This window comes from Scardinius erythrophthalmus (assembly GCF_964197995.2).
Source record: "Scardinius erythrophthalmus genome assembly, chromosome: 1".
In the NCBI taxonomy this organism is placed as follows: domain Eukaryota; kingdom Metazoa; phylum Chordata; class Actinopteri; order Cypriniformes; family Leuciscidae; genus Scardinius; species Scardinius erythrophthalmus.
Genome location: NC_138221.1, coordinates 34755546 through 34899724, shown reverse-complemented (window position 1 = coordinate 34899724; position 144179 = coordinate 34755546). Strand labels below are relative to the sequence as shown.

At 38.2% G+C, this 144179-nt stretch overlaps 6 protein-coding genes across 12 annotated transcripts in view; 2 read left to right on the top strand and 4 right to left on the bottom strand.

The window, feature by feature from the left end:
- Nucleotides 1-45898, top strand: part of rhbdf1a (rhomboid 5 homolog 1a) — a 53575-nt gene extending 7677 nt beyond the window's left edge. Inside the window, exons 1-19 of one of the 5 annotated variants that reach the window (XM_081379997.1) lie at nucleotides 3162-3211; nucleotides 22227-22371; nucleotides 22460-22599; nucleotides 24916-25023; nucleotides 29412-29625; nucleotides 29708-29914; nucleotides 32122-32244; nucleotides 32334-32494; nucleotides 33105-33356; nucleotides 33447-33558; nucleotides 33669-33743; nucleotides 38080-38241; nucleotides 38322-38422; nucleotides 38504-38567; nucleotides 38690-38784; nucleotides 38913-38988; nucleotides 39539-39639; nucleotides 41668-41821; nucleotides 42993-45898. In XM_081379997.1, coding sequence (XP_081236123.1) covers nucleotides 22255-22371; nucleotides 22460-22599; nucleotides 24916-25023; nucleotides 29412-29625; nucleotides 29708-29914; nucleotides 32122-32244; nucleotides 32334-32494; nucleotides 33105-33356; nucleotides 33447-33558; nucleotides 33669-33743; nucleotides 38080-38241; nucleotides 38322-38422; nucleotides 38504-38567; nucleotides 38690-38784; nucleotides 38913-38988; nucleotides 39539-39639; nucleotides 41668-41821; nucleotides 42993-43412 — 2682 coding nt within the window. In that variant the 5' untranslated portion in view covers nucleotides 3162-3211; nucleotides 22227-22254 and the 3' untranslated portion in view covers nucleotides 43413-45898. Of the gene's footprint in view, nucleotides 1-3011; nucleotides 3212-22226; nucleotides 22372-22459; nucleotides 22600-24915; nucleotides 25024-29411; nucleotides 29626-29707; nucleotides 29915-32121; nucleotides 32245-32333; nucleotides 32495-33104; nucleotides 33357-33446; nucleotides 33559-33668; nucleotides 33744-38079; nucleotides 38242-38321; nucleotides 38423-38503; nucleotides 38568-38689; nucleotides 38785-38912; nucleotides 38989-39538; nucleotides 39640-41667; nucleotides 41822-42992 lie in introns of those variants that run through there. The other 4 variants (XM_081379996.1, XM_081379998.1, XM_081380000.1 and 1 more) reach the window with 4 other exon arrangements.
- A 377-nt stretch (nucleotides 45899-46275) lies between these two features.
- Nucleotides 46276-47821, bottom strand: aanat2 (arylalkylamine N-acetyltransferase 2; the record flags this gene model as incomplete). The annotated part of the gene is made up of 3 exons (XM_081378074.1): nucleotides 46276-46581; nucleotides 46888-47042; nucleotides 47665-47821. 3 exons carry the CDS (start codon nucleotides 47819-47821, stop codon nucleotides 46276-46278), a joined length of 618 nt encoding a protein of 205 aa, XP_081234200.1.
- Nucleotides 47822-52703: 4882 nt separating this feature from the next.
- Nucleotides 52704-76242, bottom strand: mgrn1b (mahogunin, ring finger 1b). 2 transcript variants are annotated; one of them, XM_081363031.1, is made up of 17 exons: nucleotides 75655-76242; nucleotides 74400-74518; nucleotides 74153-74241; nucleotides 72367-72513; nucleotides 71040-71157; nucleotides 70758-70824; nucleotides 69830-69873; nucleotides 69692-69739; nucleotides 69514-69582; nucleotides 69260-69419; nucleotides 68417-68526; nucleotides 68118-68332; nucleotides 58424-58535; nucleotides 58286-58331; nucleotides 56756-56860; nucleotides 56463-56506; nucleotides 52855-55680 (listed from the first exon to the last, which is right to left on the bottom strand). In XM_081363031.1, exons 1-16 carry the CDS (start codon nucleotides 75740-75742, stop codon nucleotides 56466-56468), a joined length of 1578 nt encoding a protein of 525 aa, XP_081219157.1. In that variant the 5' UTR covers nucleotides 75743-76242; the 3' UTR covers nucleotides 52855-55680; nucleotides 56463-56465. The 2 variants fall into 2 exon arrangements, with proteins under 2 accessions (XP_081219156.1, XP_081219157.1); XM_081363030.1 differs by lacking the exon at nucleotides 56463-56506 and having other exon boundaries at nucleotides 52704-55680.
- A 1467-nt stretch (nucleotides 76243-77709) lies between these two features.
- On the top strand, nucleotides 77710-82953 carry ubald1b (UBA-like domain containing 1b). Its single transcript, XM_081363045.1, has 4 exons — nucleotides 77710-77954; nucleotides 78278-78331; nucleotides 81585-82371; nucleotides 82575-82953. The coding sequence occupies exons 1-3, from the start codon at nucleotides 77847-77849 to the stop codon at nucleotides 81879-81881; spliced, it is 459 nt and encodes a 152-aa protein (XP_081219171.1). The 5' UTR covers nucleotides 77710-77846; the 3' UTR covers nucleotides 81882-82371; nucleotides 82575-82953.
- A 3220-nt stretch (nucleotides 82954-86173) lies between these two features.
- LOC308695909 (uncharacterized protein) lies at nucleotides 86174-115671 on the bottom strand. Its single transcript, XM_081374177.1, has 11 exons — nucleotides 115331-115671; nucleotides 113446-113709; nucleotides 113016-113345; nucleotides 112602-112835; nucleotides 105126-105280; nucleotides 100556-101239; nucleotides 100122-100467; nucleotides 91837-92103; nucleotides 91407-91736; nucleotides 90962-91195; nucleotides 86174-88791 (listed from the first exon to the last, which is right to left on the bottom strand). The coding sequence occupies exons 1-11, from the start codon at nucleotides 115392-115394 to the stop codon at nucleotides 88679-88681; spliced, it is 3021 nt and encodes a 1006-aa protein (XP_081230303.1). The 5' UTR covers nucleotides 115395-115671; the 3' UTR covers nucleotides 86174-88678.
- Nucleotides 115672-116197: 526 nt separating this feature from the next.
- Nucleotides 116198-131260, bottom strand: icam3 (intercellular adhesion molecule 3). Of its 2 annotated transcripts, none has more exons than XM_081379838.1 (7): nucleotides 130877-131260; nucleotides 125785-126054; nucleotides 125357-125686; nucleotides 124533-124775; nucleotides 118870-119181; nucleotides 118514-118753; nucleotides 116198-117711 (listed from the first exon to the last, which is right to left on the bottom strand). In XM_081379838.1, the coding sequence occupies exons 1-7, from the start codon at nucleotides 130968-130970 to the stop codon at nucleotides 117491-117493; spliced, it is 1710 nt and encodes a 569-aa protein (XP_081235964.1). In that variant the 5' UTR covers nucleotides 130971-131260; the 3' UTR covers nucleotides 116198-117490. The 2 variants fall into 2 exon arrangements, with proteins under 2 accessions (XP_081235964.1, XP_081235965.1); XM_081379839.1 differs by lacking the exon at nucleotides 130877-131260 and adding an exon at nucleotides 129244-129294.
- Nucleotides 131261-144179: the final 12919 nt, after the last annotated feature.

Genomic DNA, 144179 nt, shown 5'->3' with positions numbered 1-144179 from the left:
GCTAACCCTAATGCACATGCTGTATTTGATTTCTGAATATGTAAACTTCCCACAAGGACACATCTTAAGTTCTGTTGTCGCCTCTCTTTTAATTCGTATTGTGCCCTAAGCAGGTAACTTTTTCTGAGAAGCTCCCTATTCCCTCCCCACCACCAGCCAACCCATCCTGCTTCTATTACTATCTGCGTACGAATTTAGGGGATGTAATTCTTCTTCCTGTGGAATGTAAGAATATCTATTTTAGACATTAAAATACAGTGAATATTTACTATTGACTGCACAATCCAGTAGGCAGTAGTTTATATTGGGTCTTGGGCTGTTGTTTTGTCCCGTCTGTAGTTATGCCTGTGTGCTAATATTATTGCAGTGAGGATGAAGGGCCGCTTTTAAATAGGTCGGCCAGCTCGCCCGTCTCTATCTTTAGCATACAGTGTGGCATGAGTCGGAGGAGGCTGTCGACCCTGTTTGTCTACTTGAAGTCATGTGCAGTCTGGACAGAATCAAACTAGTCTAGACTTCAAACCAAAAACCGAGGGCGTGTTTTGTGCCGCTGTGTGACTTGGCCTTCAATGGCCTTTTGGGAGTAGGTGGATGCAAGATGACTAATAATAACTGACAAGAAGATTCCTGTAAGGTCAGTGTGAACACATTGCACAACCTTCCATGGTATGTTATCAGAGAAGGGCTTTAAAAAAATTCCATTGATTTTGCCTGAGAAACTGTGTTCTGTTGAACATTATGTCACCAGATGTGTTGTTTGGGGCGTTCAGCATACCTTGCTTGAAACTATGTGGATGCCATCCAGCCAAGTCTCCCTTCCATTAGTCATATCTTGGCACTGCTATGCGCCCGCCAAATGATGTAAACTCTTTCAAATATGCAGGAGGTGGATCAAGCACTTTGGAAAGGCAGAAATGAAGCATGCGCCACATGAGGCCTCTTCTTTTGGGAAACAAAAACAGGAAAAAGAGAACAAACGAGCGCTTGCCATGTTGACGGAGAGCATCGCGATAAAAACAAAGCAGTAATAGAAGCTGTTAGATTGCTGCTCTGGGATGCAGCCCAGATTTTCGCTCACACTCTTGCACAAGCGTGGCGCGCACAACTGCAGACTCATCACGGCACGCTCACTCCCATGTGGAGCGCTGACGAGAGCACTTTCCCTCTGTTCTTGTCTTGTCTGTCCACAGCCATGGTAAGCTAGTATGTGTCACACATGCTCCTGCTCTGGTGTGTGCGGGGTCTGAAGGAAGGAAACTAAGCCTGCCTGCTTGGAATTGCTGTTTTTCCCTGTTTGTATGAGCTGCAGGGGCCTGCTGCTGTTTTCTTCTTCGTTCTCTCTCTCCCAACCCAACCGCGTCTTTTCCCCTCCACCTTAATTGCGTGTTGTCAACACCGCTCAAGGTCACTCCCAGCTCTCCACCGTGAGCGCTCCCAAAAGCAGCAGAAATGATTCTGACGTGTGAATGACCGCTTGCTTAGACCTCTTTAATGTGGGTGACTGAAAATGTACAACATTGCCAAGCTTGCAAAACTCTATGACTATAATAGAGATGAGTGGCTTAATGGGAGCTGTGTGGCTCCTGTAGTATTTGTTCTATTGAACTCGCTTAAGTAGAGCTCTCAGTGCAAGCCTTTCAGTCGCATTTGAGAGGAAAATTATTTGCGGTGTTGCGGTGTGAGTGTATACTTTTTTTTTCATTTCATGCCATGAGCATCTCGTTTTTAATATGGTTCTCCAATCCTGTTTGGTTCCTCTAGCTGTTTTTAAACGTAAAAACACTTCCTTTATGTATGCCCTTTTGCAAATTGTTGCTTGGTAACGTAAAGAAACCAGCGCTCCGGACAGTTGATGGGCCAGCGCTGCATCATCACGAAAGTTTAAGCGTTGCTAATTTACATGTTCAAGCTCAAGAAGACATGAAAGGGAAGTCTCGTTACTCAAGCTTGTGTGGGAAGTTTAAAAACATAAAGCACGCGCCCAAAAAGCCTGAGCTCTCTTTCATGTCTTCTTGACCTTGAAAAGACATATCCTTGTGAACAGTAATTTTTGTCTTAACTGAGCGTAAACAGATGAGAAATAAAACACGTGTAACAGTAGGCCTATATTGGATCTGTGGAGCTCTTAAAGTGAACACAGCCTAGGCTAATTTTCCTGCTGCTGACTGTGTTTTTAATGTTAATCAAACAACAAAAGACAAAGAACAGTCACTCATTGCTCTTGACCGAATTTTTTTTGATCTTTAATGAGGATTAATATATGTTTCACGGCTGGTAAAACATATTTATGGCTAGTAAAGTTTCTTTAAGTCAGTCACCGGCCATTGGCAGTTGAAACAAAAAGTTAGTTTTAGGCCCATATATATATGACCACTTTTATGATACTTTTATTTAGCTTTTTTTTTTCATTTTGGAGCTTGGTACACCCAATTCTCTTTCACATTAACAATAAGAGTGCCCTTGACAATATTCAAAAATTCTCCTTTTGTATTCTGAAGAAAGTAAGTCATACAGGTTTGTAACGACATGTAGGTTGAGAAAGATTCCTTTCAACTGACATTGTGGCAGAACAGTGAAACTGTGTCATCAGCCCACACTCTTGTGCCCCGGGTTAGACCGCTCGCCTAAACCACAAGAACCAGATCTGCACCTTCAAGCTCTGCTGTCTGCTTCCCAGCGTTTCATTTTCATGATAATAAGCTTCACCTGCGCAGGAGTCATATACACTTATCAGTGTTTGCATTTGCAACGTGCACATGAAAGGGATGGGCTTTGTGTGATAAGATCATTTCCTTTCCCATGATCTCTGCCATCAGTGGGGGAAGGAATTCCAGAAAGACCAGATGTTCAAGCAACATGTCAATTAATATGATCGAGCATTAAAAAAATTCCAGGAGCTCCAGTTACAAATGATTCCCGACAGTAGTTCATATAGAGACATGCACAACATTTTTGTAGTTTGTGAGGGACTGGGCAGATGTGGTATTTGATGCTCAGTTGAGCGCTGCTGCACAGAAGTCATGTGAAGGCGTGAGGATAAAGTCATACCCAGCCCTTGCACTTCCCTTTCGTGGTTTTTTTACTAAGTTGCTTCGACAACTTGGCTAACACCCTCTTTTGAAGAGTATTCAAGATATAGTGATCTCAGTGCCGTTTAAACCCGGCGGCATCCTGTTCAACCAGACATCCAGAGGACGTCTTTTTTGTAACGGTACTATTTTAGTATCATTTACACACTATTATAGCTTTAATTCATATTTTGAATTAGCTTTTGAATTAGCTTAGCATTTTAATTTTAGCTTAATTGTTAAAAAGTGCTTTTGTCTCTTTTTTATTACTAATTAGGTTTATTTTTTATTTCAGTTTTAGTTTAACTTCAGTTTTTAGCTTTTATTTATTTTCAGTTAGTAACTTGTTGCAGATCTATATGTATATTTTATTTAGTTCGGCTTTATTTTAATTACAATAAATGTTTAACTAAATGATTAACTTTTTCGTTTTAATAGTTCTTTCAATAAGGAGGAACAATGGTTTCATGACAAGAGCTGGGGATTTTTTTTTAATGATGAGCCTAGAAAATGCTGTGATGATGGCAGGAAGTGATGTGAAGGTGTTTTTCCCAATTTGTCAAAAGTGCCAATTTCTGCCAAACATGACACTCTGCATGAATGCATGATAACAAGATTTATTTTGTGTGCTATGTATAGATGGGTGAGGTTCTGCTTAGTTTATTACTCAGTGGCTTATCATTGGCATATCAAAACCAACTTGTGTTTTTTCCGTAAATGTGGCTGACGGAAGCAGAGAAGAGTCCCAGACATGAGTGCGTTTCCTTCTTCCATTTGAGTCTCATCAGCTCTTCTGCTCTGCACTTCCTTCCCTGGCTCCTCAAATAAGCAGAACTCTGACCTCTGACCCTCGCCTCACTCGAGGCGGATGTGATGTGATGGAATCTTTGCTGTCCTTTGAGGACTATTGTTGGGTTTGTTGCTGTTTTGCATGCAGATAAGATAAACTCTGTCAGAGAGTTCTGAAGAGACTGGAAGTTCAGAGGCTAATACAGTCCAGAATCTTCTTTCGTATTTATATGTATATGTATATGTAGGCTATATATATATATATATATATATGGTAGTTTCTATTTTTATTAGGTGTATTCAGTATTTTTTTGCATTATAAATACCTCAAACCGTAAGGAAAAAGTGGATGACCTTTTCTACCAATACCTTTTCCGTTACTTTTACATACATTTCCTTCAGCTCAAACACAATGCAATGCGTAGTGAAAAAACACCTACAGAAATACAGAACAATACAGAAAATTCCTTCATATTAAACGGTACATTGGACCGTATTTTTACAACTTTTCTTAGAGTGCAGAAATTGTGCAGGATGTGTAGATGACGACAAATGCAATTTTTTTTTGTGTGAACTTGGTTCCCTGGATGTTTTTTCCTTGCGAAGAAGGGCCCGTCTGCTGACCTTCTGTTCCGCTTGATGCTCATCAGGCTCATACTGAGAGCACAATAAGAGCTTCTGTGGCCCTGATTCAGGCTGATATCATGCTGGAAACTATTTAGATGGGGATCACATGTTTTTGGGCACGCTGTGACTGAGAGTCCACTCTTAGCTCACTTAACAGGAAAATGTTTGACCTCCAGCAGACAATCAGTCACTTGTTTAGCAGGTTGAGGATGCGGCTTGAAGCCTCTCTGTGAGGGAGCTGCTTGAAATATGGGCTGTTTCGCTGTTTGTAATGCTGCTCTCCTGAGAGGAAACTCAGCACAGTCAGAGAGATTGAATGAAAAGAGGTCAAATGTCTTGTCAAAATCCTGGCACAAACTGAAAAGTTGACAACATTGATCCTTTTGACATCTGTAGTGGGAGTTGCCTTCACATACATAGGGTTGCAGAGACATTCTGCCTTGATTCACTGACTTGTTCAGTGTGTTTGTGTGCATTTAAAGGTGAAGTGTGTAACTTTCATCAGCACTTTCTTCTGTCCCAGCGTAATATGCAGAGACAGCTATAAACCATCCATATGTTGAATGCCCGTATGAACAACCTCCCGTACACACTATGGTGTTTTGTGTATCCTGACCAACTCAACCAATGGTGTGATTTTGGAGCAGCCCACTCATTATTTTCAGTTATTATGAAATATTCCGTTATTATTTATAAAATATTTCAGTTATTATTTCTAAAATAATAATCATCACTCTTTTATAAACAGCAGGGCGGTACAAAATATGACCGCCGCTCAGGCCTGCACTGGCTTTCCACAAAAATATATGACGTGGAGCAATTTGGCTGTATTGCGTGTTTATGTATATACCTAAAAAAAGTAGTAGTATGTGCATGTCTGTGTGTATGTGTGTGTGTTTGTGTATGTGTGTGTCTGTGTGTGTGTGTGTGTGTGTCATTGCGTGTATGTGTGCCTGCGTACATGTGTGTGTTTGTGTGTGTGTGTGTGTGTGTCTGTGAATGTGGATTTGTATGTGTGTGTATGGGTGTGTGTCTGTGCGTGTGGATGTCAGTGTGTGTGCATGCTTGCGTTTGTTTGTATTCCTGCATGTGTGTGTGTGACAGTATCATCCTAAACCAGCAACCCTTCGCTCAACAGCACCATCTACAGGCCGATGAGTGTACAGTCACTAAATGTGCACATAAATGAATTTATTTTATACCCCCCCATGGATGAAATTCTACGAAACTTAGCATACCCCCAGAAGATGTCAAGTTAATCATACACATGAAATATGGTGCAGTTCTGAACATCTCAACTGAAGATAGGGGCGATTAAAGTAGAATAATATTGCATTTTAATTTTTTATGGGAGGGGCGCAAATCACAAATGAGTGATTATGGGCTAGGTTGATGTGGGCCCTTAAGACCAACATACCATAAAAATTTCTTCATCCTCGGTGCCACGGTTCAGGTAGTTATGTAGGAAAACTGCATTTTTGGGGTTTGGGGGGGCCCAGCTCGGGGGGGAGTGGCCCCCGGGGACCAAACAAAATTTTTCCGTAAAAGTCTAGTGGGGCTACATGCCCACCAAATTTCATGTTCCCCGGTGCTTCGGTGTCCCTGGTATCGTTGACGAAAAATTCAGTAGGTGACGGAAAAAAAAAAACTAAAAAACTTTGACAATCCCTATATGACCGCTTTCGCTAGCTACGCTAGCGGCGGTCATAATAATGGCATAAATAGGTTTTTCATCACCTGGGAGGCATCAATGACTATGGAAGTAAAATAATGTCAAAAATGTCTCAAATTGTAGAAATTCATAATGAGTATTTTTTGCAGCTTATGCCAGGTTCAGACTAAACGATATCAGCTCGATTTTGGCATGATGTAGGGTGTCGTGGTGATACGTAAATGACAAAGGGCGTTGGGACGCAAGAATGGATCGTTTAATCTTGTATAGTGTGCCATAGTGGACGACAACCGACGCTTTGCGATGTTACGAAAGAAAGACTAGCATCTAACTGCATTAGGAGCCTTTACACAACAACGTTTTTAAATGGTTGGTTTTGGCCCTTCATGACAGTGGCGTTTTGGGGATCTGAAAGCGCGAACTTTTCAAATGGGTTTCAAAGTGCACGATTTTGAAAACGATACCAGTATTGTCTCCATGTCAACAACTAAAACGTGAACATGTGAAAACGGTGACGTATTACGTGTTCAGTCTATAGGCACGTGACATCGCCAACTACTGGCCTGGCATGAGTAATACAGCGTTTTGAATCGTGTTCGCGGATCCGTGTGAACGGGGATCATTTTGACAACGTTGTCGTCTGTACGTGAAAAACGCAAAGGAAAAACGTTCGCGTTTTTAGTACATTGTTGCCATGTAAATGTAGTACCCTTAGTTTCAATAATTTTTAGTTCTGACAGTTATAGTATGTTTTCATCGCACATCAAGCTCTTTTATCGTAACAGATCAAGGAAATTTGAATCCTGCAGGTTATGACCCTGTGTGAAAGTAAACATGCACTGCTGTGTTTGCTCTCACCAGCTTGTGAATGCAAAACACATGTTTTTCAGTTATGGTTATTTAAATAAAAGCTTTTCCTTCTCTGCATGTCCACTCTAGTTAGTATTGGCTATATGGAAATTATAAAGAGTGACTCGTATTGCCCTGTATGACAAACAGTCACTGTAGTGATCCCTGTAATATATGCTTGTTAAAAAAATACATATTTTGTTTTATTTATAGAGGGGTAAACTCTTAACTCAAAGAACTGACCATATCATGCGTTCGTAATCAGTCAGTTTAAAGGGATAGTTCACCCCCAGGCCTCCTGCTCTATTTTATTCTCTTCTGACACATTGAGCTGACAGCTGTAGGCATCACATGAACTCAGCGTGGAGCTCATATTCATACAAACTTCAGACCTCTGTAGCCAAATACACCACCGTTATAGTAAAACAACAGTAGTTCGAGAAACTGACTCTTTCAAAATATTTTCAGTGGATTTTACAAAATGCTGTGATGGCTTAACACAGCTGTGTAAGTTTGTGCTGAATATTTTGGCATCATAGTTATATTTCTTATGTCAGTAAAATCCATATTTATACAGAGTTTTTCATTTGACAAGAAAGGCAGTTTAGTTTTAATAGAAAGTGGAGTCAATATTGAAAAATCATATTCAAAATTCATCCTGGAAATAAATAAATATTCTGCACTATTTTTAGGCCACTATAAAATTCAATTTTTGATATTGATCATGTCATGTAATGTCATTGACCTTTTCACTCAAATTTTGATACTGACAATATAATTTGTAATGTAACGTCTTAAAGAAAATGCAAAAGGGAAACAATTTCACTTGTGGTTTTCAGGCATATGATCTGCTCAGACAATCAAAACTTTCAGGAAACAGCTGACGACGCACTTCTTCTAACTAATCCACAAGGCTCTTCCTTTCTCTTATTTCTTCATTTTACTTTGGCTTTTGCTTGTGATGTTCTTCAGTTCCTGTTAGATGAAATAATGTAAACCTGCACTTTCCTTTGGTTGATAGTTCTTGCACTTGCAGTGATCCAGACAAGTGCTTGTTTCTCCAATGGAGTAAAAAGTTGTCCTGCGGGTTTCAAGAGGAAACAGACTCTCTGACCACTCTCTGCTCATGTTTAGTCACCAGAGAGATTTGTTTATAGATGCTCCAAAAATAAAAAAAGGTGGTGAATTATTCAAGGATGTTGCATTGCTAAATAATTGATCAATTAGATTATTCGCCATTGCAGTACTTTCAGACCAACGACATAAAAATCAAAGCGTTAAAGTGTTAGATCCAGAAAAAAAATGAAAATTCTGTCATCATTTACTCACCCTTGTGTCATTCCAAACCTGGATGACTTTCTTTCTTATGTGGAAAATTGGAGGCCTTTGACTTACAAAAAAACATAGATATTTAAGGTTCCATACATGAGTGCCGTTCTCTCCTACATGTTTAAATCAGAAAATGACATTGTAAATTAATGCAAATTCCTATTGTTCTCTGGAGTCTTGTAAAATACTGAAGTGTTGTGACATTTATATGTGGTTTTGATGTGAAGCTGAACAGTATTGAGTGTTGAGTGGCACTTATGTAGGGAGTCATGCCTGTTACCGCAGTTAAAGGCCCCCCGAGTGATTGTTAAATATATATGAGGCTATTTCTGGACGCGAGTGTTGAGAACTGTAAGTCTGCACAATAATGTGAGCAACTAAAGGTCGCTGAACAATATGGTGTGTGAGGCCTCACGTCTTACAAAATCAGGGGATGTTGTTTCAGCTCAGCAGTGACTCAGAGCAGGATTCTTCGGCCTCTGGATCATGGTGAGAAACAGCTGAGGATACTTAGTAATTTGCTTGTGATAATTAAATCAGTCCTCCACCCGGCTTAATGCAGCCGTAGAGGCAGCGCTGCAGTGGACCGTGAGATATAGGGAGAATGTGGGAGCTTGAATGCAGAGGATACAGTGTTCAGTGTTTCATTTGGGTTGAATTTATATTATGCTCCCCTTTCATGCTTTAATTCTTAGTGTGCACTCTACTGTCACTTTGAAGAAGGTTAAAGGGATAGTTCACAAGGAAATGAAGATTATGTCATTATTTACTCACCATCATGTTGCTCCAAACCTGTATGGCTTTCTTTTTCCATGGAAAACTTGTTTTACCCATAGAATTACAATGAATGGGGTCTGAAGCTTTCAAGCTGTGGTCCATACGAGTCTGTTAGCAATTTTCTAATCTTCTGAAGTCATTTGGTAATTTAAATCATTATTCACAAAAAAAAAATAATAACTTGATGTCTACACTTGCTCTTCATGGCACTTTCATGAGCGTTAATGGGGAAAGTAGCAATATCTGATTCTTAAATGAATCGTCTTTTGAGTCTGATCGTCTTAAGGAATCAGATGGTGCAGTTCATTAAACATATACATTTTTCATTATTGAACCTGAGGCCCTGTTTACACATGGTTTTTTTTTAAGATGTTTTTTGGTCGATCAGATGACAAGTAGACGAGAAAGACATGTACCCTTTTACACCTGGTATTTTAATGTCTCTTTTGTCCATTTTCAACCAATTCTGTCCTGATTTCTTTGAGGGGAGGGTCTAATGTATGTTTTTTTTTAGATCTTTCAATTGAATGGACAAAATAAGATATATGAATGCACTCAGAGACGACAGAAAAACATACGCTGAGTAGCAGCTTTCGTTTCACGCAAGATCACGCAGAACGCTGTGAGTGTGTGTTAGAAATCAGGAATGGTGAGATAACATTGTGCTTGGTACATTTTTCGTCTTCAAACCAAACTTGGGTGTCCAGCCAAAGTTTAAATCCTATCTGGCTAGCGCACTTCCCATAACGTTTATGCGTTAGGTCAGTAGGAGAGTAGACGGTCTTTTGTGGCTGTTTGAACACATTCGACCACATGAGCGTTTACACTACAAAAGAAATCCGCTAAAATGCGTTTTTGACTACCTCTGTAAGTGGTCAAAAGTGGACAAGCTCAAAACGTTTTAGACCCTGTTTAAACCTGTATTTAGCTTCGTCCACTTGTGATCCAATTGACCAAAATGCATCTTAATACCAGGTGTAAACAGGGCATAACTGATTCGGTTTAATTTGTGATTCATTTAATTCAGTTCAGTTAACTGGAGTTTTCATTTTTGGGTGATCTGTCACTTTAAGCTTTGGCTATAATTATGCATGCTTACGTCATTAATGCAGTCGATAACTTTGAAGTGTTTAGTTTCCCCTGGAAAGTCCAGATATGCTGTTGAAACCTGCTGAGCAAACATGGGCAACGGCATAAGCTCCGCCTACTACTGAGACACAGTCAGTCCTGACCACCGCTGCCCTGATACATGATCAGAGAGTCTGCTGCAAAGGGTATTCCTGTGTGTTTGTCTTTTAATGTCAGATGAAGTGGTTCAGGGTGAAAGACCGTCACATGTCACAATGTCAGGCTTTCCTCAGAAATGTAATGGGCTTGAGCAGTTCAGGGGTTTGCAGCATGATGGGTGACTATGCGGAGTGTTTCCTGTCTGATGAGAAGGAATGCTGCACAGACCATCGTCCCTCCCCCATCTCCCCTAAAGACAACATGACACAGAATGCATTAACTTCTGCAATGTGAGTGAGACACACTGTGCAGCTGGAAATAATGTAGGGTGGGACTTTATTTTATCCAGCGGCTTATTGTTGGATTGCTATTGGATGGTTATGATATTATTAGTGCTTGTTATTACTATAATTAATTACTATTACTATTCCTTATATTTGCGGTTAGGGTTTTGAACGACACTTAGGCCTAAGTATTATCTGCGTGGAACTTGTGTCAAGTGTGAAACTTTACTTACCGTATACTGTAGCAACCACTTACTAATGGACTAAAACCACTCAGAACACCCTAGCTGTACCCCAATTCAGACGCTGCATCCTTCGAAGGCTGCATTCGAAGGCCGAATGAATAACTGTGGCGCGATGAAGGCTGTCCTAATTCAAAGACTCCTAAAAAAGCGTCCTTTGTTTCCGGGGTCGCGAAGGATAGAAAGAGTGGATCCTTCACAGCCTAGCCTTCATTGCATGTTGATAGTTTATACTCTTTATGGGGGGGTAACGTAACATTCTCATTTTCCACTAGATATTTTCCTCAACATCTCATCAGCAATTTCGATTTTGGCATGCTCTGCAGCAGCTGACCACTAAGGAGCGAATGTACAGTACAGTGACGTGACATAACTGCCAGATTCAAACTGTGTATCGCGATGCCGGCTCAACATCGTGATATCTGTTAGCCACCGTCTATCAGCCCAACCCTACTGTCGCTTTTCTAAAACAGCCTACCTCCGTAGGCTAGACTATTCTGTTTAACAACACTGTGCGACCTTCGTGGACAAAGGATACACCCTCTGTATTGGGACACAACTTCTAGTAACTGCATAGCAACGCCTAAGCAACCACCTAGTGTCATACTAAACCCCACTCAGAACACTCTAGTAACTGGGTAGCAACGCCTAAGCAACCACCTAGTGTCATACTAAACCCTACTCAGAACCATCTAATAACTGGGTAGCAACACCTAAGCAACCACCTAGTGTCATACTAAACCCCACTCAGAACAATCTAGTAACTGCAAAGCAACCCCACATAGCAACTACCTAGTGTCATACTAAACCCTACTCAGGAGAACACTCTAGTAACTGGTTAGCACAGCCCTAGCAACCACATAGTGACATACTAGAAACACTAGAAAATGCATAACAATTTAAAGCAATCTCCTAATAACATACTAGAACCACTCAGAACACTGTAATAACTGCATAGCAACACCTAGCAACCACCAACATTATGACATAGGGATTTGGAAGATATGGAAGTTTTTTTCTTCTTCTTCTTCTTCTTCTTTAGAATGACTGTGATGTGCTGTGATGATTAGTTGTCATACTGGTTTGTCCCTCATGTGAATATGGAGCATGAGCAAACGTGAGCGCAGCGTGGCACTGTACCCTTGGTTATGTCATTCTGGCAGCAGTGTGTGCAGTAGCAGCGCAGTCACCTGGCTCTGCTCGGCTTTCTCTCCTCATAGATGCTGTGCTTTATTTTTAGACTCCTAATCTCTTTCAAAAGTTGTCCAGAATCCTCCACCAAGCTTGAGCAGCTCCTCTGCTGTTGTCAGCTTCAAAATTGGTGAGCTATAAAAAGATTTTTAAAAAGCCAGAATCTGTACAAAATAGACAGACTGAAGATGAGCTGCAGTTACACAACAGAACACACACCCAGAGGAATATCATGTTGCTCAGTTGCTCTTGCTGGAGATATAATGGTGTTCTCAGCTGTTTTATTTGATGAATTAATAATAATAGGGGCTTTTGCACCAGGTAGTTATAGGAACTAGCCACCAGGACAGTCCCCTGAAAAGGACAATTTTTAACTCCAGTTGGAACTTTAAAGTGACGTAAGCCATCGTTCTGGTTGTTGTTGATTTTAATTTTGGCGGCACGGCAGACTTTTAATTTGGAGAACGACTGGAGCCTGAGCACACACTGCTCACATCCTCTGTCTTGATTAGTTTACGATCAGTTTAACAGTCCTATCTTACACGTTATTAGGTAGAACTGTTACACAAAGAAAGTAAACGGTATACGAAAAATATTGTTTGCCGTGTGGTTGATGCCCAGTGTCGCTTGCTGAGCAGAAATACAATCATTTTTCGCTTTGTCCCTTCACAGTCGCGTTGGATTTCCTCAGCGTAAAGGTTGATAAGTGCCTGTACTTTGGCATCAGTCCATCTATCACTCTTTTTCCTGTTCAAGTAGTAAATATATAGGTTATAAACGGTGTGTACATGGCTTTTTTTAAAATGGCGGGTGCAGGTGTTTTGCATGAGTTCGGCCAATCAACGTACACTGATGTCACTGGTAGTTCCTGTAGTGCTGGGTTTGACCCTACTCTGTAGTAGGAGCTAATTTAGTTCCCCTAAAAGGCGTTCCCACTTCCTGTGGTGAGAACACGCTAAAAAAACGGGTACTTCCGCCAATAGTTACAGGAACTATGAAAAGGTTCCTTCGGTGCGAAAGCCCCTAATGTTTGTACTTTTTCTGATTTTATTTTAAACACACATTCTCGTATTCCATCCTTAATACACAGACCTCCTCCTAACTGGCCTGACACACAGCGTTGCCTCAACATGTATCCTTCATCACGACCATAGACTTGCACTGTGTCTGGCTAGAATAGTTACACAAGGCTACAGTTTAAAGTCCAAATGTCAGTTTTTCCATGTTTGGGAGTAAAAGGGGAATTCCTTTCAGGCTGATTTGTTGAGACTGGGCAGATCCTTTAGGCACACTGCTGGTAGTGTACGAGAGGAAAGGAGGAGTCAGCTTGGCATGAGCGGAAATAACTCTGTTGGCTGCTTTGTGGGTATTGTGCAACTGGGGGAGTTTAACTCTCTGTGACTGGGAAATAAAGACATCACATTATAAATGCCGCGAGCAAAGCGGCCACTTGTGTGTGCAAGAACTATAGGTCCAAGAAATTGTGGGGAGTGAGACAGAAAGAAAAAGAGAGAGAGAGAGAGAGAAGCCTTCCTCAAGGCCAGGATGTTCAGCCTTTAGGAAGGAAGTGTCCAGTGTTTCAAACACAAAAATAAATGAGGTCATCCATCACTGTGTTCTTTTGCCCCAATCATTAAACCTCTTCCTTCTGCCCCGGGGCTCTTTCATCAAACACTGTTGCTCCAAATAAACACAAACACATGCGAGGCATGAGTATCTGCAGAACATGCTGATTAAACCAACACACTATGGCAATTTGTAACTATTTTATGTTTTGGTGAATTTGTGGATAATGATCTCATTTGACCTGCTGACAGGCGGACCTTCATGCTTCGCATCATACAAATTCATACAAAATCACTGCCTTACCACCTTATTAAATAGATTTTTTTTTTCATGAGACTGGGTTGGCTTGAACTCAGTGATCTCCTCTTCTCATGAAGGGCTAGATTGCTTTCTAGAGGGAATGTACTCATGAAAAATTCACATGACTCGCCCTCATGTTGTTCCAAACCTCTGTGAAACACAAAATAAGACATTTTGCTGGATGTCCAATCTGCTCTTTTTTAATACAATGTATAGAGACAGGGACTGTTGATCTTAAAAAAGAAAAGAAAGAAAAAGCACCATTAAAGTGGTCATTATATCTCTCAATAATATGTCTTAGTAAAATCATCTTAGTTTTATAATCAAAGCTCTGTTGTTTATATTGTCGGGGGCAAAACATATAATGCAGTACAATACAATGATGATTGAGAGATGTACAAATAAATATTCCTCAAAAGCCGGATATATCATATTTGATATTCACATTTTAACAAAAAAAGATGTCTGGACTTAAGCTCATGTCTGGACACGTGCACCACGACCTGAAGGTGGAAATTTTTTAATTATACTAAAATCCCTTTTACTTGTTAAAAAGTAAGTTCCACCCCAAAATGATGCCATTGGTTGAGCTCATACAGTATGTAAGTCTGAGTAGAGCAAGGTTTTGAAAACAGCATTATATGTATCGTAGACTGTGCATATTAACCAATAAGGAACATGGGAAAGACTTTAACATGTAAATCATAGACCTTTAACTCTTCTGACAAACAGATGGCAGTGGCAGGTCGTCCAATCAGATAGATTTCTCCAAAAACAATCGTATCTGGCTCACCCGGGTGTTCTATATTAGGCTCAAATGGTGGAAAATCTCAGACAGGAAGTTTCCATTTGGTCTGCTGGTGGTGAGGGTGTTTGTTGAGTGGCTTGAGATGTGAAAACAGAAGGGCACACCCCAACACACACAAACACATGATGGGTTTCCATTTTTGATGGGGACTCCCCCGCTCTAAAAAGTGGCCCAGTCCATTACTACATAACCTGTCATGCATGACTAGCACTCATTCAGCCAGTTGTTGTATTCAGTTGTGGTGTGAGCAGATCATACAAACCATAAAAGCAGAATAAAGCCTGTATAAAAAAAAAACTATTGTGTCTTAGCGAGAGAAAACTCTACAGCCAATCTGTGTTTGCATGTTAACCTATACCTCGAATCCCCTGCACCTGCACTATAGCAACACTTTAGCCTTCTGTAAATACCAGTTATAGTATGATTATGTCTCGAGACAGGAAGTTTTAGCTCGTGGCAGGCTTTTGCCTGGGGAACACAAGAGCAGGAAGCTAATCGCGAACAATGTAACGTCAAGATGAAAGCCGAGATTTTCTTTCTCTTGATCTAATCGGACAGTCAAAACAAATCACTATATGGCTACATAAAAAGAAAAACATTTAGTGACGCCACATGTGATGCAGTCAGGAAGAGAGAATGCTGAAACCCTGATGGAAAGTTCATCGCGACATGGTGCTATTCACTTGCTTTGTATAACTTTGATACAAGTGATCTTTTTGAAGCTCTTGAGTGGGTCGATTTCCTTTTCTGTGTGGAAGCATACATCTGAATGAAAACCTTCATAGAAGTCTCATATCCTTTGGATGACAGCCATGTGTAGAAATCAATCCGTTGTCTCCCTCCTCAAGGATATCGCTCTCATTCAAGGATATCCTTCCCATGACCTGCTAAACTGTCTCCTCTGACTGTAGAGGATATTAAAAAATCCTTCATAAAATTTCCTAATTAATAACTTTGAGTGATGTGGATGGGTCAAGATATGGGCTACTATTTCCAAACCTTATACATGAACCGTCTATCAGCATTTTGATTTTGAGCGGAACTTAAAGGGAACTTTTAGTTCACCCAAAAATGAAATGTCGGTCAAGATTAAATTTTGATTTGCTCTTCAAACAAGGCTATTGCATCGCTTTAAAAGACTTGGAATTTAGTGCGTGATTTGTATGGTAGTTGTTCATATCTTTTTGCCACTGTTTATGCACTGGTCCCCATCCACATTTATTCTATTGAAAAGAATGATTTGGACATATTGCTAATTAAATTGGTTACACTTTCACTTTTTGTTACAAAATTCAGATTTTATATCATATGTTAACATTAGTGAATGTTTGTTAATAATTACAGCATTTATTCATCTTGATTAATGATCATTTATACTACACACAATACCTTTTAAAAGTTTAGGTTCAGTAAATTTTTTAATGTTTTTGAAAGAAGCTTCTTATGCTCACCAAGGCTGCATTTCTTTGTAAGTATTAAGTAATATTGGGAAATATTATTTCAATTTAAAATAACTGTTTTATATGGTAATATATTTTAACATGTAATTTATTCCTGTGATCAAAGCTGAATTTTCATCATCAGTGTCACATGATCCTTCAGAAATCATTCTAATATGAGCTGATTTGCTGTACAAGAAACAATTATTATTATTATTATTATTATTATTAATGTTGAAAACAGTTGTGCTGCTTAATTTTTTTGTGGAAACAGTGATCAATTTTTTTTTCAGTATTCTTTAATGAAAAGAAAGTTAAAAAGAACAGTATTTAATCAGTCTTAACTGTCATCTAATCCGTCCTTTCTTCTAAATCTTTTTTAAAATATCTTGCTGACCCCAAACTTTCAAATCGTAGTGTATATTTTTTTAACTTTTCAAGTTGTGTGAATTAATTAATGCATTAGAATAATTAATTAAATGTAATAAATGCTGCCAAAAAGTTTGTTGTTAGTTTATGATATTTTAACTAATGTTAACAAATTGATAGCAAACAGTCATTATTCAGTTGAAATCAGTTCAGTGTTGATTCAGTTTGGTTCAGTAAATGTGTAAAGTTCATCTATTATGAAAGGAGTTCAATTCATCTCATCCAATAGTGTCAGTCCGGTCAAATCAATTACATTGCAGAATATTAAGTCCTTGTAAAAAGTGAACTGCGAGTTGCTTTGTCTACAAGCCTCAATAGAATTCATAACTGTATACATCTCATCTCATCACATCTACATAATGCATTGGGCTACAGCTGTCCAGCGTCTTACACACTTGCTGATAGTTTATGGAGTGTTACAAAACACACAGCTGGCCTTGTGCGGTTCTTCCCATGGTTCTCCTGGGGATATCCGACATGTGCAGCCTTGAGATGGATGCCACAGTGCCCATGCATGCACAGGCTCGAGAAACCAGCATGAAGTCTGTCCCAAAAACATGCTTCTGTGATTGACAGGTGCTATAATGTTTAAGATGTTACAGTAAAACTGAAGGGAATTAATTGCTGCCGATGTTATATCAGCTCTCTTTCAATCTAACCATAGGCATCTGCAACATAAACCCAGGCACATGCTACATATTAGCTTCACAGGAAGGGAAGCTGTAGGGGTTGGAGTCAAATGACAGGGGTGTAGAAGATAATTACCGTAATCCCACAATGCAATGTGCAGACCCGGGGCTGATGGCCCTCATGTAGTCGGTAATCAGCCTGTCGTGTGATTTAGTGGCCAGATTAATGAGATGATGGTGGATACTGATACAGACATTAAACCGTCACGGTGGTCTGTTCTGACTCAAGGACTGACAGGAAGCTTTCATGTGTCTCCCTCAGGCCTCTCCAGCGGTCTATCACACAGCACAACTGTGTCTTCTCAATTCGGACTCCTGCGTCAAACATAATCGCTGCCTTTCAGAATCAGCCAATTTGGGTTCTGACATGCTTAAAAGTCAGGATTAGATTTCTGTAATGGGTCTGTTTGGATATTGAACCTGGCAGGTGGTTCCTTTCTGTGGTAGGGGCTGGACAATATCAAATACTTTTGTGAAATATTTGAGATACATCTGTTGGCTTGTTTAAAGCTACACTACGTAAATCTTTGCTTGTTTGAAGTATCTGTTAGTAACTCATTTTTTATCCTATAGCGCCGAGGTATTCAGTGAAAGTTCCAAGAGGCCCGGTCTCTATATTTACTTCCCAGGAGATGTTCAGACAATACTTTTTTGGAACAGTTATACATTTCCATCGGGGCAGCTGTAGTGCTTTGTAAAAGAAAACAATTCTACACACACAATATAGTGTTAAATATTCTCAAAGATGAGAATCTTGGGCCCAGAGAGCCAAAGCAGTGAATCTTAGGACTTTTACCAATATTTACCAAAAAAAAAAAATATTTCTCACAACTGGATATGAATATGAAAAGGTAAGATCGGATGTTTTATCAGGGTTTTCTTTTAACATTAAGGGCCAGATTTCCTAACAGCTTGCTCCAGCACAAACCCTCTTTTGGCATTAAAAAACTAGTCAGGATTTACTAAAGATGCACAGTGGAAAAAACAGCGCACAGTTATTTTTGCGGCTGACCTTATTACATATCAATTTGTTGGAGTTTCCCTTTCAGATGCAGAATTTTTGGGAGGAGAGGTGGGATCACGCAAGGTGATATACTAAGTTTTGCGTTTGTCAATTTACTAGTATTTGCGCCATTATTTAACAGCCAAATAATGTATGTCTTTCTTAAACCAGACACTAATTTGCACTGCTCTTGGTAGATTGTGTTGGTCATTATGAAAATGATCCGGCTGCTCCTGTGTTCTTTAACTTGCGCGTCGTCAGTAGATCTTGCGCAGAACTTTCCACTCCATCTGTGCTATTTTTGGATTTGCGCTCGCACGCTATTTTTCCCTGTTTAGTAAATCTGGCCCTTAGACACCTACGTGTATGACACATAGAAGGCCTCGGGATGTGAGAAAACACTGGGGTTTACCTCTTAAGAAAAGTATGGACCATTTTTATATTTTGCTCAATGTAATAAACTACTAAAAACAAACAATTTGCATAATCTAAAAATCAAAACTCTCATCATGAGCACAAAACAAAGTTAACTAGTAGGCCTAATTTCAACGTTTTTTTGTCTTCCCTTGCCATCTCTAAATAATGTTCCAAATTATAGCAGTGTTTATTATGAAATGCTCTTAAAATGCTGATTTAATAATACTAAATGTATGATGAGAAAAAACAAACAGTCTAAAGGTGCCACGCGTTAAATGTGAACTAAGTAACTTTTTTACCTAAACCGAACAGTTTCGGAGTCATTGGAATAGTTATATGACTTTTTTCGGGTTGAATGGTGGTTGTCTCGCATCCCCCGAGCGCCTGTGAGCCGAAAAACCACACTTGCAACTTTGGGCCGGTGAGCAGGAAGTATCGCATGATATCAGGTCTCGTGATGTAACGAATTGCTTTACGGCACTGCACACATACACTATCTAGCGGGAGAAGATGGGAGGGGGGAGAGTCGCCAACGAGTTTTGACGACAGTGTTGTCAAATATCTATTCCGAAGCTGTAGGGGGAGCTCTATAGAGAAACCCACGAGCAAAAAGCAAGAAAACAGCGAAGAAATCTGCAAATCTGCATAGTTTTTCCACTATCTGCATATAGTTCTGCTTTAACAAACCTGGTTTAGTCAAACGGTCAGAGTCATCTGTATGACATAATAATTGTATTTTCTGCATTCTTGTTCATTCTCATTCATTCATTTTTCTCAGAGAAGCAATGCACACAGAGTGGAAAGGGCTTGAATGAATCTTCTAAAAATATTAGAGGGTGTAGTGCTGAAATATCATTACTGTAAACGACCCAGAGCACTTGTATGTAGTGTGAACCGCTACGTTGTTTTGATGTACTCACTTTAAACTGTATTAACGGTAAAATGGCTCAATTATGTCCCGCGGGCGGATGGAACCAAGCCAGGGTCCAGAACTGAACTGCGGTCCGCCATTTAAGTACCACTTCTCTAGTGACATTACAGTTAATCCATTTGAGAACAAATACATAAGTATCGCAATATACAGTATATGAGCACAAAATACTGAGACTGTTATATTTTGACCTCCATCACCCAGCCCTTGTGGTGGGAAACCATTGGCAGGGGTGTCCTCAAAGCTGGGGCTTTGCTCCTGTCTGCTCTGTAATCTCACAGTCATCACACCGCACACATACTGAACGGCCAGTGATGATATCAGTCCACATTCCTCTTCAGCGGGCAGGAACTTTCTCATGGACAATGAGAGTGTTTCACTTTCCAGCATGAGCTGCAGACGCAGGGCTTCTTTCTTGCCTGGTGCCTGCTGATAGGTAGCTATTTTTATGAGTTGAAAGTTTAAACTGTCACTCAGGTTCTACAAGATTCAAGATTTATGAACTTCTGTGATTTATATTTTTTCACTGTGGCTTCTTCCATCATCACTCCATCATGGGTGGTTTGCTGTAAAATCTGTTTTGTTAAACCAAAAGCAGATTTGGAGGCCTTCCCGAGGGGTGAATATATATCCCAGAAAGACTGCCTTTGCCTACACATCACTCCCTTGTCAAAGCAAAAGGCTTTTTGAAAAAAAAAGTTTTTGAGCACTCGTAACTGTGCCTCTGCTGAATCAGTGCACCAAAGCAGAAGAAATTATATTTTCCTCTGATTTATGAGTTTGCAGTATTGTGAAATAACTCAAAGACAATAAACTTGTCTTTCTATTGTGTTGTCTTCACTGACTGTGTTCAAAAGCAAAAACACCACTGGACCATTGTAGTCATGTACAATAGATTCTTAGTTATTACTCAGACAAAAAAGACCCACAAACTGACAAGTTATTATGATTCACTTGCTCATGAAGTCCATCAAAGTGGTTATTGAATGAATATCTGACTCATTTCTGGCTGGATGTTTACTGTAAAAGACAATATGTAGTTGAAGACAGATGCTCATAAAGAACACATTTAAATGGGTCAAAATCAGCATTTTGTGTGTATGTAGGAACAATTGTGAGGGATTCTGCAAATTCTACAGAATTCTGTTTAATTTTGTTTAATTTTTTTATGATGATGACATCGCTGTTTTCCGCAGAACGGCTTTATAGATGAATTGAACTAATTTAATAGTTGATGATCTTTACAACGGAACTGAAAGAGCACTAAACTGATAACAACGACACTGTATGGCCGAAATGAACTCTGTTTGCATCTCATTGAATTTTCCTATCTATCTGTATTGTATAAAGGGGATTTGACTTGACTTACGTGTTTAGTATGTGTGCTTAATTGTAATTTTATAACAATCGGGAGTCATAAGGAGTCATTCTCTCTAAATAATTTCAATTATATTTTGCTGTCACGGTGTAGTGCAAATGATTCCCTCTAAACAACCGTGACACCTGTAAAGATCTTTAACTCTACGCACATCTGGGATGGCATGTGGGTGATAGAATTGTTGAGAAATGATGAGAAAATTTTCATTTTGGGGTGAACTATACCTTTAAGATAAAGCCAAAACCAGAACCCTTAAAAAAACCTTTTTCTTCCATAACAAACCTGAATCTGAAAAAAACTGATAGCAGTCTCAGTTTGGGTAGCAGACTTCTATTCTGTGGACACACAAGCTGCCCTGATTTGACATGTTGACGAGCTGTATTCACTGAATGGAGAAAGGCAGAAACAGTGTTGGTTTAGTGCTCTTCGTCTGCTGACTCCACACTGCCGTGATCTGGTAAACTCTCTGCTCAAGCTGTGTGGGAATATGCAGCGGGAAGACACACTAATGATGGCCTCTCACCAAATTCCTGCTCCGCCACAAAGTAGCACTTTTAATGAGAGGGTTGTATAAAATAAGTGGTTTAGGCTTAATCTACTGACAATAAACTTTTCCACCTCCACAGTAGAAATGTTTATTAGTCAGTTAAGTGGATATGAGTGTGTTGAGTGAATGTAAACATATGAGAAAACGGCTATTTTTTTTTACATTTTATGGATTCCTCCTCAGCAGCAGGAAGGATTACTGGATATTTGGGCCCTCCTGTATTTTGTGGTGATTTTAGACTGCCATCTTGTGGCACAACAAGTACTTTTAATTACACATTGCGTATGAATGGCATGCTAGTATGAGTAGTATGCTGCTGCAGTATGTGTACTGTACAGAAAATGCCAGCAAAGGTGTGTTTTTGAGCAAAAGTGGGTTTATAAATGTATAGCTGCCATTGGAGTTACTTAGTTTAAAATATTGGCAAGGCAACAAAATGCTTATTGTTGAACCCTGAGGCTGTATACTGCATACTGTCTAGCGCATTTAGTGTCCCGTTTCCTACATAAGTCAGTCATGAACCTTATCAGTACAACAGAGCCTCAACTTTGAGGATTAGCTTCTTGCATTTAGGATTTAATTCCACACTGTGCAATTCTTTTGAGGATTCACCTCTCTCTCTCTCTCTCTCTCTCTCTCTCTCTCTCTCTCTCTCTCTCTGTAGCTGGCAGGTCTAAGGAGAGGCAGGCAGCATGGCTGAACCCAGACGCGACAGCACCAGCAGCCTGCAGCGCAAGAAGCCTCCATGGCTAAAACTGGACATTCCCATCGCTCAGGTGCCCCTGGACGAACCTCCCGCTTTTGTCCAGGTGCAGCATTGTTGTCTCTAACTGTCCTTCTAAGTGCAAGTGAGTTTAGCCCTGGTTTCCAATCTTGTCCATGTCTCTCTTTTTGCAGCCAGTGAAGAGGCACGGTTTCCATCGCAGCGTCAGTATGCCAGTGGAAACGTCTCATCTCCCCTCCCCGCCACGGGACCTCTTTGACCCCCGTCGAGCTGCTTTCCAGCGTCAGTCTTCAATCACCCAAACCATCAAGAGGTAGGGGAGGCATTACATGTGGCCTGAGGTTCATGTCTTTACCAAAGGTCAAACTCTGTTTCAAAACCTAGTAAGCTGTCTACATAGACATTTTAAGGCATAGTCTAAATCAGCAGTGCCCAATCCTGTTCCTGGAGATCTACCAACCTGCAGAGTTCAGATCCAACCCTGATCCCACACACCTGTCTGTCATTATCAAGTGCTCTTGAAGATCTTGGCTGCGTCCGAATCGCATACACCTCTTGAGTAGGTACTTATTTTGAAAGAGTAATTACTTGTACAAAAAAGTACATTCTAAGGCCACATTTACACATAGCCGGGTATTTAGAGAAACGAATATTTCTCCCCCTCCGTTTTCAAAAATAACATCATGCACACAACATCGTTTTCAAAAGAAGTTGTCGTTTACATCAACCCGCATAAATACAATGGGCGGCAGTGTAGGGAGAAGGATAAAGCCATGCAAGCCAATCAGAATCCTCAAAATCGACAACAACGAATAGCACGAGCGACTTCCTGTTCCTTTCAAAACAACAGACATGGCGCGAGGTTCGTTCGCGTGGACAGACAGCGAAGCAAATGCAAACAGGCCAAAAGCGTTTGCACAAAAGTAAAAATGAGTACCACTTTAACAGCATCCATGATCAAATAGTAGCCAAACAAACTCTAAACATAGGGCGCTCACATGACGTAAGCATTTTCTGGCGCATAATGTGACGTTTGAGAACCTAAAACCCCGTTTCTCCCAGTTGACACGGCAACACATAACCGGCGTTTTCAGAAATCTCCACTTTGGCCGGAGTTTTCGTGTAAATGACAGGCCAAAACGCAGGGAAATATCTGCGTTTTCCCATCGTGTAAACGGGGCCTAAATAGTATGTATGTGCGTAGAATGGATGTAATCTGGACGTACTACATGCCATGTTGTCATTATCATGAGACCTACTAGTGTCAGTTGAGTCGCTTCACCTCCATTCATAAATCCTCTCCCGTGGCCTCATGGGATAGTAAAGTGTCCCTCATATGTACACTTCAGAATCTCGCCGGAAGTACGTCATCCGGGGACTCTTTGCCTACTGTTTTATGAATATTGTGAATTCAGACATAGGCCTACTTCTTTTGTCACATACTGTTTTTCACCCACCATATAGTAGGGAAGAATGCGATTTCGGACGCAGCCCATAATTAGCTAGTTCAGTTGTGCTTGATCAGGGTTGGAGCTGAACTTTGTAGGCAGCCCTGATCTAAAAGAAGACTGTTGCAAATGGCAGCACAATTTTTTTGGGCTTTTTTGTGTGACCTATGAGAAGTCAATCACATAATGCAATGAGACAACTTCAGTAAAAACATTAATCCAAGATGGCGGATGTATGTTCCCCCTGAGGAGTACACTCTCCAGTGAGGTTCAGTCTCAATTAGGATGCTGCCTTAAGTTGTGGTCACATTAGCGAAATTTCGATGACATTTTGTGGACAAAAAAACATAATTTTTCTATTATCAATAGTGTAATGATGTATGAAGCACAGCTCACACAGAAGACACTTTCAAACCAAGCAGTTTTCTGTTGGTCAATGCGGCGATTTGTGTGACCAACTAAATTACTGTATTTTGCTGGCGAGATAATTGCAAAACAGCGGTAAATGTGGCCATACCTTTAGAAGAGAGCTCACTACGTTTTGGAACGAAGCTAATACGACTACACCAACATTCATTTTGATAGAGTTCTAATCATAGTTTTAATTGGTTGTGCATCAATGTAGCCCATTATCTTGCATACTTTGTTTCTATCTGTGAATTGTGTGTGATTCCGTAGTCAAGACTGTAGCACTTTTTTGGTTGCCAGCCAATGTTGCCAGCCTGTCTTATGATTTGTTTGCTGCGATTGTTTTGCGCTGAGATGTAATAGGAATGTGCATGTGATTCCATGTGCCAGAGGGTTTGAAATTCCTCATTTCATGACTTCATTTCATGGCTGATAAATCAAACCTGAAAAGAACCAGTGTCTTTGCGCCTGTTTACATGGTTTCTGTGTGGACGATGCCACTTTTCAGCCTTGTTTTGTGTATTTCTGTGCGTCTGCGTGTGTATGTATGACTAGCACATGTCTCTCACTCATATGCTACTCATTAAATCTGCACTGAAATAACCCTTCCTCCCGCTGGAATACTCTGCTTTTTGCTAATCTTGCTCTCTGGCTCTTGTTGATCAGTTTTCCAGTTCTTCTCACACTCCTTCCCTCTTTTTTTTATCTTTCTCTCTTCTGCTTCCTTTCTTCGCCCTGCTCTTCCTCTCCTCCCGCTCTCGGGACGTCCACAGCAGCAGGCGGGTGCACTTTGAGAGGATTAACACTGTGCCCATTAAGGGTCACCGTGCAGGGCGGCACGGTTTCAGAAGGCATCAGTCCCTCTCCAGAACCTTGCTCAGGTACAGCGGGCCGCAGGAGGCCTGGCGAGGGAGCTCTCACACACAACACACACAATGCAAAGGAAACATGGTCACATGGCACAGTCAGCTTTGGTGTTAGCGTTGTAATAATAGTTCCATTTAGGTGCTATTATGCTATATGTACACTTTAGGGAATTAGTGTGTACCCTTTAGGGTAAATAAAGTACAAAGGTGTACCTATTGATTGGGTACCATCCCAATCACAAATTTCTTTTCTTTTTTCGGAGAGTGCATGTACAGCAGAGTGATACAAATGTATTCAATTTAAAATTGTTATTATCAGGCCTGAAAAAGTCATAGAAATTAATTAAAAAAATTGTTGAAATTGTGGATGTAACGAGCAGTTGAGGTAGAATCTAGACACAGTTGCAGGATTATTTAATCAAAACAAAGAAGATCATCCAAGAAGAAGAGGGTAAAATCCAAAAGGTAACGAAATAGAAAGTACACTGTCATATAGACAATAACCGACTACTGTAGACTAACTCAAGAGGGCTTAAATACACAAGGGTGATAAGATAATTAGCAACTAATCAAGACACATGTGGATGGTAATTAGTATCTATGGAAGTAAATTAGTGACTGGAACAAAGGAAAACACAAACACCAATTAAGGGTACGTTTACACAGCAACAATGTGCTAAAAACAGATTTTTTTCACCTACAGGCGACAATGTTGTCAAAACTATCTCTATTCACGAGCCTGGGTTTCCCCATGCTGCCTTGCGCTTAGCACGATTTTATTTACGCTGCTAGGCAGCCTGGACACCATGGACCAGATTTTCCCCTCAGCGAGGGAACCAATCACAGAACAGGGAGGGAGCAGCAAGACGATGACGACGTCTATGCGACACACCGAAGCAGTTTGTTTATATATGGATCCAACATGGCATCAGACGCGAAGTTACCTTTCGATGCAGCCTTAGATAGTGTTCTAAGTAGTTTAGAATGCAAGTTTATTTCGTCTTCTTCCTCGTCGAATTTCTGTCGCTCTACATACGTCATCTGGTATAATTGAAACGATTGGCTGTGAGCTACGTACAGGCGCATTTGATAGACATTCGTATCGCCCAATAAACGGCTCTGGGCATTCGTAAACCACGCCTCAAATACGAGAAAATGAACATGTGGTTCCCAGACCACGTCTCAATGAGAAGAGGTCTGACGTTAGCCAGGCTATCTATTCACATGGATCAGTGAAATTGATTAACAACTGTGTATTATTCATGCCAGGCCGATGTCACTTTGTAAAGAAACACTATGCATCTATTGACTGAACACATGATACGCATGCGCGTGACTTCACTGTTATTTGCAGATTCACGTTTTGTAGTTTACACAGAGATGATAACAGTATCGTCTTCAAAAAAACGTGCACTTTTAAAGTTTGCATTTTCAGGCCAAATGGCGATGTCGTGTAAATGAATGACCAAAACTTGTGTAAATGAATGACCAAAGGAATGGCCAGTTTTTAGTTTTTTGTTGGAAATGGTACCGTGTAAATGGCCCCTAAAAGTCCATGAACACAAAACTGAAACGCAGGCTGTATGTTACAGTGGAAACGTAATGGAAATTTCTATAGTGAATCTACATTTTTCTAGTTATGAATAAGCTGTTTGTGCATTCAATTCAGTAATCAAAAGTTATGGAAAAGTGATGGAAATTAATTTGATACCAAAGAATATTACATTAAATTGATCAAAACTGACAGTAAAGACATTTATAATGTTTAAAATATTTAAATAAAAGCTTTTGAACCATCTATATATCATAGAAACCTGAAAAAAAGCAGGGTTTCCACAAAGCAGCACAACTTTTTTCAACATTGATAAATAATAATAAGAAATGCTCCTTGGTCATCCATTGTGAGGTTTGACCCTAGGATCTTTCTGCCAAATATGTTCACTTTGCGTTCTCCCTCAGTGGATGTTTAAGTAGTGAGGATTTTGTGGTTTTCTGTATCACATGTTTGGATTCTCAGCACATGTCATGCCATGCATAACTTCAGTCTATTGATAGGAGCAAATAAGGATTCTTATCATGACATGCTCACTGTCTCTAACCGTTATGATTTCAAACATGGCGCATTGTTGCCATTCTTCCAAACTGAACTGAAAACATTCCAATGTATGAGCTCGGCACATTCATCTTTAGTTGTTTTGCACAGTTTGACACTGTGCCCAGACTGGCAGGCTTTATTTGTTGTCTTTCAGATGAAACATAATAAGCCAGAATTTGAGTCATGTTTATTGCCTCTGTGAGTCAGAAAGATTAGATTAGATCTCTCTGCGGTGACGATCCAGAGTTTTATAGCCACACATGTTGTGTGCGCTGAACAGCAATGGGAATCTCATTTAGAATGTTTATATTCTATTATAGTATTTATTCATATTTTTAATTAGCTTTTAATTTTTATATTTTAAATTTTCACTTTCATTTTAGTAATTTTTATATGCTTTTCATAAATATAGAATTTATATTTAACTTTAATTTTAGAAATTTTAGTACTTCAACTTATTTATTTCAGTTTCTTGCAAAGACATAATTTCAAATTTTCTAAGTTTGTTTTTCATTTAATATTCATATTTTATTTTATTTGAACAATAAAACAACGCTTATACAAATATTGTCAGACAATCACACTTACAAATGTAGGGAAATGCTTATATGTACAGTATGATTTTCATCACACATCATACATACAGCTTATTGTTGGTCTGAACTCAAATCTCAAACACACCACTTACAAAAATGTTGGGTGATAACCATAGTTTCAAAAACTAACATGGTTACTACTATAAAAACTGATCTCAGCCACCACTGTCATGAAACATGAACCAAAACATAATGAAGATAGATCCTGTCACTGTTTGAAGGAGGTCCCATGTTAATTTATTAGTAGTTCATACTTTTTGTTTTGAAGGCTTAACCTTATTACTACCTTATTTTATTTCTTGGCTTTATTTACAGTACAATACTGTATATGAAGTCGACAGGAAAGTAGCTGTGAGTGGTGTAACTTATCCTGCATTTGTGCTACTTTAAATCATGCAGATTGTAGAGAGAAAGAAAAGTAACACTTTTCTAAGCAATTGGACAATTTCTATAAAACTGGCAACTAATGGGCCGTTTACATGACACCGTTTTCAACAAAAAACTGAAAACTTTTTATGTATTTTGGCCATTAATTTACACGACAGCGACGCTTTGGGGGCCTGAAAATGCAAGCTTTTGAAAACGGGTTTCAAAGTGCAAGTTTTTGGAGACGAAACTGTTATTGTCTCTGTGTAAACTTTATTTGTAAAAATGCATATAACATGTTCAGTCTATAGGCACATAGTGTTTCTTTAGTGGCATCGCCATACGTCAACTGGCCTGGCATGAATAATACAGCGTTTTTAGTCATTTTCATGTATTTGTGTGAACGGGGATCGTTTTTACGACGTTGTCGCCTGTCCATGTAAAACTTTTTTTTTTTTTTTCTTTTTTTTTTTTATTACATAATTTTTTGTAAACATGCCAAATCCTTTAGACTTAAGATGTGGGCACATTAGCGAAATTTTCGACAAAATTACACCAGCAAAAAAGTCCATTGTCTATTATCAATAGAAATGTATGAGGCACAACACAGAAGTCACTTTGAAGTCACAGCTTTCTGTTAGTCAGCGCTGCAAATCTGTGTGACCAAAGTCCGCATAAGGGGAAATCTTTTACAGTCACGTGCAATTCCCGATCACATGGATTCTTATTAAAATAACTGTATTAACTATGACATTTTGGCCATGGAGCCTTTTTGTAATGGACCACCAGAGTTTTTACTGTTTTGGTATGGGGTTGTTTAATAAAATGTGATTATTTTTGTGGGTGAGGCTGGACAGCTGAACATTGTGTATTTATTTTACACTGGTTTATATCAATTTATCTTTTTGACTGAAACATGAGTCATATGTGAACTTGAAAAACATGTCAGCCTCTTGACATTACGAGGCAGATGTTTCCCAGGCCAAGCAGCTGTGCAGAGGGATGGACACCAGCCTAATGATTCTCTGTGTATGTGTGTTTGGTTTCGTTTTTGTGACAGGATTTTTAGCCAATGCCAGTAGCTTTACTGCGAAGCATGCCTGGGCATGTCCCATCACTGTTTCCTTAGAAGTTTGCTACAGTTAACTCACCGAACTTTCCTTGATCTCATTTGTACATAACCGGGAGGAGACAGTGTGTCACACGTTTGTGGAAACCACCATTGCAGTGTCCAGTTATTGTGCAAGAACATGTTAGAGCGCAGGGAAATACAAGAGAGTCAGGGATGGCATGTGATCTCTGGATGAGTGAGCTCAGGCTGAACGGGTTGTGTCGATCGCTCTCAGGGGTACGGCGGACTGGTTCGGGGTCAGTAAGGACGGCGACGCCACGCACAAATGGCAGAGGAAGAGCCTGCGACACTGCAGCCTGCGCTACGGCAAGCTGAAACCGCAGGTGATCCGTGAGATGGAGCTGCCCAGCCAGGACAACATCTCCCTGACCAGCACGGAAACCCCTCCACCTCTATACGTACCCTCATCTCAGCATGGCATGCAGAAGGTACAGTACCAGGAGTCATCACTGGAACAGGACTGAATGTGCACCTGTTCCTCCTTTTTTTAATGATGCACTTTTTGTTCAGATTGTGGACCCACTGGCACGAGGACGTGCGTTTCGCATGGTCGAGGAAGTAGATGGCTACAGTGTGCCTCAAACTCCCATCACCCCCGGCGCTGCGTCCCTGTGCTCCTTCACCAGCTCACGCTCAGGCCTGAACCGCATCCCACGCAGACGCAAGCGCGAGTCCGTGGCCAAGATGAGCTTCAGGGCGGCAGCAGCTCTGGTCAAGGTGAGCACGTGACCCACATGACCTTTATACCCTTTATTTCAGTTGAATTTGTACATTGGGAATGATTTTGGATCTTTTCTGGAAATAATGCACCAGGTTTTGGTCTTATAGTGTCAAGTCAAATTTCTAAATTTTTGGTTTGACTGTATATAGCGCTTTCACATTACACATTGTTTTAAAGCAACTTTACAGAAAATCATGATGTTAATGGTTATAATATCTTCATGCCTTACAGTCACTGATACTATTGAATGAAAACTGAGCTGGATGATGACATCACTGTTTTCTGCAGAGCTGCTTTAGAGATGAAATGAACTAATTTAATAACTGATGGTCTTTTCAACGGAAATGAGTCAACACTGAACTGACTTCAGCTGAACAATGACACTGTTTTCATTTAGAGATGCTGTACAGCTGAAATGAACTGTTTGCATCATTGAATCATTTGTATAGCGCTTTATACAGTCTGTATTGTATAAAGCGCTAACTGGAGCTATAACACTCTTTCACTTTAAATAATGAAATATCTGTTTATAAAATTTAATCTTAACACAATTATAAGGCCATATGTGATTTTTAGGAGGACCAATAGTATAGGTATTCCACCCGGAAGTAAAAAAATCCTCCGCTATACCTTTAAAGGAGAACTCCGGGTCAATTTTAACATTGAGCTCATTTTTTTGTACATTTGGAGTGCTGTCAATACAGAGAACAACGACAAAAATCGGTGTTGCCTACACCGAGTTATTCTATTTTTAAAATTTGCACCCTGTTGACTTCAATGGGGCAAGTACTAAACCTACTTTTAGCCTCTTAACATCCTTGATGTGTCATTACAAGTGCACAGAAAATGTGAGTGATTCCTTCAGAGTGAACACGAGTGAATCTGACTGCAGTAGATGTAAAAGATATGTATAAAAATGATGTTATTTAAGCCAGCGCAAATACCTGTATTTACATGCTGTTTTCGGTTGAAGTCCATAGTAGTCGATTGTCGAGTTCACGCGCGTGATCATAGGTAACTAAACCTATGCGTGTGAACTCGACAATCGATTTCTATGGACTTCGACCGAAAACACGATGTAAATACAGGTATGTGCGCTGGCTTAAATAACATCATTTTTATTCATATCTTTCACATCTACTGCAGTCAGATTCACTCGTGTTCACTCCGAAGGAATCACTCACATGACCTGTGCACTTGTAATGACACATCAAGGATGTTAAGAGGCTAAAAGCAGGTTTAGTACTTGCCCCATTGAAGTCAACAGGGTGCAAATTTTACAAATAGAATAACTCGGTGTAGGCAACACCGATTTTTGTCGTTGTTCTCTGTATTGACAGCACTCCAAATGTACAAAAAAATGAGCTCAATGTTAAAATTGACCGGAGTTCTCCTTTAAGTTATTGATAAATCATGATTTGTTTGCAAAAACGTTGATTTCACACACAAATATGTGCGTACACGTGGTTAGTCAATGAGATCCATTATTTTAAGCTGATATAGCTGATGTTAATGAACAGAAATGGTACTATCAACACTGGTGATCTTAATCAATGTTTAAATTAAATGACTGCAAATTGCTAACATTTATTTACAGTGGTTTTTTCAGTGGTCAATGCTGATACTGATTAATTGGTCTGGCTGATATATCTGTCCAGTTTACATTGGAGCAAATGTAGGTGTTTACACATAGTCAACACAGTTTAATCCACACCATAACTTTCACAAGATTTATATCAAATTAAATATTATTTTTGGGAAAATGCTTGTATCCTGTTTGAGCTTCTTGGTTCACTATTATAAGTGACCCAGGAACAAAGTTTTACTGTATTTTGTGATAATTGATACTTCACAGACCTACATTAAATCAGAGCAGAAGCTTGTTTGATAATGTCAAATGGGAACAGCTGATAAAGTAGGATTGGTCAGTAGCATTTGTAAGGTGCGGCTTAGCGTAGGGTCATCTGAGGTTCTTTAAGTTAACAAAGACACACCAGATAAATCAAACGGGCACATTCGATCTTCAAAAATGACCAATAACATGAAGCAAAACATCAGATATCAGAGACAGAGCTGGTATACAGGTCAATGGTCTCGCAACACAGTCTCTTTGAATTATTTATCATCTATTTACTTAGTAAATACTTTTTATACTGCTTAGTATGCCATGCTGATTGATATATCTGTGTTTTTGTATTTTAAGGGTCGCTCGCTGCGCGAAGGCACGCTAAAACGAGCTCACAGGCGCAGCTTCACACCTGCTAGCTTTATTGAGGAAGATGTTGTGGACTTCCCAGATGAACTGGACACATCGTTCTTTGCTAGGGTAGGATAATCCCACCGAACACATCACACATACATTTGCTTTTGGGAGACCTTTTCCGATATGTATGCTTACTGTCTGTCGGGCTTCAGGATGCCATGATGCAGGAGGAGATGTCCACTTTTCACGATGAGGTGTTTGAGTCTCCATCAGACTCCACCATGAAGGATGTGGACAGCAAACAGCTGGATGAGTCGGAGCTAACAGGCAGCGCACTGGAAAAAAGCGAGTTAGAGAGGAGTCACTTAATGCTGTAAGCTTCACAACACCATATTACCTGTCACAGTAATTGTGCTTCGATACTATAAAATATTTGATAATAGAAAATGTTAGCTGCAGAGAATTTCTGTTAAAAATGCTGGTTCAGTCATGAAACTCTAGATGGCACAGACTGATTTTCATTTTCACTGCAATATGCAAGCAATAACACCATTACTGCATGGCACAAGCTGATTGGCTTCTGCTAATTCAGCAGCCAATGAGATTTCTTGCTCAACATTTGAAGTGTTCTCTGGAGGCTAGTCCAGAGTCCTCTGAAACCCTCCACCTCCCACAGCTCCACGTGCCTAGATCTGCTATGGGATTTATGCATCTATTATTGCAGCAGCGGCAGCATATCTTACATGTATTCAATATTTCAATAATTCAAAATATTTAGAAAATATAATTAAATATAATGTTTAAGAAACATTAAATATGATTTATATATTTTGCGGGAAATCTTTTTATAAAAAAAGGTTGAAAATTAGAGATTATTTATTGACATAAAATGTTAAAAACAGAAAAAAATGTATTTATCTAGCTTAGCCATTGTTCTATGACTATATATATGCTTTATCATTCTATCCTCTTTCTTCAAACAGGCCTTTAGAGCGCGGCTGGCGAAAAGTGAAGGAGGGAACGCCAGTCCCCCCTAAAGTCAGACTGAGGCAGGAGGTAGTAAGTGTGAACGGTCAGCGGAGAGGCCAACGCATAGCCGTGCCAGTCAAAAAGCTCTTTGCAAGAGAAAAAAGGCCGTATGGATTGGGCATGGTGGGAAAGCTGACCAATCGAACATATCGCAAGCGTATCGACAGCTACGTGAAACAACAAATCGAGGACATGGATGACCACAGGTTTGCAAACTTAATTAAATCCCTAAAACTTCTTTAAGATTTTCGGAGATGCTTATAATGTGAGGCTGTGTTTTCTATTCTGTTTCTCAGGCCTTTCTTTACATATTGGATAACGTTCGTTCACATACTCATCACCATTTTGGCAGTGTGTATTTATGGCATTGCACCAGTGGGCTTCTCCCAGCATGAAACCGTAGATTCTGTGAGTGCTGCTACACTTTCAAAATATCCTGCATTTCTGATGCTCTATTCCTGTTTCTGACCATCTGGTGTTTGTAAACACGTTTTGTTTTTTGTTTTTCCCTCATAAAGGTCCTAAGAAATAAAGGCGTTTATGAAAACGTCAAATTCGTGCAGCAAGAGAACTTTTGGATTGGACCAAGTTCGGTGAGTTTTTTTTTTTTTAAAGGGTCATGAAACCCCAAAACACATTTTTTTGAGATGTGAACAGATACTGTATGTAGCGCATCACTAAAAACACTAAAACTCACTTATAAAATTACCTTTATTTACACACTCATAAATTTGATCAATAAGTGGAAATGGGTTATTTTTGAGTTTTTAAGAGCAATTTCGTTCTTCTGGGTTGAAAAGCAAAGTCGAAGTAGTGTCACGAATCTGAGGTGGAATCTACGTCATCCGGTTCTGAGAGCTCCGCTGCATTTATTCATGAGAAAGAGCTTGTTCAATCAAATCACTGCGCCATAGTATGCACGAGATCGCATTACAGGCTCTCGGTTTTGGGAGTTTGTAGTCATATAGGGTTATATGTTTAAAATGCATCAAGGTGCCCTCAACGCTGTTTGTTTTTTTTCTCTGTGGTCATATTTTAATATTCATGTGTCTGTATAATGAGTGTATTGCAAGTCTGTGTTTTATTCGTTGTTGTCTCCCCTTTTCCCACCTTCTACTCTCCCACTTTTCCACAGCTTTACACGCCCATTTCTTGAGACTTTTTCAACTCTGAGGTGTGAACGACCAGGCTAAAACAGGGAAGGGTTTCATGACACTTGGTTAGTTAGTTAGTTAGTTATGATTCAATTCTGATTTGAAGTACTGTCTGGCATTTCATCCCATGGTTTCAGCAATCAACTTTCAAGCTTGTCATTAGATTTCACATGATTGCGATTTCTGTGTAAATACATTTATGACTTGTCACCTTTATTTATATAGCGCTTTATCCAGTACAGATTAATTATGCAAACAGTTAATTTTGGCTGTACAGCAGCTCTACATGAAAATAGTGTCATTGTTCAGCTGAAGTTAGTTCAGTGTTGATTCAGCTCCTCTGTAAAGATAATCAATTATTAAAGGGGTGGTATAATGCCCTTTTCACAAGATTTAAAATAAGTCTTTGATGTCCCCAGAGTGTGTATGTGAAGTTTTAGCTCAAAATACCCCACAGATATTTTTAAATAGCAGGTTATTAAAATTGTCACTTTTTGAGGGTGAGCAAAAACGCACCGTTTTTGTGTCTGTCCCTTTAAATGCAAATGAGCTCCTGCTCCCGGCACAGAGGGCGGAGCTTCAAGAGCTCGTGTTCTTTTACCTCACATAGACATGCACTGAAAATTTCAAAAACCTTTAGGCTTTTATGTTCAATCCGGAGTCAGACAAAGATGGAGAGACTCAAGAAGAAGTGACAACATGTAGACAACATTTCTGAATGGTTAGTTGATTAATTTATGTAGTTATCTTCTATTCATTGATTAGCATATTCTATCATGATAATCTATAAATCGTGTTCTGGGGCGGGGTTTATGTAAATTTTAGGGTTAGTGATGTCACTAACCCAGGATGAATGTCGTGTAGTCCCTACCAGCCGTTTGTTGTAGTCCTTAAAAAATTATTTCTTTAAAAGAAAATATCTCCCTTTGCTTTGAACTTTGAGCATCATAACTTTGCAGATGTTGTTTTGCTCAAAAAGCAACATTACACACTAACTAAAATTAAAAAAGTGAAATCATAATCATCCACCCCTTTAAATTATTTCATTTCATCTATAAAGCAGTTCTGCAGAAAACAGTGATGTCATCATCCAGCTCAGTTCAGTTTTCATCCAAAAGTGTCAGTGCAGTCAGATCAATAATATTGTTGAATATTAATTGTCCCCAACTAAGCAAGCCAGAGACAGTGGCAAGGAAACCAAACTCTATCAGGTGACAGAATAGAGAGAAAAAACCTTGGGAGAAACCAGTCTCAGTCAGGGGGCCAGTTCTTCTTTAGCCAACGAACAAACACGGTGGCATTTAAATATTTCATCCAGTTCCTTTTGCTTGAAGGCTGGATTGAAGATCAGATTCATCACGCCAGTATGGAGACGAAGCTGGGCATAGGTTCTATGCATAGGACTTGTCGATTTCTTATGGCCTTCACAGGGGATTGTCTAGTTTACAGGATCTCTACTGACATTCAAGGCTGCGTTGTGGTCGTGTCTAGGTGCAGGTCCACCATCTGGTCTGGATACGGCTTACTACGGTAACCTCGGGATAAACAGAGGGACTAATATTAACATAGATGCCATTCTTCTTATGATTTATGAAGTACATGGGGTGTTATGGGAAGTGTTCCCGGTTCCGGTTAACCTAATTTAGGCAGCCTAACAATCCTTTAACAGATTTGAATCTTAGAAAGGTGATGTGTTATGTGTAAACCAGGTTAAAGAGATTTTTAGTCCAGATTTGTGTCTGCTTCCCGAACAAGGCTAGGAAGACTGTTCCAGAGTTTGGGTGCTAAATAGGAAAAGGATCTACCTCCAGCAGTCGATTTTGATATTCTAGGTATTATCAACTGGCCAGAATTTTGATACCACAATAGACGTGAAGGACTATAATGTGTTAAAAGCTTGCTTAAGTACTGAGGACCTAAACCATTTAGTGCTTTGTAAATAATCAGCAAGATTTTAAAATTGTATGCGATGTTTAATAGGGAGCCAATGAAGTTTTGAATATGTTTAGCCTGTTCTGGCTTCACTTCACTGGTTGCCATTCGAATACCGTGTTACATTTAAAGTTCTATTGTGTGTGTATAAGGGGTTAAATGGCCAGGCTCCACAATACATTACAGATCTTCTTCTCCACTGGAAATGTTCTTGGCCCTTAAGGTCCTCGAACAGGTTGATGTTGACTGTGCCTATGCCTCGTATGAAGTTAAAGGGTGATCGTGCCGTTTCCGTTGCTGTTCCATGTCTGTGGAATGATTTGCCAGTACACATTAGGCTGTCTTACGATGTTGTTAGTTTTAAAACCTCACTGAAGACATATCTTTTTTCTCTGGCATTTGGATCAGTTTATGTGCTTTATTGTATTTTATTCTCTTGTCAGTTTATGTATTTTATTGTCTAAATTTGTTGTTTATTTCTAAACATGCTTTAGAAATAAAAGTGCCTTGCCCAAGGGTAGCATGTACATCGTGAAAAGCAACTGTCCTAGTACTGAGCCTTGTGGTACTCCATACTGAACTTGTGATCGATGAGACACCTCTTCATTTACTGCTGTAAATTGATAACGGTCAGATTAGTATGATTTGAACCATGGCAATGCAATTCCACTAATGCCAACGTAATTTTCGAGGCTATTCAAAAGAATGTTGTGGTCGATAGCGTCAAATGCAGCACTAACCCAGTAACACTAATAGAGAGAAGTCATTTGTGACTCTAATGAGAGCAGTTTCCGTACTTTGATATGGTCTAGATCATGTCTTTAAATCTTCGCAGATACCATTTCTTTCTACATAAGAACAGTTGTGAGGAAACTGCCTTTTCTAGTATTTTTGACAGAAAAGGGAGATTCGATCGGTCTGTAATTAACTAGTTCTCTATGATCAAGTTGCGTTTTTTTAATAAGAGGTTTAATAACAGCCAGCTTAAAGGTTTTTGGTATATATCCTAATGACAATGATGAATTAATAATATTAAGAAGTGGATCTGTGACTTCTGGAGCATCTCTTTCAGTAGCTTAGTCAGTATAGGGTCTAACATGTTGTTGATTTTGATGATTTAACAAGTTTAGACAATTCCTTCCTCTCCTATAACAAAGAATGAATGGAATTGTTCTATAGCATGACTTACTGTAGTAGGCAGTTGTATGGTTATCATTTTCTCTCTAAAAATATCAATCTTGCCAGTAAAGAAATTCATAAAGCCATTACTGCTGTGCTGTTTGGAAACATCTGAAGTTGAAGCTTTATTTATCTCTAATTTAGCCACTGTATCAAATAAATACCTAGGGTTGTGTTTGTTTCCTTGTCTTTGTTTTCTAGGGTTGTGTTTGTTTTCTTATATTTCTTATCTAGCAGTTTTTAAAGCATTTCTGTATGCAGTAACACTATCCTTCCACGAAATGTGAATGTGGCGAGCAGGACGAGGCCGAGGGCTTTGAGAGAACAAGACCGGTGTCATTATCACTCACACCACCGGCCTCATGCCGTTCTCTCACGGCCCTCGGCCTCGTCCTGCTCGCCACAGGGAAATGCCTCTAGTTTTGTTTTCTTCCAGCTGCGCTCCATTTTTTATGTCAATAGAGACAATAGTTTGCAGCACAACTGTTTTCAACATTGATAATAGTAAGAAATGTTTCTTGAGCAGTAAATCAGAATTCAAAAACTCTGACTATGCTGAAATGTATTTCATAAGCAGCGATCAGTTATTGAATATTTTCCTACTGAACAACTGAATAAAATAGTATCATAAGACAAGTCATCGTCATTGTCCGCTTCTCAACAGGAGGCCTTGATCCACCTGGGAGCCAAATTCTCACCTTGTATGCGACGGGACCACCAGGTACATGAACTGATTAAAAAAAAACGGGATATGGAGCGACATTCGGCTTGCTGTGTGCGCAACGACCGCTCAGGCTGTCTGCAGACCTTAGAGGAGGAATGCTCTGTAAGTACAGGAGCCGTGGACTATCAAGGCTATGAATGAGAAGCTGTCAGGTCATTGACATCTCTTTCTTTATGTTTCAGAGCACTTTGGCTGTATGGGTAAAATGGCCTCAGCATCCCAGCACCCCTCAGCTGGAGTTGAAAAACCGGCAGTATGGCTCTGTGTGTCATCAGGACCCCAGGTGAGGGAATACGACTTCACTCAATACTTCAATTTACAATTTTCACAGAGACATTTCAATATCTTACTGTGTTTTTGGCAGGACGTGTATAGAGCCGGCCTCTGTATCTCCTCATGAGTGGCCTGATGACATCACCAAATGGCCAGTAAGTATTGCATCAAGAATGGATCAATATATGAAAGAACTATTATTACCTGTGGTAGCACCACAGTACTTTGTTGTAAAGGTCGATTAGATACTTTGTCCTAATATGGATATGTATTGCAGATCTGCACCAAATATAATTCTGGGAACCACACCAATCTGCCTCATATCGACTGTACTATCACCGGCCGGCCCTGTTGCATCGGCACTAAAGGGAGGTGAGGAAATCTGCTGTTACTCACTAGTTACAATTGATCAATACTGAGACATTTCACATGCACTTGTTTAGTGGGCATGAATATACAGTTTTGTGTGCTTTTTAAATATCCTGTGTGTTGTTTTGCAGGTGTGAAATCACATCAAGGGAGTACTGTGACTTCATGAAAGGATTCTTCCACGAGGAGGCAACCCTCTGCTCACAAGTAAGCGCACTAAACCAGAGAAGCACAGAAATAAGTCAAAGACACCTTTTGTAACATTACAAATGCCTTAACTGTCACTTTTGATCAGTTTAATGCATCCTTTCTGAGTAAAAGTATACTTTTTTTTAAAACCTTACACTTGGTAGTGTAACCCTATGGTTCAGGTCGCAAATGAGTGTAAAGCTCTCAGCCCTAAAAGTTGTCAGTACTCACCCACTAGACTAATGAGGTGGCGTGAATAAGAACGGAAGATAAATCTACCCTCTGCTAAGTGCTCTGTAATCACAATGAAGGTTGCCATGCTAATCTCCTCTGCATTGGCAAAATCTGTTGTCGTCTGAAAGGGCACACAGTGATTGCCCGGGTCTGAAGCTTGTGCCAGCTTCCAGGGTTTTAACTTAAGACTTTGTGCTAAAAGTGTGTTAAATACGGTCTAATGTCTAATCTTAAGCTTGAAAATGCAATTGAATTTATTATTGGCAGTGTTTGGGGGTGTTTCTCTTTTAGATGTTTTATAATCTAAAGAAACGCACTAATCTGTCCCTGCCAGGTTCACTGTATGGATGATGTGTGTGGCCTTCTTCCTTTCTTGAACCCGGAGGTCCCAGATCAGTTCTACCGTCTTTGGCTCTCACTGTTCCTGCATGCTGGGTGAGTGACTGTAGAGTATGGGCATCCTTAAGCCCTGTTCACACTCAACAAAAACTCGGGAAACCTAAACTAACTGCAGACGAATGGTCTGTTCACCCCATGAGCAAAACAACAAAGTGAAATATTGCAGACGAAATTGAAACGGAAAAGCAAAATGTCACAGACAAATGTGGTAACAGACTGGTCAGACCAACAGCTAAACAAAAAAAGTGAAGCTATGCAAATGAAAGGTCCGTTCAGACCCAGAACGATGCGAAAAGCATATGACAGGCCTATTTGCACCTAAAGTTAAACGAAAAGGCAAAAATTGCAACAACAAAAAGAAGACGAAACAAAAAAGCAAAGATTTTCAGTTTATATGTCTATTCATACCAACAGTGAAACAAAAATGAACAAATTTACATTCTTTATTCACACCTAGGATGAAGCGAAACAAACCTAGACATTGCAGACGAAAAAGTCTTTTAGCCCATAGTAGAGTAAAACAACAAAGTGAAATATTGCAGACGATATTGAAACGGAAAAGCATAATGTCACAGACAATGTGGTAACAGACTGGTCAGACCAACAGCTAAACAAAAAAAGTGAAGCTATGCAAATGAAAGGTCCGTTCAGACCCAGAACAATGCGAAAAGCACGTGACAGGCCTATTTGCACCTAAAGGTTGAAACGGATGAAACAAAAAAGCAAAGCATTGCAGTTTAAATGTCTATTCATACCAACAGTGAAACAAAAATGTACAAATTCACATAATGTATTCACTTTTAGGATGAAACGGGGAAAAAACTAGACTAGAAAAAGTATTTTAGCCCATAGAGCAAAACAACCAAAAAAGTGAAACATTGCAGACGAAATCAAAAGTGAAACGAAATAGCATTATCACAGAGAGTGTGGTCACGGACAGGTCACACCAACAGCAAAAAAAAAAATAAAGTGAAACAATGTAAATGAAAGGTCTGTTCAGGCCAAGAACAACACGAAATGCGCAACATTGCCTATAACAGACAAAAATCTGCAAACAACACTCCATGAGCGAAATTAAAAAGCAAACTATTACAGGTTAAAACACAAGAGTTCCCAAATATTAGATATTAATGTCTGAAAATGTGCTCAGACTGGCAGAATACCAGTGTCTGCAATGGCAATTCAGATATTTCAATATTGACTCAATAATTTCTGATCAAAATCCTCCCAGACTAAATTACTAGAGCTATGCTGTCCATATTCGTTTTTCAGCTCTACTCTCACTCTTACTGTATTTCAACGAGTGTCTGTTTATTTTCCTACTGAGTCCATACTCAAACGAAACACTGCTGAGACCTCTTCTTAAATCTTCAACCCACAAGCTATAATAAAATTCCTCTGGGTTTTAACTATGCACACGAGGTGGAACAATTTACCCATACGCCCCGTGTCCCATGCTGCACTGCAGTATATTTCAAATGCTTCAAAAGCTGACACATGATCAGATTATCTGCTTTAAGAAACAGCTGACACTTGGAAGAGCTGGCGCTATTGAGCGTGGCGTGATCTGTAGTAGTAATCAGAGAGAGTGCTTCACTGAGCTGCACTTTGGCTCTTTACCTTTCTTAAGAAGGCTCAGATTAACGCTCCTGCACGTGCCTCTGTCAAACACCTTGAACATCACTCTCACTCTCAGACGTCCTTGAACCTGCTGAAGTCGGATTGCCTGTTGCATATTTGTTCATATATGTGGCCAGTGATTGCAACGAAGCATCTTTCATAATAACATGTGCGGGGACTCTTGTTGTGACATGCCTTTGCCACATTTTATGAGACAGCTGACAGAAGTGTAATTATGACATAGGCAGTGGATTGCTTGGACATCATTTAGAGTCAGATGGATCATAACTTAAATGAGGGGAATGTTTATGACCACTGGAGCCATTTCAGAACATTGTGGTGTATTGGGAATGATGAATATGCATTTAAATCCATAAAGATGTCATGGCAGCTTTTAAACAACATGCTTGAAACGTTCTCTTTGTCCCCATCTGTTAAAAACAGGATTCTGCATTGCCTGGTGTCGGTATGTTTTCAGATGACAATCCTTCGAGATCTAGAGAAGTTGGCCGGATGGGTACGAATATCTATCATCTATATCCTGAGTGGCATCACAGGAAACCTGGCTAGTGCCATCTTTCTCCCCTACAGGGCTGAGGTGAGCCCCTCTTGCCTCTTTTACACCAACAGGGTGCGCTGGAAACTGGAAACGCTCCAGTTGACGGACATCCGATGCATGTTGTGGCTCTAGCTGTCTTAGTTTTCATCCGTTTAATATCATTTTTCTTCATAAATATCCTGTTTTCAAATTAATGTTATTTATTATTTGGATCAGTGAAGTGACACTCCTTTTTGCCTGGCTCTAGTAATTTATTTAAAATACTTTAAAATGCAATTTATATATACAATGACTTTAATACACCTTTTCTATGATAGGCATGTTTTAAAATTTCAGAATTAAAATGTATAAAGACAAAAAATGAATACAGTTAAATAGATTTTTTTCCCAATAATGGTACTTTTTTAAAACCATAGGAATAAAGAGTTTATTTCTAAGAACTTTCTACATGTTTTAAACTAGATTTTTAAATGATTTTTCCTATTCCTTATCATGAACGCTATTATTTATCATTGACCCATATATTAAAATAACTTCTGGCATTACTACAAAATTACTATGGATGTTAAAATATGTTCTTAAAACTGTTTGGGAGCTCCATCTAAGACAAGGGTTCCCAAACTTTTTTTGTTGAAGTAACCCCTGAGATTTTAATTGAATATTTTGATGATTTAACAGCACATTCTCATTTTTATGGTTCTTTTATGTTTGATAGTCACATGATGTGCAAGTAAACAAATCAAATATTAAAATGTTTTATTGTTTCTATCAGGAGCCCCGCACGACATGCAATATGTCATTGTGGCCCCAAATTAAGAAATCGTTCCCACGAATTATGAATGTATTCATTTCATTCATTTTAATAAATCATGGCGCGATTTACTCATTATTTCCCTCATTTTAGTTATTTGTGGACATGTTGTACTAATTCATTCTCTTGTTTTGATTTAAAGGGGATCTATTATGCCCCTTTTTACAATATGTATTATAAGTCTCGGGTGTCCCCAGAATGTGTCTGTGAAGTTTCAGATCAAAATACCCCACAGATAATGTATTATACCATGTTGTAAATGTCCGTTTTGAACACCTCTAATAACAGATCATTCTAAATTGTAATGTAGACACTGCATTTTCAGTAAAGCTGCTTTGAAACTATATGAATTGTGAATTCACTGAGCTAATCCCGACCCCTCTTTTGCTGCTTCTCTAGGTGGGACCAGCTGGCTCTCAGTTTGGCATCCTGGCCTGTCTGTTTGTGGAGCTGATTCAGAGCTGGCAGATTCTGGCTCAGCCGTGGCGGGCCTTCACTAAGCTACTGTGCGTGGTGCTCTTTCTGTTTGCCTTCGGCCTGCTGCCCTGGATCGATAACTTCGCCCACATCTGCGGATTCATCTCGGGCTTCTTCCTCTCCTTCGCCTTCCTGCCCTACATCAGCTTCGGCCGCCTGGACATGTACCGCAAGCGCTGCCAGATCATCATCTTCATGGTGGTGTTCGTGGGCCTGTTCGCCGGACTTGTGGTGCTCTTCTACGTGTATCCCATCAAGTGTGAGTGGTGCGAGCTGCTCACCTGCATTCCTTTCACCGACAAGTTCTGTGAGAAGTACGACCTCAACGCGCACCTCCATTGAGGGAGAGGCGGGGCTTCGGGGACGAAGGGATTTGATTGGTCGTTAATCTGCATCCGCCAGCCCCAAATTGCACTTCGTCTCTTCCAAATGAAGCCCTTTCTGTGAACATGGACAGTATGCTTGTTTTGCTTTTTTTTACTCAAGTGCAATGTGGAACTCCACTTTGACTATGATATTAGGACTCTGAGAATGAAGAACACTTTTTAACGTACCCTAAAGATTGATGTAGTCTATTGAGAAGGGTGTCTGATAATCATACGAAAACAGGGTCACCCTCGCCCGAAAACTATCTTTACACTACAGTCTCAGAAGGCAGTGTCATAATAAAAGCACTGGTACACCAAACGGAGAACACGTCTTCTCCAATTTTGATTGTTGTACTTTTTTATGTTTTAGCATGTCAGGGGTAGGTTTGTCTTTGTTTAGTCGACCTCAGAATCCAGGGACGAAAAAAAAAACTGTACCTTCGGTGCCTTGATAAATGTACCTACTACTGCCATATTTTCGTTACACGTTTAGCACTCAAATGATATTCTTTTATTTGTGTGTTACTTCTAATGGAGTTATAGTTGATTATGAAAGGGTAGTGTTTTAGCTACCCAATTTACACACTTGTCACAGAATACAGCTAAAAACAACCTGCACCTCTGAAGTTTGTCTGTTTTTTCTTGTCTACTCGACCATAAACAAGCTCTAAAATATGGAAGCTCATTTCCACCTCAGAGTAAAGAAAAAAAATAAAAATGTAAAAGATCTCAATGTGACTGTTTCTCGACATCACATATCGCAATGCGACTGTTTATCACAATAGCTATCATTCCATCCAGCTATTTTAATGCACATTTTGAGATATTGCATAAAAAATATACCGTGGTAATCCAGAGTATTCGTGAGAGCACAAGTTGAATTTGCTCAACTTGAGTTACTCTGGTGTCCAGTAATGAGGCTAATTAAATATGCCCCTTGTATCCGAGCTGCACCAATCACATCGGGTTATCCGATGTAGGCGGGCCAGAGTCGAGCTAAACAGATGACGACAGTGCTGTGACGTCGAAGTCATTAGTAAACATTGCAAGATGGCTGTGGATGAACACCAGTTGTTTGAAACGGCTTTGGCCGCTACAATGAACGAGTTAGACTTGGCTTTTTATCTAAAAGAGGATCAGAAGACGGCGCTCGAATCGTTCCTTTGCAAGAAGGGCGTTTTTGCTGTTTTGCCGACCGGATACGGTAAGAGTCTAATCTACCAGTTAGCTCCGCTGGTAGCTAAGCGTATGGGGTTTATTGTGATTGGTCGTAGTGTTATCCAATTGCGTGCAGTGAGATTTTCAAATGCATGCTTGGTGCCGCCCCTCGAGCTGGCCGATTTTCATTAGTCGACGCCAGACCATTAATCTTTCAGATTTAGGTCTGGATTTCCAGGCTATAAAAAATACTGGATGAAAACGCCAAGATGCGCATAAAAAACGTATGCGCTCAATTGAGGCGGATCATTTTTTATCCTCATTTACTATTGAAAACATTTATCGAATAAATCCCTCGACATGCCTCAACAGAGGATGTGATTGGATAACTGCACTAACCAGCGGACCAATCGCATTGCACAGCATCTCAAATGTTGGTTTGATCATTCTTCAGTTAAATTCACAACTTTCGTTGGAAACATAGAAGCTAATGTGCCTATTTCTCATAACTGCAACACAGTGTGACTTAATATCTCACAATTGTGACCTTATTTCTCGTTATTAAGACTTTATATATTGCAATGCGATTGTCTATTTCTCATAATCGTGACATTACATATCACAGTACAAGTCAGTATAAGGCGGATGTGACTTTATTTTTCAATAATTATTTCTTAATTACAAAATGTATAATTTGTCAGTGACTTAATATCTCACAATTGTGTCTTTATATTTCACAATGCGAGTTTATATATAGTGACTTGCCTTTATTTATCATAACTGCAACTTCATATCTCACAATTGCGTCTTTAAATCTCAGTGTGACTAGTTTTTTTGTTTGTTTGTTTCAAAACTACTTTTCTTGTTCAGTTTTTTTCCCTCTGAGGCGGAAACAGACGTTCATTCCAAACCACTCTGACGGGTTAGAAACAAAGTTATGAAATGATTAGGATGGTACCAAGGATAACTTAATGTATCCATAAACCTAAAGAAATGCTTTCTCACCACTGTGCATAAAATACACATTACAAAAATATAGCTTTGTTATTAGATGTTTTATTTGTTATTGATTAAGATGCCACAGAGAATGTTTATGGATGTTCTAATTAAAGTTTACATCAGTTCATACACTGTATACATAGATTGCATTTCAAAACACATTGTCACATATGCAGTAATATATTAGGAAGATTTTATTCTAAAACAGTATTCAACATTTCACTGTCCACTTGCAATCCAAGGAATGGAACATTATATAAAAATAAAATTGTCAAATTTTCAATTAAAAGTTAGATTTTCCAGAAGAAAGATTCTGAATTCACTTTTTCAATGGTTGAATGGTTTTGTAAAAGTAGACCATTATTTATGTAAAATGTAATTAAAGATGAAAGAAACTTTTTTTATTGATCAAACAAAATGATGAATGTGGTGACTAATTAATTGTTAAAAACAACTGCTGTTTTGACCAGTAAAGTGTGGAGTGTATCTTGGGCGGTTCACAAGAAGAAAAATGAACAGCCAACATCTGTGTGCAATCTCTTTAAATGAGTGCATAGGCAAGTCTCTGGTTCTTTGCTCAGGCGGTATTAGGGCTTTGAGTCCTTAACTAGGTGAGAGCCGTCCAGAATCTACACATGATGTCCTTTATCAGGATTGGATGTGCTGTAAGCTAAAGAAACTTAACATCCGCTGTTTCGTCGTGCATAAGCCAGGCCTCCGAGCTGATACTCCATCTCTGTGAAGGTCAAAGCCCCCACACTGATGGCCGAGTGACCCTTCTCCTTGAAGCCAGCTTTCTGGTAGAAGGGCACCAGGAACTCCTCACAGACCAGCAGGGCCCTGCGCAGGCCGGGGAGACAGCGCAGGTACTGCAGGTAGCGCCAAAGCAAGATGGAGCCTTTGCCCTGCTGCCGACAATGGCGGTGCACTGACAACACGTGGATGTGTACCGCGGTAGAGTCCGGGACGTGTGTGTTCATGGCCTCCTGGATAAGATGGTCAAAAGAGGGTTAGAATCTAAACGCATTCCAACTGAACTGATACAAGGTTTCTTTAAAGAACCACATTAGTGTTTTTCAACAACTACCCTGTAAAAAAAAAACTTTTCGAAGATTATTTAAGTACGGTTTACAAGAAGATGCTGTTTCACCTTTAATTCAATGTGCTACTTGCAATTGTAATCATTTATGAAATTTACTAGCAATTTTGGAGTGAAAATGGTTTCAAAATAAATCCTACACTATATAGGCCTATATATATTTTTTTTTCCAGAGTAGAAAATCACTTCTCACCTGTCCTAGTTTCTCTTTGTCCCAGCCAGATCCTATGATGAAGGCCACCAACTGACCCTCTTCAAACCATCCCAAAGAGAGCTCAGGACACTGACTCAGGAAACTAAGCACCTCATCAAGGGTGAGTGGACATTCACCGGAAACTGAGACGAACGCTGTAGAGGGAGAGATGGGAGAGATACAGGGGTCAGTCAACCCTCATCCCAATGCAAACAATAGGTTATCGGCAGATTAGCAGGTTTATCGCAATCAAGTCGGCTTGTTGACTGCAGTCTTCTAGTTTTCTATATGTAAAACTTGTGAAATGCTTAAGGACTTTAGGACTGGTTTGATTTAACAAAGAAGTGTGTGTTGGTGTGTATTACAGAATTTTATTGGGCACCAATTTAAAAATTAAGAGTTCTGTAAATAAATGTTAATTTTTTCCAGGCTAACCAAACAAAATTTTATTTACTTTTTTTCCAAATTCAAAAATAATGTATTTATTAGTATGACATACACCATCGTTCAAAAGTATTGGGTTGGTAATATATTTTCACTATATTACTATATGCTCACAAAGTTTAACCAGTAAAGTAAACTAAACCCAACCATCAGATTTTTAAGAATAATGCCTTCAGTGTTTGTCACTTGCTGAAAAACTCAATCTAAACTCAAATCACAACATTGACACTGCACAACAGCAATTTAAATTATTCTGGAACTCTATTTTAGTAAATCTATTTGCAGCACCCCAATATATCCACACACACCCCTCGTGTCTGAGAAACATCTTACCTTCTCTCTCGATCTCAAATACACTAATGGCGTCCTGTGGGGTGAGATTTCGGAACTCGCTAGCGGGTAATGTGTGTCGTCGCTGGCGTCGTGAGCTGAGCGGCGTCTTCAGGAAGAACGGCTTCAGGAAAGGTGAGCTGACGACCTGAGGTGCCATCGTCTGACACGAGCTCACTTCGGACTGATGGAGGACTAGACTGTTTGTAATAGTAGTGGGTTTCCTTCCACAAGTTTTAGGACACGGCTGTCTTTCCGTCAGTCTGTTTGTCCGGGCCGCTCTCTTCTATGGTCCGACGTGTTTGAATCCTATCGCTCAACCTCGCTGCTGCTGTCACCTCTCCTCCTCTTTAACCCTCCTTTGGGCTCTTTCCCAGCCCGCCCCACATCTCCTAAAGTGTCCCGTGTTCAGAGGGATATGGATGCACGTGGCAGGTGAAGCTGCAGCAATTCCCTAAAAGTCTTGTGTGCTAATAGCCTACTCTCAACGCAGCTCATCAGCCACTCTTACAAACACTTACCCAGAAACTGTTTGTACAGCCAAAGCAAGCTTTGGATTGTTTACGCCAGCCCTGATAGATCTGTTACGTATTTATTTATTTATTTATTTTTTTTTTCTACATTTTTTTAACAAGAGAATAAGAAGACCGAGAACTGGTCATGAACCTTTTGAGATTTTTAGTAGGCCTAGGCTATTGGCCGATATAAACCCACAGGGTTTATTAACTCGTAGCCTCATGTAACGCCTCCACAATACCGTAAATACAGTAATATTGTGAAATATTATTACATTTTGAAATAGCCTAGATGTTTCTATGTGAATATATATTTAATATGTAATTTATTCCTGTGATGGTAAAGCTGACTTTTTTGCATCACTCCAGTCTTCAGTGTCACATGGTCACATGTGTTTGATGCTCAAAATAAAAAACACATTTATTATTATTATCATAAAAGTTCAAAACAGTTGTGCTGCTTGATATTTTTTGTGGAAGCCATTTCATTTTTTTTTCAGGATTATTTGATGAATAGAAAGGTCAAAAGAACAGCCTTTAGGCCTATTTGAAATAGACTTTACTCTGTGTGTGTGTGTGTGTGTGTGTGTGTGTGTGTGTGTGTCACTACCCTTTATTTTTTTAATAATAATTACTTCAAAATAAGTAATTGCCTGAATACATTTTACTGAACTGATCGATTTCTGTATGAAAGGGGCATAATTCACAGTCTATTTTGAATATTTGTTGCTTAATTTATTGTTTGCATTAATTATTTCAGTTATTCATTGGTCAAGGCAAACCATATTACTTTGTACATCTCATGTTTTAACCGGAGGCTTTGTACAGTTTACGATCACTTTACATCTGTATAGCAACCCCTAGCAACCCCATTTTTCATTTGATGAAAAATGTATTATCTTTGCCATATAGTATAATTAATTCAAAGCATATCATGCGGCTGAAGGTTCATTTAAATATTTACATATTTTATACTGCTGTTCATTTTTATCCCACAACGGCGTCCTTTTCAAATCTACACAGTCTAAGTCGCTTTCAGAACACTTTGTATTGAGCATTTATGAAATGGCATCTGACACACATTAAGCTCTGGGTTAATGCTGGACCTCAGATGACCTACAGGAGGAGTTCAATTTAAGATGACTTGACCTTCAACAACCCCTCGGAGAATCTCCAATCGTCGTGTCAGGGGCCAGTTGCTGCATTTTCTTAGTCAGTTACATAAAACTGTAGACCTAACAGAAATGTAACGTGGTGTAATTTGAATCTGAAAAGTAAGACAGATTAGCCTTTGCCAATTCTTAAGACAGTCTTAACACGGTGACTGTGTTTATGAGTTACGAAACAGTGTTTCAGCTGTAAGTCACAGCTGACATACTGGTTTAGCATAGCATATAAATAATGTAGAATCTTAATGTAGAAACAGTTTATCAGTCAGTCACCTTTATTTATATAGTGCTTTATACAATAATAGTTTGTTTCAAAGCAGCTCTACAGTAAAATAATGATTCAATGATGCAAACGGTTCAATTCTGCTGCAAGCAGCTCTCAAAAGACAATTCTCTCAATCAGAGAAAATCCTTTAGAGAATGATATCAGCATCCTTATTTTCTTTTAATATTGTGTATTATGTACATCACTTGACAATTTAGATTGATCGTGATCTACAGAAGTTGAGATGATCTTGAGACACAGAGCAAATGCATGGCTTGCTGGCCATTCTGGGCCAGATGAGCAGATGAAGCTAACACAAGCTGACTCAAACAACAAACGAACCGAAGACTAATAAAGTATGCTGTGTTGATGATTGTATCGACTGCATGACTCATTACAGATTATTTAGTGAACGGTTAACATGCTCAGACAATGACCATATGGGCTGAGGTTTATTTTTTGTCTACATTACTTACCTGCTTTCCAGAGCATCATTGCATGGGCAGGGCAGGGCAGGACTCGAGGGGCTGGGGGCCTCTGGGCTTGAGTTTTTGTTTGGGCCCTAAAGTTATGGAGTAGCACACAATGCACAAAAAATTAATTTGCTTTTGAGGTTCCTAGAACAATTTATGCTTAGCCTAGTCATAGTTTGGATGTTATTATAAAACGGATAGTTCCAGTCCTTGATTCTGATTGGTTGAGCCATGTTCGAAGCCGTTGTAAATTAGCCTACTCAACAAACATACACTTGTGACCGCATTACATTAGTATTACTGCGCAGCTGCCGTTTGTGATTCTTTGACGCTGCATGTGTGGCTTAGCAACCTCTTTGGCTTGGCGGAGGAATAAATGTGTTATTATATAGATCAGTGGTTATAAGTTATAACCACTTATCTATATAATGACACTCTATAGATCAGTGGTTATAACGTTTTATTTTTTTGTTGCTGGTTTTTATTTTCTGAATAAAATAAATATTAAAATTTCGTGCCTATTTCCTCGTCGTGCCTAACAACGCCCCTTAGCAAAATCCACTGTAAAACACGGCTTCGCGGGGCTTATTGCTATTAATTATTATCATTAATTATTATTATTTAATTTATAATACAATTAAATACAGGATGTGCTCTAGTAGTTGAGAGAAGAACAAAACCCTGAAATAACAGAGCAATTTAAAGCCTGTCATATCTGTCCTCTGATGTCAGATTCAATCAACACATTCAATCTGAATAAAAATACACTGTATGTATGAATGACCATTACCAATCTAATTATATCAGTATCAACAAAATTAGTATCTCATAATATACTCACCCTTTAAGCCAAGGTCTATATGACTTTCTTATTTCAGCCAAACACAATCGGAGTTACATTTAAAAATATCCTCTTCCAAGCTTTATAATGGGAGTGAATGGTAGGCCTTCATTTTAAGTCCAAAAAAAAACACATCCATCATAAAAGTAAGTCATATGCTTCCAGGGGTCTAATAAAGGCCTTCTGGACGCGTTTTTGTAAGAAAAATGTCCATATTTATAACTTTATCAACTATAATCACTGAACTAAACCTTTAATGGAGCTGTTTAGTATAGCCACGTGATCATCACAGATAAATTGGATTATATTGTTCACCACTAGGGACCAACTTTACAATGCTGATCAATTGATTATCATCTGAAAAAATAACAAATGTAGCCTATAGGCTGCAGCTTTTTACAATCAGAAACAAACGAAAACTGCAAAGCTAGATTTTTATAATCAGTGACTCGCAATTCTCAATTCTCTGTTTAAGCCAGTGAAGGGATTCAAAGAAAAACACAGTGGTCAATTTTTTTTTAAATAGCCTATTCGTATAGGATTTTAGATAACATTTTATTATAACATATACTGAATGTTTCAGAATAGCTAAGTGTATTTTAGCAGTAGCATGCTACACCACAGTAGTAAAGTAGCCTATGGTATAGGGGAGAGCGGGGCACAACCTAACGCTTTTTGACTTTCTCAGTTTGTGCAAATCTAAATGGTTCAGAGTATTTATTTTTTCCCCACATTAATTTCCCACATGTCTAGTACAATTATGTGTTTTTGTTTTATTAATACAGTATATACTTTTTTCTTGATATAGCCCGAAAGAATGGAAGTGAAATGTGACAACATGCCCCATAGGTGGGGTACATTGTAACATGTGTGGGGCACATTGTAACATGACATATGGCAGCTTAAAATGTTATCTGATCTAATAAAAAAATATACAAAACAAACTAAAATATTTTCTAAATAAAATACAATTAAAAAAATTTTTCATATAAAATAATGGCAATTTTTAATAATTAAATATAAACTCATTTTTGAGTTTTGACTACGAGCACATGAAAACACAGCTATACAACATAGTTCAAAACAAATAAATAATTAGTAATTTCTGAACATTGACTCTCAGTCTTTATTCACCTTTTTCTCACGTTTTCTCAATAAAATTAATAAAAGTATAGAATATAATAGCATTTTTCTAATAGGGGCCCATTGTAACGCAATGTTACAACATGCCCCCGCCTGCACAACTGGGATTTAAACCCTGCTAGTGTCTTCTGCTAGTTAGCGAAGCATTAAAGAACTATCTCAACTGTTAAATAACATCTTGGAGATTAAAATAATATCAGATTTGTCTTATTTTAAATAAACACAAAAAATAGAGATGAAAAATTAACTTAAGTAAGAAATTTACTTTTGCTATGGTTTAATAAATGTCTATGGATATCTTCCAAAAAGAAAATAATTTTGGCGTTTTTTTTTTTTTCTATATAGTGTTGATATGGCAACTAGTAAATAAACAAAGTTCCGTCATCCAAGCATGTGCGGAAGTATTTAAAACAAGCGTGTTACAACTAACCCCGCGTTAGGTTGTGCCCCGCGCTCCCCTAGTATAGGACTATTATAGAAAACATTTCCAATGCAGTAGAATCATTTTCTAAATTATTTGCCCTGAAGTACATATTTTTTTCAGTGCAAATAATAGGTTGCACAAAGAAGTAGCCTACATGCAACAATGACACTTAGCCAGCTTATGGTGCTCCTAAAATAAAGTCAAAAGGCACTCAAAGGTTAAAACGTTTACATTTAGAATACGGAATACAACAGTTCCATAATACATTAAATACACACAATTATGTATGAAATATAAAGTCTTAAAGTATATTACTTTCATAATGCTTTAAATGCACTTCTCACAAGTGAGGAACAAGAAGGCACAGTGGAATATTTAATTGAAATGGCACATTATCTGAGGAAATAAAATAATATGCATATTCCAGAGCAGTGATTAATCTTACATATCATGCAGAGCTTAAAGAAATTAACTTAACACCATTATTATTATTTGTTGAAAATACATGTACAGGGCAGCTTAATCAGTATTAACAGATAAAATATTGATCCCGATATAATGAAAAATCATGTAGGCCTATCGCAGCATTACAAAGTTTATTTGTATTCATGTCAATATAAGCAATGTTACGTACTTAATATCAATTTAAAATCATCTGCTCTTCAAAATGGACATTACAAATAAGTAGCCACACATGTAATACATAGATGTAAATCAAGGCTAAAGGTTACAGCTTTAAAGATATACAGCACAGCTATGGATAAAAGCTGTAGCAACACTTGCTTTGTTTTTTAAAGGCACGTAAACCTCTGCATAATGCTACAAGACACGGCATATCTGCATGTTTGAGGAGAACAATGAGATTTAATGCTTCTTGTGACTTGTTCATTTAGCTGTTCTTTCCTTTCTTAGAAATACAACATGTCAAATATTCACAAAGCTAACATTTGAACTGACACGTGAAAGGAATGCCTTCACATGTTGAAGTATTTAAAGATCATATTACAATATTTAGAAAGCAAATAAAGAGGTAAACAGAGTCCAGCATGGCTTTTTTTAGTCCTTAAAGAGCATAAATAGCTAAACAAGCGAGCACATTTAAAGCACTGTTAGACCACACAATATTTTTGTCATTAAACTGACAAGAAGTCAACCATTTTTAACATTATTTGATCACTATAAATATTACATTTGGAATCATGAATATATATATTCTGAGGTGCTTTTTTTTACTGCTTGTCTTCAGTCGGCACACAAAAAATAAGTTCAGGACATTGAAGTACTTACTAAAACCATTTCAACTGCACAGTTATATTTCTGTATTATTTACTAGTGAGTTTAATGCGATCATTTATCGAGTAAACACTTTTATGTTTAGTCATACAGATATCCTGAAGTGAGTTTTACTGAAATGTGCTTTGTCTATTAACCATAACAAGCTGCTGTGTGTCAATAATGTTATAATATGGTCCAGATCAAAGCTCTATACTGAGCACTGAGATGGCGTTCTTCTCCCTCAACCTCCTTAACTACACTCTTAAAAAGAAAGGCTCCAAAGGGGGGTGTGCAACGATGCAATAGAAAGAACGAACCATTTTTGTTTCCTAAAAGAATCTTTCAGTGATCAGTTCTTAAAATAAGATTTATTTTTTCCTAACGTGAAGAACGTTTTAAAAACCTAAAGAACCTTTTGTGCAATGGAAAGATTTCTGGATGTTAGGGTGTGTTCACACTTGCAGTTCAGTTCTCTTGGTTTGTTTGGTCCGGACCAAAAACAACAACAACATAAAAACCATTTATGGTTCACATTGGCATTTTAACACCAGACCTAAACATACCCCACCTAAAGGCATAGGGATACGTTCAAAACCTGATTGGTCGGCTTTTATTGCATTTATTTCGCGACGGAACTTACTGAATATCCAAACCAACGTGTGCTAGGCTAAATGCGCTCGTTGTATGTGCGTAACCTACATATGATGGTATTTCGACCAGCTGAGAACTCGTGAAGAGTTTATAAAATGAGTAAAGGAGTCAGAATAGTGGCTGGAATCGCTCTGTCACACACAAAAAATGAAGATCGGCTGTGAGGAGACGCTTTCTGATCCTGTGATGGGCAACACTGTGACTATATGATGAGAAAAAAACAGGTATGCTTGATCTGTCCTTTTTAGGGTCGAATCACGTGACATCATGTCCCGTTTTGGGTTTGTTTACATGTCTTTGGTCCGTGTCGCGCTCATTTCCTTTAGACGTGGACCGAGACCCATCTTTTCAGGGGTCTCGGTCTACTTGAACCAGGATTCAGACGGCAGCGTTCACACTCAATCAAATGAACCGTACTAACAGTGCAATCGCACATGACTTTGTTTTAATTGAACCAAGTGTGAACACGCTCGTGAAGGTTCTTAAATGGAACCTTAGATGCCAATAAAGAGCCTTTATTTTTAAGAGTGTATACACAAATCAGCATGAATTACACCTTTAACCAACATATATACCAAAGAAAATTATCATTTATTCACCCTCATGTCATTCTAACCCAGTATTATGTCTTTTGCCATTAAAAGATGGATGGTGAAGCTCCAAAAGTTTGATAAGTAGTCCATGGAGGATTTTTTTTTTTAAATTGGAGGGAATATTATTAGATGGTTTAGAGTCTCTTTATCACACAAATCATATGGCTTCAGAAGACTTGATATGACTAATGATATTTTATTTAACATTGCTTTTTGGAGCTTATCAAGTAGTACAAAACACCATCCCCCTTCAAATGATGGATAAGAGAAGTTTGGACATTCTGCCTAACTTCTCCTTGTGGAATTATGGAAGAAAGTAAGGCATAATACATGCAATAACGTGAGGGCGAACACTTCGGTGTGAATTAAGAGCCCTAAAAATCAATCACAATGAAAAAGGTTATCAGCCTCAGCCAGTTATATTCCAAAAAAAAAGGGCTGAGTCTCATTTAAAGTTGGATACTGGAATGGGACTGCATCAAACTTCAATGTGGGAACATTGAAGTGAAGTTCATGTCGGGCTGTACATAGACTGCAGAGGAGATGGGCCTGCATGGTTAAAAATCCAGTTCTTCATCGTCCATGTGAAAATGGCTTGAGGGACCGAGGAGCGGCTGGCTGGAACAGCAGGTACTCTGAGTGTTCAGACTTTCAGTTGAGCCAGACAATCCTACACAAACGACAGACACTGCAGTTAAAAAAAAAGAAGGGAAAAAAAAAGTACTCTACACCAGTGGTTCCCAACCCTGATCCTGGAGTACTGAACACCAACACTGCACATTGTGGATGTCTCTCTTATCTGACACACCCATCTGAGGTCTTGTGAGTCTTTACTAATGAGCTGTTGGTTTGAATCGAGTGTGTTTGATTAGAGACATCTAAAGGTATGTTAACATGTTAAACTAAATACGGATCCGCGAAAACGGCTAAAAACGTTGTATTACGCTGCCAGGCCAGTAGTTGGCGATGTCTCTTTGAAAAGAAACACTACGCGCCTATAGACTGAACACATAACACGCATGCGCTTAACGCCAACGTTTTCACAAATCCACATTTTTGCAGTTTACACGGAGACAATAACCGTATCGTTTTCAAAAACTTGCACTTTGCACTTTTTCAGGCCCCCAAAACGCCGCTGTCGTGTAAATGAACGGCCAAAACACAAAAGTAGTTTCCGTTTTTAGTTGAAAATGGTGTCGTATAAAACAGCCCCAAAAATCTGCTGTGCTGGTGTACCCCGGGACCAGGGTTGGGAACCACTGTTCTTCACTAATATCTAAACGTTAAATAACATGCCGAAGTTTAATAAAAATGTAAATTGTAATGAGCAACAATCTGATGATCAATTAAACCAGTAAAACTGAGAAACCTTTTGTGCTGCATAGGTTTGCATGGCACTGAGAACAAGAACATGAAGGAACGGCTGAGAGAAGAACACAGAAGCCTACATACCAGTTACTCTTCCATACCAATAGAGCAGGAATCAGGACCTAGAGCTGCCCAGAGCAAGACCACGAGAGCAGGCAGGAAGGCAGGGGAAGGAAGTCGAGGAATAAAGGGCACACAGGTTAGATAAGCTGAATGACTGAGAGCCAGAAATAGAGCGTTTGACGACTTGAAAAAAAAAAAAGAGTAAGAACGAACAGTGTTGTTCGATGAGTGCACGCACACTCGAGGCTATAGCGTTTCTGTGAACCACACACTCAAAGCATGCAGAGTGGGCTCTTGTGTCCAGATGCACTCACCAGGGAGGGACAGGTCTCCAGGTGGGTCACTATCAGTTTTGGTAAAGCTGCTGTGCTCGCTGCTACAGTCATTCATGGCCTCTTCCTCCAGATTCAGTCCATCCTCTGCATAGATGCACAAATAACAGAAATAAAAGCTGTAATTGCTCAAAAGCTTCTTCCATTGTTAGTAAAAATGTCTGTCTATGATATTAATGAATACATGTTCACCCACTTGTTTTCAAAATATTTGTAATAATATATATGCAGCCCTTCAAAAATTTGGGGTCAGTTAGATTTTTTCCTAAAGAAATTTCATGGAAAAATACAATAAATGAATAAAAATGTCTTTACAGTCAATTTTAATCAGAGGTCCACCGATTGATCGCTAGAACAATCCGTTATCTGCAAAAATCCATACCGTCCATTAGAGTCTGCTGACATTATATACAGTATGAGAGCGACCTCTAGAGGCGAAATAATCAGTAGGTGCGTTTCCATTACAGAAGTGCGCAAAACTTTTGCGATTTTTTTCTAAATATTGATAAAAACTATTGTGAAATGAAAGCGTTTTCATTAACTGATGTTATGCGACTAAAACGTCTTTTTTTCCTCTCGCGATAAGTCATTCCAAAAATCATGCCAACGGGCGTTGGTAGGTTTAAATGCGTAAAAACTGTTTCCATTGCAGTTTTGCGAAATATTTCTTTTTCGAATTGCCTGTAAAACCTAAACTTTTTTTGCGATAAATAGGAGTTTTTGCGAAATTGACGTGTTTCCATTGAGCGCATTTTCAATTTTCAATTTCAATTTGCGCAATTTAAAGGGTAATGGAAACGCGGCTACTGACGGCTTGTGGTGTTTGTTTTGACACGCTGCACTGAGAGGGACACTTCAGAAATGGATTTAAAAGTTTTAAACAGACAGCGAAAAGGTAAGTATACAGTACACTACAATACAGTACATGTTTTCATCTTATTATAAAGTAATTCATTTGTTGACTAGATGCTGCATTAGTAAAGAACTGCAGCATGATTTCCGTCAAGGCTGAGAGGACGCTAACATAAGTAGTGCCTCATGAACTAAAAAGCAATGTGTTATTTTATTTTGTTATTTTGATTAGATAATCATCAAATGTTCTAAAATACAAGCTAATAAAGTGGGAGTGTATACATACAATATACATATGTATGGCCTTTGTGTAGATATTTAAAGATGGCCATCCAAAATATGTAGCCACAGTGGCAAACAACATGACTTGGTGCATCTGAACATGCCCCTATCATGAGTCCCACCAGGTTCAATACTTTCAGCTAGCGCTGTCAATAGATTTAAATCTATAAAAAAAATAATTATTTGTTATTAATCACTCAAATTAAATCCAATTAATCACATTTTCATCAATATTTACTGAGAAAAAAAATTACATTCATTTAAAACTACATTATTGTGATATAAAGCCCTTACATAATATGATAGACATGAGGCAATAAAGCATTTGTATTATTTTGCCATTTCCAATCAGAGAGTGATAAGAGTGGAGTTACTCACCATCTTCAGGAGACAGTGAATCGGGGGCGTCCTCCCCAGCCGTACCCTGAGAATACAAAGACAGTGCAGAACATCAGAATCTCAGACCCATCATCAGGCAGGCCGTGTGGAAGGTGTCGTACGTGCTGTGCTGCTGACCTCAGTGGGGGCGGGACTGCTGGACAGCAGCATGTGAGCTTGTGCATCAGACATCTCAGACAGTTTTTCTTCATCCTCCTCCTGGATCGGTGATGATGGAGAGCGTAGAGTGCTGCAAACACACAAACTGTCAAAACTATTGATGTGCACGGGTAACACGCCAACTACTATTAGTACAAATCATATTCGCTATTTGTACCTTAGAGTAGGGGAACCATGAAACATCTTTCCCATTTCTCACCTAAACACACTACTGAATGCACTAGGTGGCGCTGTGGATACGTGAAGCTGGTGTGATTTAAGTACGGAAATGTTTATAACATTATTGGTAGATTTGGTTCTGCCTAGTCAAGTGTCACGCATCCCACAGGATGAGGATCTGCTGTTATGGTGGAAAGTAGCAGTTCATGCTCTCAAAAAATGTGGACACTTACCAGTGAGTGTCTGTGTCTGTGTCTCAAAATGTATTGTGCCCCTCTCTGATAAATGTAAATAATTATTTTTATTATTATAAATATTATAATAGAAAACAATACACTAATACACTATTGCCACTAACAATAATAATACAAAAAAAATATTATATAAACAATTTTTGGGCGGAAGCATTTGGCGGAGGTGAAGTGGCAGGCGGAGTTTCCTTTTCAGCAAGCCTTTCTGCCTTTGCCATCAGGAGATCATGACAGTGTGATTGCCTGAAGAACAATGACATTAAAGCCATATTTTTGTGCAGATTTGACCTTTTTACGGCTATGGTCTTAAACTTTTGATCAGCTGATGAACAGCCTGTTTGAGTTTAAATGCAGTTTTCAACAAATTGCCTACTCTCTATTTTTTGTCTCTTGCTCCTGTTTCTTCTTTTGCCATTTTTAAGCAGTACTTACAACGTGGTTTTGATCCACGAGCGCAAAATGCGAATACTTGCAATGTTTCGTCCGATCTTAAGATATATATATATTTATTACATGGCTTGGTTGAATTCTAATGTAGAAAGCGGTCTGTTATTTCTTGATACAGATCGCTGCTAAGTATAACACACCGTTGCCATGAAAAACATATCGCTGCTAAGTATAACACACCGTTGCCATGAAAAACAGAGCGTTGCTATGGACGCAGGATTCTAACCGTAGAGACGGAACGGACTATTTTCTTTAGCGGAAGCAATACAATCGTTTTTAAATCAATAAACTCCTTTTTAAATCAATATTTTGTGTCAAATTATTGATTTATTTGGTAGGTAGCCATGTAATAAGAGGGATAATGTAGAGTGAGGCGGTTGTTATAGCGAATACAACCCCTTCAGGCTGATTCAAGACCCTGACGCGAATAAGATTTTTTATGTTTTTAAAAGAAGTCTCTTCTCACCAAGGCTGCATTTATTTGATAAAAAACAATAAATAAAAAAAAACAGTCATATTGTGAAATATTATGACAATTTAAAATGACTGTTTTCTATTTTAATATATTTTAAAATGTCATTTATTCCTGTGATCAAAGCTGTATTTTCAGCATCATTACTCCAGTCTTCAGTGTCACATGATCCTTCAGAAATCATTCTGATATGATGATTTGCTGCTCAAAAAACATTCATTATTATTATCAATGTTGAAATCAGTTGTGTACATTTTTTTTTCAAAATTCTTTGATGAATAGAAAGTTCAAAAGAACAGCATTATTTTCTAACATTATAAATGTATTTACTGTAACTTTTGATCAGTTTAACTCATCCTTGATTAATAAAATTATTGATTTATTTTATTTATTTCCCCCAAAAATAAAAATAAAATTCTTACTGACCCCAAACTTTTGAAGGGTAGTGTTTAATGTTACAAAAGCTTTAGATTTCAGATAAATGCTGTTCTTCTATAAACTTTCTATTCATCAAAGAATCCTGAAATAAAAATGTAAAAAACTGTTTTCAACATTGATAATAATCATAAATGTTTCTTGAGCATCAAATCATCATATCTGAATGATTTCTGAAGGATCATGTGACACTGAAGACTGGAGTAATGATGCTGAAAATTCAGCTTTGATCACAGGAATAAATTACACTTTACTGTATATTCACATAGAAAAATTGGAATAAGTTTTAAGTAAGGAATAATTGACGACAGGCCGTTGAATTATTAGAAAAATAATGCACACCCGAGGTGGTAATGCGGTCACGACGCGAAGCGGAGTGGCCGTTCACCTCGGGTGTGCATTATTTTTCTAATAATTCAACGGCCTGAAGTCAATTATTCCGCTTATACTACAGTTACCACACCTCGAAACATTGTTCAGATTATGTATTTCAAGACGTTTGTAAAGTTTTTGTCATTAAAACGCTCTTGTATGTAGGACTAATTTATTAGGCATAATCCCATGCCTCCGTTGCTAATTCCAAAACGTCATTTTAGAGTTAGTAACGGAGGTTTGAGCCACTGATAGCAGACTAATGCTGGGGACACACGACTAGCTGACACATTCTCTGACTGTTTTCATCGACTGCAGCAGATTTTAAACACCGACTTGAACACAGACTGAACGCGCGTTTGGGCATTATCAGTCATAAGTATCAAATTGCATTCATAACCGGCCTTAAAGTGTGTCCCCGGCTTTATGCAGTTATTAATGCAGTTATTAGAGAGAGATGGTGCAATAATGAGACAAAAAAGCATGTGCGTCAGTATTAATATTTACTTATTAATTTAATTCGTTTTGATTCATTCGTTCATTCTTTTTTTTTTTTTTTTATTGACAGGTGACAGTAGACTATAGCCAAATAAATGAAACACAAAGCCCTTTTAACACGTGGGCCTATAAATAATTATTTATTTATTATTATCTGCAATAAAAATCCGTACTGCAGGACTATCCATTTATTTAGCCTATATTCAGATTAATTTTCTATTGATTATAATATAGACAGGACTACTTAATTTATTAAAATTAAACTGCATGTTTCCATTGATTGTGATGATTGTGAAGCTAGACATTGAAAATTCCAGATCAAGCGCATGCGGCTAAATGTTTTTTTTTCTTGTTATGAATTGTATCCTATTTTCCGTTATTACCGTTAACTACGCGAAGTGATATGGAACTGTAATGCGGTCAAGACCTGCCTGGAACTACTTTAGCTGTGCGTTTCCCTGAAAATAATGCACACCTTAGAACGTTCGTCAACCAATCAGATTCAAGCATTCAACGGCCCTGTAGTATAAATTGGAATAATATTTCACAATATGACATTTTTTGTTTGTATTTTAATCAAATAAATGCAGCTTTGGTGAGCAGAAGATACTTCTTTTAAAAAGATAAAAAATCTGACCGGTATTGTGTGTGTGTGTATATGTATATATATATATATAGATCCACCGATAGCAAAACACAACCATCCAGAAGAGACTTTTACAATTTCCGTTCCATGCCAACTTTAATATAGTGTTGTAAATAGTGAATATTTAGTGGTAATATAGTGTTTTTTTGTCTATAAATATCAACTCTCTCTGTTTAAATGAGAGCTGTCAGTTCATATTGCCCTACTAAGTTTATTTTGCACATTAATTCTCACAATTAGAAATATTGAATGATATCAATATTTGCATGATGACATGTTGTTAACACAAACCAAAGAATGCCAGGAAGGGGAAAAAAAAACAAAACAAATGCTGTCGTCAAGTAATCAAGCCTCTCAGTGTTATTTGTGTTAGAAGTCTCAACATAATTATCTGAAAGCTGGAATGAGTCAACAAATGCATGCTTCCTGAGACACTGAGAATTTTTTCCAAATCACATTCACAACAATGTGAACAGGATGGATAGAAAAGGGCAAATGATGTATGGTGAATGGAAAAGTGAAGGTCAAGACCTCTCGCTGTGACATGTAGACAGGCCAAAACAGGAAGTTCCACTCTTGACTGGCCATTAGCCAGCCATTATTATTACAGTCAGGAGTGGCAGTGATTTCTTATGAGCAGCATACATTTAAAATGTCTCACTTGAGATAAGCCAAAAGCATTATATTATTTTTATTATTAAGTGTTAAAAATGCCATGAAATAGTTTGACAAGTGCTGTTTTCTTTCCTGTGTTAACGCGTTTCCTGTTTCCAAATAAAACAGGAAGTTTGGACATATGGCAGTCTCAACAGCGAAGCGATATTCTCTTTCTAAATAACGTATTAGGCTAAAATCTTTGAAAATGCGAATTCGTAAGTGTAGTGAACTTGACTTTGATGTTCACATGACAATTTGTTGTCAAATATACACTACAGGGTTTCCCATACATTCATTAATTTGTGGCGGCCCGCCACGGATTGATTCAGATTTTTTAACTATTTAATATGGGTAAAATTGTATTTTATTCGCGCTGCTTGCTCCCCCTCTCTCTCACAAACTGACAATGGAAGCACGACTAGCCCCTCCTTCTCTTACCGCACGGTCCGAATCAAAACATGAGCATGTAGAGGGCGGATTGTTGCCGGTGCTTAATGCTTATTCCCCCAGCGAAGATTCCAGAATCAATCCGGAGTTGAATGGTTAGTATAATGAACGCTGTTGCTCCACATAACTCTGAGAAGTTGTCTAGATGTTAAGCGCTGTCGCGTTTCATTACAGATTCGCGCAAAACTTTTGCGATTTTTTTTTCTAAATATCCGTTACAACTATTGCGAAAGGACGGCGTTTCCATTAACCGATGTTATGCGACTAAAACGTCATTTGTTCCTCTCGCGATCAGTCTTTCAAAAAATCATTGCAACGGACGTTGGTAGGTTCATATCACAGCCACCAGACTAGACATTATATTATTATTATCTCCAGGTTCAGGTTGGTGTGTGTTGGTTTTTGTCCACCTCAATCTCCAGGTGTGCGTGTGTGTGTGTCTGAGTCTGTGTGTGTCCACCTCCAGGTCCAGTTTGGTGTGTGTGTGTGAGCCTGTGTGTCTGAGTCTGTGTTTGGGTCTGAGTGTGTGTCTGTTTGAATCTGTGTGTGTGAGTCTTTTTGAATGTGTGAGTGTGTGTGAGCCTGTGTTTGAGTGTGTGAGCCTGTGTTTGAGTGTGTCAGTAAGTTTGTGAGTTTGTGTGTGTGTGTGTTTGTCCAGTTCCAGGTTTGTGTGTGAGCAAAATTTGCAACAAAAAGTCTGTGGAGAAGTCATAGCATAGAAAGTGTAGCAATGGCAAAGTCTTTAAGTTATCTGACACTAAGTGTTGGCAATGGGAATGTGCACTTGTCAATAAAAATATATATATTTATTTATATATATATATATATATATATATATATATATATTTAACTTACTTAACTTAAGTAATCTCCTTTTCCCTCTTCTTATCTTATTATTCACCTTAATCAACATGTGCTTTCAATACATTCCTGTTATCTCTCGGCAACGCCCTTTCATCACGCGCAAAAGGCAGCGCTAACTGCCAATCTGCGCCCCATTCTCTCATCCTCACATACTCCTCTCTCTCTTTCCGTGGGTCTATGGAATTGTCAGTCAGCAGTCAATAAAGCTAACTTCATTCCAGCCTTTGCATTTCATTCTACTCTTAGTATCTTGGGCTTGACTGAGACCTGGATTCGTCCAGAAGACTCAGCAACCCCCGCTGCTCTCTCTAGCAATTTCTCCTTCTCTCACTCCCCTCGCCAGTCTGGGAGAGGTGGGGGTACAGGGCTTCTCGTTTCTAACAATTGCAAATACTCCACGCTCTCTTCTCTATGCAACAACAACTCATTTGAATATCATGCTACTACACTTACAACTCCCATTAAGATCCATATTGTAGTCATTTATCGCCCCCCAGGTCAACTGGGTAACTTTGTAGACGAGCTGGATGTGCTGCTGTCCACTTTCCCTGAAGACGGCACCCCACTTCTAGTCTTCGGTGACTTCAACATCCATCTCGATAAGCCGCATGCAACAGACTTCATCTCTCTCCTAGCCTCTTTCGATCTCAAACGACTCATCACCTCAGGTACTCACAAATCAGGCAACCAACTGGACCTGGTTTACACACGCAACTGCACCACAGAGAACATTTTGGTGAGACCCCTCCATGTTTCAGATCATTTCCTCATTACTTTCAGTCTACAACTCTCTATCCCTGCACCCCCAACCCCACCACCAGTCACTTTAAGGCGAAACCTGCGCTCACTTTCTCCCTCCCATCTTTCCTATGCTGTGTCATCTTCTCTTCCCCCACCCTCACAATTCTCATCTCTGGATGTGAATACCGCAACGGACACCTTATGCTCCACTCTAACCTCTTCTCTAGACATTATCTGCCCTCTCTCCTCCAGGCCAGCACGCGCTACTCCCTCCAACCCCTGGTTGTCTGAGGTTCTTCGTGAACACCGGACCGAACTCAGGGCAGCGGAGAGGAAATGGAACAAATCAAAAGACGCATCTGACTTGAGTATGTATCAATCTCTCCTCTCTTCCTTTTCTGTTGATGTTCATGCTGCAAAATCTTCATACTTCCACAACAAGATCAACAGCTCCTCCAACACACGATTACTCTTCAAGACATTCAACTCTCTCCTCTGTCCACTTCCACCACCACCCGCCTCCTCCTTAACTGCTGACGATTTTGCAAACTTCTTCACCAACAAAACAACTATCAGCAGTCAGTTCTCAGCACCACACACACAGGAACCCAGACCGACCCCTTCCACAACCAATATCCCTCTGTCCTCCTTTTCTCCGCTAACCGAGGAAGAAGTATCTACACTTCTCCTCTCCAGTCACCCTACCACCTGCCCTCTAGACCCCATCCCCTCACACCTTCTACAAGCCATCTCTCCCACACTTCTACCATCACTCACACACATCATCAACTCATCCCTCCATACTGGCACTTTCCCCACAGCATTTAAGCAGGCTCGGGTTACTCCACTGCTTAAAAAACCAACGCTAAACACATAATTTGTAGAGAATTACAGACCTATCTCTCTCCTACCATTCATTGCGAAGACACTTGAAAGACCTGTTTTCAACCAAGTAACATCCTTCTTGTCTCTTAACAACCAGCTGGATGTCAACCAATCCGGCTTCAAGAAAGGCCATTCAACTGAGACTGCATTACTGTCGGTCACAGAAGCCCTACGGATCGCAAAAGCTGCTTCCAAATCTTCAGTCCTCATTCTCCTGGATCTGTCTGCTGCCTTCGACACTGTGAATCATCAGATCCTTATGTCCAGCCTCTCATCACTGGGCATCACAGGAACTTCACTCCACTGGTTTGAGTCCTATCTCACAGGTAGGTCCTTCAAGGTCGCATGGAGAGGCGAGGTATCCGGAGCACATCAGCTGACCACAGGGGTTCCCCAGGGTTCAGTTCTTGGTCCCCTCCTCTTCTCCATCTACACCACATCACTGGGACACATCATACAGGCACACGGCTTCTCCTACCACTGCTATGCTGATGACACACAGCTCTTCCTCTCGTTTCAACTAGATGATTCCACAGTAGCTGCACGGATCCCAAGCTGTCTGGCGGATATCTCGACATGGATGAAGGAACATCACCTGCAGCTCAACCTGGCAAAGACTGAGCTTCTCGTCCTCCCTGCCAATCCGTCTCTACAGCACGACTTCACTATCCAGCTAGATTCATCATCAATCACCCCATCAAGGTCGGTCAGAAATCGTGGAGTAACGTTTGATGACCAGCTGACCTTCACAGATCACATTTCAAAGACAGCTCGATCATGCAGGTTTGCACTGCACAACATCAGGAAGATTAGGCCTTTTCTAACTGAGCATGCAACACAACTTCTCGTCCAGGCCCTGGTCATTTCTAGGCTGGACTACTGCAATGCACTTCTGGCCAGACTTCCAGCATGTGCAACCAAACCCCTACAGATGATCCAGAATGCTGCAGCTCGTCTTGTCTTCAACGAGCCCAAGAGGGCACACGTCACTCCTCTGTTCATCTCTCTGCACTGGCTACCTCTCGCTGCTCGCATCAAGTTCAAGGCATTGACGCTTGCTTACAGATCTATCACAGGCTCAGCTCCCTCCTACTTTCACTCACTCCTACGAGTCTACATCCCTACCAGAAGCCTACGATCGGTCAAAGAGCGACGTCTCGTGGTTCCATCACAGAAAGCCACAAAATCACTTTCCAGAACATTCTCATTCACAGTTCCATGCTGGTGGAACGCTCTCCCCACCCTCATCCGGAATGCAGAATCCCTGACAACATTCAAAAGACAGCTGAAAACCTATCTATTCCGTGAGCACTTAATCACTTAAAAAAAAAAATTCCTTTCCCTTTGAAACATCTCTTATCAGGCTTATGCTACTCTGAATAATGCCTGAACTTCGTATTTTGAGCACTTCTTGCGTTGTTGTTTTTGCCTCTTCATGTTGACTCGCTTAATTTAGTCCTAATTTGTAAGTCGCTTTGGATTAGGGCTGAAACGATTAGTCGACGTTGTCGACAATAAAAAATTGTCGACAAATATCTTTGTTGTCGAGTAGTCGTTTGATCTCACGTGACCTAATGTAAGGGCCTGCAATATCGCGATTTGAACGATACGGCGCTGTAGCGCTAGAGTGTAATGCAGCCGTTATAATGGTATTGCGGTAGAAGAAAACCCGAAAACAGTGCGAATTATGACGGAGTGCAAACGAATCCGAACTAGCAAGGTGTGTGAAAGTTTCACAAAACTTCAAACCAAGAATACTGTCGTGTGCAATACATGCAAGGCGGAACTTGTTTTTCACGGGAGCACAACATGCATGTTAAAGCACTTAAAGAAGAAACACCCAGGCACGAGACGAGCTGGTGAGAGGTGAATGTTCTCCAAGCTGGAGCTAAATAACTAGCAGTAAATCTCTTTTTAGAGAATGCAATACTACTAATAATAGCAATAATATTAACAATAATAATATAATTGCAGTAATGTGATGATTTATTTTTGCATAGAATAAAGCTTGATCGAGCTTAGGAGTCAGGGCTGTTTTTATTATTAGGTATTACGGTCTTATCACTTGCCTGTATTTTGTTCCATATTCATGAAGACTTACAAAAGGAGATGTTATGAAGAATATCATGTCAGTTATTTTTTTATACTGTAAATTAAAAGCTGAATGAGAATGTCTCTGTCAGCTCAATTGTCATGTCATTTTTTTTTTATTATTCTTATAATAATTGTTTGCAGTTTAAGTTTGTCTGTAATGCAGCTGATTATTTTTTTTCTATTGAAAGAGAACAGAATATTTAACCAATGCTTAGAGCATTTGTGTGTGATTTGAGTTGGACAGAAATCTGAAAACTTAAAGATAATGACCTGTTTAGTTGACTCAAAGATCATTAAAAAAAAAACATTTCAAAAGCTGAAGTGATTTTCTTTTTTTTATATTATAGTTAGAATATTTATAACTCAGTGTTTTAACTAATTGAAAAAGCTGAATAATCGTTCAAAACTTACTGATTAGTCGGCGAAATAATCGATGATTAGTCAATTAATCGTTCTAATAATCGTTAGATTAATCGATTATCAAAATAATCGTTTGTTGCAGCCCTACTTTGGATAAAAGCGTCTGGTAAATGACTAAATGTAAATGTAAATGTTTTGGCCTAAAAAACGCGTGACATCGCTTAGAGCACCTTTAAGTTATAGTCTAGCATGTTATTAGATCCAATTGTTTGCATCCAAAAACAAAGCCTGATATAAACCACAGATGCAGCGGGTCAGATTTACCTGTCTGGTGACTTGCTGACTTTGCTCTTCTGTTCGCCACTGTCTCCAGAGTGGTCAGGTGAACTGAGCTGCCGGCTCTCTCCACTCAGGCTCCCAGAGAAGTTGATCTCGTCATACAGAGGCGCAGACGGAATGCCGGGGGACACGCCACCAAGACCATTCAAAGCCTCCAGAAGGGAGATAGGCTCATAGCCAGGGGGAACGGAGTCTGAGCTCTGAAAGACGGGACAATACAATGAGAATGAGAGTTACACCATGTTGTCTTGTAAAGAGACAAAACAGATACATATGTGACATACTGAGTGCTCATCATGGTCCATGCTCTGCGCCAGCACTGGGCTGAAGGAAACAGGAGAAAGCGCTCCAGGCTTCTTTCTTACAGCTCGAATCTGAAGAAGAGCTCGAAACGCTGGAGAAAGACAAAAAGCTACTTCAGAGTCTCAAAATATGTGAAAAATTACATCTATGAAGGCTTTCTGGGCTGTTACTCAAATGATACACAACTGCACTGTAGAAAATTATTTGTTGGTTAGACTTAAAGTAACCTGGTTGAATTTTGGAGTTCACTGGGAAAAAAAATTGAGTTAATAATACAAAGAACGAGATTTTGTTCACTCTCTCTCTCTCTTTCTTTGTATTAAAAGGGGACCTCACCGCTGGCAAAATGAGCTTTCACTAAAACACTAAAAAGTTTTTTTTATTATTAAAAAACTAGACTAGAGAAAACAGACTAGAGTAGAGAGCTGACTAGAGAAAACAGAGAAAAAAAGACTGCTGTCTTCCCTTTTGCCAAATAGGCAGGGAAACTTAAACACCCATAATGCACTGGGCTTGTTGCCATCAAAGGCCACTTGCATCAGTCTACTATGAATACGCTCGACCAGAGTCAAAAATCACCTTGCTTTAGTAGGAAATACTCTTTAGCAAACTTAGGTAACACAGAGAACAAGTAAACATTGAGCATTTATATCCTACCTATATTGTACCAATACAAAGTGGGTTGAAAATCGGCCAAGTTACAATTTAACTAAAATTTTTAGTTTCAATGAACTCAAAATTTGAAAGCAACCAGGTAACTACTTTAAGTTAAACCAACAAATTAATTTTTACAGTGTGTGGGACTGTTAACAACAGTTACATACGTAGTCGACAGATCGGGCAATTGTTGGCCTGGTAGCGTAGAGTATCAGCGCAGGAGTTACACAGACACAAGTGCCTACAGGGCAAAATCAGAGTGTCCCGCAAATCCGACAGACACACCACGCACTCATTGCTGTTGTCACTGTTTTCATCATCAGATGGCTGGGGAGAAAATCATAATGAGATTTTTCAATAATAATACAGACATATAAAAATATATAGAAAATGTAATGAACAGCAACAATCATCTTTTCACCTTTGTCTCTTGATTGTTCTTGTTCTCAATTCCATAAATCTCCTGTAACAAGTAACTAACGCGATCCACCTGTAGTGTAAGGGAAGTATTTAGAAATACATAAGCATTATAAACATTACTATCTATATTTTGTACTTAATGTTAAAAACAGGACAAAGTGTACATCTTTAGGACTCACTATTTGTTTCTGCTTCAAAGGTTTCACTGAGAAACTGCCATCAACATGCTGTAAATTAAAAAAAACGTCATAAATACACAACTACTACAAACAACCTCTTCGGAAATTATGAATAATATGACATCAAATTCAGCTCACTCTTTCGAATGCTGCCAGCAGTACATGTGCATGACCCAAACAATCTGAAACAGACAATTACCATTAAAAATGCACATTCATCATGACAGCACTAAACAGACACACTGGTTGGTTGGTTGTTGTTTTTTTAATATTTGGGGAACACCAATCTCTATAAGCACAATAATATAGAGTAGAGCAATTAAATCACATATCTTCCATGTTCAACTTTTTTGGTCTCAACCAGCCACAAGTATCAGCAGTGTAGTGTCAAAGAGATTTTGATATTAAAGGAGAACTCCGGTCAATTTTGACATTGAGCTCATTTTTTTGTAAATTTGGAGTGCTGTCAATACAGAGAACAACAACAAAAATCGGTGTTGCCTACACCATGTTATCCTCTTTTTAAAATTTGCACCCTGTTGACTTCAATGGGCAAGTTTTAAACCTGCTTTTAGCCTCTTAACATTCTTGATGTGCCGATTGTCGAGTTCACGCGCGTGATCATAGATAACTAAACCTATGCGCGTGAACTCGACAATCGATTACTTTGGACTTCGACCGAAAACAGGATGTAAATACAGGTATGTGCGCTGGCTGAAATAACATCACTTTTATTCATATCTTTCACATCTACTGCAGTCAGATTCACTCGTGATCACTCTGAAGGAATCACTCACATGACCTGTGCACTTGTAATGACACATCAAGGATGTTAAGAGGCTAAAAGCAGGTTTATAACTTGCCCCATTGAAGTCATCAGGGTGCAAATTTTAAAAAGAGGATAACACGGTGTAGGCAACACCGATTTTTGTCGTTGTTCTCTGTATTGACAGCACTCCAAATTTACAAAAAAATGAGCTCAATGTTAAAATTGACTGGAGTTCTCCTTTAAGAGCAAATCCTTGAATTTGCACTCTTCAACTATAAAGAAGTCATGGCAACATACCATCTCCTTCATCAACCACAGCCTGAATCACCATGGGAAAAACACCTCTGTCCAAATCAAAGTTGAGCTAAAAAATAAAAAAAGGAAGCGAAAAGTCAGGTCAAACACTTTACATTCAGGTCAGTCACTTTCATTTTATTGGATCTGCATGATCTTGTTCTTCAATGCGTGTAAACTAATAATGCAAAGAGTTCAAAATCAATATCTTAGAGGCCAGTATGGATTTGACCATCAGAGGAGATTGACTGATTGAAAGCACTAAACTAGCCTGATGGTACTTACATCTTCTTCCTTCCATTCAGATAAATCAATCTTGAAGGCTGGCAGGGTAAACTGCTGGCTAACCCCTCTTTTGTAATATACAGTTTCAGAGACCAATGCAGGAGTTTTGGGGCTGTATCTTAAAAACAAATATATATACTGTTAGTGCACAAATATACCAACAAAATACTTTTTTTAATATAACGCCATTTCAGAGAGTTCAAATTATAAAAATTATAGAAGTTTTTCACATTTAAATGCATTTTCTCTGTAGCTCAATTGGCTCCAGTGACTGATCCAGTGACTCCAACCATCATTTAAAGGGTTAGTTCACCCAAAAATGAATATTCTGTCATAATTTATTCTCCCACCAAAACCATAAGACTTTCATTCATCTTCAGACTGCAAATGAAGATATGTTTAATGAAATCTGAGAGATATCTGTCCCTCCATTGAAAGTATATTCACAATAGTTCAAAATCTTCATAAAAAGATCATATAAATCAAGCATGTAGAGTTAACCTTCTGTTTACCATATTTGAGTGATCTATGTGTGTTCTCTGATCTATGTTTATATCTATGTTTATATGTTAATAACAGCCTAAATTAAATCTGCTCATCATATAAAATGAATGTGTCTCTTCAGAAGACTTGGATTAAACCGCATAATTCATGTGGATTTATTTTATGATCTCTTTATGGACGTTTTGAACCGTCATAGTTCTGGGTAAATAGACTTTCAATGGAGGGACAGAAATCTCAAAAATTCATTAAAAATATCTTCATTTGTGATTCGAAGATGAACTAAAGTCTTATGGGTTTGGAATGACATAAGGATGAGTCATTAATGAACTGTCCATTTAACACAAAAATACTTGTAAATAAAATGAACTTTAATATTGTATAATTACTTGAACACTGATAATAAACTGTAATGGCATTTTTATAAGAAACTATATCAAAGAATGGTTGTGAATATATTGTTTACTTAATACGAGAACACTGATTTATATGGATAATGGGAAATCACCCTCTCTATTTTCTAAATGCATGTTATAGATCTTATTGTAAACAATACATCCATGCATTTGTGTCTTTTTTTAATAAAAGATTTTGACCTTGTAATGTTTACTCAAACATTAATCTGTTGTTTCCGACTTCTCTCTGGTGACGTATGCAGGACTTCTCCAATCATTTAGTCCCATAAACTCTCGTTCATCTGCCTCCACTTTTGCAAGCAACAGCCAATCGGATATACAGTACGTCACAATACATAAGAAAAGATCTGTCACTACCTCTGTTTTATCGCGACTTTAAACATTTGTAACTGTACAACAGAAGTCCTTACATTGCCATCCCATTGGAAAACTCCTCAAAAGCCTGGCAGTAGATGGTGATGGCCACTCGTGCATCCGAGTCAAAGGTGAACTCCACTCCATATAACGCCCTTGGTTTTACTCCTTCATCAGTAGGAGTATCAGTATCATCTTTATACCTATAATCACACAAAATTACATAATCAAGCACGTAAATCAAATCAATAACAGAATAAAAGTCACTATATGCAGCACTAACTGAGATAATTTGATCTCAGGTTAGGGCTGGGCGATTTAAATCGCGATATTGTTATGCGCATCTCGTCAGTAAAGCCGGTTCCTTGATTAGTAGTAAATCACCATCACCTGCTTTCAGATGAAGCGGCATTTAGGGCTGAGGAGATAATTAAGTGATTAATTTAGTGATGATTGAGCATTATTGAAGACACCTGATGTTAACAAGCAGAATCACTGAAGAAGAAAATCACAAATTGTAAGTTACCATTGTGGTGATGGGTGTTTGCTTTAGTTGGGCTCTAGACCATTATATAATTACTTATATACTTACTGTTGTTTGTCTGCTGTTAATGTTTTATAACAATTAACTGAACAAAGTAAAGTGTTATCATATACTGTTGGTTATGTTTTGACATAATCATGCTGTGATCTGAAAAATGAAACATATTAAAATAGTTTGGTTTAACTTATTAGCTGCAGTTTAGTGATTCTTCAGCCTATGATTATCAGTACTTTACTTATAATTCAAAATATTTAATAAACATTGTTCTGATCAAAAAGACATTCAGACATATTCATTTAAAACACAGATATCAATAGTCAGCCTGTGAATCTCAACTATGGTGACAATAATAAAGCATGTTGCAGTGGCTGCCACCAATCACAACTCATTAATGGCTCCCATCATGCATTGCGGTATGAATACATTATGATCTGAATTGTCTATGTAATTTACTTTTCCTCATTGAATATTCTGCTCCTCACCATTGTTGAGATGCATAGACTGAATCTTGACATCTGTGTGTGCCTAAAGGAATGATTTTTTTTTTAAACTTTTAAGAAATCCTTTATATTATAACAAAAATTCTGGCCATTTATTCAGATTCACAGTTATGCAGTAACCAACTACATAAATCGAAGTCAGAAAGAAGGATTTTAATGAGTTCAGTGATCAAGTTCAAATGATGATTGTCATAATATAACCAACACCATCAGATCACTTTTTATTCTTTGTTCAACGGGTAGTTTTAACTCAGATACAACCACCAATCAAAATCTAAAGTACATAAAAAAAGGGTCAGAGCCCAACTAAAGCAACTACCCATCACAATAATGGTAACTTACAATTTGCGATTTTCTCCTTCAGCGATTCTACTTGTTAACATCAGGTGTCTTCAATAATGTTCAATCATCACTAAATTAATCACTTAGTTATCTCATTAACTTAAACACTCTTGAGTGTGGACTCATACACTCCCAGGAGTGTTAATTTAACACCGCTAATTTACTGGAGGTTTTGCTGTGTACAAAGAGCCGTAGTTAACTGACAAGCTGAGCCATATCGCATTAAATATCGCTGGCGATACGTCCGCGATATTCATGTGATTTGGCTCAGCTTGTCAGTTAACTACGGCTCTTTGTAGTAAATGCCGCTCCATCTGAAAGCAGGTGATGGTGATTTACTACTAATCAAGGAACCGGCTTTACTGATGAGATGCGCATAACAATATCGCGATTTAAATCGCCCAGCCCTATCTCAGGTGATCAATTATTTGGTCATTCATATTCCTGAATCAGTACCTGACCAATCGTAATGAGTCTTTTCTGATGTTGACAAGACTTCTCAAAGTCTTGACTGGCTCATGGGGTGCTGGAGTAACGTAGGGAAACTGTGGCAGGTACCAAAACAATACAGAAAGAAATCATTAATATTTTATTAATATATTTATAAGATGCTACAGTTACAACAAAAGAGATCAGAAGCACTGCAAAACAAGACATTCAATATTCAGCTAACAGATGTTCTGATGGATTGCTTTTCCTGTACCTGCACTGGGCGGTTACCAAGAAAGTTGAGATCCATGTTCTCCCCGAAAAGGTAACCCTCTGGATGAGGGGTGTCAAACTTCTCTCCTCCCATGAAAAAGTGGCTGGCAAAATAGTTTCCTTAGGAAAGGAAAATAGTAATTAGCCAATCTGACACCTTTAACTAAACAGAATAACACCATAAATTAAGGCATCCTTTGTCATTTTGGAGAGTACTGATATGTCTCATATCATTACGATTTTTGACCAAATAATTTAAAGCTGCATTCCAGAAACTTTTTTGGGTTAAAAAATTATCCAAAATAAATTTTTGAGCAAGTACATAACCAGCCAGTGTTCAACACTATCTGCTTGCCTTAGCTCGATTCAAAACGGTAAGCTTGTAATAATGTTTTTAATTCCAGTGGTACTGGTGGATTTCCGCGGGAAATTCGAGCATGTCTTTGCGTCATTACGTCACATCTGTACACACATAAAGAAGGTGTCCCGGCTAGTAGGCTATGAGTGTGAGGATGTTGGAGGTGGAGATTTATAGCCTTTTCTCACAGCACTTGACATAATTAAACTTATCAATTTGATGGCGGATCCAGAAAGGTTCAAACCAGTGACAACTGGAGGTTCAACCGTTGTTAAATGCAAAAGACTTCGTTCGGACTTCGGTGTGGCAACCGGGCCCATGCGAAAACAAGGATAATATCAGAAGGGCATTAAATGTAGTCACGCAATGCTGGTGTTAAGAACAAAGTATAATTTGCACGGTTTGACGTGATATGATAAGCGGTCGTTAGATTCAATCAGCCTTAAATTTCACTTATTTGGTCAGAACAAAAGTGGATGTTACTTAGTTGTTCAGATGACATTTTCCAGTGAGAATTCTTATGTTGGTCGTCATACTTCCAAAAAGTGGGATATGTGATTGCGAATGACAGTGTCCACACCGGCGCAGTGACTGACAGCCGCACATTCTCCTCAAAACACTGGATTCATCCGCGCTGTGCCGTGCCGAGGCACAACCCACGTAAAGTTGATAATTCCGCGAATAACTGCAATTGCAGATTTTGAACAGAGATGGCGACAAAGAGGTTGCGACAAACTACGGACTGCAGCTTTAAATAGTTTGTTGACAGTAATGATTTGGCTAACTTATCATTTGAATATTTAAGAAAATCCGCTAATTTGAGCTCAATGTATCAATCCATCAGAGATAAGAGCTTACAAAACATGAGCAGATAAACGCCACCTTGTATCACCCTTACCTGATTTTGGAGGATATCTGTAGGCAGAATTAGCCTGGATGTCGATGTCCTCAACACCAGCGATCCTTCGACTAAGAATTGAACCCATTTCTCCAACACAGCCCGATCAGAACAAATAGGCAGTTGTTAAGGTGTACACTACAATAGCACGGCTGTTAAAGTCAGCTAACCAGCTAACTTAGCCGCGTAATAACAGCAACCGCTCCGAACCGACCGAAGTGTTTAAATTAACATGACACGAGTTTGATCGACATTTCTTTTCTTCTGAGTCGGATCAGATGTGTCTCGTACAGTCGTAATGTGATGTTCCGTGCAGTCAGCTGGATCAGTCTTGACACTTGGCTAACTGACTAGCAAGACAGCGCCTAGCTTGTTAGTTCGCCTGTCACGAACGGATACCCAATAAAACAAGATGTGAACGGGTACATCAACAAACAAAGGTAAATTCTGATAGGCAAGAAAAAAGACCGTTTGGTGTTTCCTCGAAGTAACAGCAGCTTCTTCGTGAAAATACAACACAAGGAAATCCGAGATCGTTGTTGCGAGGCGATCCCGCGATGGTTGTAGCGTATCGCCACGTGATTGGCTGAACTCATCACGAGAAATGAATGCTCGTCCAATCACAAGCTTCGCTGACCATGAGAAGTCTGTTTTCATCTAGTCGAAAGAACACAAGCTTTGTTTATCTCACACTGGCATAGAAGATCATATGTTTTTGGTAACCGTAAAACAACTGCAATATCTATTTATATATCTATAGAAATTAACAAATATTTTTATTATCTGAATTGTTCAGTGGTCAAAATATAATTGAATCTCACTTGTTATTATCTATTAATTAAAAAACGATATATTATTGTATCTTTTTTATGTCGTGGGCTCAGTATACTATTATTATACACTACCGGTCAAAAGTTGGGAAACAGTAAGGTTTTTTTATGTTTTTGAAAGAAGTCTCTTAATCTCACCAAGGCTGCATTTATTTGATCAAAAAATACAGTAAAAACTGTAATAATGTGAAATGTTATTACAATTTAAAACAGTTTTATTTTATTTTTCCTGTGTTCAAAGCTGAATTTTCAGCATCATTACTCCAGTCTTCAGTGTCACATGATGATCCTTCGGAAATCAATCTAAAATAATTTCTTATTATTATCAATGTTGAAAACATTTTTTTTTTAATCATGATACACTGCCATTCAAAAGTTTTAAAAAAAGAAAGAATGAAAGAAAGAAAGAAAGAAATACTTTTGTTTAGCAAAGGCACTTTAAATTGATAATAAATATTACAAAAAGTTATATTTATAATAAATGTATTATGATAATAAATGTAAAAAAAAAAAAACATGTAATGTTTCCAAACTTTTGACTGGTAGTATAATTAATAATTATTATGATGTTCGCTGACCCTAATTGGTTGTAATACAATTAACCAAAAAAATACACTATGATAAATAGTAAATAGCAACCACTGCAAACAGCAAAGACATCAAAACAGTATTATATTATAACAAAAAAATGACTTTACAAAAAACATTACAAAAATAAATACATTTTTAGCATTTTCTAATCGTATTTCATATTTTCATTTTCGTACTCTATACCGTAATTACAACCTTTTCAAATGCTAGTTTATGTTTGTGCTTTTGGAAACTAAACTTACAGTGCAAAATAGGCTAAATATTTTTCATTTCAGGATAATTTTGAAGGCAAAAAATATGTGCTTTCTGCAAATTCAACTGTTGCGTGTGTAATTGTTTAGTTGGGTTGTGTGGGAATTACTTTAGGAACGAAGGACAAAAATATATACGCAAATGGGTACAACTAAGTGTATCCTAAAGTCATGGTACAACACAGGATGAAAGTGACAAATCTTAATAACACGATTAGGGGGTGGAAGCTTAATTTAATGTGCGTTTGTAAGAATTTAATATAGATTTCATATCCCTGCTTGTCTTGTTATCAATTATCTTGAGTCCATCGAGCTATCATTTGCATACTTGCCTACAAATCCCAGAGTTCATCTGCTCTTGTTCATCTGCAGTTGTCCGACAGGGGGCGCTAAGTGCGACGCTTCGACTCACAACATTTTCTGTTTCTACCCGACAAGTTGATGTTCGAGTGCGGCGTTTTTGAAAGACTGCGAGCTGTAACTTTGAACGTACGAAATAACACAGCTTTCTTAACTGGATATGGACGAACTAAGGCATCAAGTTATGATAAATCAGTTTGTTCTTACAGCCGGATGTGCGGCGGATCAAGCAAAGCAGCTTCTACAAGCTTCACATTGGCAGTTTGAGGTATGTTTGTTTGGTGGGGCAAATATCAGAAAACTGAATGTCCTGTTGCACAGTAATATCTATAAAAAATCACTATAATTAACCCTGCTTTTATTTGACGTGGTTTAAAACAATGCGAGACAAGCTCATTGCAACAGACAGCAAAACAAGCCAACAAATGGGACAATCAAATACTTTATAAAGTATTTTAAACGGGATATTTCGTTGGCTTCAGCGAAATAAATATCTATAAATTTAAATGTATGTTCGAAGCCCTACAATACATGTTTGCTTGCTTTTTCACGTGTTTATGAATTACTGATAACTATTTTATGATGTTGCAGACTGCACTCAGTACTTTTTTCCAAGAGGCTAATATTCCTTACAGCCATCAAATGGTGAGTATATATATATATATATGTTTTTTTGTTGTCTCTCTTGTTATTGTGTCTTGATAGTTTTTAATATCTGTTATGATGACTTCCGCCATGTTGAAACCACGAGTCAGACAAAAATAAACACAGGCTGGCATGTTTTCTCGCGAGGGCTACATTTATGTCGTTTAAAACTCACAACTTTGTATTTTTAAGCGCATATAGTCTCCCGTAGGTGGTATATTAAAAATGTAAATATTTAAGTTGATAAAATAATCTGGACTCGTGGGAGTTGCGATTTTGTAAACGTGTCCAAATGTGTGGGGGAGGGCGATTCCAGGAAACGGAGAGAGCACGCGCTTGACACTGCGATGTTTACACCGTATAACAGTAAAAATAACGGTACGTTAGGAACGCGCGGTGTTCAAAACTTCAGGTGCTTAAAAAACATGTTTTATTAATTTTTAGCAGACATCTTAAATTAAAGGAATTTGTTTTGAATTACTCAGAAGTAGACTGTAGACTAAGTTACTACCGGTCACATGCAAAGCGAATCGAAGTCAGTTAACCATTTGTCTCTCACTTTCAAGTGCTCTTAAAATGTTTGCACTTTAAAATAGTTTACTCAAACATCACATGAAATAAATAAATAAAATATTATTATGATGTACAGCCACATGAGATATAAAGACTAATCAGAAAAGGCAGTTTTATTCTATAGGGAGCGGGTCGCACCCTTATGGGCGCTGTCATGGTGACGTCACCAGTCTCATACATGCAGTTGACGGCGTTTATAATTACTAACAGCAAAATAATAATGCATTTGCCTCACATACAGCTCTCAATGTGCTTTACAAGGTGTAAATGTGAAAGTACATCTAATCAAACAAACCAAAGGATATGACAGCGAGAAAAAAGATATGACAATGAGGAGAAAAAAACCCAATCAAATCAGTTCCTGATTATAGTGAAAGGGAATGTTGTGCAGTGTCAGTTTTGCTGGACATGGGCATGTTTCTGTTTGCTTAAAATGTTTGGGTCCCCAAGGCTGCAAGCAGACAGATGAATTATGAATGATCTCTTTGTGACTGGAAAGCCGAGATGATTTACCATTTTCGGATGACAGTATTGTTTGAGTGAGCAATTCATAGAAATAGCATTTACACATATACAGGTTTCAGTTTAAAAGTCCTACTGTGCTAGTTGTAATAGCTCAACAGTAAGGGTGTCCCAGTGTGAGCAATTTTTGGACCAGTTGATGGAACTGTCACTTGACTGCTGATATTCAGCTGATCTTTTTCACATTCTTTACAAAATGTTTGTCAGACATAGGAACTTTATGAATGACTGTCAATGGAGACATGTGCTTTTTGACCATATACTGGTGTAGGTGTGCCATCCACCCACAAGTGCAGAAACTAAAACCCAAACCATAGCGAATATTTGTATTTGAAAACCCTCAGACCTGCTGAGTGAACTAATTGCTTATAAAAGCTTGTCTTTTTTTTACATTAATGATCAACTGACTGTATTATTCCACTACATGACTACTTACCAAATAAATGGTATTAATTTGCATTGAAATTAATTTATTATGTTAGAAGAAAGATATAATGGTATAATGTGAGAAACTAGCAGTTATTTAGAAAATCAGTTATACTTAGGTTGATATATATATATATATATATATATATATATATATATATATATTAGGGCTGTCAAACGATTAATCGCGATTAATCACATCCAAAATAAAAGTTTGTGTTTACATAATTTATTTCTGTGTACGGAGTATAATTATTTTCTATATATAAATACACACACATGCATATATATATTTAAGAAAATGTGTTATTTATATATAAAATATTTATATATAATATAAATTATATATAATATCAATATATATACACAGTATATACATGCAAATATTTCTTTAATATATACATGCATGTGTGTGTATTTATATATAGAAAATAATTATACACCGTACACAGACATAAATTATGTAAAAACAAACTTTTATTTTGGATGCGATTAATCGCGATTAATCATTTGACAGCCCTAATATATTTGAAAGCAGTCTCATGCTTACCCAGGCTTCATTTATTTGATAAAAATAGTAATATTGTGAAATATTATTAACATTTAAAATAACAGTTTTCTATTGTAATATATTTTAAAATGTAATGTATTTTTGAGATGTCAAAGCTGAATTTTCAGCATCACTTCTCCAGTCTTCAGTGTCTCGTGTTCCTTCAGAAATCACTAATATATTATAATTTGATACTCAGGAAACTATTATTATTATTATTATCAATGTTGAAAACAGTTGTGCTGCTTCATCATTTTGTGGAAGCTGTGACACATTTTTTTCAACTGTCTTTGAGAATAGAAAGTTTGAAAGAACAGCATTTATTTAAAAGATAAATCTTTTGTAACATTATAAATGTCTTTACTGTCACTTTTGAATGAAGTAATTTCAAAAGTATTTAACATATAGAGAATATAGTTTGTATATTGTTAATAGAATTTGCAAATGTGTCTTAGGTCAGAAGCCCAAAAAAAGGCTTTAACTCTTTAAATTCTAGTGTGTTTTAAACGGGAGCACAACATGTCACAGAAGACGTCATAGGTGTTGTTTTTCTTCTTAGCGCTGGCCTCTGAAAGACTAAATGTTGCTATAGTAGCTTTTGTGTCGGTGAATCAGGTCTCCTGTTTATTCAGGCATGGTAGCCAATCATTATTAAATCAACTCCAAAGGTCTTCAACCTCAGTCACATTTCTGAGACTTCCTCAATTACTTCCTCAATTCTAAGAAAATTATTTCCATTCAGTGGACAAAGCTGTAAAAATCTACTTTAAGAAACTGACCCTTGTGTGTCGAATGCTGCATTAAAGGGACAGTTCACCCAAAAATGAAAATTCTGTCATTTACTCTCCCTCAAGTTGTTCAAAACCTGTATGACTTTCTTTCTTCTGCCAAACACAAAAGAAGATATTTTGAAGAAAGTCAGTAACCAAACGACTGATGGACCCCATTGACTTCCATAGTAGAAAAAAATACTATGGATGTCAATGGGGACCAGCAACTGTTTAATTACCAACCTTCTTTAAAATATCTTCTTTTGTGTTTAGCAGACAGAATTTTCATTTTTGGGTGAACTATCCCTTTAACCGTACCAGTTTTAAAGTCAGCATGATATCAAAATGGATAGTTCTTACAGAATGCTGCAGTGTTCATTATAAATGATTAAGTTGGTTGTCTTGTTTCCAGATGTGCACTCCAGCCAACACACCAGCGACACCCCCCAACTTCCCAGATGCCCTAGCCATGTTTTCTCATCTTAAAGCCTCAGAGAGCTTCGGCAACAGCAGTCCCATCTCTCCTATGGCTACATCACCAGCTCCTCACACCAACTGGGCCATGAGCCCTCCGGCGACCCCTGGCCTGCAGGGCCGATGGACTCCGGGTCAGCTCGTGCCGCAGACGGTCTCTCCCGGCTGGCCCGCAGCTGTGACTCAGCAAGCCTCCGCTGAGCATCCTATTATTGTCATGGAGGCAGAGAGATAGAGACTGCTTGAACTAGCCATCACACCTTACAGGAAGAGGAGAATGGGCCTTCCTCTGGATGATTTCGGCAGTTGTGGATGTAAAACTGAATTGAAGTGAACAGTATGGGAGATGGGTGGTGGTGGAACAGCACATGTCCTCTTCTCTGAGGTCACTGGAGATCTGGGACTCTTTTACAAAAGCTTTTCTTGGCCAAAAAGACGGACAGAAAGAGCAATTATGTAGCATATTCACCGATAACCTCAGACAAATGAATGTGTTACTAAAATATCGTTGATTTCAGCAGTTCTCAAGTAATAGTGAACACTCTGTTTTGCACTGTTTACTCAACATGCAGTGGATCTACGGTTCAAGGGATTGTTACTCATGTCATTCCAAACCTGTATGACTTTGTTAAAATGGACACCATTGACTTGCTTTTTATGGACAAAAATAGTTGAAATGTTCTTCAGAGTATCTTCTTTTATGTTCTACAGATGAAAGTCATACAGCAGGGATCAGCAACTCCGGTCCTGGAGGGCCACTGTCCTGCAGAGTTTAGCTTCAGCCCTGATAAAAACTCACCTGCCTGTATCTATCTAGTAATCCTGAAAACACTGATTGCCTTGTTCAGGTGTGTTTAATTAGGGTTGGAGCTAAACTCTGCAGGACAGTGGCCCTCCAGGACCGGAGTTGCTGATCCCTGTCATACAGGTTTAAGATAACTATAACGATAAAGATAGAGTTTTAAAAATTCACACTATAACGATAACGGCACTGAGAAACAACATCGTTGGAATCACTTTCGCAATGATTATTTCCGGTTGATGAATGATAAAACACTGACAGCCAATCAGAATTCAGTCAGCTTGAGCATTTAAAGCAGCAGACGACAAAACTGCAGCGCGCACTTATAATAAACAGAACTATATCATCCGCTGGTGTGGACGCTAATATAGCTAATCTTTATAGTTACATAGTTATCGTTCTTGATGTAAACGAGCCTTTAGAATGAAGAGAGTGAATGATGACAGAATGTTCATTTTTGAGTGAACTGTCCCTTTAATTGACAGGTTTACTGCAGCAACCATATGATCTTTTGGCCTGGGGTGCGTTTCCCGAAAGCATCGTTGGCCAACTATGGTCGCAAGTTCATCGCAATGTCCATTGAACTCTATTGGTAACGACGGAACTTGCGACCATAGTTGGCCAACGATGCTTTCGGGAAACGCACCCCTGGTCTGTAATTATTGACTGATTTATGACTCTGAGATGAATTAAATTGGCATTTTATATAAAAAAAATTATGCAATACGAAGCGTTTCATACCCAGAATGTTAAATTCTCTGGTTCTACTCAGCACATTTGACTGTTTTATCATGAACCCTTATTTATATATAAAATGAGATTATATTCCTCCTATTTCTTTTGACAGATCTTCTCCCTGTAACTGTGTTCACACTGCCTCCACAATATTTGTGGACTGTGATGGTTATCATATCCTTTTATTGTGTGTGTGTTTTTAAATAAATATTGTATATATTGCAAAACACGTTGTGGTGGAGTTTATGTTAGCATAGTAAAATAGTTTACGTCTGTTTTCCTGATAGTGTAATTGGTGTCACTTCATGTATGACCTTTGTATCCTTTTATACCATGGTAAATGATTACACAGACCCAGAGGTAACTTTAATTCAGCAAAAAAATCAACCAGATTCAACTTCCATATATTGACCATAATTACATTTGATTTTGAGCTCACATTTTATACCTTTGTGTTTTGTTTTTAATTTCATAACACTAAATGTTGCCTTAAATTCTGTACAATATACTTAAAGTTGGTCAGTATACAAGAAAATAGCTATTATATACATTATCTAACAAATTAATTCACAGAGATCCCAAAGTCAAGGAAAACCGTAGTAAGTGTGTGATTTACAGTTAAATTAATGCCATCTTAAAAAGTTGTGGAAGTTTCTGTTCTGAGTGAATATCAGCTTTTCTAGTTGTTAGCAGCTCTAAGTAATTTCATTACCTAAAAACCTCCTTGTGATTGCAATCTCAAAAAAAAAAAAAAAAAAATTATGCAGAGAATATGCCAATTTAACTGAAAGTAATGGGATATAATAATGCAACAGGAATGAACGCTATTTGCTAGTCCGACAAAAACGAACTTCGTCAAGATAGATTTCAGAGTGATTGAGTTCACTAGCATATTGGTGATCTCAGTTTACACACATGGACTAAAATACACAAACTTAAAGGGATAGTTCACCCAAAAATGAAAATTACCCCATGATTTACTCACCCTCAAGCCATCATATGTGTATATGACATTCTTCCTTCAGACGAATACAATCGGAGTTATACTAAAAAATGTCCTGGCTCTTCCAAGCTTTATAATGGCAGTGAATGGCCATTTTTGTCATTTGTCACTTTGACGTTGTCTACTCTACATGATGAAAATATGCGAAATGAATGAATGTATCTGCACTGCTAAAAAATGCCTTTTCTTACTCAGTATTTTTGTCTTGTTGTTTCCGGTCAAAATATCCAAAGATTCTTAAATCAAGATGCATTTTCTACATAAGAAAAATGACAAGGTATTTAGTGTCGTTACACAATTTTATTAACATCAAATTACAAATTCATACAGTTTTTACAGTCATACCGTCATTTAAGCACATTTTAAATATCAGGTGTAATCAGCTATCAATAAATTATGAAAGATATTTACACACCAGGAACACGTTTCCCATTATGGGAAGACCAGAAAAGAAGTACAATCTTGATGGTAAAGACAGTTCCTTATACGGGAGGGAATCGAGTTCGAATCCAGATCCTACATTCACAAATTAAGTGAATTGTTGGTATATTAGGGAATTTCTATGAATTGTCAGTAGCCTATAAAACAATAAATTCTGGTGTGTTGACCACTGTAAGGTGATAAGCACAACATAAATATTAATACATTTCCAATGCTCTCAAGGTCCAAGCATTACTAGAGTGAATAAAGTGCATTTTAATGACATTTTAATGCAATTTCACCTTCAGCACATTTCAGTGATACCTAAAATACAATAGAAGCCTGAGTTACAGGTACTTAGTCATTACAAGTAATTTGAAGTATGTATTCAGCATACTATTCCTATATATAGTGCAGCTCTATCCTACTCAAAGTGTTATTTCAATCAATTGTTATAGGCCTAAAATGTGTTTTAATGTCACTATTAGTAAAAGAGTAGTATGGCCTCAGTTTATTATAAGTATAACTTATCATGTAAATGTATAACAATAAATTTAAGTCCAAAAGTTTTATAAAGTGCAATTTCAATATCACCAAAATACATTTGAATTTCACATTGTATTCTGTATATTGCAAAAATTAGGTTAGATATTTAAGTTGTACTTAAGTATGCTTGGAATAGTTCCACTTTAGCACAACAAAGTATACTTAACACAACTTTAGTTTAGTAGACTTGAAGTATACCAATTTATAGTGCACTACCAACACATTTACGTCCGGTTTCACAGACAAGGCTTAAGTCTAGTCCCACACTAAAGTGCAATTTTGAGCTGTTGAAAGACCCTTGCACTGGAATATCTTAATATATGTCCGTGCCATTGTTTTGTCTCAAAATGCACACCAGTAATGTTTTTTTTTTTATAGGGTATGTTTATAAAAGCTAATTAAATGCCCTAATTAAACTAAGGCCTAACCCTGGCTTAATCTAAACCCTGTTTGTGAAACCAAGCCTTAAGTTTATTGAATAAAGGCCCGGTTTCACAGAGAGGGCTTAGATTAAGCAAGAATTAGGCCTTACTTCAATTAGGATATTTAAGTAGCTTTTATAAACATGCCTTCGAAAAAAAAAAAACATACTGGTGTTCATCTTGAGACAAAACAATGGCACTGACATATATTAAGATATGCCAGTGCAAGTTGCTTTCTGTTAAAACAGTTTAAACATGAATTTTAGTCTGGTAGTAGTTTAAGCCTTTTCTGTGAAACCAGGGGGAATGTGTGCTTAAGTATCCTATTTTGTTCACTATAGGGTAGACTTCGCCCTATGCTATCTTTTCCTGTGACTGAAAGGCTTATCAATACTTTGGTTTTGTTTTTCCCCGAATTGACTACTGCATTGCACTTCTTTCTGGGGGTCCCTAAAACCACACTCAACAAATTGCAATGTGTGTAAAAAAAAAAGAGGTTAGCTAGTTAGTTTTAATTATTTTGTATTCCAGTCTGTTCTTTTTTTTTTGTACTCTTTGTATTTCTATTTGTGTATTTTTATTTTCGTTGTATTTTTATTGTATAAAGTGCCTGGAGAAGCTGCTTTAAAGGCACTATATAAAATAAAGTTTACTATTAATCTAATTTGTCAATTTTCTTCTCTTTATTGACTTTAGTTCTGACTTCAATATGATTCATTGTCATCAGGTAATCAATAAATTGCAGCATTTACAAGTTCCTTCAACATTAATACACTGGGTTATACACTCCCGTTATAATCAACAAACCTCTTATTTACATCATGTTTGCACTGTTATTTATGATGAAAGCATTCTTTAGTGTGCAGAAATCAAGTTGCAATGATGAGATCACTGCATTCATGCGCTCAACATTTCTGTGATCGGCTACATGCTCATCACTGCAACCTTTCATGCCACAATCTAAATATAATGCTATAGATCTAAATATAATGCTATAAACAACTCTTTTCACGTTAAGTTAACACATTTTAACATTAATTAAGCACGAGAGCTGTAATAGTAAAAACATGCTTGTTTAGAGAGAGTTCCGCATGTAATATTATCTATTTCATATGCAAAGCCGTCAGCCAATCACAGCAGTGGCCGTTTAAACTGAAGTCCCTATACAGCCAATACGGGTGTACAGTTTTAAGCAAACAATCCTTTCAATGCACATTAGAGGATTAGCTATGCCTTTGTCATTGTTTTGATTTGGTATGCTTATTATTGTATAATTTTGAACATGTTTGAATGTGTCTTTGTAATGTATGCACCACTGTGGTGTAAGCTCGCGCTCAATCGGCCCAAAACCGGCGTCCGACCAGCGCGAAAGGTCTGTACGTGTTACTGTCCTTTTCTCGAGGCAAAGTATTTTTTTATTAAATGCAATACATTTGAATATGTATTCTCTCGTTATTTCATCTGACTCCATAAATGAAAATGTTTTAAAGGTCCCGTTCTTCGTGATACCATGTTTCAAACTTAAGTTAGTGTGTAATGTTGCTGTTAGAGCATAAATAATATCTGTAAAATTATAAAGCTCAAAGTTCAATGCCAAGCGAGATATTTTATTTAACAGAAGTTGACTACATCGAACGGCTCGTTTGGACTACATCCCTCTACTTCCTGCTTTAATGATGTCTCTAGAACCGTTTTTTGACTAACCTCCGCCCACAGGAATGCTCCCTCAACTCTACCGAAATTCGTTTATGTACTTGCACACTTCTTATAACTTGCTGTGTTTACTCAGCTCTTACGGTGATTTTCTGAAGTAAAACTGACGCTTCATCTTTTGTGTGATGTACAATAAACTTTATTAAACTCATCAGTTTGATCAACATTCAGACAGCAGACTTGTAGGCTATTAATAAATAATGGATACATACAAGCAGATGACAAAAAACGTTATAATAACCGTAATTAAACTACTAAACTATACCTGTTTCATCTCTATACAGCACTCTGACTCTGTAGGCATTATTGTCCGACTCAAACTGAACGCCGTTACTGAGAGTTTCTGATATTATCATCATTCCGTGAGATGAAATTGTCCTGAGAGACTGTGCTCGAGCTTGTGAAGCTCCGCCCCCTGTGTCGTGCAGCAGCAGCTTATTTGCATTTAAAGGGCACACACTAAAACAGCGCGTTTTTCTGAGCCCCAAAAAATGTCAATTTAAACATGCTGTAAAAAATGATCTTTTGGGTATTTTGAGCTGAAACTTCACATACACACTCTGGGGACATCAGAGACTTATTTTACATCTTGTGAAAAGGGGCATAATACGGGACCTTTAATGATATCTTTGCATCATTAAATGTGAGCGAATGTTTGACTATTCTTTTTAACTCTTTAATGCAAATAATGCCAAAGTCAGTTAGAATAATCAAATAAAACAACAGTTTTGGCCGCTCTCAGCCTCACGGGCTAATCTGAAGTACAGAAAGGGCCCCGAATCACCGGCTGCCTTTCATTATATAGACAAACCACTTTCACATGGAAACATGTACTAACAAAAGAAATTTGCATTCAGAGGTTGCACCTTTTGGGGGTGTGTGACCATTTGTCAGGAGATCACCTTTCTTTGTATGTCAGTTATCTTTAAACTGTTAAAAACCTTATTACCTTTTGTTTGACTTATTTAGAAATGAGACATTTGTACCAGTCGCACTGTGACATTTTAAATGATACCAAACATGTATAAAACTGGATGATAATTGTTAACATTAAACCATATGGATTTCTGGGTGATTTACATGTGGTCTCAGCATGAGAGAGGGGGAGAGATGTATTCTGAGGTGAGACTTTACCTCTCAAATGGTGAGTTCAAATGGTAATTTCCAGAGAGGTCCTTTTGTCCTCTCAGGGTCTGGTCGCTCTTCAAACAGACTGTCCGGCATCTCCTAATTTCTCAATTCTTACAGTGGAAAATGATTTCCTCTTAGAGGACAAATAAATAAATATCTATCTTAAGTATAGATATTATAGAAAGTATAATCCATAATCAAAGTTTTCACAATCTCCCTGAGGAGAAGGTACCGTTTTGAGGTCATATCTTGCAAGTCAATCAGATGACAGCATTTGAGGAGGTCCTGTGTTTGACGATTAACCCCACTGCCACAGCCACTGCCACAGCCACAGCCATGACGATTAAAATAGTAGCCCAGACTGGTATTCCACCTGTGGGAGAAATGACATGAATGATTTTAGAAACAGATGAATCCTTCAACAGTTTCAGCAACAGATTCGTGACACACAAACTACCAGCAGCCGTCCTGGAGCGGCTCGGCACTGGAACACGACACCAGTGTACGGGAGACTACAAGACATTATTGTTGCCCTATTCCTCATTTTGTGTTAGATAAAATAGCCTGATGAATGATTAAATGCAAATGCAAAGCTTATTCAAGAATGCAAAAACTGACGAAAATGTCACAAACGCATTCTTGTTTCCTTCCTCATAGTTAGTTAGTTACTTTTGTTTTCTAGTTGCTCCTTCTAATTAAAATGCTTATATAAATTACACTAGCAGAATTGTAACATACACACAAACCTAGGCTCCTCTGTATCAGAAGATCTCATTGTTACAGTATATACAGTGCTACACTCTTAAAGTGCCCCCCTCCTTATTATGCTTTTTCATATATTACATTTCACGTAGTGCTTAATATACTGTAGCTGTTTGTGAATTTAAAAGGTCTGCAAATATCAAAGTGCATGACAAATTGTGTTATTGCAAATGAAAGAATCGATTTTGAACTGCCAAAACGAGTCGTCAGTAATTCCAGTCTCACTTCCTGCTCAAACCTGTGTTTGTAACACATTCGCATAAATCCAGCCTATGGTCTTCATTGGCTGCCTGCAAACATCTACTTTGACCCGCCCTCAAACACTGTAGTCTGGAAGAGTTTGGTTTGTGTTTTCAACATGTTGAGAAGACGCTGTTTTCTGTTCTGCCAAAGCAAACCAAATCCACTTTGCTGCACTTCCAAAGGATGAGGACTCGGGCTCGAATTGATTATGTTAAACCGTCATTGTTACTGTTCAGTTCACTGTGTATCAAGTCCTGAGTAGGTTCACAGAAAAGGAGTTTTCACTAGTTCACACTTATAATCAGATGTTTCCCAACCTGGGGGTCGCGACCGCCACTATGCTAAAGATTTACGAGGAGTCACCACATTCACTCAAGTTTGAGGAATAGGGATGAAACGGTTACCAGTTTGAAGATAAACCACAATGCAATTTCTGACATATTACAGTTTAATATTTTAATCGTCATTAAAACGTATTTGTTTTCCAGGATTTGAAAAACTCATGGTAAAATACTGTCAGGTATTAAGCAAATTAAGCAACAGTCTACTAGCAGCAGAAGTTACCGGGGAAACAACTCTACTTCTGCTGCTCAATAAACCTACTGACAGAGAGTAGATTTACATTTTCATTCAGCATGTCTGTGGTTTTTGTTTGTGAAACTCAGACTGGACTGAGAAACTCAAAGTCGGTCCTTTGTGGAATGGAAAGGCCCCATGGATGTTAAAGATTCTTCATGCAAACATTTAAGAACATTTAAAGAACCTTTATTTTTTGGAGTGTATGGCGTATTTTTATAGGCTGAACGCAGACACCAGTAAGAATTTTAACACTTCTGGTTTCATCGTCCCAAAGTTAATGGGTTTTTGAAATGGGTTGTTGGTTAAATGTCTGAAATAAGGTCTGTGTTTATCAGGTAATTTCAATAATTAAGCTCAATATAATTTCAATAACAAAATACATCAGTTATACCCCCATGTCATTTTTTTAAGCTTTTGCTTTTCTTGAAAAAAGCAGTTGCCAACAATGGGCTAAAACGGGACTACAGACATTGTCACTGGGACATTAGACAATTACACCAAACAACTTAAACTCATCTACTCACTATAGTCTGCTTGTACAGCCTACCTGTGTCACAAACTATTGCAAACTATTATAACTCAAACAGTCATGGGAAAATGTTTTTTTTTTTATAAAGACCGAAAGATTTGTTGAAAGCTGGGTGATGGTGACGTTGAAGTCATGTGACCCTGGTGTAGTTTATTTATAACCTATGTTTAGCTTTTTACTTCTGGTGATTGTATTGAGGCTTCAAAATTCATAAAAATTGTGTTCATTTGTGAAGATTTTAATGATGAACAAAGCATGTAAGAATCATATTTTGTTGGTCACAGAGCATGCTTTCTCTAAAGCCAATGGAAAAATCCAGTTAAGTTTTTATTGAAGGAACCAGAGTGATGCTAACATCCGGGTAGGAAATCAGTAACGGTAATTTTAAATTAGTGTTTTAACTATTCATTAGTGTTTATTCAGAACTGACCTGTAGATGTGAGGATGAACACTTTGCTGTCACTTCCCTGAGAGTTTGTGGCGTTGCACGTGTAGGTTCCTGAGCTGATCGTGGAGGACCGGAGCACTGGGGAGATGATCGTCTCTTTCAGATGTTCTGAGTGCCATGAGTACGTAGGAGCCGGGTTTGCCTTCACTGTACAGTTTAGTGTGAGCTTATCATTTATATTGATGGTCACTGTTGAACTGGAGTGTTTTGGTTTATCTGAGGAGGAAAGAGGAACATATTTCAGCACAACACCACCATGATGAGCAGCTCTTATTAATAGATCAGTAAAATACTGATCAGTAAATATTTTTATCTATGTTAATTCACTTCATAATATGAAAAATCCTTCACACTAGAAGGCCCATCAGAAAATATTAACTGAATTAAACTGAATCAAATTTGCAAGCATAGCAATAAATAAACCTACAGTAAACTTCAACATTGAGTATTTTTGATGGGGTTGTTGGAGGAGGTCGAGGTCCTTCTTCTCCCAGTTCCAGCTTTGCTTCACACCAGTACTGAGCTCCATCATCAGCTCTGTCTGGACGGATCAGGAGTTTAGATGTTTTACTGACTGGAGTCTTGATGGTGTCAGTGAAGTTGGTTTGATCCACCAGAGTCTGTCCGTTGTACCAGTTGACAGTGAGATTCTGAACTGGAGCCACATTGAGAACGTCACACTGGAGCTCATACTGGTTTCCCTCCATCATTGGTCCGTTGTGATTCACAGTGCTGATGGACACACTGTCTGGAGTCTCTGTGGAGGAAGATTTACACACTGATATCTGCAGTCATCAATGTACAGTAGATATTTCTGAGAAGGAAAATATAACAATATCAATAACAGAGAAACTCACTGTAAATAGTCACTGGGAGAGTCACTGGACACTGTGTCTTATTATAGTTTATGTAGCAGTTTGGCTCTATGCCCCATTCTCTCAGTTCTGACACTCTCCATGTGGTCAGACTGTCTGTGGTTTGGGGCACTGCTCCCTCACTGGCTTCCCATCCCATCCCTCTATGCGGGACAGAAGTGCTGCAGTCGACTGAGACAGAACCGCCGTACTTCACAACAGCTCTCTGTGGGTTGAGCTGAACAGGACATTCATCATCAGCATGTGAACCTGTTAAACACATTGAAGAATTTAGAATAATGGCATAAACAGGTATTATTTACTTGATAGACTAACAATGACAGCAAATATCACGTTAAGAAAAAGGACTGGTCTAGATTCTTGATCAGGATCTGGTCTTGTAGAAGACCATAAGTCTAATAATGACTGTTTTAAACAAATAGGCTCATCAATTCTCATCATACTGGCATCAAACTAATGAACATCACTGACATGCACAGCAGGGTCATTACACAAAAGCCTGTTCCTCATTAACATATGTAAACACCTGTTAAACACATATAATTGCATACATAATGGTAGGTACTATTTATTTAACAGACTGAACATTGATAAGCAACTATCACATGTTGACTGGTTGATAAAATGACTGGTCTGGATTATTGGCCAGGATCTGGTATTTTATTGTGTTTATTGACCAACTATGCAAGACGAAGCTATTGTAGAAGACAATCCGTCAATAACTGTTTATGACTGTTTACAAACAAAGAAGCAAATCAATTATTATCATCTTGGCATTAAAGGCACAGTACAGAAGTTTCCCAACTAGAGGTCATTATTAAAAACAATAACAAAGGTGTGGCTTGATGACACCCGTAAACACGTTTTGTAGTTTGTTTATTTTACAATAAACTTTATTTGACAAATTAAGATTGTGGGGTAACGCAGTACTGTTTTACTTGGTCAAAACAATCCTAATAAAAATAAACTGAGTGTGTTAAAAGTTATGTTATAATGTTACTGTGCGTTCGCACAGTGGCTGGTATTGGACACTTGCTGGTGTCCAATATGATTACACTGGTTAAAATTGCAGATTTCTCTGGATGTAAACATTGTTGGAAACATTTGGGATAATGTATGTACACATGTCAACAAAATATATAAAACTGTGCTAGTGGTTTTGGGGTATTTTAATCTTACATATTGTGCGTTTAAACTAAGAAACTTCTTAAACTAAGAATCTTTTTTGACCTGTACTCAGCCTCAATAAACATTTTATTTTATTTTAAAAGACAATTTTATTTGAAAGTTGTTTCCCAAGGTTAAGGTGTCAACCGTACCCTCCCAACTCATCATTATTAATATGAAAAAAAAAGTCATAAGGACATCATCATTATCAGTTACAGTATCTGAACAAGGACAAGTAGGCTATGTCTAATTATTTATCGCTTCATATTATATTTAATAAACCGATTGCATTGTCATGAGCCTACTGTGGCCGAGAGAGCTCAATGCGCTGCAACGGAAGAAAACCCATGCAAATAGAAAAAAACACCAGCAAATTACGAAAACATCTTCATCAGTTTGACAACACGTGTGCTGTAAATACTCACAACGCAACCAAATACAGAAACACGCTGCTAGCCTTTTGGATATTATTAGCCCAAATAATCAAAATACACAATCAATTGTGAAACGTTATGTAAACTGGCTAATTTTCACAACTGTAACTAAATAACATTCAAGGTTCATGAAAATAAATTCCGTAATGCTTACTTTATTAATGGGTAAAACCAGGTCAAAATAAATGCTATTTGCACCGCATTTCTGTATTTGGTAGCATTGTGAGTATTTGCAGCACGTGTTGTCAAACTGAAGATGATGTTGGTTTTCTTAATTTACTGGTATTTTTTCTATTTCTATTTCTTCAGTTGCAGATTGCAGCGCTTTGCTCTTTGTAGCGCGTAAAGCTCTCTCTCGGCCACCGTACATGGTTCATGACTGTGACAGGGGTGGTATAATGCCCATTTCCCAAGATGTAAAATAAGTCTCTGATGTCCCCAGAGAGTGTATGTGAAGTTTAAGCTAAAAATACCCCCATATATATATTTATATCATGTTAAAATTGTCACTTTTTGATTTTTTTTTTTTGTGTGTCCCTATAAATGCAAATGAGCTGCTGCTCCCAGCATAGAGGGCGGAGCTTAAAGAGCTTGCTTGTGTGTTAGCAGCTCTGACACGCACTGAACATTTCAAAAACTTTTAGCCCTTTATGTTCAAACCAGACAAAGATGGAGAGACTCAAGAAGAAGTGACAACATGTAGAAGGCAACAGGAGTCAGGACATTTCTGAATGATTAGTTGATGAATTTATGTAGCTGATGTAGCGTTAACTATCTTCTAGTCATTGATTAGCATATTCTGTCATGATAATCTATAAATAGTGTTCCGAGGGGGTGGGGATTATATTGGGTTTGTGATGTTACTAACCTGTTGTAGTCCTTAAAATGTGGTTTATGTAAAAGAAAATATCTCCCTTTGCTTTGAACTTAACTTTGCAGATGTTGAAGACCTTATGTAGCCACGCCCCTTTTCAGCGTTGTGCTCGTTGTCTTCTTTCGGTTTTTGTGAATGAACAGCTCGTCCTTAACATTTGCTAAGACATCTGCTTTAAACATTACAAATGCTCCTGATAACTTTCGTTAACTCTACAATAAGTAAATCTACTTCACCAGCTAATATACTTCTCTACAGCGATGACAAAGAAATGTACAGAGCGACCGCAAAAACGGAAGTTCAAAGACAATATTCTAAAGATGGCTGCGCGCTTGTTTATTTACTGTCAATGCTGCGCACCTGTTTCTCTGGCGCACAAGGTCCTAATTTCAAATACAAATTTGCCAGCACTAAAAATACTGTGTACTCAAGCACTGTCATATATCACATTACAAACGCTCACACATGGTACTAGCGAGTGTACAGTTATTTAGCTTTCAAATTCAAACATGTCGACAATTTGAACACAGAGAAAATATAGGTCGACAACGACGTTCGGAAACAAGTAAATTCGAAATTCAAAACGAAAATTGTCTCTTCATGTATCGGTAGAATAAAAAAGGGAGTCAATACAAACCTGTGATATTCACATACAAAACTGCAAAGAGATGAACAAGTCCGAGGAAATATTGCAGCATATTAAGTGTTCAAGGAAAACGTCGACCGGATTAAAGGCGCTGTTAAAAGGCTGGAGAATAAATAAATACGTCGCCCGAGACTGTAATCAAATCATAGACAGACTCAGATTAGCGACTGTCCAGTGGTTCCTCATGCAATAGTCTACTGCAGGAAATAAACCCCAGATCACATCACAACCCGGGGGCGTAGAATTTAGTAGGGACGCTAGACACGTGTCTTCTTCTTCTTCTTCTTCTTCTTTTATAATTGGCAACGTGCAACCATCTGGAACATTATCGCCACCACCTACTACTGTATCTTAATTTCATTTACTTAATTCAGTCCTTGAATTCAGTCCAGTTTGTCGTAAAAAAGATGAGATTAATTTAAAGTACCATCTTTCCAGAATTATTTGAGAAAACAGTTGTAATGTCCTTTTGTTTAATTCCTTCAAGTTCCAGTCCATTCCTTAAAGCCAGTCTTTGAGCTGAGTATTTAGTGCATTCAAACATCACATGTTGTTCCACAGTTTCTAGTTGACTGCATGTCTCACAATTCCCAGATGGATGTTTTCCAATAAGGTGCAGAGATGCATTTAGCTTTGTGTGACCTAGTCTAATTCTGCTAAATAGACACTGTTCATTCTTACTCTTCCCCATTTCTTCCCCCATAGGGACGTGTCCCTACCTATATCCAGTGACACTGATATGTCCCTAGCAATAATTTCGATCAAAACTTAAAATATATTTATATATAACCACTGTTGTCCGGTTTTGTCTTGTGGTTTTTATGTATTAAGCTTATTTTATTTAATCAGGAACATCTTATTTAGATTAAAATCTCTTACAAGGGCGTTCTGAGAAAAATGCGCAATTCATGGTACACAAACGGTTAATAGGCTATATATCTGAGTCCCGCCTACTTAACACACATCGCTAAACTGATTGGCTTTGTTTTTTCTATCTAATTTTGTGAGAGGCTCTAGTCTAGTGTGAAGCGGCAATGCTCCTCCGAAGGAAACCTATTGACAATCGTGAGAGAGAGAGAGAGAGAGAGAGAGAGAGAGAGAGAGAGAGAGAGAGAGAGAGAGAGAGAGAGAGAGAGAGATTGTGTGTGTGTAACACTACATTATAGAGACAAAATGTCATCTCAAAAATGGCAATATCCGAAATACTTGTCCTTGTGGGGATTTATTTATTTATTTATTTATTTATTTTTGGAAAACAGCTGAAAATGTAAAAATGCAGAAAGTTTTCTGTGATAGGCAGGGTTAGTGTAGGGGGATATAATATACCGTTTGTAGAGTATAAAATCATTGTCTGTAAAAAGTCCCCATAAAACATAAAAAACACAACATTGCTTGGTCTTGTTGAAATGAGAGGAATGTTTGATGAAGTTGAAACCCAGTCTCATCAGCTGAGGCTGAAAGAAGTGTCAGTGCTCTTAGGACACTGAAGACATGGCTCAGAACAATGGCACAAGTGACACTTAACAGTATTGCTGTGTGTCATGTCCAACAGGACAAACTGGACATTATTGATGTGAAACATATGCAAACAAGTTAATTTCTGTAAGTTCACTTTTAAATGTAAATTATGTCATCATTTACTCTCCCTCAAGTTGTTTCAAACCTGTATGCATTTCTTTCTTCTGCTGAACACAAAAGAAGATATTTTGAAGAATGTCGGTAACCAGGCAGTCGATGGACCCCATTGACTTCCATAGTAGAAAAAAAAAACTCAATACTGGTTACCGACATTCTTCAAAATATCTTCTTTTGTGTTCAGCAGAAGAAAGAAATGCATACAGGTTTGAAACAACTTGAGGGAGAGTAAATGATGACAGTATTTTCATTTTTGGGTGAACTGTCCCTTTAATGACAGATGCAGCTCAGCTTCAGGGGATGTTCCCGTCCCCACCAATTTCAAAATCAAACCTACGCCCTTGTCACAACCGGATGTTTTTCCCACAGAAGCCCCTAGAATTGAAACCATTCTCGCAGATAACATGGGAGGATCCTCAGCTCAGAACAGTGGCTAATCGCGAAAGAAGAATCTCATTATGCGCTGTTCTCGTGTAGCATCGGGGCAAATTCCAAACGGAAGTGAGCACTTTATGCCCTATACTTATGAGCCCTTGAAGTGGGGACTTTGTTGTTCACTTTCGTTTGGAACACCCCTGGCGTCCCCTTCCCGAAGGACCCTTCAAGGGCACAAAAATGCTGTTTGAAATGGGATTTTTTTGGACTTTTTCTTCTCAGACTCTTCTTCTTCTTTGGTGTTTCATGGCAGTTGGCATCCATAATGTTGCATGTTTCACTTAATTGTTTTCTCCTCCTGGTATTCATTATATAGTCCTGTCAGATGTTTTCCACATGAAGAGTTTTGTTAGCTTGTGAAGGGGGTGGATTGTCTTCTTTCAAACATCTGGTCCTTGGGTCCTTAAACTGTTAACCCCTAACACTTGCAATGTCCAATCCTCAGTCAACCTTTTATGACTTGTTCCTTCCTTTTATTTCCCGTCTTACTTTCCATACCTGCTTTATTTTGGATCATGTACAGATGTCTCCCTTTAATTTCATAATCCCATTTATACTGCCATTTTTGCATTATCTTTTTTCTGCACTAGACTCTTCTCTTCTCTTATCAACATGTTCTTGCCAGTCTATCTACTTTCTCATTCCCAGTATGCCCACACGCGCTGGTACCCACATGAATGTGATGCGTATCCCTTGCTTATTCTTGAATTTGTAAATAAAATCTCATCAAGTAATTGATGGTTTCTATTTATATCAGACTTTATACTCATAAGGGCAGATACAGAATCACTACTTATTAAAACTTTGACAGAACTTGTGACACATGATTTGTTCAATCCATTCAATGCAATGAGCCTAATATAGCACACAGTTCAACTATACACACTTAAGCTGTCAGATGTGATTTTGTTAACTCCCACTTGATATCTAAGGACATACTGCAGATCCTGTTGTTTCTGTTTGTAAATCATTTGACCCATCTTTAAAACATTGTAATGGTATCTTACATATAGTCCATAATATCCACTGACTATATATGCTGCTGTCATTAATCATTCAAACCTCTATGTCAACCTTCAGAATTTCCAGTGTCCAGATTGGTTTGTTAGTCCACACCACAGTAGCAGCAAATTCTTTGTCATATATTTCCATTTATTTTGCTATTAAGTTTCCTGTCCAGCCAAAACTTTCCTTCTTCCTCTTCTCCTTTCCCAACAGTTGTTTAGCACCTCTTTCATTCATTGGATGGTTTTCATTGGAATCACTTTCGCAATGATTATTTCCAGTTGATGAATGATAAAAACACTGACAGCCAATCAGAATTCAGTCAGCTTGAGCATTTAAAGCAGCAGACTACAAAATTGCAGCACGCGCTTATAATAAACAGAACTATATCATCCACTGGTGTGGACGCTAATATAGCTAATCTTTATAGTTATATAGTTATCGTTCTTGATGTAAACGAGCCTTTAGAATGAAAAGAGTTAATAATGACAGAATGTTCATTTTTGAGTGAACTGTCCCTTTAATTGACAGGTTTACTGCAGCAACCATATGATCTTTTGGCCTGGTCTGTTATTATTGACTGACTTATGACTCTGTGCTGAATTAAATTGGCATTTTATATAAATAAAATAATAATATAGGAAGCATTTCATACCCAGAATGCTAAATTATCTTGTTCTGCTCAGCACTTAGATTTTATCATGAACCCCTATTTTATTCCTACTATTTATTTTGATAGATTATCTACCTCCACAATATTTGTGGACTGTGATGGTTATCATTTCCTAATTAGGGATTCAAGCACGAAGTGCTGAAACCCTATTGTAATTGTTAGGGTTTTTATTTTTATTATGCCGTAAAACTGATTGTGCAGCCCAAACCGTAAATGCTGGAGTCTTGAAACTTGGCCAAATGGTAGTCCTCAGTTTGGGGAGAACTTATCAAAGTATGACCCCGATTGGCCAAATAGGTGGTGCTACAGCAAGCTCCTACGGTTTGTCCATGACTCAAGTGTCTTATATCCCTGTGATCCTTGGTTCAAGCCAGACATAACGTATATTTCCGATTTCGATTCCGGCAGGAATATTGTCCAAAAAAAATTCTGCCATCTTGAATTTTGTCCAAAACTTTTGCGAACTAGTCCCATGTTTTTTCGCCAGATCGGAACCAAACCAGTGCAGATAGATTCTCTGTAGACTGAATATTAATAATTATCTAAAAAAAGTTGAAATTTCGATTCACGGTCGCTAAGGGGCGCCAAAACGTACGCTGTGGGCGGAGCCACTTTTACTAAAATGGCTATGACCCGAGAAGCAAATGAGATAGCTTCACCAAATTCTGTACACATATGTACGTGTCATGTAGTTGAAGGAGAGAACCGAAACGCAGACGATATGCTGACACTCAAGGTTTATTACGACACAAAACAGAAAACAAAACCCACGAGGGGGCAAAACAGGACTGGAGGAGAGTTCACCTTGACTAAGACAAGATAATAAACAAAGACTAGATTCTGACTTGACGATGACTTGACAGGAAACAAACAGCAACACAAACTCACAATTCTCATTAAACAGGATTCAGACGAAGTACTCACAGGACTGTCACAGAGTTAACACGCAATGTTTGACAATGTACTGACACAGGACAGAAAACAAGAGGGGATTAAATAGGGAGCAAACTAATCAGGAACACAGGTGTAAGCGATGATATAATAACAAGATGAGATAACAAGGGGGCGGGGTAAGCTGACAAGACAAAGCAAGCACACAGCCCAAACAACTGGCCATGTGCTTACACATAAAACATGAGTCTGTCACGATCCTGCCTCAAGACAAGAGAAGATCTGGGACACGAAGGCAGAATCTGGGACAGAAGATCTGGGACACGAAGGCCCCCCCCCCCCCCCCCCCTTAAGGAGCGGCTACTAGACGCTCCCTAAGGGGACATTAAACACAGGACAAGACCGACTGTGACATAGACACAAACCAACAATACATGACAAAAACTAACAAAGCCAGACACGAATAAACTATAACAGGGTTGGGATGGAACAATAAAAACAACAAACAAGGAAGGGGAGGAGGAGGAAACACTGAGTCCATGGGGGGAAATCCAGACAGGATAGGTGAGATGGGGGTCTTGGGTTGACTGGACGAGGGCTTTGGACAAGGATTATGGGTAGGTTTAGATGAAGAAACACGAGGAACAGTCTTGGTGAAAACAGTCCGGGGCTGGGCAACGACAGGGGTGATAGGGAAAACACACGCCGACTTGACAGGAGTCTTGATAGGGACAACAGGGGGTGACGACACGGGAGACAAAACGGGATGAAGCGGGTGATTGAGGAACAGGTTCTTGTTCGAGAGGACAGACGAACTGGACTGGTTCCTCAGGGCAGATGACTCTAGAATGCGCTTGACTCAGAGCAGAATTCAGAACAGGAATCGATTCACTTGTATCTTCCATACTTGATACATTAGGTTCACTAGAATCATTCGGAACCGGACTCGAAGCAGGACTTGGAACAGGACTCGATTCATTAGAATCATTCAGACTTGACACATTTGATTCTTTTGAATCCTTCAGGCTTAACACACTTGACTCGGGAGAAGCGCTGTCTGATGTCGTGGGTTCGTGACTTGAAAGTAAATTGGGTCTGGGTGGCATTTCAAGGATCTTGGCAAGAGCGGTAAGATAGTCAGATAAGGCTCGAGCAGCTAAGACGACAGGCATCTCCTTTTGAGCAGAAACTGCTTGCAGAACCTCTTTAGCAGTTAGAGCGGCCACAACTCTCTCAGCAGATTCTGGGACAGCGCTTGCAGTAGCGGCCTCTGGGACAGCCAGAGACGAAGGACGGGAGGCTCCCTTCCTCCTTTTCTTTCTCCTAGGTTGCAGTGCGGAAGTCATAGCTGGACTAGTGGCCGGTTGGAGAAGCTCCGCGGGGACTGTAACTGGTGCTGGAAGGGCAGTCTCAGGCAGCGTTGACTCCGTCGAGGATGATTCCGAAGGAAAATCCCATGAAATCCGTCTCCCTCGTTTGCCACGGAGATCAGCGGGTGTGGATGAAACCTCGGGAGAAGAAACGGAGAGAGCCTGATCCCCTAGAGTGACGACAGCTAGGACTCGACCCTCCGGGACCACTTGAAGCATGGCAGATGAAAACCTCGTAGGACCCTTTGGCTCTCTCTGAGATAAGCACTCCACCATTGCTCAAAATGGGCGAAGAGTCAGCTCCTCTCGTTCAGACAGAGGAGGAGGAGAATTGAGACCAGCGATGAAATAGCGAGAAATCAGGACCTCAGGCAGGAAGAATCTCTTCTCTTCCATGACTTGGGCATACCTCTTCAGGGACAACTCACCCTGGGGAGGGAACGGAAGTCTTCCATTTCTACTGTCGGCGATGGCCAACTGCCACCATAGTTCTTGGTCTGTCGGCTGTGGTTTAGCAGGAGAAGACATACAGTCTGCTGGGTTCTTCTGTGGTCGGTACATTCTGTCATGTGGTTGAAGGAGAGAACCCAAATGCAAATGATATGCTGACACTCAAGGTTTATTACGACACAAAACAGAAAACAAAACCCACGAGGGGGCAAAACAGGACTGGAGGAGAGTTCACCTTGACTAAGACAAGATAATAAACAAAGACTAGATTCTGACTTGACGATGACTTGACAGGAAACAAACAGCAACACAAACTCACAATTCTCATTAAACAGGATTCACACGAAGTACTCACAGGACTGTCACAGAGTTTAACACGCAATGTTTGACAATGTACCGACACAGGACAGAAAACAAGAGGGGATTAAATAGGAAGCAAACTAATCAGGAAGACAGGTGTAAGCGATGATATAATAATAACAAGATGAGATAACAAGGGGGCGGGATAAGGTGACAAGACAACGCAAGCACACAGCCCAAACAAATGGCCATGTGCTTACACATAAAACATGAGTCTGCCATGATCCTGCCTCAAGACAAGAGAAGATCTGGGACACGAAGGCAGAATCATGACAGTTCGGGCTTAATATTTGGTCACAGTAAAAAATATTTGGTTGTGCCGATTAAACACTAGTTGGCGCTATAACATGGGAAAAAAAAAACCTAAAAAGGGCCATGACCACCTGACCGCTAGTCCGATTGACTTGAAAATTGGTATGCAGTGTCTTGGTCCAAGGTGCCACGTATGTATATGAGGACATTGGCGGGTCTCAAAAAGCATGGCCGCCATCGGCCAATGAAGTTTGACTCGGTGGGCATGTTCAACTCATGGTCCTAGAGGTCTCTAAGAATTTTGAAAGAAATCGGCCACTAGTTGGCGCTAACGAGGTTTACGCCCTCTGTAATCGCGTGGTGTTACACACATCCACACAATATGCATATCATTTGATAGATCTCCTCATCCTGAACAGCTTTGCCTCAAGATCAACTGCAAGTTGAAAGGCATGGATAAAACATTTTTGCAACATGTATCAAGTTCATTGATAAGTGTGCTTGCACGTGTTAATCATTTTGATACTATATTCATCCCATAGTTTTAAGCAGCAGACGACTGAACTGCAGCGCACGCTTAAAATAAACAGAACGATAATGTCCACTGATGTGGATGCAAATATAGTTTATCTTTAGTTATATTTAGTTATCGTTCTTGGTGTGGACGGGCCTTAATTGTAAACAACTGTTAAATGACACACAAGTGTGACCTCGGGTGAAACATCTTAAGTGAGACCAGCTGCTTTATCTCAGACTCACAGCAGCAGTGGAGGCCGTCTGCTATTTCTGTGACTTGACTGTGTGTTTGTGTGTTTATACACACTGGTAGTGAAGGGCTGCTGCAGGCTTGTCTGGACTTGACTGTCAACTCAAGGTTTTAACAGCAAACAAGGGCCATTCTGATGTGCCACATTGTGATTTTATAAACCTCAGCATCACACATTCATTATATCTGTTATTATATCTGTTACACTTTCACAATCAGTGGATGGATCCCTGTGTCCATTCAGTTACTCGCATAGCAATATTTCACTATACGGGCCTACTGAATCTGATTAACCAGTAAGATATCTGCCCTCATGCGGTCACGTTTACTGAGAGAGAAAAGTTACAGAGTAAGAGAATGGAAAGATTAGGAATTACAAAGTTCATATATATATATATGTATAAATTAGGGGTGTAACGATTCGTTTTAACAACGATTCGATTCGTATTGCGATTCGTGGTTGTCGATATGATTCAAGGACGATATTGGTTCATTTAGAACGATGCGATCCGAAACGATTCAGTGACTTGAAATCGATTCAGTGACTTTTTAGCCAAAAATTCTTGTAAGGGAATCAGGTATCAATTAATTATGGATATAAACAAACAAGTAAACAACAATTAGGCATTTACATTTTATTTGAATAAAGTAGGGCTGCACGATTATGACAAAAATCATAATTGTTGATAATTCCCTTGAAATTGTAATTGCGATTATTAATTCCGATTATCACAACATTGAATGATGTTTTGATAGTTTGGCCATGGGACCCACATTTCCCCATGGCCATCAAGCCGCGACCCGCCTTTTTAGGAATTATAGGCCTATTAAAATACATTTTGTTTTATACTGTCTGTACAGCTGCACAAGGCTATATCAGATTATTAAGACCTGACAGAGCCTGATTTCAAGCTTATCTTTGCTCTCTTAAGTGCTCTCTTCTCTTTCCATAAAATCAGGGCAATAGAGAGAAAACAGGATATTACTAGCAAATGTGCAACCGAGTCAAGGTCATCCATGAAGCAGAAGAATAAAACATGCTTTTAAACAAATAAAAACAACCAAGTAATTAATACAAATGAAAATGTATATAAAAAGACTTTTAAAACAAAGATGAAGTTTGAAAATACTGGTTTGGGCTTAATGAAATCTATATCTCCTGACTGGGATCAAATCCTCAGGGAAAGGTTTAACCAGAAATTTAAATGAAATGAGGTATAGGGCAACACAAATCTATTTTGTTTAGTTATTCAAAATATCTATGTAAACACATGCTACCATTTAATAAATAAAAAACAAACAAACAGAACAGATATTTTCATATTAACATTGAAGCAATGCATTTCCATTCGTGACCAGTGGAGGTCGCAAAGTGTTGGTTTTGCGTTTTCTCTGTACTTTATTCTTGAATGGCACAAGAAACTCCTTTCCACAGCACCCATTAGTAAAATTACTATAAGAAATTATGTTATTAATACTATTAATGAAGTATGCTACTTTTAACTGTAACTTAAAGTCTGGACAGATTTAAAAAAAAAAATACAAAATAAATAAAAATGATTAATGCAACTGCCATGAATATGATTTGCTGCTACTTGCTTGTCCGACAAAAACGAACTTCATCGAGATTTAGGTTCACACCTGTAGACTAAAAGACACAAAACTTTAGTTTGGAATAGATGGATGAGGTATTTTTGTTGTAGCCTACAGTATGTGATCCCGGGTGGTTTCCGTCACGTGACTCGTTTAGAGAAATGAGGGCATTCAATCACTTGTCTCTTCTTTACTGAGACTGAATTAAACACTAAAAACATGTTACTGAGACTGAATTAAACACTAAAAACATGTTACTTGCCACAACAGTTACATTATTGTTCAAAATAATATTCCGACTGAAAATCAAATATCAGTGACAGATCTTTGTAAATGCTCTGAAGAGTGGACAGGACGAGGACTGACCTTAGTTCGAAAGTGTCTTGCTCATGGTTTCAAGTTTCTTCCTTTCTCTTTCTTTCTCTGAGTGTTAACTGCTCACACATGTCCCTTGTTTTCACATATTAGCTAATCATTGCATCATTGTGTATGTTAAGGTAGAATGCAATGTCTAATTATTATAAACATGTGCAGTCTTGAATGTGCAATGGCAGATGTTGAATGGTTTATGATTCATTGTGATTTTTGCTGAGTCACATTTATCTTCTAGGTTTTGTATTTTTGTTTATTTTGGAAGTCTATAAAAATGGTGCTCTTGAATTCATCAAGATCATTCCTATAGGCGTTTTAAACTGCTTAATCCCATGTTTACTTTCTCACGAAATGTGTTGCTGTGTGTGTCTCTGGTTGAGGAAACTCAGCTGAGTCCTGGCGAGCGGCTTTAGGGCTCTTCCCTGTAGAGCAGTTGCTATAGAAACACAGTGTACCGCACACATTTTTGGCAGCAAAGCCTTTCAGGTCTCTGTTAAACGGGCCTACACAAAAAGAGTTCATTTGATAAACTGAGTCATAGTTCCAGTGTATTTCCATGAGGTGCAGCGCAAGAGCCATGAATAACATTTGAGCAATAGACTACGGATGACACCATTTTTTTGGAAATTGAGCAAATTGTGATTGTACAAAACTGACTAACACATAACTAAAGATTTTTCCAGACAAGGAATTTTTATGTACAAGTTTTGTCTTGTGGTCATTGTATTACTGTATTAGTAATTTCAGAAACTTAATCCCAGTTTTTGTAGTGATACACTGCTAAAAACAAAGGTTTTAACAGGGGGTTTTCACAGAGAGGTGAAAAAATGTTTTGGTTGGTTCCCCAAAGATACCCTTTAGTGAACAGTCCTTAAAATAAAAAATAAAATCTTCATTGTGAAGAATATCATCATATCATAGAAACCACACAAAGACAGCTCCCTTAATAAAGTTAAAAAGATGTCACTCGTCTCAGTTCATCGTGATCTAACAAACTTCCGGTATAATCAATAAAGCTGTCTACACTGCACAGTGAATCTCTTATTTACGTGGTGTCTACACTATGTTATAATAAGAGGATTTGTGAGCGTGCAGAACTCAGTACTGAACAAAAACTCTTGTGTTTTGAGTGGTGAGGATTCTGACTAACTGAATAATAAATAAACAGTAATATCATTCACAATAATAAACACCTCTGATTGGCCAACGCTACCGAGTGAGTAAAATGTGGCTGATTCGTGCGAATTGTCTAAACCCCAGTGACGGTTAGTTTTAGGGGCGGGGTCATTCGTATGAATTCATTCGAATTTGGCAACTCGTAAAATATGTACGATTTAGCAAAAATCATACAAATGAATGAGGTCATATGAATTAGCCACCTGTATACAAATTGCTGTGAGATCGGGTTGGATTGGCCATTGCGTTCAAGAAATCAACATAAGCTATGTTTCCATCAACTTGTCAATCGAATTATCTGAAGTTCGGTAAAAAATATCATGCGAATAAAGCTGCTGAAAGTGTGTTTCCATCAAACGGCTTTAAAGCGAATAAAAACCTGTGCGTAATGACGTCACATGCTGTTTTGCGATCAAATTGGTATATCGAATTGATTTGAGACATTTTAAGGTGTTTCCATTCATTTTCGCACTGAATCGCACAACATTCAAGCAAACATTTGCGAACAAAGTTTTGCTAGACACAATGGATCGCGCCATCTACAAACAAATGATCAATTGCACAAGTTGTGCATGGTGCAGAGTCCTGCACGGGTCCATTTTTTGGACAGCAGATCTGTTCAGCAGATCTGACCCGTGCCGCGATAAATCGCACACAAGCTAAAATCATTCAATTTAAAGTGCTTTATTTTTTATCTCGCACCTCTCTCAACATCACCATAGCCTCATGAATGGGCTAATGAGCGCTAAAGTGCGCTTTGTTTTGGGCCATTCAAGTAGCAGGCTATACCTCCAGTTCACGCGCGGGCGCCTCTCCTTGTCCTGATTATATTGCCTGAGATTTAGCTCTTATATATTAAATCCAGGAAAATGGTTGATTAAACATTGATTAAAATTAAGATACAATTAATACGAAACGAAATTCACTTTAAAGAAAGTCTTTCTACAAAAACAAACTTAATAAAGGGGTCAAAATCATGTCTGCCCACTCCATTTGTCTCCCGATATTCGGGATCATCTTATCTTATTCATGCTTTTTTCACTTTTCATATAATTAACATAAAAAAAATACATAAAAACTAAATCGTTTTTTAATGACAGGGCTACAACACAGGCTTATTAGCCTGCCCTACAATCATTGAATATTATTTTGCTTGATTGACGGGTTTTTATTTAAAAGAAAGAGCGTAGCCTACGTTTGTAGGCCTATAATAGGCTATGGGCAATTTACTTAGGTCTACTAAAATATAATTAATATTATTTTATTGCATTTGTATTAGTTGTTTGAAGAGTAAAAAAAAAAAATCGGTCGATCTTAACGCAAGTTTACAACCGGCCATTCGGTCGGACTAAAAGGGGGGAAAAAAATTATTGGGTCGGTCCTAAATTGACAGGATCGGTCAGGTAACGGCAAATAATATTTTTAAGGATGCCCAAAACACAATATTTGCGAGTGTGTAATGGCAATTTAGACAAACAAATATTACACATATTTTTCATCCGCTACCCGCCCGCAAGGAGTTCATTATCCGCCCGCATCCCCGCCTGTGAATTTTAGGAATCATGTCACAATCCATCCGTTTTAGCCACTTTTATGCGGGTACCCAACCCATTGCAGGACTCTAGGTGCTTATGTGACAGCTGATAGTGACATTATTTGACTGTTATGGCATTTCTTAGATTTTTGCTATAATAGCCGTTTTATTTTTCTGTTAAATTCAATTCAAAAAGTATCTCGTCTCCTCGTTTGTCCACGTTGTTGACACCGGCCATGTGTGCAAACCAGACAGTATAATGGGTGCAAACTGGGCGGAAATTAACTAAAACTTTTTCTTTTGTGGTGGGTTGTACCCAAAATGACCTAAAACTTAATCGCAATCCATTATTTATTCGGCAAATAACGTTTCCATCAGCGTTTATCGCATAAACCGTATATCGATCAAGATAAAATCCGATCAGACCGACCGTATTTCATTTTAGTCGATATTCAAGAAATTCAATCGAATTTTACTGTTTCCATAAGGCATTTTTCATTCGATATCACATAATTCGGATAAAAACGTGGTGATGGAAACATGGCTAGACATGCCTGTGATTGCCTACATTGATCAACACTACAAAACATGGTGTATATAGGAACCTTTGACGCTATCCAGAATGCAAACACAAATACGCCCTGGGTCGTTTGCCAAATCTGTTTCACTAATATGCTATCATTAGTTTCAGCTGAAGGTGCATTGTAGTAAATATGAAATGGTCGCACTGTAGAGCTGTGTTAAAGATTCTTTATGGGACCATCGATGCCAATACAGGACATGACAAAAAAGCATTTTAAAGTCCCCCTGTAGTCAATAATTTTATCCCTTAAAAATTCATCTTTGATCACCAAAATTACATATTTAACAGTTTTTTTCCTTGAAAAAATATCGTCATGCCTTAAAATAGCTTGAATGTAACTCTACACCCTTGCTCCATTTAGTATAGAGAGCCTAAGTCCCTCCCCTTCCGGTCGACCACCATGGGACCTTATTTCGGAAAAATATTGTATGGTAGGCCTAGGCCTAGTCAATGGCGAGAGACAACAAATATTTTGATCTCGTTTGAATTGTGCCCTGATTTACACATATGATGTTTGTCAATTTAAAAGATGCATTTTAAAGTCAAGAAAGTCGCAGCTTGATGTAAAACTGCTGAGGTATAAGACTGTGAAAATACGTAATTACAAAGACTACAAACCCAGAAGGCGCACATGCGACGTCATACCTTTTCTCTCAATGAATAACTTTACTGAAGCTAACGGCTGTCATTTTTTCTATAGTCTTACATTATAATCGTAACGTTACGCCGTCATGCCTGATTGTTTTGAGCCAGAATACACACATACGAGCAACGGATCTTGTGACGTACATAGTGCGAGACGAGAGATGTAGTTCATTGAGCGATTTTCACATAAAACTTAACGTTACTCTTCTGTTTTATGACAAACTGCGACTTTCTTGACTTTCATAATTACCTTTTAAATTGACAAACATCATATGTGTAGTTCAGGGCACAGTTCAGACGGAATAAAAAGATAAGTTGTCTCTCGCCATTGACTTCCATACATATTTTTTCCGAAGTAAGGTCCCATGAGCCGGAAGCGGAGGGGCGGGACTTAAGCTCTCTATACGCCGTTCTTTGAATATGTAGATTAGCCCCGCCTCCACTCACTCACACCAGCTCAGATTGGTTACAACCCAGCAAACACAGAACGTTGGCACAACGTTGCGCAACAACGTTGCTACAGCCCTGTCACGTCTCACAATTCTACGTTGTTGCAATGTTGCGAGCACGTAGACAGCGACGTTGCCATAGCAGAAATGCAACGTGTCACAGACGTTGCCACAACGTAAATGTGTTTGCAGGGAAGGTTGTTTGTGACGTCAGAAACACCAGCGATTTCAAACTGTGTTTTTGAGACTGTCTTTGATTCACTGCAGTTTTAAGGTGAAAATACTCAGCAATGGTGTTGACTTATGTATTTGCACATGGTTTTTCTTAAAGAATATTAAAAACACCAAACAAAAACATTTGAAGCAATAAGTTACAACAAGCATTTCAACCAGATTCTGTATTCATAAAAAAACACAGAAGCAGAAAAATAAAACTAACATGAAACAGTAATGCTACTATGCATTCAGAAGAAGCAACATTTGTCGTTTACAACAACCGTGTCCTACAACATTTTTGAACACATTTAGACATCATAAGGTAGTCAGGATGTTAAACACCCTTGATTAGAAGCCTACCTGATAATAGTTAGTTCAGTTAAAGGTACAATATGTAAGAATTTTGCATTAAAATATCCCAAAATCTCAAGGCCAGCGTTATATATTTTGTTAAGTTGATTACTTACAATATCCCAAATGTTTCCAACTATTTTTAAATCGTGAGAAAATTGCAATCCTTTTCTGTTGCAATCTTTGTGATTGAAGTTGTTGGCTATTGACATTTTGCTTCATTCCCAAAAAGTAGATTCGTGTTAATTTTTCTATTATTAGCCAGCAGTTAACTAAGTTTATAAAGTTACCTATCAGTTTTCAGTTAGTTGAGGTTAGGATGACAGATAGGGTTAGTTGAAATAAATATAGCTTATGTAAATCATTTTCAAATCAACATGCTCTTGATCACTTATGCACCACAAGATAAAAATGTTTTATCAATCCTTCTGATGTTTTATGAAAATACATAGAAAAAAGGCACGCAGGTCATTTAATTGTAACAAGCGTATTGAGCCCGATGTCCCGACCTCAGTATGAAATATTATGTGAGGCTGTATAAAAAACAAGTGCACTTAAGCTATAAAATAAAACAGTCAATGAGTAAAAAAAGGTGATGTCTTACATTCAGGACTAAAGTAAAATACAGACTAATTAAACATTATTATTAGTAGTATTATTACACATGTGGCATGTTATATGACATCCACTACTTAAATTATAAATATTTTACAGTACATACTCATGGCCTAATTAAAATAGACACTAAAAATGTGACCAGAGCAAAGACATTATGGCAATAATTAAAATATGACAATATATGTAAAGACAAAAAGCATTCATATAGTGTTGTACAGTAATGGGATTTCCACAAAAAGCGGTTATATTTAATAAGTGGTTATATAAAATTATTAAGTCATAATTATGTCCTTTCAGGACCAGAATAATCAGTAAACACACATAAAAATAAATCTAACTTGTCGATGTAAAAAAAAAAGTGCTGTATCGTAACAGTTTCTGGTTTACCGTAACACCCCAAGCCATGCACAATCAAGTCAGTTATTTAAAGAATAATCCATAATAATCAAGTTTTTCACAATCTCCCTGAGGAGAAGGTACTGTTTTGAGGTCATCTCTTGCAAGTCCATCAAATGACAGAATTCGGGGAAGCATTGCATTTGTATATCCCATAAGCGAGGGTTAGCAACACTGCCAGTGCCACACCACATGAAATAATAACCCAGAATGTGGTTCTGCCTGTGGGAGAAATGACATGAATGATTTTAGAAACAGATGAATCCTTCAACAGTTTCAGCAACAGAAGTGTGACACACAAACTACCAGCAGCCGTCCTGGAGCGGCTCGGCAGGAACACAACACCAGTGTACGGGAGACTACAAGACACTATTGTTGCCCTATTCCTCATTTTGAGTTAGATGCCTGATGAATGATTCAAGAGAGCAAATCAATGGGGCAAAATTGCAATTGGGACAGATCAATACTGTGAGTTTAAACAAACAAATTCTTGTTTCCTTCCTCATAGTAAGGGTTTTCATTTCAAATGTATTTTTTTTTAAATAATATTGTAGTCTATATAACCAATAGAAAGCTGTTTTGTTTTTGATGACTTTTGTTTTTTAGTTGCCTGGTTTATGCATTTTCAGATTTCATTTCATGTAGTGCCTAATATACTGAAGCTGTTTGTGAATGTAAAAGGTCCGCAAAGTTTCAAAGGTCAATGTGCACGACAAATGACGTTATTGTCTCCTAAATGAAAGAACTGATTCTAAACTGTCTGAAATTTGCATACAGCGTCTACTTTGCCCCGCCCTCAAACCCTGTGGTTGTAGCTGAGGTCTGAGGAGAGAGTTTGGTTCGTGTTGTCGAGAAGACACTGACTGTTTTCTGTGCTGCCAAAGCAAATACACTTTGCTGCACTTCCAAAGGATGAGGATTTGAATTGATAAGGTTAAACCGACTCCATTGTTACTGTTCGTATCACTGTGTATCAAGTGCTGAGGAAGATACGCAGCTGAAATTCAGATGTGCTAATGGACATTTCGCTTTGCGTTCTGTAAGCGGTCGACGAATCACAACAGACTGGGCCGCCTGACCAATCAGAGCAGAGGAAGCTCTCGGAAAGGAGGGGTTTAGAGAGACTTTAGAGAGGGGTTTAGAGAGACTGAATTCTTTATTGAGTCGTTTCAGACACTCTGAGTAAAGAGGTGATGTGTAATGTACATTAGGAAAAAAATTAAGTTTTTTTTGTAGGAGACCTCAAAACAAAATTAGGAACCTAGCATAATAGAATAGCATAATAAAAATAGCATAATAACATTTTCCTTTTAGTGTGATTTTAAAAATCTTTTGCAAAAATAAAGAGCCTTTATTTTTAGGAGTGTATGACGTATTTTTATAGGCCAAACACGGAAAAGGGCTAGCATTTTAACATTTCTGGTTCTATCGTCCCAAAGTCAATGGGTTTTTTAAATGGCTTGTTGGTTAAATGCCTGAAATAAGGTCTGTGTTTATCACAAGAAAAAAAATTCTATATAAAATGCATCAGTTACCAGTATACCCCTTGTGATTTTTTTTAACGATTTTTGCTTTTTACTTCTGGTCATTGTATTTTTAGGCTTCAAAATTCTTAAAATTGTGTTCCATTTTGTGAAGATCATCATGATGACCAAAGCATGTAAGAATCATATTTTGTTGGTCACAGAGCATGCTTTCTCTAAAGCCAATGGAAAGGTTTTTTTGAGGGAACGTGATGCTAACTTGGCCTACAAAAATACATCATCACTGCAGCGCTTTATTGAACAGTTAGAATGCAGAAATCAGTAACTGTAACTTTAAACTGAGAGGCAGATTAGTGTTTATTCAGAACTGACCTGTAGATGTGAGGATGAACACTTTGCTGTCACTTCCCTGAGAGTTTGTGGTGGTGCACGTGTAGTTTCCTGAGCTGAGCGTGGAGGACCGGAGCACTGGGGAGCTGATCGTCTCTTTCAGATGTTCTGAGTGCCATGAGTACGTAGGAGCCGGGTTTGCCTTCACTGTACAGTTTAGTGTGAGCTTATCATTTATATTGATGGTCTCTGTTGAACTGGAGTGTTTTGGTTTATCTGAGGAGGAAAGAGGAACATTTTAATTCATAATGTTAATTCATTTAAGTGAATTAACATCCTATTAATATGAATAATCCTCATAAAATGAATTATCCTTCACACTAGAAGGCCCTTCCGAAAAATATAAACTGAAATAAACTGAATCAAATTCGAAAGTGTTGCAATAAAAAAACCTACAGTAGACTTCAACATTGAGATGTTCTGATGTGTTTGTTAGAGGAGGTTGAGGTCCTTCTTCTCCCAGTTCCAGCTTTGCTTCACACCAGTACTGAGCTCCATCATCAGCTCTGTCTGGACGGATCTGGAGTTTAGATGTTTTATTGACTGGAGTCTTGGTGGTGTCAGTGAAGATGGTTTGATCCACCAGAGTCTGTCCTTTGTACCAGTTGACAGTGAGATTCTGAACAGGAGCCACATTGAGAACGTCACACTGGAGCTCATACTGGTTTCCCTCCATCATTGGTTCGGTGTGATTCACAGTGCTGATGGACACACTGTCTGGAGTCTCTGTGGAGGAAGATTTACACACTGATATCTGCAGTCATCAATGTACAGTAGATATTTCTGAGAAGGAAAATATAACAATATCAATAGCAGAGAAACTCACTGTAAACAGTCACTGGGAGAGTCACCGTACACTGTGGCTTATTATAGTTTAGGAAGCAGGATGGCTTTATGTCCCATTCTCTCAGTTGTGACACTCTCCATGTGGTCAGATTGACTTTTTTCATGGGCACTGCTCCCTCATTGGCTTCCCATCCCATCCCTCTAGGCAGGACAGAACTGCTGCAGTCGACTGAGACAGAACCGCCGTACCTCACAATAACTCTCCGTGGGTTGAGCTGAACAGGACATTCATCAGCATGTGAACCTGTTAAACACATTGAAGAATTTAGAATAATGGCATAAACAGGTATTATTTACTTGATAGACTAACAATGACAGCAAATATCACGTTAATAAAAAGGACTGGTCTAGATTATTGGTCAGGATCTGGTCTTGTAGAAGAACATAAGTGTTTAAAAGACTGTTTAAAACAAAGAGGCTCATCAATTCTCATCATACTGGCATCAAACTAACAAACATCACTGACATGCACAGCAGGGTCATTCCACAAAATCACTCCGCTCTGAGATGAATAATTTATTTTGTAAATAAATTGGTAAATCTTGTTTGCTTGTTTTTGGCACAAACAAAGCACCCGTGTCACCTCATAAAATTGAGGTTAAAGCGCTGGAGTCGCATGGATTACTGTAATGATGTCTTTCCTATCTTTCTGGGGCTTGAAAGTGGTAGTTGCGTAGGCTGTCAATGGAGTGACAGAAAGCTCTCAGATTTCATCAAAAAGACCTTCATCTGTGTTCTGAAGATGAACAAAAGTCTTACAGGTTTGGAATGACATGAGGGTGAGTTATTAATGACAGAATTTTAATTATTGGGTGAACTATTCCTTTAAGTGTCAAACCCATTACCCTCACAACTCACCCTTATTAAAGGAGAACTCCGGTCAATTTTAACATAAAGCTAATTTTTTTGTACATTTGGAGTGCTGTCAATACAGAGAACAACGACAAAAATCGGTGTTGCCTACACCGTGTTATCCTCTTTTTAAAATTTGCACCCTGTTGACTTCAATGGGGCCAGTTTTAAACCTGCTTTTAGCCTCTTAACATCCTTGATGTGTCATTACAAGTGTACAGCCAATGTGAGTGATTCCTTCTGAGTGAACACGAGTGGATCTGACTGCAGTAGATGTGAAAGATATGTATAAAAATGATGTTATTTCAGCCAGCGCACATCGATTGTCGAGTTCACTCACATGACCTGTGCACTTGTAATGACACATCAAGGATGTTAAGAGGCTAAAAGTTTAAAACTTGCCCCATTGAAGTCAACAGGGTGCAAATTTTAAAAAGAGGAAAACATGGTGTAGGCAACACCGATTTTTGTTGTTGTTCTCTGTATTGACAGCACTCCAAATTTACAAAAAAATTAGCTCAATGTTAAAATTGACCGGAGTTCTCCTTTAATATGATATACAATTCCATAAATTTAAAAATAAAAGTCATAATTATATCATTATCTGTTACAGTATGTGAATTCTTCAAGGATACGTGTTTACTTTTTTATCGCTTAATTTTGTATGTTGCTGCTTGTCCGTAAACAAAAAGTGGATATTTGTAGAAATATCAGCATTATAAAAAGCTTGCACTGTCATAACTCATGACTGTCTGTATTACATTGTAAAGGTCAAAGATTACATGCTGAAGAGCATACTGTACCAGTGAGCGCTTGTAGCCTGTAGCGACTGTGTATAGTAATGAATTAGCTTTTAAACATGTCAACCTTTAAACACAAAGAAAATATAGGCTACCGTAGGAAAACGACGCTCGGAAACAAGTAAAATTCGAAATGATATTTAAACTCGTAGGCAGTAAATTAAAGTTTTCGCTTCATGTATCGGTAGAATGAAAAGAGAAGTCAATACAAACCTGTGAGAGTCACAAACAGTAAAACCAAAAAGAGATAAAGAAGTCCAAAGAAATACTGCAGCATATTAAATGTTTTCAAGGAAAACGTCGACCGGAGTAAAGGCGCGGTTAAAAGGCTGGAGAATGAATAAATACGTCGCAGGACACTGTAATCAGATGAGTGACTGTCCAGTGGTTTCTCAAGCAAAACTCCACAAAACCCCACCCAGATCACAACTTGATATGTTTTTTTTTCCACAGAAGTACCTATAGAAATTAAACCATTCCCGCAGATCACATGGGAGGATCCTCAGCTCTAACACAGTGGCTAATCGCGAGACAGTCTCGTACGCGGTTCTCATGTAGATAGCCTACTTTCACTTCAAACATCAGACTCTCTTATTAAAGTGATACAAACCGTCTTACCGACGACAGAATACGATATTTTAGTGGTGAGCATTCACTGTTTGGTTGGCACATCACAACGTTATTTGGTCGTAATAAAACATCTCAATGCTGGAACAGTTGATATATCGACGCGTCTGGTCGAATAATTTTTACTCTACGCTGAAATAATAATAGAGTAGCCTACGTTGGTCATATACATTTTGTCAATGTTTGAGGTAAAAAATAAAAATAAAAAATCTACTCAAATAAGAATACAAACACTGCATCTGCTCTTGTAGCCTATTATTTTACGGTTACAATAATATATTTTTATAGTTTTAATGTATTTTATATATTGTTATAACTCATAACAGCAGAAACAACGTATTGGTTTGTTTTGTTTTGTTCATCTTACACATTTCTCATGTCTCATTAAATGACATAGGCCTAGTTGTGCACAATGATATTCTGTAACTAACAAGAAGCAAATAATCAGAAAAGGTAGGTAACATACTTTTGTTTAGTTAATAAAAAACATAGTTGTTCAATACACAATAAGATGTTCAATTATTTTGCATGATGAGTAAAAAGTACAAATATTTTTTTATTTTTTTTAAACAAATTATGTTTTCTTAAAATATTCTCAGCAAATGCATGTACAAATTCAAATCACATATGTCGTGTTTATAAGGACAGAAAGTGTAAATACCATTAATATCATTTAAACCCCACAAGAAAACGAGATTACAGTCTACATGAAACAGTTCAAACAAAAGTGAAAATTCTGTCATCCTTTACTCCGCCCTCGTGTTTTGTGGAACACAAAAGGTAAAACTTTGAAAAATCTATGCAAAAATACATTTTTCATAAATTTCTACTTCTGTGCTCTGATAAAAAAAAAAAAAAAAAAAAAAAACACCCACACACACACACACACACACACACCATACAGCTTTAGACATGAGGGTGAGGAAATGATGACCGACTTGTCATTTTTGAGTTAATTATGCTTTTAACATCATTAAACAGCTCGAGCCATAAAACTGGCACACTTATTTTATGTCCAGCGGTTTTTGTTTTTTTACAGACTATGAGGCCTGAGAGAATTTTCAGAAATACATCAAGATACTTCCCACAGGTTCAACATGAGAGAAGAGACCTCATAACCAAACTTTCACTTCTTCAGTCAACCACCTCTAAAGTGCGGTATTCTCTTGAAGAACTGAAACTTTACAGAAATGACAGAGTAAAACACTCAACTATTGTGTTTTTCTCAATACTGTATAGCATTTGACAAAACATAATCTGATCAATGTGCCTGGGACATATACAAAAGAATAGTAAAACATGTTATTCCCTTAAACTAGTGTACAAAGCAAATATTAAATCAACCAAGTAATTTCCCTTTGTAGTCGAAGAATGTCAAGAATCTTCAAGATCCTGAAAATGTCCAACGCAGGCATCAGGTCCTTTAACTTGAAATTCATTCAGGTTTTCTTTGTCATCACCTCAACATTTGTTCTGTCAGATATTTTCCGTTGGGCATTTAAACAGCAGATTGCTACATTGCTAAATGATCTAAAAAGTTTATTTCATGATGCAATCAGCAGTTGATGAAAACTGGGTCTAAGAGAGAAGTGAATGCACTAATGCTCTATAAAATAAATATAATGAAGCCATGAAGAGACTATCCCCTGAACAGAGGCCTAGAGACTTCCAGTGTAAAAAATAAAACCTTGCCCAATGTGGACAGTGGGGCTCGGGGCAGATGCAACAAACCCAGGGATTCATAACCTAAGCAAGGATATTGGACTGAGAGAGTTTCTTCATAGGTATAGAGTTGTCTTTGCCATTCTGTGCTATGTCTCCATTTTGTGGACTAAGCTTGGCATCCTTCAGGTTATAACGGCCCATCTTGGCTGTTTTGTAGTAGATGGAGTAGATGAAGATGAAGATGACAGAGATGAACGCCACTGTGATGGCAACAAGTCCTGCTATTAAGGGCAGGTAATCCTCTGTGTCAAGAGAAATAAAGCACATCAAAAAATCAGTCACAATCCAAGCAAACGAATAACACAGTTAAGAAGTGCTAAATAGGGACCTGAAGAAAACTGTATTTGCCATATAAGAAGCAAACAAGCAAAATGAAAAGGCGGATCATAAGTGAAGTACCAGATATAACACCTAAGCACACAAAATTATGTATAACATTTAAACCATGTGTGTTTATCACCCTAAAACTACAAGTGAAGCTGTATGAAGGATCTAAACTGACTTTTTCAAAGCAGCCTATGAGTCTGTGTGGCTTAAAAAACTGTAAACACACACCTGTGCTGTACTTCATTTATATTGTAGGGCTATCTTGATCTCTGCATTTTTACTCATTTCCTAATATTCATTTTATATCAGTATTCGTCTACTTTTTCATATTACTTTTCATTGTATATTACTGTTTAATCGTATGTTGTCTTCGTGAGTTAGAGAAAAGGGAATACATCACGTCGATGTCGTAAACTGTACATTTCCATTGCCTTTGCTTTGGTAAATAACATTTGTTGAATCAAATTACTTAAATTCACATTATTTAAAATGTTTTTTTTTTTACAATTTTGTTTTTTTATTTTGTTCATCATGATTTGCTACTATCATTGCATATTTGAACTAGTGTGAGGTGAACATCATAAACATTATTTTTAAAAAGTGTTTGGCCTGATCAAAATTCTACAGGTCCCAACATTCCCATATTTTGATAGGGCAAGAAAGCAGAAGCAGCTGTTGGAAATGTACACTAAAAAATACGCAAACATGCATAGTTACCTTTTAATACCACCTTTACACGACTGGTGGTGGTGCCAACAGAATTGTTTGCAATGCAGTGCAGATCTTTAGGAGTTAATTCGTTAATAGTAAGAGTTTCACTATAAACTATTTCAGTTGTGAGATTCCAGCTGATTGTTGGTTTTGGGTTTCCCTCGGCTTCACAAACTATCACCATTTCATAGCCTCGAAACACAGGCACTTTGGAAAGCAGTTTGGTCTTATTGATGATAGGTTCAACTGCAGGAAGGAGCAAAAAACAGGTTTCACATGTTAATAATTAAGACCAATATAATACCTGCTAAATAAAGTTTAATGTTTGAAAACATGAGAAGTGGACAAATTATTATACTTACAATATACAGTAATGTTCAGAGATTCTGATGTGACTTTAGGAGGAGGTTGAGGTCCTTCTTCTCCCAGTTCCAGCTCTGCTTCACACCAGTACTGAGCTCCATTATCCATTTTTTTTGGATGGATCTGGAATTTATATGTTTTTCTGTATGAAGTATTGAATGAGTCAGTGAAGATGGTTTCATTCACTAGATGCTGTCTTCTGTACAATCTCACGACAACATTCTTAGCCACAGCGTGAACGTCACACTGGAGTTCATACTCCTTGCCCACTTCCATTGGTCCGTCGTGATTCCCAGTGCTGATGGAAATATCTGGAAGACACATTAAGCAATAATAACAGAGTAACTAAATGCACAAAATTGCATCCCACTTACTTAAAAAAAGTGCAAAAATATATATTTTTTCATTTATTGAAAAAAAAAAACAAAAAAAAAAACATTAGAAATGTGTTTTTAAAAACTTGTCCCTGCTTTAGCTGAGTGCGGTTTAGACACAAGGCTACTTTGTATGTAGTTTGTATGTTGCAACTATTGCTCTTTGACCATCAATGACCATTAGCCCTGCTTCAAAGCACAGTCACCATCTTAACATGTAGGCTATTTTCGGACACACTGGCCTTTGCTTCCATTCTGTGAAATGGTTAACTTCTTTTTTTGTATTGTGAGCAGTGTGGTATTTCCAGTGTGATGTTCTGGACTTCATGGAGATGTTTTCTATATATCCCTGCGATGGTCTCGGTTTACTCTGGGTAGCCTGGCTAAGCTAGTGTTTAGCTGTACAGACCCAAACTCTTTTAAACTAGCCAGACATAGGAAACCACCTAAGAACAGTAAACCAGCTTAGGTTTAAGATTTTTTTTAATTTATTTATTTATTTATTTATTTATTTTTTGCAGGAATCCAAACTCCATGTATGCAAGTAGTTGTTGCTGAAGCAAGACTATCATCATCAGTTGGGTGATACTTTTGCAAGTCAAAACTAACATGGGAAATGAAGTTAACATTTGATAGTAGGCTAAAGAAACCACCCTAAAACAAAAACTGTGATGTTTCCCGGTGAATAGATTCAGGAGCCCTTTTCTACCTTACTGAAAGACTAACTTAACTTTGCTAACGGACTACCGTTATGGCTGGCTGTGGTTACTTCCAATGATAACAGAAACACTGTATTTATCTTGTTTGACAACGTTCTGTCGCTATTTAAACAGTGCTACACAAAAGTCTTTTCAGAAGCGACTATTTAATCACCCTTGACGTATTTAAGACAGCTTTATCAAGTTTAACACCGAAAACTGTTCTGAATGTTTATTTATTTTCCCCTTCAGGATTGGATAGATGCAAGATTCGTTATACAAATGTCCTACCATCCAACGCATACCACCGCGACAGCAGATCCAAAATTAGACACGTGAAGAGTATCCGATCGCTCCGCGTCGTCATATTAGCTGTGTTTGTGCTTTATCGACACTGTTTTTAACCAGCTAACAGTGTTTAATTGTTCAGGCGATAACACAACACACGGACTCGGACCCCTCATTTATCTCAGGAAACCACTGCCCAGTCTGCCCTCGCACAGCTCTGCCTGCTTTAGTTAATGTTAACCCTCCCCCACACATCTCTATAAAGTGCACGTATTCCAACTTTATTCATTTGCACGGGTTTTTTTGGAAAAGAGAGCGCTTTTAATCAATTAGAACAGGCAATGTAATGTTTTGAACATTAAAGACCACAGTTGAAAAGCCACAACTCTTTACTTGTACCCCATTTCCCTGGATTGTCATCATATCCTCGCGCTCAGACGAGGGTGGGTCTGTATAAAAACACAGTTTTGTATGCTGTTTGATATCTCTTATGTTATGTGTCACAGTCTGAGTCACCAGTGGGATCAGCCCTATGTTCCCACGGCCCTGTTCCCACATTTCTAAGATTTTTTTTTACGATTTGTCTAAACCCCAGTTACGGGTAGGTTTAGGGGTGGGGTCAGGGGTAGGTCATTTGTGGGAACATAGGGCTGTGGGAACATAGACATGCTCCCTAGTAAGTGATGATGGACCTCCTCGGGCATTGGTCATGATTCATGAGTAATCCACAGCATGATGGACATTCGCTGTCTGAATAAGCACATTTTGTATGCAGAAAGGAGAAGCATGACATGGTAGGTGAGATATACTCATACATGTGAGCAGCGGCGGTTTCTTCATTAGGGCGATCGGGCGACGCACCACCTAAGTGTGAAAGGGACTTTCTATCACTATCTCATTCAACCACAGAGTTACGCTAGCAGTCACTCACTGTTGTTCTGCCTCTGGATATAGTCCAATCAGCGCCGAGTCACGTTCTGTGGAGTCCCGCCTCTTTTTGGGCGATTTCACTCTGGCTGAGAATCGCCCAGAGTCTTCCCATAGACTTACATTCAAAGATTTTTTTTTTCGAACTGCAGGCACTGCAATGCATTCTCTATGGGTTCCGGGAGGGCTCGCACTAACGTGCTTTCGTCATCATACGTAACCTTAAACTTGTGCAGCGATTGGTGGAAACAAATGTACCTCTATTAGTATTTAGCCATAAGCTGAAGTGACATCCAATAATTTCCTCAGTGCATAACTTACATTTCACGGACATATTCTCCATCTGTAAATGTTAGAAAGTCCAGTTTGCCGTCATGAGTGGGCGAGCTTTCTGCAAGCTATACTTCCGTGAACGAGCGCCCCCGCGTGCATGCGCGCCGAACAGACGGAGCGCAATAGAATAGTCTGAGCGCAATTATTCTGACTAATATACATTAGCACTAAATTATAAATATATTTAGCTAAAACATTTGTTGTTGAATATTTGTTGTTGTTGTTGGTGAACATAAATGTGCTAGATAATTTCAAACCTACCTGTGTATTTTTATGATATTAGCTTTTTTTTTTTTGGTTTAGAAAATTTAACTACTTCTTTAAAAAACATTATTTTGTTTTTAGATTGTAATGTTGCAATGTTAGAATGTAATGTGATTCATTTGACCCCTTTTTTGGATAGACTGCAGATAGACAGCAAGGTTGCACTATGTTTGTTTTTATAACCTTCAATATAAACATTGTTTGTAGGACAATATCGATCAGGATATTAAATATTAAAAAAAAAATACAGGTTTTTTTTATTCAAATAGAAAAATAATAATTAAATACTCAGATTATACCATTTATGCCATTTAGCCCAAAAATTCAGATTTATTTGGCAATTGGCTATTTCCCAACCCTACCGGCTGAAGTTTTAGCTAAACTTTAGGCTTATGATAGCTACATTATTATCACTGTTAAATTGTTATTTAACAATAAGCCTACATTCAGTCCTGAATTAAAAATTCAGTTTGTTGTGCCCCCCCAAAAAATTTTAGCACCAGCCGCCACTGCATGTGAGTAACCAGTGCATCACAAGATAATCAGACTGGCCCCATTAAACTAAATTATGTTCTAAGCATTTTGCTAATTTTCATATTAAGTTACAAAAACGTTATTTCTGAATGTTCTGGGACAATTTAGAATGTTGTTTGAACATTCTGAAAAAACTAGAATGTTACAGTAGAAACCATGAACGATGTATGATGTTTATGTGCTAACGTTTCGAGAACATTATTGAAGACCAGATACTTTAAACGAACATTCTTTCACTGTTACTGTAAGAATGTTTGTTCAAAACTTTGAGAGAACCTTGCCAGAATGTTCTGAGAACGTTCGCTGTTATCTGGTGCAGTGGTCACAAGCGCTGCATCTTTGTGACTGAAGTGTGGCAGTTAAGAGAAGATCTGTCGCACCAGCAGACAACACTCCACGGGTCGAGCTGAATGGGGTAATCAGCTGTGTTCTTGACACACATTGAAGAAAAGTGTGTGGTTTACAAATAATGAAGCTATAGAATCAAACAAGTGCACAAGGACACTTGCAGCTGTAAAGAGGGCATTTCTATGACGATGTCAACTAAAAACACGCATTTGCATTTGAACAGATGTCAATACAAAGTCCAAGACCACTGCTTTATCAGCCAGCAAAACATAAATCAAAAATATGTGTACTCCTCTTGAGGCTTACAAACTGACAGCCAGTTTTGTGCTTTGACCAATGCCATACACACACACACCCCTGAAAAATGATTCTGGCTTGATTCCGATTACATCAGCCTGTTTAGAGGCTCATCTATATTTATCATCTTGGCAAGAAACAGAAATGCTTCACTGGTACAGTACTAGTAAGTTAATAGCAAACCGACAAGTCACTTATTCCCCTGCGTTTCTCAATAGAAATGACTATGGCCATTTTTGCTAAGATAATAAGCTAATAGAGCTACTGCGGTGACAGGATTTTTACACTTAGCATGGTTTTCAAATAAAAAAATAGTCAGTGAAAAAAGAAAGTTTTATTTTTAAACTTTTCTTTAAAAAGGTTTTCTAAAAAAAAAAAGTTATTTACATGATGTTATGTGTAAATTGTGTTTAATAGGTGTTAAATGTGAATGATGTGAATTCCATAGAAGAAAATTTTATTCCACACAAAGAAATGAGATTCTATTTTCAGGGAGGCCTGAGATCATTTACATCAATTGGTCACAAAGAAATCAGGTTAGGCACAAGAGATCTCATCTTTAAGTCATCAGCATCTGTTTAAATATGCCCACAACATTACAACATCTAGACTACAGTAACAACTTCAGTGTCTTATATAATAATGTAATAAATATTAGAATGTTCAATGTAGCTGAAACTCCTTGGACAACAGTGTGAGGCTGTGATTGGCAGTTCGATCTAAGGGTGAAGTGAGCAGAACACCGATCCTTGTGACCGTCTGCTCGGACTAATCTGACAGCAGATTGAGTTCCTTCATAGGGACTGTGCTAAGAGTCCATTATGTGCTCTGGGCTTCCTCAAATTATAATGGCCCGTCCTGTTTTTTTTGTAGTTGGTGTAGTAGATGTAGATGAAGATCATTGCGATGAGCAGCACTACAGCAGCAATAATGCATACTATTATGGGCACGTAATTCTCTGTGTCAAAAGAAACAAATATATGAGTAAATCAGCAATGTAGGGAATTATATCCAATCAAGCAAAACTGGCGATAGATATCAAGCCTGCATAATGCCTCCAATATATCGAAAGTCAGCAGCTAATCTAAATAAAAATCCATGCAGATCAACTATGGTGACACGATCCACAAGCCATTTCGCTTAAATAGTGTTCCTATAACACATCCTCTGACATTCTGACTGCAAGCAGAGCGTTACAAGAACAACAAACCAAACAGCTTCTTACAAAAGAGTGAATACTTTGTGAAAGGCCAAAACACTAACCACAAAAGAAGCCATGCTAAAATCTGAAAGCTGTGCCGAAATTGTTTTAAGAAGGATGAATGAAATTTGCATTAATCAAAGGCAAAATACTAAAAGAGGAACTTCAAATGACTTTGCATAAAATCTATCCTGACAACATCATTTAGACTACTAAATTGTTTTTTCTCAATCATTTGCATATTTAATACAACTAAAATAAATATTATGTTTAATATCAGACAAACAAATACAATTTTTTTTTTTTTTTTTTAAAACAACCACAGTTCCTTTCTGTAGTGCATTACTAAAACTGAAATTGCCAATTAAACTAAGAAAATTATACAAAAATACAGTTACCTTGTATGGACACTTTTACACGTCTGGTGGTGTTGCCAACTGAATTGCTCGCAATGCAGAGCAGATCCTCAGGTGTTGAATCTGTTATAGTAAGAGTTTCACTATAAACTATATCAGTTGTGCTGAGACTCCAGCTGATTGTTGGTTTTGGGTTTCCCTCGGCTTCACAAACTATCACCACTGGATATCCTCGAAACACAGGCACTATGGAGGGCAGTTTGGTCTCATTGATGATCGGTTTAACTGCAGGAGGGAGTGAAAGAAAAACAGTTTAAGAGGTGTTTCTCCTACATACACGATAATTGTCTTGTGTTCAAGTCCCTGTGAACCGGAAGTCGCAACCAACTTTTCTCCAAAAGTTGTGATATATTTCCAAGTGAAACAGAATATTGAATACAGGGTGGGGTTTTACTTTAGCGCACCTCCTCTCCATCCCTCGCTCATAGAAAACTGATGGTTGAAGGAGAGTGGTTAAAGGATATTCAAGCCAAGCCGTCAAACTGACGTCATCAGAGAAGGAACGCCATTCCAGAGCGGAAGCAAAGGTTCAGAATTTTATTAAAGATTACAACGACAAACACTTTTTTTCTGTGTACTAATTTGCACAGATTAATTGTTCACCACAAGACTAGTAATGTGCGCTTCAACAAAACTACTCAAATCTAGAAATTTGACGAGAAAAAGTTACATACAGCATCCGATCCCTATCATCACACAACTTGACACTGTGTCACATGCTACAACCATTAAAAGTCTGCTTGATTTGGACTTTACAACAAATATTCTTAAAAGATTAATAATAGAAGCTGATGGATCTTACTTACAATATACAGTAATGTTGAGATGTTCTGATGTGTTTGTTGGAGGAGGTCGAGGTCCTTCTTCTCCCAGTCCCAGCTTTGCTTCACACCAGTACTGAGCTCCATCATCAGCTCTGTCTGGACGGATCAGGAGTTTAGATGTTTTATTGACTGGAGTCTTGATGGTGTCAGTGAAGATGGTTTGATCCACCAGAGTCTGTCCGTTGTACCAGTTGACAGTGAGATTCTGAACAGGAGCCACATTGAGAACGTCACACTGGAGCTCATACTGGTTTCCCTCCATCATTGGTCCGGTGTGATTCACAGTGCTGATGGACACACTGTCTGGAGTCTCTGTGGAAGAAGATTTACACACTGAGATCTGCAGTCATCAATGTACATTAGATATTTCTGAGAAAGAAAATATAACAATCAATAGCAGAGAAACTCACTGTAAATAGTCACTGGGAGAGTCACCGTACACTGTGTCTTATTATTATAGTTCATGAAGCACTTTGGCTCTATGCCCCATTCTCTCAGTTCTGGCACTCTCCATGTGGTCAGACTGTCTCTGGTCATGGGCACTGCTCCCTCACTGGCTTCCCATCCCATCCCTCTATGCGGGACAGAAGTGCTGCAGTCGACTGAGACAGAACCGCCGTACTTCACAACAGCTCTCTGTGGGTTGAGCTGAACAGGACATTCATCATCAGCATGTGTACCTGTTAAACACATTGAAGAATTTAGAATAATGGCATACAGGTATTATTTACTTGATAGACTAACAATGACAGCAAATATCACATGTTAAGAAAAAGGACTGGTCTAGATTCTTGATCAGGATCTGGTCTTGTGGAAGACCATAAGTCTAACAATGACTGTTTAAAACAAAGAGGCTCATCAATTCTCATCATACTGGCATCAAACTAATGAACATCACTGACATGCACAGCAGGGTCATTCCACAAAAGCCTGTTCCTCATTAACATATTTGTAAGCCATTTACAATGACAAGCAGGCAGCCGGGCACCAGTTTTTACTACGCTATAAGACATTTGACTTAAAATAGTCGAAGAAAGCATTTTTTTATTTTATCTGATTATTATTTCGACATTTATATTTTGTCCCGTCTAAAAACCTGTTTCAAACTTCTCTTTAAGTAATTAAGCACGATTTGTTGCAGGAAATAAACATTTTATTTATATTTTAGAAGAGTTGCACTCCGAGATTAATCATTTATTTAGTAAATAAATAGATAAATCTTGTTTGTTTGTTTGTTTTTTTGGCACAAACAAAGCACTCGTGTCACCTCATAAAATTGAGGTTAAAGCACTGGAGTCGCATGGATTACTGTAATGATGTCTTTCCTATCTTTCTGGGGCTTGAAAGTGGTAGTTCTTTAGGCTGTCAATGGAGGAACAGAAATCTCTCTGATTTCATCAAAAAGATCTTCATCTGTGTTCTGAAGATGAACAAAAGTCTTACAGGTTTGGAATGACACGAGGGTGAGTAATTAATGACAGAATGTTCATTTTTGGGTGAACTATTGCTTTAAGTGTCAAACCCATTACCCTCACAACTCACCCTTTATTAATATGATATACAGTTCCATAAATTTAAAAATAAAAGTCCTTTTCCCCACTTACAGATCACTATATGGTTACTCTGTCTTTATCAGTCCTTAAGAAACTTCAAATTTCTCCTAATATTTGCAAGTTTAATAATGACTTGTTAAAGAATTATAGATTTTACCAACAAGTGTTGGCTCTTATTGAGGAGATTGATAAGTTAGATATGTCTAACTTAAATAAACGGGAATGGTTCAAATTTAAGGTTAAACAAATAGCAACTGATACAGGTACATTTTTATCAGTGAGGAGAAAACAGAAACAAAGGGAATTGATTGATAAATAAACTCTTTGGTAGTTAATATACAAGAATCACCAGAAAATTCAGCAAAATTACAGTCACTGCAATCTCAACTATGAGTTGTATTCAGAAAAAGCAAATGGAGCTTATATTCAATCGAGAGCGTGATGGATTGAGGAGGGAGAAAGAAAAAAAACAAAGACAAACAAAGAAATAGATTAGCAATTTTAAGATTAATGAAATTATAACAGATGATCAAAAAATGATTCAAAATGAAATTTTGCTTTTCTATTCTACCCTTTATAAATCCAATTATAATAAAGCAGATTGTGATTCTTTATTTGGGAATATAAGAAATCAAATACATCAACTGAAAGAGGAAGACAAAGTCTTAATTAATGATGAGTTGACCTTAGAGGAAATGGATATAGCTTTTTAAAACAAACGAGTAATTGTAAATCACCAGGTATTGATGGTTTATATACTGAATTTTTAAAACATTTTTGGAAAGATATTCGGAAATTATTATATAATGCATTTTTAGAATGCATTCAGGAAGGAAGTTTATCGCAAACAGGTTTAATAACCTTGCTACCTAAACCGAAAAAAACAGTTGTTATTATTAGATAATTGGAGACCAATAACTCTGTTATGTACAGATTATAAATGACTTGCCCTGGTGGTGTATGCTAATCGTCTTAAATTGGTACTTGGGAAACTTGTAGAGGAATATCAATCAGCATTCATCAAGGGAAGATATATTCAAAACCATATTAGACTAATCTTGGATATGATCAAATATCAATCACTGATACAATCAGAAAGCCTAATTTTGTTTTTAGATTTTTTTTAAAGCATTCGACACTGTGGAGCATGAATTTATATTTACGACGCTTAGAATGTTTGGGTTTGGGGAAGGGTTTTGCAAGGTTATTAAAATGTATAGTTATATATCCCTTAATCCAGGCATGACTCCTAGAATTGACATTTTGCGTTACTGTTTATACTATCCACTCAAATGTTAGCTTATTTAGTTGTCAACCATTCTCATTTAAAAGGAATAACATATTTCTGATTATGAATATCGAATTAGTCAATTTGCTGATGATACAGTAATATTTTTAAAAGAAAAATCTACTGTATAGTTAAAAAAGCTCTGAATATTATTTCAGTTTTTTCTGGAGCATCAGGCTTATGCCTAAATTTAAAAACATGTGAACTTTTTCCTCTGTTTTCATGTAATGAAGAAAATATAGAATCCATTCCTGTTCAATATGAAGTGAAATATTTAGGTTTAAAAATGTTTAAAGAAATTCATATGAGAGAATTAGTAAATATAGAAGAGAGAATTGATATGAAAGAATCCCTTAATCATTGGTTTATGAGAGATCTGTCTATTAGGCCTATGGGCAGAATAATCTTGACCAAAGCAGAAGGCATATCTAAACTTATTTACCCATGTTACTCTCTTTATGTTTCTCCTCAACTGATAAAAAAGGTAAAAAAAACTCTATTTTGTTACATTTTTTATGGGAAAACATAAAAATCTCAGATGATTAAAGAATATAAAAATGGAGGTCTGAAAGCCTCTGAATTTGAATCAATGGTTGAACTGAATTGGATTAAAATGTAGCCTATTTAGCACAGTCTAACTCAATGTGGTTTCATATACTAAATTCGAGCAAGTTGGAGGATTCGATTTTTTTGCTGAAATGTGATTTTGAGGTTTCCAAATTGCCAATTAAGCTTTCAAAATTCCACAAACAGATTTGTACTACTGGAAAATGATATTCACCCAAAATGATTCACCGCATTGTTCCACGTTGTGGAATAACAGTACCATTACAATAAACAGAAAGACAGTATTCAAAAAAGAGTGGTATGAAAAAAATGTTTTACATGTTGTTGATCTTTTAGATAAAACAGGTCAAATCATTCAGCATAATGCATTCATGGAGAAATTTTAGATCCTTTAGAGAATTTAATACATTGTGCAAAGCCATTCCTCTTGCTTTAAAACAACTAATACAAAACACTCTTACATATTCAAAGTTATCTGTTAACTGCCCGAGTTAAAGATTGGAGAAGTAGGCCTATATTGGAGACAAAAAAAAATTATCACAAAGTAATAGGGAATGTATTCAAATGTTAAGTAATTTTCAGAAAAATAATTGCCTTAAATGGCCAATATTCTACCTAAAATAAAGGATATTTAGTTTTGGATTATTAATAATGTGTATCCCGCTGCTGAAGTTTCTGCCTACTCACTGAAATAACCATATTTGGCTCGAGAGCATCGGTTCCTGAGCAGACTGGAATACCTAGGCGTTTACACCATTGCAATTTCATTTTAAAACGCATAACCTTCGCTATGGTTGCGCCTGCGCCTGCCGTCCACACACATTTTTTCCGAAGTTTTCGACCCTCGAAAACTGAGACTGACTTCTTCAGTCAAGTCCGAAGCAAGACAGTCACACACACAAGTGACGCAACCCATAGCAACGCGTTATGGCAACGACACCACAGACTGACAGAAACGCAAAAATAAACGTGAATTTAGGCTACTTTAGATTCGTACACATTGTCATGTTAATTAGAATCAAATGCATTTTGTTTTATTGACCACAACATTATCATTGATGTTTGTTAGAGAAGGGTATTTGTTTCTACTTCTAGGCTACTACTAGCCAAGTAGCCTATACTTATAAGTTCACTTGTAGTAGTCTATACAGATGAGTTACAAATGAGAAACCTAGTTGTGTACTTAGTTTACTACTCTTACACTTATAGTACACTTAAACGTACTTATATTTACTAAAAGTGGGCCAATTTAGTCCCAAACAGTATTGAAATAGTCCACTTAAGTTTACAAGTAGGCTACACATTGATATTAGTATACTTACTCCATAAAATATACTTAAAAATATACTTGAACATTACTTAAGTAGCCTATAGCCTACATCATAAAATGAACTTGAAGTAGGCCTATACTTTTTCGTAAGAGTCTGATTGGCTGTGAGATATCCTATATATAGCCCATCGTTCATCAGCTGGACAAAATTCCAACGATATAATTTATTTGTGCCGTTATCGTTATAGGCTATCGGTGGTGTGTGCTTTGCAATTCTTTAATATTGAGAACGATTTTTAAAACTGCATCTTTATCGTTATCTTTATAGTTATCGTCCATGCGGTGTAGCCTACGGGTTTTTGTGAAACATCTTGTTATATAATTCTTACAATATCATTCACAGTGTTGGCAGCTTGGGTCTACTGACAAAAAAGCCTGCATTCCTGGGAACATCAAAAAACAAAAGCGCTCTAAAGAAAACATTTTGTAAAAACGTAATTGCGCCCTCATCTGGTAGGCGACGAGCCGTAGCCAAACGCAGAATAATCCAACGACTTTTAGCCTACTCGGGGTGTAAAGACGTAAAAAGTAGGTCAGTTTTTTTAAATGCATACGATTTTTTTCTCTTTTTTTTTTACAAGTCTTTAAAGGTTCAAAGCTTAAAACGTACAATCTCTAAACACCAATCTCTGGTTTTCCCCTAACGATACGCATCTGACTGATTAAGTAGCCCACAGCACTTTCTTGGGTTGAACCGTGTCATAAACTACAAAACATTCAAACAAATAAGCGGCACATTTATTCTCGAAAACAATTACACTTACCTGCAATTAGTGAGAAGTACAGAAAACAGCATCCGATTAGCCGCATATAGAAAATCCGAAAAGATGTGGAGAGAAAAAACGCCCCTTTCTTCATTTTAAAAAAGAACAATGTTAAACTTTAGTCCTGGGCTTTAGAAATGAGATGTCCTTCCCCTGTGGTAGATCTGCGTTCTTCGGCCAGTGGGTGAGTGAAAATGAGAGTGACTGACCAGACCACGTGTTAGGTCAGCGAACAGATCTGCCCTTCCTCTGTGTAGAGATGTGAGGAAGATTACGGGAATGCCCCGTCTTATTAAGGAAGCTTCTTACAAATTCATAGCTAAGTTACTAACTTATCTATCTCTCCTTAACATTTCACTTCCACTTTGTAGGCTACTGCAGTGTAAACCCCCCCCCCCCCCCCCCCCCACACACACACACACACACACACACACACACACACACATTCACAATGACCCTTAGTGACATAATAATGGAATTTACCGAGAGTTCACACACACACATACACACACACATTCACAATGACCCTTAGTGACATAATGATTGGAATTTACCGAGAGTTCCCATGCAGTCTTTATTTTTTGGCCAGTAAAGCCTACTTGTTTCAGTATGTTGGCATCCTACAAGTTCAGAACTCTATGAAATAAGGATAATATTTGTTAATTTTATCCAGCAAATTAAAATTCCCAAATCATATTTTTGTAAAAGCTCTCTGGTAAACAAGTGAACACAAAAACACACTGACATGCATTCAGCTTATCTCATATGATGTGACAACATGTCCCACCAATACCTTAACATGTACATACAAACAAAATGACTTTCAAGAAACAAAGAAAAAAGTTCTGAAAATAAGTTCATATTAAATTTAGTGTTTTTTCCCCCCCACAAGCACCCGGAAAAGAAAGAAAGTTGTTGGGATCCTGATAAGAAGTCAGGAAGCACTAAAGAATCTGAGATTGTGCGAGAGCTTGGGGTATCGAGTTCTCAGTGAAGAACAGAGATCCCTGTCTTCTCAGTGGACTGGAGCACTTCACATTTTGGTAAATGCACTGTATCTTTTATCTTTTTTTTTCATTAACAGGTTTATGATAATAATGTCAATATGACATTTTTCTTAAGATTAAAGTGTGTTGGTGAAAAAAAAAAACCTCATACTAATGAGACTTCTGTTCTGAAGAGACTTGCAGCATGACATTGTTTATTTCTTTAAAGTCAGGGAGAGGAGGGCTTCATAGTCTGTGGGGGAGAGAATGGAATGTGTTGAAACTGCAGGATAGACAGCAGATACCAAGAGAGAATTCCTCTCAGTTTATAAGCAATATAGCAAGAGAGGTGAAATTCTGAATAAAGGCAACTATATATTCAGTGGTGTGACTTATATTTAGATACAATATTACAGTTATTTAGTCTATTTCTACTCTGTCAATGTAAATAGTTCTAAAACAGAATAAACATTTCATCTCCTAAGCTGCTTCCCAATTCAGACGCTACAAAGCCTGTATTCGAAGGCCGGTTGCATCACATCGGTGTGATGAAGGCTATCCCAGTTCGAAGGTTCCTTCAAATGCGTCCTTTGTTCCTCGAGCAATGAAGTATAGAACGAGAGGATCCTTCGCAGCCTTGCCTATCCCAAGATTCCTTGGACCGGTGATGAAGGGATTTGTTTTGAGAGAAATTGCCGAATTACACTTTTAAATGTAGGCTAAGTATTGAGTTTCAACTTTGTTTTCAGACAGTGGAATATAACCACGTCCTTTGAAGCCTCTGAATTGAGACACAGTTATAGTTCCCTAATGAATCAGCGTTTTGAATGAATCAGTTGAATGAATGATTCAATGACTTAGCCTAGTCATAAAGACTTTTTTAATTATAATCAATAAACGTGACAAGAATCACTTATGTGAACACATTGTTTAACGATGAAGAAAAACAAACTTTACTCATAAAGAACACCTGTGTCATCTCTTGGAGAGTCACTGAAAAATCCCCGCCATACAGAGTGAAAAAAACACAGACAAGCAGTGAAAACAGTGAGAATCCAGCACTGTTGGATCAAATCTGAGGCCTGGAAATAACTGTTGTTTCATGAGTTCACACTTACAAATAAGTCAGATAGGATAAATGCATATTTGGCGTTCTGTCCGAGGAGAGGGCTCCGGGCTAGGTATTCGGCCCGAACCCAGAGTACTCACCCCGTATTCCTGCTGTGAAAGAACAAGCCGAGAGTGAGGAGTCGGGGTAGTGGAGGGATGCTGAAACTGTCAAGGAATGTTAGGTGAGTTGACAGAGTGAATATATATATGCTTCCTCTCATCCTGATAGGGTGGACATGGTAATTGTTTGATGACGAGTTGATTGATTGATTGATTGATTGATTGATTGATTGATTGATTGATTGATTGATTGATTGATTGATTGATTATAAACGTGCTCCTCCCGAACTTTGTTAAAGCCCCACTAGGTAGGAATTCCGTTTTGGTCAAACAACGACCCCTAGAGTCGCTGTGGACTACTTGTATTTAACGTTACTGTCGTAAATACCACTCACGCAGAGCAGTCTCTTCACTCACGGCCTGATCCCCTCCCCCCTGTATACCGGTCCCTGTTCAGTCGGATGGAAGCTGTAACGAGTGGAAATAAGGTGCGTCCCCTTTAAGAGCTGCGCGCGCCCTGTTTAACTATCGGCAGTCTGTATGTGCGCCTCGAACACCCAGGGGCGCCACCAGGGGGTGGCCAGGGGTGGCCGTGGCCACCCTTGGCCGACTCCTGGCCACCCCACTGGCCACCCCGCTGACCAGTATAAATTTTAGTAGCATCAGTTATGCATTTTATCCCTAATGCACAGCCAGGCAGGCAGGCCGCTCTAGACCTTCGATCGCACACAGTAGCCAGTACTCCCCCGCCCATAGACTGTAAAAAAAAATAGCCCGCCCCTCCGTCAATGCCGCTGTTGCGCGCTCAGACAGCAACAGCTCAGCGCGTGCCCGTCGGTCAACAATTTCAAAAGAAGTTAAGAAAGAAGACGAAGAAGACTACCGCGTCAGTTTGGGTGACAAAGTCATCTGAAGTCATTCCATAGCTTAATGTGAGGGACTGAAGTCTATTTACATCATTAAAGTTTATGGAAACTCGTTTTCGCTCCTCTGTGGCGGTCAATCATTCTCCATTCAGTATTCAAACAGCGCGCGCGCCTCTTCCGGTTGGATGCACGGTAAACCTCTCCAATATGATATATTATAATGCATTATCTGTAGATAAAAGGTTGTGGATTTGCATAAAAAGACTTTATTTTGTTGGAGTTTGTTGCTGTTTTTAAACGACTCACTACCGTGTGCTTGTTAGATCACACACATCACAAGGACTATGAATCGGCATCAAACGCACAATAACTGGAATTTAAAACTGTGAAACAAATGATCAATAAACTGTTGGACAGATAGACACTAGGATTTGTGCGCTCGACATTTCTTTGCTTTGTGCCGTGAACTTTTAAATGCTTACTTGTGCAGCGCAGCGCTGCACACGCGATGCGCATACGCGCTTTGTGCGCTCTGTTTTGAAGCATTTCATATTATCATGGTTTTGCGCACTGAAAGATTATTAAAAGCCTATATTTTTTATACCTAGCCTGCTCAATACATTTAAAATAAGCATAATTTAATTGTATATTATTTCTTTGTAGTGTAGGTAGGTATATTAATATATACACTTCTGAATTCTTGACATTAATATATAAATATAATATATTTGTATCTGCCAGTATCTGCTTTTCCCCAGTAACTGTTTTGTTTGCAATAAATGTACACCTTATGCCAAATATAATTGCAAAATAAATCAGAATTGTTGTGCAACTCAAAATGTTAACTGTACTGTTATTAGTCTATGCATATTATATTATTAGTAACATTAAATATAACACAATAAACCATCATAATAGTAGGAGTAGCAGTAGGAGTTTCCTTAAGTCTTTCTGATAGTTTTCTACAGGCCGGTTTACTACAACATAGAAAAAAATTCTGAAATTATGGTTTATAGTTTTGGTGTGCCACCCCAAGATTTTAAGTGGCCCCATCTGGCCACCCCCATGAAAAATTTCTGGAGGCACCACTGCGAACACCCCGTAAGCGGGTTGTTTCTGTTTGATGCTCATTCTTGCCCTATTTTTGTCTATCAAGTAATGCTGTGGACGGTAGAACGTGTGACAGACAGTTACACGAGTTCGATTGGGGAATAAACAAAACGCATTACAAATCGTCGGACATCGAACAAGCACAGCTAGCCTCCGAAGATGTCTACTAATCCATCAACAAGAACGCCAGGTGCTTTTTAGCTCACACCAACGAGTGAAAGCTTGTCCGAGTGATATACAATATAAGCAATATACTTACATAAGTCCAACAGCATGTGAGGACGTGTTGGGGGAAGTGAGGTAGCCTATGCCGTAAATCAGTCGAATTTTGTAGTTCTTTTTGTGCTCTGGTTACTACCCGAACCCCGAAGTTTAAAGTACCATTAAAAACGATACAGACCCCGTCAGGCTATGGCAGACGTGTCATTCAACCTATTGTAAGTCGATGTACCCTCACAAGAGTCTTGGAAATATATTATGAAGGTTGAAAAGTTACCTAGTGCTGCTTTAATGAAACATCATAAATCATTAATCTATGAGCCTGAACTGAGGTAGGGAATAACTAATAGACATAAGGCTGAATATAGCCTACTACACAACTTTTAAAATCTGAAAAGGTTTTAAAACACTATGCTTCACACGCTTGCTGACTTTGTAAATAGTTACAGAGAAAAACTGGGCATCATCACACACTAAATGTAACTGGTCCTCCTCGACCCGCTCTGAGTGGGATTCCAACCCGTGTCTCTGGCGCGCTAACAAAGACCGCAACAGCAAACATGAAAACAACACGAGTTCTAAAATCCACGTGAATGATCAAACATGTTTTATATCCTGCATCTGCATGGAATCATATAATGAAGGTAAAAAATCAGAGACTCTACATACACTACACATTTTCTGTTATATCTGTCAACTTCGACTGCCCAAAATCTGCAGACTGACTGACTCTGACTTATGTCAACTAGCATCGACTAGTGAGGCAAAACAAAAGTCATGTAGTGTATTCTAGCCTTGACAAATATGTCCCTTTTAGTCATCTGAAGGCCACTGGATGAGGTCACAGCAGTGATAAAGCGCAAACAGCCACCATCAGTGTCAGTAATTGTGTTTCCCACAGCTTTCTATGCTTGTTTTTAATCAGTTTATGTAACATTTTTAAATACCTGCATTCATACACCGTAACAAAACTTGACAATAATAAAAATGAACAATAAAATTGATGATCCTTTATATTTAATGAAAATAACTATTACTTTTCTAAGCAATCACATGGTAGATTATAAAATGTGTGTGTGTGTGTGTGGTTTGGGGTGGGGTGGGGGGGATTCCTCAGAGATTTACATCATTAAGCCAGTGCAATATCTCTTCCAGGAAAAGCCCTATTTCCACAAACACACTCCAGCATACATGTCCTGTGAGTGTTCCAGCTTGCTATTCCTGCCTCCACACATAGTTTCTGTAGGATAGGATGCAAACAGGAATGTCATGTTTACAATATGCTATGAAAAGACCAGCACTTAGAGGTATAGATGTGCTGTACTAGACTTATTTAGTGCAGTATAATATATATTTTTTTTAAGATCACAAACGTTTTCCATACTACATTAATGAAGTGTATTGAGGAAACAAAGATACAATCACAATGGCTGCAAAAGATGGACCGGACACATTTTTAACAAAAGGTCTGAGGTGATAGGATGTTTCAATGTTTCCCCATGATGAATGTTAAAAAGTCCTTGAATTTGAAAAGTATATAAACAAAGTCATCAGCTTTTTTGCCTTTCCTTTATATTTTAGGGCATTCCTTTGATTTACGGGCTTTTGGACACCCTTTCCCGTTTTTTTCTTTTTCTTGGAAGCGTTGAAGAGAAGGGGTTTGCTGAGAGATCACATGACTTCTGGTATGAGCTCAAGCTCTGAAGCAATACTCAACCCCTTCCCCGCATCTTGCCAAAAATCCCCTTTCATAAATTTAGACTTCTCCTTAAATGAGGACTCAATTAATTGTCATGATGTTTCATTTTGTCTAGTTCACTCTATTAGCCCAAACATGTTTGACTTCCCACAAAGAAAGGAAAAGATTTTCAGCCGTCCAACACAAACAATGTAATGATTTACGGCCGTGCTGGAATGAGATTGTGAAAGACTGTTTGGAGAGGATCTCATGTTCATTTATTATAGTTTTACAGTACTAACAGTACTGCAGTTCTTTATTTGTTCTATGATATTTAGAGAAAACTGTGGTTAATAAATGCCATTTTTTGTAAGGGAACGTTTTTATTAAAAACAATACAGTTTCATGTTTCAGGTTAAAATCACTTTTACATTCACTGTAAAAAATAAATCAAAATAATTCATCCCCAAAGTAGTAAATAAAACAATAATTATTATGGTACATTTTAGAGCCATTCCACCGAATGGGTGACTTTTTTGTCCCCAGGACATTATACGTATAATATTGCATGAAAATTAACTCTAAAATACATTTTATTATTAAGCAAAATGTCCTGCACATTAAGCTAACTACAAATTTAAAATGTATAATTAAAAACATTAATAGAAACTACATAGAACACTAAAAAATAGTATTTTCTGCATGTCGCCACTCTCTATCTCTAAACTTTACCATGAAATATAATGATTAAAATCCTTCAGAAATCTTCATTTTTGGGGATTGTTGTGACTTTATATACAATCTATGCTTTAACATGTTTTTTTTTTATGAGAAAAAAAATATTGTATCTAATATTTACTAATACTTTCCTGTTACCCTAACACATCCCCCCCTCTGAAAAACATGGAATATTCCACAAGACACATTTTCAACATGAAGTTGCATCTTCTGGATCTACTGAAGGCAATGGGAAGACCACAATTCCTCTCATTTTAATTTCTGTATATTTGATTAAATTGTAACTGAGAAGGTCAACATATGTCATACACACACATATGGACACTCATTCCTGTTTCCTGTTCCTCATTCCTCTTGTGAAATAGTTCATTTCTGTTACCAAGTGTTCATTCCTGTTAAATTTTTTTTTTCTAAAAAAAGAAAGTTAAACCACTGTTTTTATCAGTTTTGTTTGATCCATCATTTATACAATTGTTTAATAAATTAAATTATTAAAAAATATATAAACTTGAGGCTTTGGTCTTCATTAAAATGAAAAAATGGCTTTGTGTTTTTTATTAAAATACACATTGCCTGAAAAATATCAATTATTTGAACATATAACCAACAATTTCTTTAAAATAAGCACTTTCTGGTGGGGAAAACAAAGGAATAAATTGACATGTTTTTTAAATGGCACATGAGTTTCGTTAACAGGACTGAGAAAACATGTGTCCATCTTCTGCTTAGAGACCTTGTAAAAAAAATTATAAAGTTGCCTGAGATTGACCACTACACATTTTGAATAGTTAAATATGTGTTACTACACATATAGACATTAATGTGTTGAAAAAAGATACAAAATAAAGTTTAATTTTGAAGAGTTACAACAAGCAAATGTCACCCATTCGGTGGAATGGCAGTTTTTCTACTTTGAAATTTTACATTTAATTCAATGTGTTACTGTTTCTTTGTAAATGTAAAAGTTAAAATTGTATCTGCACCATTTAGTTTTTTCTCAGTGTATATTCAAGAACTTTAATACAGATTAAACAAAAGTTATTTTGTCTTTAAAGTCTTTGCATTATTTAAATCTAAAGCAAGGTTCTGTATAGAACCCAAGGCTTTATTTTAAAGAACTCTATTTTAAAGAACCCACAAAAGTTATATAATAGGACATAGGCTATGTCTTAAACAATTGCACAATACTCTAGTGATAAAAGTATGTTTACAAGCAGTTTAATTCATACAATTTAATTAAAATTAAAAATGAATTAAAGCAAAACTAAACCCATAAAATGATCACATGAGGGTATCCCATAAAAGGTTCTATATTTGAAGTGCCTGGCAGAAACCTTTAAGGTTCAATATAGAACATTTTCTTCTAAGAGTGACGCTGATCTAAAAAGTTCACCGTTCATACTTATATTTTCATTATTATATAGCCTAGTTGACTATGTCTAAAAGGGGTTTTATTGTGTTCGGTTGCAACCCAACAGCTGGAGCAAAACTTAAGATGTTTCAGTTTCACAAAACAACTAGAGCATTTCCCATAAGGCACAAGAATACAAGAACTGTTCATAAAAACCTTGTCCTGTAAGCATATTCAGAAAAAGGGTGCCATCTAGGGGTTACAGTTAAACATTTACAAGCTTTATAGACTAGGCAAGTAATGCCTAAATCATGAACGTTTACACGTATCCCCGACAATGTCTAGTTCTTTTTCTCTAGTTTTTCTTTCTTACATCTGACGGGGAATTTCTACACTATAGTGAGTGCTAAAAAAATCTTTGTATGAGGAACTAAACTTTTTTACCATGTAGGCTACCATCATTATTTAAGCTATTATAATGCCTTTTATGTAGGCTAGTTTAGATGCTATTGTCTTACAAAGACTTTACTGTTTTACAAGGACTATAGTTTAACACAAGTTACTGTTCTTCTCGAGCTGTAGTTTTTCAGAATTAACCCTATAGATGTAAAAATGGGGAAATATTATTTAGGCTAAGTGTGTGTATTAGGTTATGTGTAACTTAAACCAAATTTAAGTTATTTTGCTTTGGATGTGGTAGGCGGCCTAACAAAACTAGAAACATATAGTTTTTAAAAATGTATATTTTGTCACATTTTATTTAAAGCTAATCCATATCGTTACATTCAGCAGGTTGTAAACTCGAATAATGACAATAAACGCCAACTTTTTGTTTGCAATTTAGCAAGCCTTTATAAAAATGAAAGCTGAGGTTGTTGCTATACAATTTTCACAACACAAGATGGCGCCGGTATAAAGCTAACACCCAAAACGTTCAGTCACTGATCCGTGGAGCAGATTCGGGTGATTTTTTTTTCCACAGCAAAAAAACTGTTTCTTTCTGTGATTTGGTACATTGGTGGTTGCTAACAGGCAGCTTGCCCAATACTAAAGTGATCCAAACGTCCAACAGTTTCATGTTTCTCCAGGATTTAGGAAACATCAGCAATGGCAACCACAAGAACCTCAGACAACCATACTGGTTGTGAAAGTGTGGTTAGGCTCATGAGGACATGATTAAGTATGTCAAACAGACTTGTCCAGTCCTTTACTGTGAGTTGTTCGTGTCTTTAATCTTTTTTGGTCTACCTCAATGGTGAGTTACCAGAGAGACACTATTCAAAAGCCTGTCATCTTTAGTAATTCATCAACAAATGTTTTCAGGTTTTACTTGTTAATGCTTTATATGCTAGTATACTGAGATTAAGTTCTGAGGTTTTAGCTGTATCCAGTTACAGAGGTAGAATCCAGGTACAAAAACAGCAATTAATTGCCTTATTATTGAGGAGGACTTTGTCACAGGATGCTAAACATGGTGAACTGTTTTTTTGTTTTGTTTTTCTTAAAACTTTAAACTCAGAGAGAAAGAGAGTGTCTTTAACATTTGTTTGTTTGTTTTGGGTGGTCTCCACAGTGCATGTGTTGCAGATGGACATACTCTCACGGAGTTGCTCCATCCTGTTCCTGAACAGAGCCTGAGTTTTACTCAGAGTTGCTATTCTGCATGGTCTTTGTATACCCTGTTTTGTTTAATCTTAATTTGAGAAGGCCCACCTCAATTCGATTTTAAGACAAATGCTCATTGATATGCCTCCCTACAACCAATTCAAAGTTATATATAAAGACTCGGTAATGAAAAGTGCTGGTTTTATCAGAAGGACTAACATGGTAGGCCAACAGACTAAAAGTTTTGCGTCTCTGGTTGTTCCCCAGTGGCCCTTCCAGCCCTGCGCTGAGGCAGAGATTAAAGCCATCGGGCTTGTTTTTCTCAGACTAAATCCCACCCTCTCTTCTTCCTGTGAGAACAGTCTGTCTCAGACAGATCTCGCGCTCTCTCCAAGGGAGAAAGTTAGGTCAAGCGAACCTGCACTTGAGAGCTGCTGTGGATTCTCCCTTGGGGAACATGCGGTACTTGTTTGTGGTGATACAGCCCTCAGATTCAGAAAGACCATGGAAACGGGCCCAGGAGAAAAGCCAGAGCAGCATCACCAAAATATCAACTTGGGGCCCTGCTACAAGAGCTTGCGTAAAGTACTCGACTTTGGAATTGGAGGAATTTGAGGCAAATGGACACCATTTGAGCCCTGAAACATGAGAGGATGCTTTGCACAGCTCAGATACCCGTGCCTTGCCTCCCAGCCTCTCATCGCCCTCCCCGCTGCCTTAATAAAACAAACAGGTCACGTGGTCAGGTCACATTCCCATGAGTTTATCTGGCGATTAGAGATCTGGCCTGTTGAAAAGCTAAGCAATTAATAAGGAGTCCCATCCTTTTAAAAATCACATCTCACTTTTAGTTCACTTTGTGGTGTAAATGGCATAGAAATCGGAATACAACTTGAACCAGATTGAAAAAAGAATTTCACTCTCTGACCTCCAGCTGTGCTGATCAGGGATCAGCAGCTTGTGATTGCGGTGGGAGACGAGTATGTAAAAAGGGAAAGGCTTTGGGTGGGGGGACTACAGACTCAAACCTTTCCCTCTCAAAGGCCCCCAAGGCGTCGTTAGGACTCCCGCGAGAGGGGCACTTCTACTGTTGGGCACGGCCATTGCAGACCGCATCTGGAAAGCATTAGTCTATTATTGCCCATGCAGGGCTGAGAGAAAAGCCTATCTCATGGGGAGAGTGTGACTCTCTCCCATCATTATTCCACTGCAGTGAAATAGTGTGAGGTTAAACATGCATGCATGAGAGGCAGCTAGTGTACGAAACAGATGAAGAGATATGAAAGCGTCTGTGTATGACTCTTTGTTCAAAGGACTGGCCTTTTCATTTCGGTACAGGAAGTAGAAAGCGGCATCCTTGGCAAAAGAGCTGTTCCATCTGGACCACAAGCTCGAACAAGATGGCTTTGTGAGTGCGACTCGCCCCCATCTAAAATGAGCCGGCCTCTGGTGTGGCGTACCAGGTGTTCGGCCTTCATCCTCTGCGACATCAGCCCAGCTGCGACGGGACACCCCATACAAAGTCTGTAACTGGGCTTATTTCATTGAACGCTGCACAGACAGTACATTCATACGAGGGGTTTTGGCCTTTATCTGGTTTGGATTTGTCAAAAGGCTTATTCTCTCATTTCTTTTCCCTCCAAGCGTTCAGCACCATCTGCAACAAAAGCCCAGAGCCTAAGGGTAGACAGCTAAACAACGTTATTTCAGCATATCTATCAGAAAAATGGATTCTCCCTCCAGTAAAGCATCACTCAAGGACCCATCTGCGATAGCGGACGCTCACAACTTGATCTAACACTCACTGTTACTCAAGAATTTTCCCATGTGGCACCCCCATAAACGTGCCATAATCTGAAATCACACTGTGTTTGGGCTGAGTTCCCAGACCCTGGACGATACAGTCCTCCTCATCATCACCTCCAGACCCCCCTGCCGTGCCCAGTTCCGTCACTCCTCCACCGCCCCCCTCGTTCATCTGCTTCCAAAGCTTCTCTGGCTGCACCAGCCCCCGCTCTTCTCTGGCCTTGGCTGGGCTGTTATTGAGCGGGAGGCATTTCACAGACACTCCCTCAGAGACTAGTGACCTCATCAGCGGGCAGGAAGTCAAGGGGTTCAAGTTCTCCTTGTGAAAGTAATCCCACACTTCCCTGAATATTTCAGCTGGTGGTGGTGGGAGGGAGTAGAGCACTGGGAGATGGATTTGGGGGTGTTAGAAAGCCCCAACTCTGTTATTTCTCACTTTTGCCACATCGTCAGTGTTGGATGCTAATTCCTTTTTTCTTCACCTCATAAAGAAAATTATTTCAACACTGGGCCCGTAGCATATGGAAACGTGGCAGCAGATGTGGTGAGAGTTAGAGAGGCCTGTAAAAGAGAAGAATGACAAAGGAAGGCCAGAAGACATGGTGTAATGAAGTTGTATTCTCTACGGAAGCGAATCTGAACAAATCATACTTTGTATTCACGCTGCACTGATGGAGCACGTCTGGTCTAATAATACCCTGATGAGAGAAACAGAACGTCTTGAGCTATATTCCCTATTGCTGATGGTGATCAAGACTGTTTGTTTGTGTTTCGTTTGTTTCTGCCAGGGATCCATGATTCAAAAATGTCATTGGGGGAGCATTACACTCATTCAAAATGGACCTAGCGGCATCAGTTTAAGCTAAAATGCACCAAAGTCTAATGGGTATGAGACATGTCGTTCATTTTTGTATGCTGTATAGAATCTCGTAAAGCTGCAAATGCAGAAAGAAAATAATGGATAAAGAGAAAAACACACATGCAAACTATTTACCAAAACACATTTATATGCAATGCTTGCATGAATCCTTTTCTTGGCAGATTTGTTGGAACTCAATTTGGAAAAGATTGAAAGCACCGCCAACTTAAACTTTCATTAAACAGTCCCGAATTTCACTTTTAAGCATCCGCATTTTTAGGTAAAATCTTTATATTGAAGATTACATTATAGTGATTAAAGGCTGTTCAAAATCCAAGAAAACAGTTTGTAAAAAAAAAAGTGACGTGAAAATGCTGCATAAATGCAAACAGACAATGCAAACAGGAAAGAGACAAAGGTGTTTCACAAGTTCACACTTGTTTGTTCACACAAATAATCAGATCAGAGTAAAGTAGAATGCGTATTTGGCGTGCTGTCCGAGGAGAAGCCTCTGAGCTCGGGATTTGGCCCGAACCCATGTGACGTGATGATTGGATAGATCATTTGAACGTGTTCCTCCCGAACTTTGTTAATAAAACATAATTTATTGATCTGAAATGAGTTTCCAGACGCTTTAAGGAGATTATTATAATACTTTCGAGACAAATCAATAAGGCAACTAGTATCCAAAGCCTCGGGTTACACCTCACATTCTTAAAGAAGCGGCTCAGATGAACGCACATCAGTCTTTTCACAGACACCTGCCCTTTATTCGATAATGCACCACAGCCGCGTTGTAGCGATTACATGCAGGCAGGTTTCTATCAGCCTTTCTGCTGATGCTGCAGAAACCATAGACGCAGATATGCACATTCACACTTCCCCAGAAGGGAAAGTCTGATGTAGGCCACTCCT

Excerpts from the sequence above, each read along its gene's own strand:
- LOC308695909 (XM_081374177.1), bottom strand. The coding sequence starts at position 115,394 with ATGCTGCAGTATTTCTTTGGACTTCTTTATCTCTTTTTGGTTTTACTG. Across the intron at positions 100,468-100,555 it reads CAAGTCCTGCTTCGAGTCCG|CGCATTCTAGAGTCATCTGC; the intron begins GTTCCGAATGAT and ends CTCTGAGTCAAG. Across the intron at positions 91,737-91,836 it reads TCTCCCAGTGACTATTTACA|AGACTCCAGACAGTGTGTCC; the intron begins GTGAGTTTCTCT and ends CTTCCTCCACAG.
- icam3 (XM_081379838.1), bottom strand. The coding sequence starts at position 130,970 with ATGAAGAAAGGGGCGTTTTTTCTCTCCACATCTTTTCGGATTTTCTAT. Across the intron at positions 126,055-130,876 it reads GTACTTCTCACTAATTGCAG|GTACACATGCTGATGATGAA; the intron begins GTAAGTGTAATT and ends TGTGTTTAACAG. Across the intron at positions 125,687-125,784 it reads TCTCCCAGTGACTATTTACA|AGACTCCAGACAGTGTGTCC; the intron begins GTGAGTTTCTCT and ends CTTCTTCCACAG.
- ubald1b (XM_081363045.1), top strand. The coding sequence starts at position 77,847 with ATGGACGAACTAAGGCATCAAGTTATGATAAATCAGTTTGTTCTTACA. Across the intron at positions 77,955-78,277 it reads CTTCACATTGGCAGTTTGAG|ACTGCACTCAGTACTTTTTT; the intron begins GTATGTTTGTTT and ends ATGATGTTGCAG. Across the intron at positions 78,332-81,584 it reads TTCCTTACAGCCATCAAATG|ATGTGCACTCCAGCCAACAC; the intron begins GTGAGTATATAT and ends TCTTGTTTCCAG.
- mgrn1b (XM_081363030.1), bottom strand. The coding sequence starts at position 75,742 with ATGGGTTCAATTCTTAGTCGAAGGATCGCTGGTGTTGAGGACATCGAC. Across the intron at positions 72,514-74,152 it reads GACTCATTACGATTGGTCAG|GTATAAAGATGATACTGATA; the intron begins GTACTGATTCAG and ends GTGTGATTATAG. Across the intron at positions 69,874-70,757 it reads TGTGGTTGATGAAGGAGATG|ATTGTTTGGGTCATGCACAT; the intron begins GTATGTTGCCAT and ends TGTCTGTTTCAG.